The following is a 107,145-nucleotide window of genomic DNA, read 5'->3' on the forward strand; positions in this document are numbered from 1 at the left end:
CATCGCATGTGCGACTGAGAAGTGGATGCATGATGGTGATGGACAGCCAGGTGCAAGGGCAAGGGCAAGGACAAATACAAGGTGAGCAGAGCAATGATGCAGCTCACAACTTCTCGTCCTTTTCTCATCGTTCAGCAACATTTCCAGTGCTGCCCACAAGCTTGTCCATATCATACAGCAACAATTGCATCTGTGTGGACAACTGCTTGTTCGATTCATGCTCATCATCATCATTTGTTTCGGAAGTTTCTTCATCGACTTCAAATATTGGAACAGTGATGTCATTTGTATCATGCACAAACATTGTGTGCTCGAGTTGTGTTGTTGATGGGGTTGGAGCAACGAAACACAGGGGAATCCTCTTGAGCAAGGGGGAGGTCTGCTGGTGGAACGGATCGCAGATTTGTGGGGTCAACAGCACAGTTGTGGTGAAGGATTCGACAATCTGCAACTCAGAGGCTGGGGCACTGTCTGTTGCAGGGGAAGTGCAACGATCGAAAGAGGAGTTTTGGAACAATAAGGGGAGTTCTGCGAAATATGTGTCAGCTCGGCGGAATGTGGTGTGCACAGAAGGTGGGAGAGTGGATGTGGTGAGTCTGAAAGGAGGAGATGGGTGGAAGGAAGATGACTCGCTGTGGATGGTGGAAGAGGGGTGCCAGATGGGAGGGCTTGCCTCGGAAAGGAAGTCGGCATTCTTCATCCCATCTGAGCGAGGTGGAAACAGAGGAGACAGAGGATGTGGGAGGCATGGTGAAGCTGAGGTTCAAGGGACGGGTGCTGCTGCCGTGCTCCATGGGGTTTGAGGTGGTAGGGGTTGTGGGGGATGTGGAGTTTGTGGAGAAGCACATGTTTGAGGAAGGGGATTTCGAGAGCGAAAGGGAGGTGAGGCGCTGGGCAGAAATGGAGAAGGTGGGATGGGGAGGAGAGGAGGCAGAGGTGAGGGTGAGCATTCTGTTTGGGAACATGTCTGCGCCGTCGCACACAGAGGCATTCATTTTGCAGAACAGAAGCGAGCCGAAAGGAAACGGAGACGAAAGGACTGTTGAAGGAGGAAAAGATGGAAAATCATTTTGGCCAATTATTGTGATTGTTATGGGAATTGTTCTGTTTGTCATTCTTATTATTGCAGTAATTTCAATAGTCAGATGGAGGAATGTGAAGAATGAAGCAGAAGACTTGAGAGAGATTGTGAACGATAACATCAGAAAGGATCCGAAGGCGTTTGAGATGGTGACGATGGAGATGTCTCCTGAGGAGCAGTGGAGGAGAAGCCGAGAGGGAGGCTGAGAAGAAGAACGATGAAAGGATCAAGAAGAGGGTATGAGAAAAGCTTGGGGCATTCTGAGTCATCAGAACATTTATTGAGCGAGAGTGGATCAACAGAATACATTTTGGGAAGAGACTCAGACAAGATCCCTCAATGGATGCTGGAGAAGGTTGATGAGGAAGAAGATGATATATCGAGAAAGCGAACACCATCACCATCCATTTCATCCACTTCTACCACAGACACATCAGACACAGAATCCACATTTGTTCGATCGGAAAGTCTGTACCCAACCACATCGTCGATGTCGAATCTGGTGGATGCAATGGCCTGCTCGTCTCCCCATGAGAAGCTGATTGTCGACTTGAGGGATTCGCTGTTCATGCTTCTTCATGGAAAGAATGAGAAGAAAGAGATGGCAATCGGAACTCTCCAGGAGAGGGAGGTGACGGCTGCTCAGATCCTGTTCTGGGTGGCCAATCTTGCACTCCACTCGTTTGATGAAATGAACAATCCACTTCAATCTCTTACCAATCTGAGTCCCCACATTGTGTTGTTCTCAGAACATATGGTCATCTGCATTGCGATGCACTCGGACTGCTCTTCTTCAGATTCTGATTCATCCTCCATCTCTTCATCAACTGTTGTCACATCAACAAGTGATGATGATGATGACAGAGACTCTCTGCCCTCATCGGCATTTGAGGATGAGGAAGACAACAGGAAGGAGTGCATGAGGTGGAAGGCGCCAGAGCTGCTGAATGGAACAACGAAGCATGCGACGAAAAAGACGGTTGTGTTTTCTGTTGGGATGATGGTGTGGGAGTGTGTGACGCTGCAGATCCCGTTTGGGGAGTATTCGGGAGAGGCAGCAGGGAGCATGATTGTGCGAGGAGAGAAGGTGGGGATGGGTGTTGCGAAGGGGTCGCGTGTGAGAGGGGTTGTGGGTGGGTGCCTGCGTTATGAGGCAGAGGATCGGATGACGCTGGGAGATGTGAAGCGGGAGCTGATCAAGCTGTTTCCTCCGGGTGCAGCAGTGCTCACGATGACAGATGCGATCGGGTACGAAGAGGAGTCGGAGGAGGCCTGCAGCACCAGCATGGCCATCATGGCCAGCGGAGCCAGCATGACCAGCATGACAGACATTGGCAACAGATCCAGAGACATGAAGAAGCAAGAGGAAGTGAAGGATGAGGCGAATGGCAAATGATGAGGAGAGCAGAGCAGAACAGAGCAGAGCAGAATAATGAAATAAAAAAATCAGACAAGGGAAGTTGGAGCATTCATTGGAAAACTTTGAATGTGTTCAACATTTTTGAACAGCACAGAAACAGAGTTGGTTTTGAACAGAAAAATGAAAAAGAAAAAAGAAACCCTGGTGCAGACAACACAATGGCCATTGGAGGACGAGTGAAGCCAGAAGGCTTCTCTGAACCCGTGGGAGCAATGATTGGTTGTTGCCCATTGTGTTGTGGATGCTTGGCCAGGTGCATGCTGCATGGTGCATGCTGGGAAAAGCGGCAATGCCCACATGGCCGAACTCTGATCAGCACAGCATCGCTTCAGACAAAACATTTCATATTCCATTTTCAGTTGTTGTTGGAATAATTTTATTTATTTTATGTGTGTATTTTTGTATGGTTGTATCCATCTTCACAATATGAAGCATTTGCAGGATGGGACAAGTACTGCCCAGTTGCTGCTGTTTCATTTCCTCTTTTTTTCCTTTTCAAAGAAAAACAAGAAGAAAACTCGATATTCAGCATCTGTAAAAGCATCCGAAGTCATTCATGATTTTGTGGTGCTTGGTGTCTGGAGTGCCCATTGACCACGAAAGAAGCACAGGGAGGGTAAAAGACTTGGATGTATTTGCCGGAGAGCTGTCGTGCTGCTGTTTCGGTGCTGTCAGCCAAGTCTGTTTCTGAGTAGCCAGGCAAGGCTCAACACATTCCCACAAAAGTTGGGAAAGATATTTTCTGCATCTTGTCTCCTCCTGATGAATGGCCATCATCAGTCATCCAACTGCTTCAAATGCAGCTCCAATCAAGAATGCAATCGAATTAACATGAGAAAGAAAGAAATGCTCTTTTATTGGCATTTCTTCTTCTTCTTCTTCTTTTCCCAGCTGAGAGAGGATATTCTTTTTCCAGAGCAGGAAAACATCTTGTTGTTTGTGCCATTGCACACACACACATACACACAAAATTGTGAGTTGTTGAATCTGTGGTTGATTGTGTTTGTCTGCATGAGATTCTTGTCAAAGGCCACTGAGCGTTGGAATGCCAGATGAAGGTGAATGATTGCTGCGTTTGTTGATTTTGTGGGAGTTGCATCGCTAACACCATGGAACAAATACTCATGACCAAGCAAAATTAGCACACACAAAAAATATGGATTGAAATATTAAGGATTTGTGATGGTTCCCAATGATATTGATTTTTGTTCCAATTTCTTTTATCGCTTCTGAGGGAAAAAAAACATTGGCAAAATTTTGTTATTCCATTTCTTCAACTGAAGAGACAATTTGACAAAGCGTTTTCAATGTGGGATAAGAACATCTTCCTCAACAGTCAATGTGTTTGTTATAATGTCATAGCATTAATTGGCTGAAAAATGTTCTTCCAATGGCAGCATTTGTCAATGGAAACACATTCAAAAAACACCACATTTTGCTTCATATGCCCACAACAGGGAAGTGCAGTTGAACTTCGATCTCAACTGTTTGAGGGCAATCACCAATATATGTGTAGTACTTTTATTTGTCTTCTTTTTTCATTGGGGCCCTTGTTCTAATTTATTTTTTTATTCAAACCGATTCAAACAATAAAAAAAAATATTTTTTATAAATTATTTGTGATTTTTAATAAAAGCTGGACTTCGACAAAATCTTTTTATTTTCAAAAAAAGACGAAAATACCTCTTTTGAAGAAATAACTGAAAATTTTCCACTCTTTGTTTTTTGACGATGATTTTCTTGTTTATTTTTTTTTTTCTTTTCGAAGAACGTCTGAGACAAAAACATAGCACTTCAATCATTTTCTTCAAAATTAACTGCACTGTGGATAAACTTTTTGGTTAATTTACAATAAATAAAAAATACCCGTTTGATGGATTGATTTTTTATAAAAAATATATAATGAATGAGACAAATCAACAAAATTACTGCATCAATGGAGTTTTCAAACAAATGGGACAAATTTTGATTGATTCACTGCAATTTGTTGGTGTTGCCATTTTATTGAAGGAAATGACATATTTATGCATCAAGAAAAGAAGCTTGAAAATCCATTTCCTTTTTCAACATATTTGTTGTTGTGTTTTTCTTTTTCACACTGTTTTTTTGTTATTCTTCGCTTGATTCTTTTCATGTTTGGTGATTGGTTTTGAAATCATAACTGTTTTCGGAATGCGAATAATCTGTTCTATCTCTTTTATGATGAGCACATTTTTTTTTGAATTCTAAATATTCAATCCTCTGAATTCAGAGTTGCAAGAAACAAACAAACAAGTGTTCAACAAACTCCACAAAGTTTTGCATTCACTTTAGGGAAAGAAACATTTGTGAAATATCTTCAGATAATTATTGTCATTATTTTTCTGATTGAATAATAACGATTATAATAATATTTGACAATGTCATTATTTGTGTTTTGAAAATTCAAAAACAATTCTCTTCACTTTGTTTTTCTTTTTTTTGATTACAATTTCAATTTCAAAAATTCATGGATATGGCTTTCTTTTCAAAAATCATTTTTTCATAACTTTTCAAAGAAAACAATGATTGAAATTTAAGTCAATTCTATTTGAATAATAAGTTATAAACCTGAATATCACACAATTTAATTTTCAAAAAGAGAAATTGTTAAACCACACTTTGGAAGAACAAATAATCAGTATTGACCTAAATAAAAAAATAAAAATATAAAAAAAAATAATTCCAAAAATCAAAGTCATATCCATGAATTTTTGAAATTGAAATTGTAATCAAAAAAAAGAAAAACAAAGTGAAGAGAATTGTTTTTGAATTTTCAAAACACAAATAATGACATTGTCAAATATTATTATAATCGTTATTATTCAATCAGAAAAATAATGACAATAATTATCTGAAGATATTTCACAAATGTTTCTTTCCCTAAAGTGAATGCAAAACTTTGTGGAGTTTGTTGAACACTTGTTTGTTTGTTTCTTGCAACTCTGAATTCAGAGGATTGAATATTTAGAATTCAAAAAAAAATGTGCTCATCATAAAAGAGATAGAACAGATTATTCGCATTCCGAAAACAGTTATGATTTCAAAACCAATCACCAAACATGAAAAGAATCAAGCGAAGAATAACAAAAAAACAGTGTGAAAAAGAAAAACACAACAACAAATATGTTGAAAAAGGAAATGGATTTTCAAGCTTCTTTTCTTGATGCATAAATATGTCATTTCCTTCAATAAAATGGCAACACCAACAAATTGCAGTGAATCAATCAAAATTTGTCCCATTTGTTTGAAAACTCCATTGATGCAGTAATTTTGTTGATTTGTCTCATTCATTATATATTTTTTATAAAAAATCAATCCATCAAACGGGTATTTTTTATTTATTGTAAATTAACCAAAAAGTTTATCCACAGTGCAGTTAATTTTGAAGAAAATGATTGAAGTGCTATGTTTTTGTCTCAGACGTTCTTCGAAAAGAAAAAAAAATAAACAAGAAAATCATCGTCAAAAAACAAAGAGTGGAAAATTTTCAGTTATTTCTTCAAAAGAGGTATTTTCGTCTTTTTTGAAAATAAAAAGATTTTGTCGAAGTCCAGCTTTTATTAAAAATCACAAATAATTTATAAAAAATATTTTTTTATTGTTTGAATCGGTTTGAATAAAAAAATAAATTAGAACAAGGGCCCCAATGAAAAAGAAGACAAATAAAAGTACTACACATATATTGGTGATTGCCCTCAAACAGTTGAGATCGAAGTTCAACTGCACTTCCCTGTTGTGGGCATATGAAGCAAAATGTGGTGTTTTTTGAATGTGTTTCCATTGACAAATGCTGCCATTGGAAGAACATTTTTCAGCCAATTAATGCTATGACATTATAACAAACACATTGACTGTTGAGGAAGATGTTCTTATCCCACATTGAAAACGCTTTGTCAAATTGTCTCTTCAGTTGAAGAAATGGAATAACAAAATTTTGCCAATGTTTTTTTTCCCTCAGAAGCGATAAAAGAAATTGGAACAAAAATCAATATCATTGGGAACCATCACAAATCCTTAATATTTCAATCCATATTTTTTGTGTGTGCTAATTTTGCTTGGTCATGAGTATTTGTTCCATGGTGTTAGCGATGCAACTCCCACAAAATCAACAAACGCAGCAATCATTCACCTTCATCTGGCATTCCAACGCTCAGTGGCCTTTGACAAGAATCTCATGCAGACAAACACAATCAACCACAGATTCAACAACTCACAATTTTGTGTGTATGTGTGTGTGTGCAATGGCACAAACAACAAGATGTTTTCCTGCTCTGGAAAAAGAATATCCTCTCTCAGCTGGGAAAAGAAGAAGAAGAAGAAGAAATGCCAATAAAAGAGCATTTCTTTCTTTCTCATGTTAATTCGATTGCATTCTTGATTGGAGCTGCATTTGAAGCAGTTGGATGACTGATGATGGCCATTCATCAGGAGGAGACAAGATGCAGAAAATATCTTTCCCAACTTTTGTGGGAATGTGTTGAGCCTTGCCTGGCTACTCAGAAACAGACTTGGCTGACAGCACCGAAACAGCAGCACGACAGCTCTCCGGCAAATACATCCAAGTCTTTTACCCTCCCTGTGCTTCTTTCGTGGTCAATGGGCACTCCAGACACCAAGCACCACAAAATCATGAATGACTTCGGATGCTTTTACAGATGCTGAATATCGAGTTTTCTTCTTGTTTTTCTTTGAAAAGGAAAAAAAGAGGAAATGAAACAGCAGCAACTGGGCAGTACTTGTCCCATCCTGCAAATGCTTCATATTGTGAAGATGGATACAACCATACAAAAATACACACATAAAATAAATAAAATTATTCCAACAACAACTGAAAATGGAATATGAAATGTTTTGTCTGAAGCGATGCTGTGCTGATCAGAGTTCGGCCATGTGGGCATTGCCGCTTTTCCCAGCATGCACCATGCAGCATGCACCTGGCCAAGCATCCACAACACAATGGGCAACAACCAATCATTGCTCCCACGGGTTCAGAGAAGCCTTCTGGCTTCACTCGTCCTCCAATGGCCATTGTGTTGTCTGCACCAGGGTTTCTTTTTTTCTTTTTCATTTTTCTGTTCAAAACCAACTCTGTTTCTGTGCTGTTCAAAAATGTTGAACACATTCAAAGTTTTCCAATGAATGCTCCAACTTCCCTTGTCTGATTTTTTTATTTCATTATTCTGCTCTGCTCTGTTCTGCTCTGCTCTCCTCATCATTTGCCATTCGCCTCATCCTTCACTTCCTCTTGCTTCTTCATGTCTCTGGATCTGTTGCCAATGTCTGTCATGCTGGTCATGCTGGCTCCGCTGGCCATGATGGCCATGCTGGTGCTGCAGGCCTCCTCCGACTCCTCTTCGTACCCGATCGCATCTGTCATCGTGAGCACTGCTGCACCCGGAGGAAACAGCTTGATCAGCTCCCGCTTCACATCTCCCAGCGTCATCCGATCCTCTGCCTCATAACGCAGGCACCCACCCACAACCCCTCTCACACGCGACCCCTTCGCAACACCCATCCCCACCTTCTCTCCTCGCACAATCATGCTCCCTGCTGCCTCTCCCGAATACTCCCCAAACGGGATCTGCAGCGTCACACACTCCCACACCATCATCCCAACAGAAAACACAACCGTCTTTTTCGTCGCATGCTTCGTTGTTCCATTCAGCAGCTCTGGCGCCTTCCACCTCATGCACTCCTTCCTGTTGTCTTCCTCATCCTCAAATGCCGATGAGGGCAGAGAGTCTCTGTCATCATCATCATCACTTGTTGATGTGACAACAGTTGATGAAGAGATGGAGGATGAATCAGAATCTGAAGAAGAGCAGTCCGAGTGCATCGCAATGCAGATGACCATATGTTCTGAGAACAACACAATGTGGGGACTCAGATTGGTAAGAGATTGAAGTGGATTGTTCATTTCATCAAACGAGTGGAGTGCAAGATTGGCCACCCAGAACAGGATCTGAGCAGCCGTCACCTCCCTCTCCTGGAGAGTTCCGATTGCCATCTCTTTCTTCTCATTCTTTCCATGAAGAAGCATGAACAGCGAATCCCTCAAGTCGACAATCAGCTTCTCATGGGGAGACGAGCAGGCCATTGCATCCACCAGATTCGACATCGACGATGTGGTTGGGTACAGACTTTCCGATCGAACAAATGTGGATTCTGTGTCTGATGTGTCTGTGGTAGAAGTGGATGAAATGGATGGTGATGGTGTTCGCTTTCTCGATATATCATCTTCTTCCTCATCAACCTTCTCCAGCATCCATTGAGGGATCTTGTCTGAGTCTCTTCCCAAAATGTATTCTGTTGATCCACTCTCGCTCAATAAATGTTCTGATGACTCAGAATGCCCCAAGCTTTTCTCATATACCCTCTTCTTGATCCTTTCATCGTTCTTCTTCTCAGCCTCCCTCTCGGCTCTCCTCCACTGCTCCTCAGGAGACATCTCCATCGTCACCATCTCAAACGCCTTCGGATCCTTTCTGATGTTATCGTTCACAATCTCTCTCAAGTCTTCTGCTTCATTCTTCACATTCCTCCATCTGACTATTGAAATTACTGCAATAATAAGAATGACAAACAGAACAATTCCCATAACAATCACAATAATTGGCCAAAATGATTTTCCATCTTTTCCTCCTTCAACAGTCCTTTCGTCTCCGTTTCCTTTCGGCTCGCTTCTGTTCTGCAAAATGAATGCCTCTGTGTGCGACGGCGCAGACATGTTCCCAAACAGAATGCTCACCCTCACCTCTGCCTCCTCTCCTCCCCATCCCACCTTCTCCATTTCTGCCCAGCGCCTCACCTCCCTTTCGCTCTCGAAATCCCCTTCCTCAAACATGTGCTTCTCCACAAACTCCACATCCCCCACAACCCCTACCACCTCAAACCCCATGGAGCACGGCAGCAGCACCCGTCCCTTGAACCTCAGCTTCACCATGCCTCCCACATCCTCTGTCTCCTCTGTTTCCACCTCGCTCAGATGCGGGATGAAGAATGCCGACTTCCTTTCCGAGGCAAGCCCTCCCATCTGGCACCCCTCTTCCACCATCCACAGCGAGTCATCTTCCTTCCACCCATCTCCTCCTTTCAGACTCACCACATCCACTCTCCCACCTTCTGTGCACACCACATTCCGCCGAGCTGACACATATTTCGCAGAACTCCCCTTATTGTTCCAAAACTCCCCTCTTTCGATCGTTGCACTTCCCCCTGCAACAGACAGTGCCCCAGCCTCTGAGTTGCAGATTGTCGAATCCTTCACCACAACTGTGCTGTTGACCCCACAAATCTGCGATCCGTTCCACCAGCAGACCTCCTCCCCTTGCTCAAGAGGATTCCCCTGTGTTTCGTTGCTCCAACCCCCATCAACAACACAACTCGAGCACACAATGTTTGTGCATGATACAAATGACATCACTGTTCCAATATTTGAAGTCGATGAAGAAACTTCCGAAACAAATGATGATGATGAGCATGAATCGAACAAGCAGTTGTCCACACAGATGCAATTGTTGCTGTATGATATGGACAGAATGCTCGGCTTGTGGGCAGCACTGGAAATGTTGCTGAACGATGAGAAAAGGACCGAGAAGTTGTGAGCTGCATCATTGCTCTGCTCACCTTGTATTTGTCCTTGCCCTTGCCCTTGCACCTGGCTGTCCATCACCATCATGCATCCACTTCTCAGTCGCACATGCGATGCCGAATAATTGAACAGCATCATCGAAACATCGTCTGCCACGCTTATCCCATCTGCCTCGATGTCTGTGTTTTGCACAGCAAGATGCGACACATTCAGCGAGCTGTTCCGGCATGCAATCAGCTTTTGCGCCCTCGTGTTTCTTATCTTGCATTGATCAAAAGTGCATCTCGTATTTTCGCACTCCATCAAAGTCATGCATCTCCCCTCTGAGATACCACTGCTCGACTCAAAACTGCACAACACCAAAGACACAGTCCCCATCCCTATCCGCATCAGGGTTTCGTGTGCCGACGGGAATGGCACGGGATACGAAAACAGGATGAGCTTCACCCCCACTCTCCCATCGATGCTGAGCACATGCTCGCGCGTTTGCGTTGCGATGCTGTCAAATGATATCGTCGAATGCGTCTCCCACCTGGACTTCAGCTCCACATCCCTCAGGTCGCATTCCCCACCTGCTGCACTTTCTTCGTCCACAACAGCCGTCAAGAACATGCCCCCTGACAAGTGGCCCAGCCCATAGTCCAGCGAACGGCATGGCAGCTCTGCTGCGCCACACTGCCTTGTGTTTGCCCCTTTGCCGCTGCTCGACGACACAACCACAGTCGAAGAGTAGTGCACAGTAATCAGCGACACCAAATCCACCGGGCTCGTGCTCACTGTGTCGATCCCGTAGATCGCGTTGATCCGGTTGTACACCCCTTCCTGCACATCCATCTTGAACTGGCTCTCGTTGATCTGCTTGTCGATCCGATAGCACTCGATAAACACATCGTTCCCCACATGTGCTGCATTGCCCTTGAACACCACCCGCGAAAACAAAAACGGAAGATCCCCGTGGTTCTTCGTTCTGATGCACACGCCACCGCCCCTCCCGCTGTCCAGGCTGCAGCTGCACTGAAGCAGCGTGCTGTCCCTTATCGTCAGCCTCCCTTCTTCGTTCAGCCCAAACAGCACTGCCCCTCCGTTTTGCGAGCCGCTTGCTTTGCACAGCTCAAACACACTTTCATACACCTCCACACTCCACACCCCCTGCCCTCCACACCACACCACACTGCTTTTCTCTCCCTCTGCCCCCACCGACGACACTTTCGATCCGTTCACTCTCACCCCTATCTTGCTGTTCATGCTGACTCCTGCTCCTGCCCCATCAACCGCGCTGAGCACACACCCACTTTGCATCCCAATCGAGTTCACAACTACATTCTCCAGAACACAATCACACCCACCGCCAACCTGCACAACACACCCTTCGAACTTCACTTCGCACACCTCGAGCCCTGCCACATTCAGTGTCCCCTCTCGCATCGCCACATAGTTGAACCGGCTCTTGTGCTGGCCTTCTCCCGCGCTCGCCGAAGTCATCTTGCATCTGCGAATCCAAAGGCTGCCTTGCTCGTTCACAACCACATTTGCTTCCCTTTCCTCGCCCATCTTCTGCACACTCATGCATATTCCATCAAACACCAGCTCTCCCTTGTTGCACATGACACCATCCCGCTCGCTGTCTCCCTCCATGTCGAATACCATGTTGCATGCTGCATCTTCCCCTGCCGCGCTGCCCTCGCATTCGACACTGCAGTTCGTCAGATCAAATCCATCTGCAATCCTCAGCTCTCCCTGCACCCTCACCGATCTCATTTTCGTCTCCTTCTCCAACTTCTGCATCCCCATCCAGAATGTGCTGCACGGCTCTGCTGCACTCCCACACCGCATCACATCGTATCCCCCAACTGACGAGATGTGCATCACTGTGCTCATGTACTCCCTCACAAACCGATACAGATCCGTCTCCCCAAACACCCCATCCCTCCCCACAAAGTCATTCCCTTCTTCTTCCCCTCTGCTGCTCTTAAACCCGAACGTTGCTCTCGTTATCGAGCTGTTCAGGTCTCTTGCAACAACAAACGCATTCACACCCATGTGTGCAGCATTCAGGGACACTTCAACATCTGTGAACAAAAACGGCTCATCCTCCTCCGATTCGCTTCCATCCACAAACAGCCCACCCCCTTTTCCTTCCTCCGCTGAGCAGCTGCAACTGCTCATCTTGCACTCGCTCATCACAAGTCTCCAGTCTCCTTTCAGAACCGCATGCACAGCCCCTCCTTCCTTGCTCTCGCTGCACTTGATCTCCTTTATTGTGCACTTCAACATTGCCGTGTCGCCACACGAAACAATCGGCGGTGCTGCTCCGGTCACGCGCTCCATTGTGCAGTTGCTCATCGTCATGTGCCCGCCGTTCACTGTGATCAACGAAAACGATATGCACTTTGCATGCTCTGCAGAAAACGAGCAATGACTGATGTTCAATGCGCCAGATGGTGCCGCGCAGCATATCAGTGTTCTGTGGGGCTCACTTAGCGATTGTGGCACACACAAGTGCAACAGGCTCAGAACAGTTTTGCTGCTTGTCCCCAGGACCCATTCCACCTGGCCGTCTGCCCACTGCTCCGAAAACGATAAGGCAGCCTCCACTTCTGCGCTGGCTGATTCCACTGTCATCGCCGAAACATCAAACTCGCCTGCAATCTCGCACCCGTTCTCAACAACCATCTTCCGCTCTTCATAATCTGCTCCCAAGTTCCGATACCCTTGCCAGAACGAAAAACACGGATGCTGCTCCCCTCCGCACCCAATCATGTCGTATCCTGCATTCGACACAGCAACCACACAGCCATCGTATCTGACCAGAAACAGCTCCAGCGTGATCAGCTCAAATGTGCTGTCTGCCCCAACATATCCGTTCCCATCATCTTCCGCTGAGCCCCACCTCAACACCATTCGGTCTGCTGTGACACTCTCGTTCAGGCTCAAGCACTCCACAAACACATTTCTCCCAAAGCATGCATCGTTTCCCTCAAAACTGACATCCCGCACCAGATACTTCTGCACCCGCCCGCTCCTCATGTCCATCAACATCCCACCCCCTTTTCCTTCTCCTTCCTTTGTGCATCGGCATCCGCTCATTTCCGTCTCTTCAACACAAAACTCCATGTCCCCTCCTATCTTTCCGCTCACACATGCACCATCCGACATCGACGAGCAATCTGTGAATGTGCAGTTTGATATCGTTGCATTCCCAATCCCGCTCCAAATTGTCGCAACATGCCCGCTCTCAAAATCGCATTCGGCAATGCTCACATTCAACATCTCCACAATCCTTCCTTCCTTCCCAGCAATCATCCCATTCCCTCTCCCACACACCCCACTCGCACAGCTGTCCTCCATCTTCAGCGACCCTCCACACACCAAAAACAATTCCCCTTCTCCAATCACATCCATCTTCCCGATGTTCACCCTGCTCATATCCAGCTCTCCCCCATGTATCGACGCGATCCTCCACCCGCCTCCCTGCCCTGCTGCGCTCTCATCCACAATCGCGCTGTCAATCACCACAGCCATCCCACACCTCAGCTCCACCAATTCTGCCTCTGCCAGCCCTTCCCCAAGGGCAACAACAACATTCGACAGCATCAGTGTTGTTCGTGCCACACCCTCTGTCACCTCCAGGTGCGCCCCGCTCCCAACGCTCATCTTCCCCTTCTCGCTGTTCCCTCGGATCGTCAGCGGCTCGCTCCCTCTGTTCACTGTCCCGTTCAGCGGCGCCTCCTTCTTGATGTGGATGATCGACTGCGCTGCTTCCATCTGTCCAAGCCCCGTTTCTACACTGCTGCACGGCGTGTCCTCGAACCCGCATTCGCTTTCGCTCCACCCGTCCTTGTTCACAAACACAATTTCTGCAACACTCGCAAACAAGTACTCAAACAGGCTTGTGCTCACATATTCGTGAGGCTCCTTGTCCACCACCCACAGCCGCTTCTGCTCCTCGCTGCTCTCCTCGCTCGACGCCGTCCCGCTCCAGTATATCGCATTCATCATCAGCCGCGGCTTTTCGCACACCACATACACATCCCGCCCTTGGTACGCACTGTTCTCGCTGAACTCCAAATCCTTCATCGAGTACACCGCCTCCAGCCCTCCAAACCACAAATACACCCCTCCCCCAACTCCGCTCGCTCCCGGCGTCTTGCACCACCCCACCTTGTTCTTCTCAAAAATCATCGTGCTCCTTCCGCTTGTCTTCACCCACACCCCGCCTCCCTTCGACCCGCTTTCCTCGCAGCTGCTGTTCCAGAACGTGCAGTTCCGCATTCTCCTTGTCTCCCCTTCCCCAACCATGCACACCACAACCCCGCCATTCCCCCTCGTCCTCTGCAGCTCCTCAACCGTCACATTCCACACCTCAACCAGCGTCCCTCCACTTATCTTCAGCCCACTGCTGTCCTCCTGCATACACCCGCTCATTCTCCAGTGCTTCAGCTCCACCTTCTTTGTGTGCTTTATCTCCACCAGGCTGCCTCCTCCTCCTTCTTCTTCGTTTTTCGATCCATATATCTCCAGCCCCTCCATCACCCCTGCACACTCATCTCCGTCAATCACCACAAGCGGCTCTCTTGTGGTCACCGAACTCATGCTCAGCCCGCTGATGCTCAGTGTGCCCCCAACACATCTGATCAGCTGTGCATCCAGCACTGCATCTGCTGTTTTCATCCGAACCGAGCAGCTGCATATTGTCAGCGAAGACCCCGCACACACAAACACACATTTGTGGCCACCTGTGTTGGGCGTCCCTTCGTGTTCCGCTCTTTCTGCTGCAACATCGGTGTGCTGATTCAGCCCCGCACTCGAGCAACGGGCACCTGAAGAACTCACCGAGAAGTGTATTCGCGAGAATGATATGGTGCTGCTCGTCTCGACCAACCACCCCTCTGCCCCAATCCCAGATGTGTCTATCTGGATGGCCTCTTCCGCCACAGCTGCTTCAAACTCGATGCTCCGCTCAGCCAGCGTGAGCTTGCTGTTGAAGACAAACGTGGGCATCAGCCTCACCGATGCCTGTGCTGCCCCAAACCTCAGCGCGCACCCATACCCGATTGTCGAGCATGGATACACCTCCAGCCCGCACATCCGATAATCCACTCCGCTCTCTCCCCCAACATGCACACTTCCTCTGAACTCCACCACAAACACAGCCAGCGGCACAAAAGCGCTCACCTCCCCTCCCTCCCCCACCTCCTCCCCTTCCAGTTCCCTGAACGTGGCCTTCGTCTCTCGGTCAAACTCAAACTGCATCGACTCGTCTGTTATCAGCCGCGACAGATTCTCTCCCCGGACAAACACATTGTCCCCGCCTTTCGATGCGTGGTTTGCCTTTTCGTTCACCCCAAACACAACATCGGCAACAACAAACGACGACAGGTTCCCCTTGCTGACCAGCGCCACCCCGCCTCCATATCCCCCAATCTCATTCCCATCCCTTGCACAGCACCCTTCGAACAATGTCTTCATCCCCACTTTCCCCACTTTCCCAACTTGCACACAGCCGTCTCCCTCCATTTCCACATGAATTCCTCCGCCATTCCCACGCTCTGTCCAGCACCCCACCACCTGCACATCAAACATCTCCAGGGCACAGCCCCCCGACACCACTCCTCGCACACAGCATCCGTTCCCCTTTGTTGTTGTCACCTCGCTCATCGTGCAATTCCTCACAACCATGTTTTTCCCCCCACGGTCACATATCCCGCACCCCTCTGAAAGAGACAGCCCCGACATCGTCGTGTTGCTCACTTCACACACACCCTGTGCATCACACAAAATCAGCCCATCAGCATGTGCCTTGCCCACCCCACTGAACAGACACTGCTCAATCGTCCCACATCCTGAATCCTCAACAACAACAACTGGCACCGATGCTGCGGCAATGGCTGTGAGCTCGAACTCCTCCAGCACCAGCCGGCCACCCGAGACGCGCAGGAACGTGTGCTTCAGCTCTCTGCTCTGCTCGCTGCTCCCGCCACTGCAGACACCCACCGAGCACAACCGGATGTTGATCTCCCCACCCGTCGTGTGGATCAGCGCATCCTTCGCCTTTTTCTGCGCTGGAGCCACAAACACCACTTTTTCGATTGTCACTTGTGCGCTGCTCTCCACAGTGCCCTCTGCCCCAGTACCCTCGCTCTGCATCATTTCCACCTCACTGCCCATTCCCATTCCTCGTATTCTGTATTCTCCTTCTTCCAGAACCATCTCTCCTTTCACACATGAAGGCGATGTCACCACGCAATTCACACCTGCTCCTCTGCCCCACAGCCCCACCCCATAGTCCACTGACTGGCACTCAAACCCTTCATACCCACATCGGCCAAAGTCCCTGCTCCTCTCGCCCCCCACCCGTATTTCCTCTGGGGCATCCCGCAAGTACAGAACAACCGGAACCACCCATGTCTCGTCCCCGTCTTCATAACCCCCAATCTCTTCTGTGTTCTCATACGATTCCACAAAACCAAACTTTGCTCTTTCAATCTCCCGCGAAAAGTCTTCCCCACACACAAACACATTCCTTCCCCCAACACTCGCCTGGCACCCGCTGAACCTCAGTCTCTCCAGCTTGAAGTCTCCATCCGACCCTTCCATTCTCATCATCAACCCTCCTCCATGCCCTCCTGCCCCGTCCTTCCTCTGTGCACTGCACCCCTCAAAACCCACACTCTCGCTCTTCCCCACCTCCACACGCCCCCCGCCTTCCATCACCACCATCATCCCTCCCCCATCCCCTTTCTCACACACCCCTTCCAACACGCTCCCATCCACTGTCAGCCTGCACCCATCCTTCACAACTGCTTCCATCACTGCCCCGCACCCTTCCCTCACACACACCCCGCTCGCATTCATCTTCTTCACCTTCATCTTCTTCGCCCCTTTGCTCACAATCACCCCCTTTCTGCTCCCCTGCCCCACCCGTCACATTCAGCCCCACAATCGTCCCTTCCGCTGTCTCCCCACTCACCTCCACAAACCCTCGCTCTGTGAACCCCAGCCCATCCAGCACCACATTCGTCACTGTCACACCCCCTCCACTCACACAGAACACCCCATACCCCACCTTCTCCACTGACCCATCTCCACACACTCTGCACTCATCCACCGACAGATCTCCACTCCCCTCCACATGGAACACACACCACTCATCCCCCTTCAGCCCCTCTTCCATCACCAGCTCCACCATCGCCACCACTCCTGTCCCACTCACTTCAACCATCCCATTGCCCCCGCTCCCGTCCCCTTTCATCACCATCCCACACTCCTCACCATCCACTCCCCCAATCATCAGCTCCTCCCCTGGCACAACCCTCACGCTCTCAACAAAGTCGTATCGCCCTTTCACCCTCACATCCCACCTGCTCTTCGCCTGCCTCTTCGAGTATCCCACACTCAGGCACTCATACTCGTAAAACCCACACGCCGGCACATCATGCCCATTGTTCCCCACACTCACCTTCCCCTCTCGCTCCTTCAGATAATACACCAGCGGGATCACCACCGACCCCCACCTCGTGTCAACCCCTTCTGCACACTCCTCACCAAACGGATTCGCCACACTGAAGAATCCAAATCGCTCTCGCATCACACACTCCCCCAGCAACGGCGACACCACAAACACATCTTTTCCATGTGCTGCTTCATTCCCCACAAACTCCACATTCTTGAACCCATATTCTGCCTTCACGCCTGCCACACACGTGTGGATCCCTCCCCCTCGCCCTGTGCCTGCATCTGTGCCAGTGTTTGCGCACTCACTCCCATCCCCTCTCTCTGCTCGGCATCTGGTCAGCCTTGTTGGTGCTTCTCCCTCCCCAACCACAAGTCTGCTCCCTTCCTCCACCTCCACACTCATCCAGCCTCCATTCCCACACATGGCGCTGCAGTCTTCCACCACAACCCCCGACACAGCCATTTTCCCATTCCCAGACAGCACCCCTTCCACCACCGCCCCGCTCCCTGACACCCTCCCCATCGACGTCATGTTCACCTCCTCCATCCTCATCTGCCTCGCACGGTTCACCCACACTGCGCATTTCCCGTCCATCTGCAGATCTCTCATCGAGCTGTTCCTCAGCACCGCCTCCCCCTCCAAGATCTCCATCACACACTCCTTCACCACTCTTCCTGCCACACCCCCACTGATCTCGCATCCACTCACTTCCAGCTGCCCACTGGCCCCGCTCACACAGCACACTCCACTGCTCGACCCCTCTGCCCCATCATCCACAATCGCCAGATCCAGCAGCCCCAGCCACCCATTCCCAACCCAGAACAGCCACCCTCCGCAGTCCCTCGTGTGCACCACTCCTTTCCTCTCTGCTGGCACACTCCCAATCCTCAGCCTCTTCCCTTCGATCCTCACCCCCTCCTCATAATACTCCCCTTCTTCAACAGACACATTCCCCACTGTCTCGCCGTCTCCTCTCACCACCCCAACCGTGAACCCTATTGTCCTGCACTTCGCATATGACCCTTCATCCCTCCCGTGCCCACATGTCACATGGTCTGTCCCTGTGCTGCTGCTCACCACAATCGGGTTGTGGCACGGCTCCAGCCACTTGCTCTTGTCTCCCAGATCTGACAGATACAGCTTCACTGCTCCCTCACTCACAGACACACAGTGTCTGAAGTCTCCCTCTTTCACAAACCCATTCCAATCTCGTGACCCATACACATCGCATCCTCTCACACTCAAATCTCCATTGTTTCCTGTATTGCTTTCAAAGAAACAAAATTCAACATCAACTGAGCAGCTCGACGATTTGTTCATATAATTTCGAAGGATCACACCACCTCCTCCAATGTTTGCCTGAGTGGTGCACCCTCGAATTATTGTTTCATGAATATTTGAATTGACATTTTCCCCAACCATCAACCCACCACCGCCAATTCTTCCAATGCAACCAGCAAATGAGCAATTATTGATTTCCAAATTCGGAATTGATTTGCATAAGCAAATACCTCCTCCGCAGGCATTTGCTTCACAGCTTTCATATTTGCATTTTGAAATAAAAAGGACCGAATTTATATTCTGAGTGAAAACAAACAACCCTCCTCCCCAGCTTGGATTTGAAGAACAATAATCGAAAGCATTGTTTTCAATAATAATATTTGAACAGTATGAGATGTACAAACCACCTCCGTGCCACCCAGAACATTGATAAAACAAACAGGATTTGATTGAAACATTATTTGCATTTTGAATAAACAGAGCTCCAGCATTTTCACCTGTTTTGATGGAGTTCCATTCGACATTTTCAAAACTCACTGTTTCGTTGTTTGTAATCCTTTCCTTTTTTCCTTCACTGTATTTCTGTTTGCATCTGAAGAATGTCGAGTTGAAAACACTTGTCGAGCCACCAGCATTGAAGTCTGCCAGAATGCCTCCATTGATCGGGTTCCACACCTCTTCAAAACTGCATCCACAAGCAGTTGTGCTTTTGCCCCCACCCTCTCTCCTTGTCCCTTGCTCATCACGCCTCCCTTCCCATGTGATGTTTCTGAAATGGCAGTTGTCAAGCCTCACCCATTCGCATCTGCACGAACCAATCAGCGGCTTGCTGCCTGCCACACAAAACGATGAAAATGAAGTGCAACCCAGAAACAGGCAACTTCCTTCACACGAGCACAGCGATCCCATCTGCCATTGTGCCAAGCCAAATGGCTGCAGCAAGCAGTTCTTCATCTCCAGCAGCCCACCCTTCACATCGAACAGAGGAACATCCAAATGCAAAACATCAATCACACAAGCACAAAATGAACACATCGAAAGCTCATCAAGCTGGGCAATGTGTGTGTTTTCAATCACTGTAACTTGCACATCCCTCAAACAGAGAGTGGAATTGATTGAATCAAAGATGACCTGGTGCATGTCAGGATGGAAAGTGCAGCTGTTGGATTGGATGCGGGAACGGTTGTCTTCAGACAGCGGGGATTGTCTGTTGCCTTTTTGGGATTGCATCACTCCAATTCCAAATGCCGTATCACTTCCATTTTCATTCTGAGAAAGAAACAAGTTGAGGTGTTTTGTTTGTTCTGAAACAACAAAGCCAATTTGGACAACAAGGCAAAATGTGATCATTGGCTGAATTGCTTCCACTTTTGAAATATGTTTTATTTGATCTTATAGAAAATGTTGAATAACTTTTATTATTATTTGTCAATATCATTTTTCAAAAACATTTGCAAAGATATCTCACAATCATGTTCAGTTCGACAGCAATCTATCATAATATTCATCGAATGGAAATTGCACTATATACGACCGTTAATGAAAATTTGTGTGGATGATAATGACGTTATAGTTGACTGTTTTATAAAGTTATTCTGACTTTCTTTTGTGCAGAAACTTTTATTTTTGAATGAATCAAATTTCAATTTCCCTCAAAAAATCAAATTGAACAAAATTTTTGACATCAATATCATTTAACAACAATCTTAATAAACAGATTGATATTGAAATTCGACTTGCGGACACTCAAACATGATATAAATATGTTCAATTTTTCTTGCCCCCAATTGAAATTGAGCTTTATTGATCAGTAGATAAAATGTGAAATAAATTGGCTATTTCAAATTAAATGTATTATTTCAAGTTTCAGCCACGAATTTTTAATTAACCCAGTTATTTTGATATAACCGAGAAAAACTTAAATCTACTGGACGTTTTTAAAAAATCATTGAATTGAAATGTTTCTGATAGAATTATGGTTGTAGCCATGCACGTAAATGTTTTTGTTTATTTAATTTTATTTCTAAATTTTAAATGTTTCATTTTAAGTTTAAAAAAAAAATCGGAAAACTTTGTTTGTTTCATCCTCAATTTTTTGAAATTGAATTTTCAAAAGAAGATATATATTATGTTTCTTTCATAACACTGTTTGTTTATATTTCATTTGAAGAAAAATCTTGAATTGTCACATCTTCATGTTTTGAAATATATTTTCCAATTATTTTATTCAAAATCGCAAAATGATGAAAAAATTTAATAAAATAATAAAAATTTCATCAAAATCAAAAGTTCGTCGCTTCATAAAACTTAATCGTTGATCACATTTTGTGGAATGTCAGAGTTTGATCGATTGAAGCTTTTTCTCACTCGTTTCCTTTCTGTATCCGCTCTCATATTTATTTCCCTAATTTTCTTTCGCTCTATCTCCTTTATTGAAGAAAAGGCAATTTCTTTATTAAAAAAAGTTTCATCTTCTTCAGTCAAGCAGTGGGAATCGATAACAACGTTTGTCAACCAACATGCAATCTTTGCATCCATTGAGAGATTTTCTCTTCCTCCTGTGTATTTATTTGAAAGTCGAAGCCATAACCTTTTCATCCTTCCAAAGAACCACTCAACAGGGATTCAATTTCTGGCCCAAATAGAATTAAACGTTTTGATATTTTCTTCCACTTTTCTGGAAGACAATGTGGAGGAGGAAGCTTCGTGAGATAAGTGATTAATGTTTTAGCAAAGAGTCATCTGTGTTTGCAGGTGATATTTCAGATAATGAGTCTGTGGATGACATTGCAGAAGCAGAAGAGGAAGAATAAGATGGCAAAGAAGAAGAAGAAGAAGAAGAAGAGGAGGAGGAGGAGGAAAGAATAGCACAAGAATTGAAATAATGAGAATTGATTTTCGGAAACTTGTTTGTTGGGTAATTCTTTCGGATTGGTGTAATTATATTCAGCTCGGGAAAATAGCCTTGATATCCTTTATCGGCAAGAATAGCCCAGCTTTCGTTTTCATTATAAATACAACTTCCGCTTTTTTCCTTGTCTGTTTTCTTGAGATACACAATGAATCTTTTCATCCCTTGTCTGAAAAGAGATACATCATGAATACCTCCTGCAACAGCGTCTGACACAAACAGTGCTTTATGTGGCGGCCATGCTGAAACGGCCACTTCGAACTTCATACAATAAACATAATGATGACCATCAAAAAGTTGCTTTGAGTCATCAGATGCTATTGGTGGGCAAGGAACATTCGCTGTCGTAGCATCTACCAACAAAGCAACAGATGGGAAATCTCGGAATGGGCTAAAGGGAGGCCTTGGAGGCTCTGAAAAGAGCTTCTCTAAAACGTGAAATAGATGTGGTTTATTTCCTCAATGCTGTTCGAAGCCATTGTGCTCGATATTTTTAAAACATCAGCTATCTTTTTCATGGTGGTTCTGCTTGAAAGCCACTCAAGATAGATTTTTATCTGATTGTGAACTGTTAATGTCTTTCGGGGTCCCCTCTTTGGAACAGAACTCGTATCCGATTTGACAAGATTTCCAAGTTCTATCAAAAACATTATTGGCAAACTGAATTGTTAATCAGTATTGACATCGATTAATGATAAAATCAATTCACCAAACGATTCTTCTTCTTCCTCTTCTTCAAGTGATTGGACTTCACTTTTTTCAATACGAGAAATCTGCATTTCCCTTCTTATTTGGAGCGTTTTGAAATCAGGATGCTTTTTTTCTTTCTTGGTTCTTTTTTCATTTAACATTTTCATTGGCAGTGGAGAAGAAGAGTTTGACGAATTTTTTGTTTGGGAAGGAAATGATTGAAATGTTTTTGGTATTCGATGTGAAAAATCGACGCAATCAGTTTCATCATCGCTGTGCGGACTATCTCTCAGCGAATTGTGCGAAAATTGATCGCAACTCCTTTTTTCTTTACGAAGAACCACTTCAGTGTGATCAGACGAAGATATTGAATTTTCATCACTCAAAATGAAACATGTTTGATTTCCTTCCAATTCTGCTGTTTCAAAATGAGAATATGATAAAGAAGTTTCTTTTTGTTTGCTTTGGCTGAAAACATTCACAAAGAAAGTATGAAAAGTTTTGAAGAATTGATAATGCAAACCTTTCATTTCTGTGATCATTTCTAGCACATCCTGATCCAAAGAATACAATTCCATAGAGAAAAGTTGGATATGTTTCCATGATAAGTTTTTCGATAATTGAAATAAAGGGAGTTTTATCCTGGAATATTGATAATAAAGAAACAGAAATGTGAGTTTTTTTGTGAAATAGTTTAATACGTTGGAAACAAGAAAAAAGAATTGACAAAAAGAATTTAGAATTATTTATTTTATTGAATATCAATAAATATTTCAAAGCAATAAAAATCTTTGTTTCAAAAACGAATAATGATTAACAAGATAGACAGAATTAATTCTTGGAAAGGTATTATTAAAATTTCAAACAGATTCTAAAAATTCAACACAAACAAGGGTTTATGTTTTATGTTGTTCAATTCCACAGTGAGTTGTTGTTCACAAAGTGACGTTTATGAATCTTTGAACTTCCAAAATAAATGGGACAAAATATTTGACTTCAGGCTTTTTCATTGAAAAATTATGAATCAAAGATGATCTTTTTGTGATCAAAAAATTTGAAAAAAATGGGTTTATTTTTTGAAATACATGTGATGTCACACAACATGATGTTATTATATCAATGGCGTTTGCTTTCAAAAATGAAAATCAAATTTATTTCGAAATCTTTTAAAATTCAAAAATGTTATAAGTTAAACAATTTTTCCATGCTTTGTGCAAAAAAAGCTTGAAAGTCCATATTTTCCCCCAAATGTTAAAAAAATTCCATCAATTTCAAGCGCTAACAAAGGCTGTATTTGAGATTCGCATTTTGGAAATATTGAAACTGCGGATGAGTTTCAGAACAAGAAATGAACATGAAGATAAGAAACACATGATATTCATTGTTTTGAATTCATTATTTTCAAATGAAAACTTTTGATTTTTTCTCTGCAAGCTTTGAGATGAAAAACGATCTTTATCAACAGTTCAAAAAATGAGCAAGTTAAATAACATAAAAAAACCAGCACTGACAACACAAATAACATAAATACAACCTTGTATCGATTGTTTCAACATAATTGAAATTTTTAACATCCATGAAGAAAGTTTGAGAATAAATATACTCCAGTTGTTCTTGTGAAAATTGCATTGCACTTATTTTTGAATATTCATGTGTTCCTAAAGATGTCTCTTTCAATCATAACTCGCACAATTCAATCATTAAAGAACGATTGTTCAAAAACGAAAAGAACAAACAGATTACGATTTCCCATAACTGAAGCAACTCTGATCAATCGTATAACAAATGTTTTTTTTATCAAAAATGATTTCCTAATTCACTAGATTGAAATGGAATCATCTTTGAAGATCAATGATTTTGTTTGCACACAATGCAATACATTTTTTATTTCACAACAAACATTTTTCGTTTGACATTCTTTTTTTTATCATGACTTTGTTTTGAAATGAATAAATAACACATTATTTCGTTTGTAAAAGTTGTAATTCTTTGGAATGTTTCAAAAAAGAAAACACTTTTTGCAACTGTTTATTTTTTTTAAAAAACATGATAGATTTTTATTTACTTGTGAATGTTCTAAATGAAAAGTTTCACATCACAAATTTGAAACATGTTGTTTTAATGAATTTTTGAAAATGTCCAATTCTTTAATAAACTGGTATTTTTTTTTATTTTTAGTTTTTGAACTGACGATTATTAATAAAAAATATCCCTCAAAAATTCAATCAATCGAAAGTTCTTCTAAAATCAAATGAAAAGAAAAATTAAAAAACTATTAACTCAATGACAAACAAATTAATATTTCGTAACTTGTATTAAAAACAAAGAAAAAATAATCAATTAGCCAACAAACCTCCATCCACATAAATGCAGTCTTCAAACACATCTTATTTCATCTTTTTCAATAACCGTCTATTCGGAACTTTTTGTTTTGCGTTGAGACTTTCATTCTCCGTCTTTTCTTTCTGTATTTCACAAAGTTTTCAGAAATACTTTATATCATCCAGAAGAAACTTTTTTGTTCATCTGATCAAATCATTTCCTCCAAAACTGCATCAACGACTTCTCAGATTTCTGACATGACTTCAGCTTCAGATCTTGATTATCAGCTGCGCTTAGAATAAAATTCATGCATTGCCAGCTGATTTCTCCATCATTCCACTTCACTTCCCTGAATTCCCTCGCAATGATGCATGAAAGCACTCCAAATTCTTCATTCTTCTCACAACATAAGTGGACATCAGGGTTCAATGCAACAATCCATCTCGATGATAATCTTATCATTTTTTCCCCCATTCGCTTTCACCTTCCTCTTCAAACCCACTCGTTTCATCAGCTCTTCCAGCTCTCTTGTTGCTTCTCCAACAAAATGCAATTCGTTCACAATGACGCTCTTTGGGCATGTGTCATTAATCCATCTGCACATCAAAAACATCCAAGCTGATTGACAGGCGAGTTTGATTAGGTTGAGATTTTCCTCACGAAATTGAATGATTTCTGTCATATCCTTCAAATGCAATTCTTGTTCAACATGCTTTCTAACAACTGGAAAGAAATCAATAAATGAACAAAAGTAATTCAATTACAAACTTTCCACATATAAAAAATGCTCAATTTCAGCTTTGATAATTCCATTTCTTTTTGAGTTTAATAATTTTTTTCTTTCTTCGAAGGCAACTTTCAAAAAACGAACTTCGCAAATCAATATATATACTAATTTGAATATGCAGCTCAGATAAATGAAACATACACAAAAATCAATCAGTCCTTTCATTCTGAAAACTTTCTGTTATTGCTGTTCCTTATTTCAAAGTTCAAACTCAAAAAGCTATTGTCTTCGAAAAAAAGAAAGAATGATTTATTAGATTCAATATTTCATGAAATAACTGTTTCACACCAGCTGAATATTATGTATTTTGAATATCTTATATTTTGGCAAAAGCGTGGCATTCAGAATGATTCAAAATCTATTTTCAAAATCAAAATGAGAGAAATCTTGAAAGAAAGAAAACGACATTAATAGAAAATATTTACAATAGATTTAGGCAGTTGTTGTCACTCAGTTTCTGAATGTATTTATGTTTTCATCCAATATATTTTGAAAAATATTGAAAACAATTTGATCATTTACATAAATAAATATTTATCAATGAAAATTTCGCACAATAAGTTTTATATGTTTATAATGAATTTAAATGTTGTTTCGAATTAAAATTGAACCAATCGTGAATGATTGTATTATCGTTTAAAGCAAAAACTTAAATTTCTGAATTCCGAAATAGTGTATTTCAACAAAAATAAGATAAACCTGAAAATAAATGGCAACAATTGTTTGTTGAACTTTTGTCTTTATGATTGGATTCATAATTTTTGGAAAACAAATCGTTTTCCAATTCCAAGAAAAATGATCATAATTTTTTGTAACACTTCTTAAAAATGCTATTAAAGCATAATACACAACATAATCTTTAATATGCATGCGTTTTTGACTTCCACACTCAAAACATTGTTTTTTGATAAATGCAAGACTGTCAGGTTTCAATTGAAAAAAACTAGTTTTTCTAAAAAACACTGCCTTTAATTTTAAATTACTGGGGGATCTTGAAATAAGCAGTTTATTTCGAAATATTTTTTTATTTCACAATTTATCTAGTGTCAAAAAATGATTTTAATTTTATAATTAGTAATTTATTCAATAGAATTCAACCCCAACAAGTTAATTAGGGATAAAACCCTAACAAAAAAACTGTGATAAAAAAGTTAACAAATAAAAGCCCTTTAAAAACTCAATCATTTCATTTAAATTAGAACCGGATTTTTAATTTTCACAAAAATTGAAAATTACATATTTCACAGTTTCCGCACGCAATCGACAGAAAATAACCAACGTGCAAGATATGGTATAATCAAAGCTGTGACATTTGACTTTTTTGTGACCAGTTGTATCTTGTGCATTAACCCATCGAATCTTTCTTTCTCTTTTATTCTGTATTTATATTAATTAAATATACACTAATTCCAACTCCTCTATATATATGACATGAAAAATTTCCAATTGCTCATAAAGAAAAAATTGAAGTGTTTAGTATTATCATGAAACTTTCTTCAGAAATTTGAGGATTTGAAATTTCAAAAATCAATCATATTCATAATTCAAATAATAAATACTATAATACATACTTCAAGGAATGAGAAATAATTATTAGTAGTATCTTTCACATCGCAAAAGGATCAACTTTAAAATGGGACTATTTCCCTAATTGGCACTTTTTTTGTTTTTGCTTGCCAACAACCGAAAAACGCTGGATGACTTTCAGCACTTTATAAATCCTTTTTAACAAGTTTAATTCTATTTATATACTGTTTTCTTATTGAATTTTTGTTTTTTACACATCGAGAAATTAAGTTTTTTTGCTTAATTAAATAGGACTTTTACCAGCCAACCAGGCAACTCACAAGAAATTGATGAGTTGTTATGTGTAGCATAAACGATAATCTATCTTTTTTTAAACACTTTTTTCAACAAACAATTTTTGTGTGATATTTTTTCATTTCATTTTTTTCATTACATGCAAGAACAAAACTGATTATTTCGTTGTTGATATAATGAAATGATACAAATAAAAATATGATATGAATACAAATACTCAAATTACGAAGCAATGAATATATAAATAAATTTGTTATTTCTTTTCGTCAAGAGCTCAACTTTGTTACTAAATTGTGATCTCAGATCATTTAAAGATGGTGCCATTTGTCCGAAAGAGACATATAGAAAAAATATGTGTTTTCTTTTCATAACATATCATTATTAAAGTGTTCGTTTGCGTATCATATTTTTATTTGTATCATTTCATTATATCAACAACGAAATAATCAGTTTTGTTCTTGCATGTAATGAAAAAAATGAAATGAAAAAATATCACACAAAAATTGTTTGTTGAAAAAAGTGTTTAAAAAAAGATAGATTATCGTTTATGCTACACATAACAACTCATCAATTTCTTGTGAGTTGCCTGGTTGGCTGGTAAAAGTCCTATTTAATTAAGCAAAAAAACTTAATTTCTCGATGTGTAAAAAACAAAAATTCAATAAGAAAACAGTATATAAATAGAATTAAACTTGTTAAAAAGGATTTATAAAGTGCTGAAAGTCATCCAGCGTTTTTCGGTTGTTGGCAAGCAAAAACAAAAAAAGTGCCAATTAGGGAAAAAGTCCCATTTAAAAGTCGACCCCACAAAAAATATTAAATTTTTTTTTTATATTTTGTCTATGGTTGATTATTTTAGAAATCATTATTTTTTTCGTGATGTTTTCTTTTCGAAACTTGTTTGTTTTTTGAAAGAAAATTTTGATTCAAAAGAGAAGAAGCATGATAATTGCTTTTCATAACAAATGTTTTCACCGAATAAAATATTAAAATGCATTCAATAAGCCTTTTCACTTCCAAAAGTTCTTTTGAAATTATTCATGAGAAATTTTCGAACCGAAATATTTTGATTGAAAAAATATGATATCAAAAATAATCACACATATCACAGAAATAAAAGCCTTGCACTTATGAAATATCAATTTATCTCTTTGATCATTTTATACCACAATAGTATTTATTTCTTTCAATTTTTGATCTTTTTTTGTGATATGGTAGATCCTTTTTGAAATCACACTTTCGTTCGAGTTTTGATCAAAATTTCTTTCTCAATGGGATTTGTGTCAATATTTGTTATCACAATAGAAGTATCATAAACAATAAGTGTTTACTGTTTCAACTCATTTTTTTCAAAATCATATTGATAACAAAATTTTGATCAACACTCGAACGAAAGAATGATTTTAAAAAGGATCAGCCAAATAAGGATTATGCATTTGGGACTTCTCAGACAGAATAACACATATTTGTTGTCTACATTTGGAAATAATCCTTTAAAACAAAAGAGATTAATTTCTATATAAATTTTCATTCTTTCAAAAATTCGGTATTTTTTCCCTCTATTTTCGTGAAATTCAATCAGTTTGTTACAAAAATCGATCAAAGAAGGAAACGTCAAAGTTGATTTAAAGTTATTTCATTTTCGGCTAATTATGGAGATAAACCACAAAAAGTTTTTTCTGAAATCTTCCGATTGACCAGTGGAAAAAAAAAATCATTTTCAGCATTTATTTTGATCAAACATTTGCGAAAATCAGTTTCAGATATCTTTTTGTGTAAATAATATTTATTTTTGAAGTTGATGGTTTATATTTTTTTATAAAAAAATTATCAAAATTAAAAAACATATGTTCCAAATCAAATTATCTTAATCTGAGACGATTAAATTAACAGAACTAACGAAAACAATTAGATTTTAAAAAAGACTTCTCCATTACGCAAAAATTAATACTTTTTTTAAGCATCAAAAACACTCATTCTTATAACATCAAAAGAAAAAACAAAGATTTCAAAATATCATAAAAATTAAAATTTTAATACAAAGAGATAAAAATTGTATATAGAAATTCATTTTTCATAAAACATCAGAGATTAATTCTGAAATATTTAATAAGAAACAATAATTCATTCAAATCTTCTTTTTGCAGTTATTAATGATGCAAATAAACAATCAAAAGAAGGACATGAAGAATACAGAAGGTAAGTAAGCTCAGTTTTGTTAGTTGGAGTTACTGTGAGAGAAGCTGTTTGTCTCAAAGAAATGATAGCTTCCTCATCAAAAGAGAAAAGAGGATGAAAATCAGTTTGATTACTATTTGTTAAATGTTCTTTTGAAGCAGAATCACAAATATTTTCAGAGAAAGCTTTTTTCGAGCAAACAGCAGATAATGGTTGACAAGAATCAGATGGTTTTGACTCTGAACAGCTCGTTATTGCTTCTGACTTTGATTGAATAATCTTTGATTGATGAGAATATATCTCCCTAATTCTATCTCTTTCCTTATAGAGTTGCACTTTCGCAGCAATCTGAGCAAATGATTCTGTTTCCATCCAAGAGTAAGAATGGAAGAAAACATCGCATAAAAGCCGATCTTCTTGGAGTGCTGCTTGCAAATATGCATTTCGACGAGAAATGCTTAAGGCCTTTTGAACTAAGAACCATGACAAAAATATTTCCTGTGAAACACGAGAAGCGAATTTTAACAATTGTTGCTTTCCACGGGAATGAGACGGTTGAAGCATGAAAGGTGTGAAAATCAATGGATGCGAATGCATAGACGCACATTTTTCAAGAAAAGAATGAGCAGTTGTTGAAAAGGATGGAAGCAACAGCAATGAACAAGATGAAAGAAGAGGTTGAGTAAAGAAATGTGTATCTGTAAGAGGTGAGGGTTCATTTGGGTGAAATGAGAACAAAAACGAAGTTGACTTGCAGAGAAGCAAAGGAAGTGATACATCAAATGCAAGATGAGACAGAATCGAATCATCGCTTGATAATAGCATTGATGGATCATCAAGAAAATCATTTAGCACAGCACTTAAATCATCACAACGCGTATCATCCACATGAGACAAATGGACAAGTATTCGAAGCATTGGATAGTGAATCAAGTTTTGAGGTAATTTTCTTGGAAGCGAAGTCGAGCAACGACTAATCTCACGAACAAGAGGAGTGTCTCTTCGTTTTCTTCTTCCACAACGTGAAGTGTTAACTTTCTTTTGAACCAAGGAACTTAAGATACCTTTGGAAAAACGAGTTGAAGTAGATTGAGAAGAGACTGATGATGAAGAAGAACCATCAGCAAGTGTTTTCATGAATAAAGAGTGATGAAGATTTCTGTTTGGTAAAAGTGCTGAAAGAAGCGCAGGAGAAGATTTGCAGTTAATAATTTCTTCGTCCCTCTGAGTAATCCGTGATGCAGGATCAATTGACGCTTCACAAATTGGGCAATCACAACCATATAGATGGCCCATTAGTAGATGGTGGGATGTCTGAGCCGAAGAAGGATGCGAAATCTGATCGTAAGTTGGATGATAGTCCACTGCATTGATAAGTTTGGATTCCTTCGATACGCACGTTGGTTTTGGCTGCAAACAAGATGAATTGTCATTATTTTTCGCTTCTTCCTTCGACACATTTTTCTCAGAATTACAATTTGAAATGGAAGATGCATATCCTTTTCTAAGCATTGTTGGTTCAATCGACTGCGATCTTTCTCTTGTTTCTCCTGTTTGAGACAGCATTAATGATGAATTTCCCAAATTTCGCTTAAATGGATCTATTTGCTCCGAACTGCTTTGATTACCTTCAAATAGCATTTTCTTTCTGCTATTGATGTTTTGGGTGAGAGATCGAGAATTGATTGTAACAAGAGAATCCAGTTGATATTCGTGAAGCAGAATAGAAAGGGAATGAGTTGATGAACGATACATAACAGCGCGCGACAAGGGAATTGCAAACAACAATTTCAGGTTAAACATCGATCCCTTCAGCGCAAGATGTTCTTTAAGGACTGGCTTTCGCTTTTTTCTCTCCTTCACATCAACAGAAGAGATAAGGGCGCCAGCAGAATAGCACGCAGTCCTTGAGCGATAGGCAGCATTCCTTGCACCAGAATCACTGATATCAATGCTATTCGTAACAGGAGGAGGTGGCATTGGTCTCCAGCTTCTTTTAGGAGCATCACGTTCTGCAGGAACATATGCACAAAGAAAGAATGCTTCAAATCTGAAAAAGCAAGCAAGTCGTTGCGAATTGAAGTTAATTTCACAAGGAAAGAAATTTGAAGGCTCATCAGCAAAAGGAGAAGCGCTCAAGTTGCCTGACGGAGGAAGCAGAAAATTCTGCACTGGTTTTGTTGAGAGATGCGAAAAGAGTGTTGTAAGAGGAACAGAAATCAGCGTGCCTGGCTTTGGTACCTGTGGAGCAAATGGAACAGACGGTGGGATGGGTGTAGCTGTTGTAGGAAAAGATATCACCTGCTTTTTATCATTTGGATCAAAACGGAGAAAATGCTCCGAAAAAGAGACAGATTTTGTTTCTTTTGTGAGAAGTTGATCAACAAAGAAGTGCTGTGCAATAGTCGGATCTTTTGCCGATATCTTTTCTCTATTTTCTGAATTTGGATCAATTTCTTCTGCTCCATCATCAAGAATGCAGCATCTGTTCAGTGTCCCTCCCATGATTATAACCTCCTGAACAGCCAAACGGAAGCATTCTATTTCTGTTGTACCAAAACGGAACTGAAGCGGAGAAAGCGTGGAAGAAGGATAAGGAATTGCAGCTGGGCGTTCAAGGTTAACAGGCTCGGATGAAAAAATAGATTCTGCTGAAACAACCGCAGCAGCTGAAGGAGTTGAAGGTACTTGTGCTGAAAAGGGCGCGAAAGGTGAAGGAGAAGGAGACAATGGAGTGCCAGGGGGTGTTTGCTGTGAATCAGCAGAAACCATTTCGACGGCATGGCTCAAAGGCGATGGTCTAGCTGGAGCTAAAGGAGAAGGAATCGACTGGCTAGGAACGATACCTCCCACCTGAGTGAATGAATGGCGGAGGGGAGATCTAGGAGTTGGAGAAGGCGAGTGGTGCGATGTTTTTGGAAGAGAATTGATGGATTGAGGAGAAGAGGAAGCAGAAGCAGAAGGAGAAGAGGATGGGACGCAAGAACGAGGAGATGAATCACCTCGAGAAGATGCATCTTGCTCTGTTTGTTTTTGAGGTGATTCAGACAATTCTTTAAGAGATTTAGTCGAAAATAGTCCATCATCATCGTCATCATCAAACAATGAAAAACGCTTTGAAGGCGGTTTTGTAGCAGAACTTTCTGGTTTTGTAGTATCAGCTTTTTCTTCGGTTTCTTTCTCATCATCATCATCATCATCATCATCAAACAATCCCTTTGCCTTCTTCTTCTTCACATCAGCCGACTTAATCACCTTCGGCAAAAGCGAAATCTGCTCTTTCATCAGTTTGTTAATTTGTATTTGAATCGATTTCAGAATCTCCAGTTCATCTTTTTCTTCGAGTGCCACTGCCTCTTTGTGCGCCTTCCACTGGCGCTTCTTTTCAGCTGCTGCCTCAATACGCGCCTGATCCAGTTGCGATTCTTTGTATTTTTCTCCTCTTTCTTCAGCCTCTCGCATCATCGCTTGATGCTCCTTGAACCAATGCTTGAATGCCTTTTCTTCTGCGTGCCTTTCGTGCTCTTTCTGCTTCTCTGCCTTTCGCCGCTTGTACATACTGATCTTAATCTCATGTCGTGTCTCTGCAAACAGCTTCTTTAGCCTATCGATTTCTTGTGAAATCTCTTGTCTTCGCTTGTCTTCTGGTGTTTTTGGAATCACAATCTGTTCAGCAGGCGAAGGAGCATCAGAATCTTTCGCAACGACAAATGATGGAATGAGAATTGGCTTGCTTGATTCTTCGGATGATGGAGGCGAATGTGAAGGAACAAGATGTGAAACAGAAGGGGAAGATAACGGAGATGGAGATGGTGATGATGAAGGTGACTGTGAAGAATTCTTTCTCTTTATAGCAAAAGCAGATAAAAACGATAACCCTTTTGGATCTTTGTCAAGTGAAGAATTCTGAGGGCGGCCTGAAATTGTTGCAGAACGAGTGATTCTTGTTGTTCCAAACAAAAACTTGTTCTGTTGTTGCTGCTGTTGTTGCTGCTGTGATTTTTCCTCTTTTTCCTTTTCGTCTTCAGCAGACTTCATTTCAAATGCTGGTGAGCCCGATCCATCATCGACTGCTTTCAGTTCTTCTCTCTTTGGCGGCTTCCACAGTGGCAGTTGGTACTTCATCGGAGGCAGTGGCTCAACTTTCTTTGGCCTGCGCTCATTTGTGAACAACCACGAATAGTCGTCTTCTTTGTCTTCTTTATCGGATAATCGAGAAGATGAAGAAGAAGATGAAGAAGATGAAGAAGAAGAAGAAGATGCAGACGCAGAATCTGAAGATGTGTGTGAAATAGACAGTGGAGAAGAAGACTTGCCTCTGTGCTTCTTTTCCGTTGCAGCTGAAAAGATAGAAGTTGGCTCGAGATTTATATCTCCATCAAATAATGAAGAAGAAGAAGAAGATGATGATGAAACAGAAGCAGAAGTGGAAGAAGAAGAACTTTGCCATGAAGAGTTGTCAGCACGAACAGATATTGGATTTCTGATGAATTGTCCAGATGAATTTACTTTCTGCTGAGAGAAAGGATCATCAGCATAATGAAGAAACTTGATGTCCATTTTCTGTGTGGGAAGGAGCATTGCAGGCTTGTTCAGGATAACTTCTAGCTCAAGCGGAGCATTCACTGGGCATCCAATCACAGAGGTTGACGAATCAATTGAAGAAGAAGAGAAATGCGATGAAGGAGGCGAAACATCAGAAAACACAGATATGTCTGTTTGTTGAGCAGACGATGCAGCAGCAGCTGATCCCAATGCAGAAGGCGGAGGCAAAGCGAACGGAGATGACTCAAGCTCCTGAACAACAACATCAGCAAGATGAGGCGCAAAAGGAGATGGAACAGGAATGGAGACGTTGTTTGCTTCTTCATCTGGAATAACAGCACTTTCTTCAGCTTTTTGATCGCTTGAAGATTTATTTGAAAACAAGGTGACGGTAGGAGATGGGACGCGAGAAGGAGAAGGAAGGCTTTTAAGCTTTTGGAAAATCGAAGGTGCAAAAATACGCAGAAATGCAATGGAAGGCGTTGAGGAGATGGCAGCAGAGTTCGAATATGATGCAAAATCATTCAGTGCTGCTGCAGTTAGCAGAGATGATACATATTGCACATGTGCAGGTGAGGAATAAGCAAGCAGCGTGCTTACGAGAGATGAATAAACCTGCTTCAGCTTCATCGAATGCCACCACGAAAGCTGAGCAGCTTCGACTGGAAGCAAAACACTCGTTTTGTCAACACTGTTGGCTTTCCCTTTCTTTTTCGCTTTTTCTTCTTCTCTCTCCTTTTTCCGCTTTGCGAAGGCAACATTTTTCTCAGTCACTTTATTGAGGATTTCGAGGATGACTCGGCAAGCAAGCTCCAAAGCAATTGGTCTAAGCACAGCCTGTGAGAGGAGAGTTTGAGGAACAGAAAGAGGATTGGCATTTGAATTTGCGTTTGAATGGGAGAAAAATGAAGAAGGAGGAGAAGGAGAAGAAGAAGAGATCGAAGAAGAGCGCAATGAAGAAGAAGCTGATGAAATATCGTGCGATGATTTTAAAAATTCTTTGTCAATTTTTGTTGATGTTGTTGAGCACAGGAATGAAACAAGGCAATCCATCATTCTGCAGTCATATTCATACGGAAAACCAACTGAAATCTCTTTTCTATGAGAAGATGTGTCATTAGCACCGACTTTCAATGATTTCATTTTACCTTTGCTTTCTTTGTTATTCTGTTCAATGGAATCATTTGAGACTGAATTCAATGAATTATGCTGTTTTGCTTTTGCTGTTTTCTTCATTGACTTCCGCAATCTCACTCTTCTAATGATAGGCCTGCTGAATGAAAGGTATTTGTGACATCTTCCGCTTATTATTGGTTTTTGTTGAGTGGAATTCTGTTTCTGATTGTTTTTCTCTTCTTGTTTTGTGCTTTGTTTATTCAAATATTCGCATTCTGATGAAGAGTCGGTCACTTCCATGTCTGAAAACGCCAAGTCGAGCTGCTCTGGTTCATTTGCACATTCTGAATCATTGTTATCTTTATCCTTCTCTATCATTTTCTGATAGTTTGAAAGCGAAGTTCCAAAACCTTCTTTTTCGTCTATCTTTTTGGATTTTTTCTCTTCAGAGCGTTTTTTCTGGCTCTTTGAAAGGAATAAGTCATCGTCTTTGTCATTTTCTTCATCAAACAAAGAAGATTCGTGTTTGATTTCCTTTTCTTCCTTCTTTTCTTTCGATTTTTCTTTTTTCTCCTTCTTCTCTTTCTTTTCTTTCTTCTCTTTTTTCTCTTTCTTTTCCTTTTCCTTCACTTTCACCCCAGAAAACTCTGCTAAAATATCTTCAACAACAGACAAATTCTTGCTCTTTTCTTTGGAAGACTCCCCTCTTTTCTTCGAAGACGACGACGAAGAGTAATGAGCTTCCTTTTTGACAACAAAATTTTCTTTATTTGAAAGATATTCAATAACACTCACAGGTACAATTCTGCCTTCGGAAACATCTGAATTTGAAGGAGGGGGGAGCGGATGCATTTCAAGATCTTCCTTTGAAACAGGTTCTGGTGACGCTTCGATGATAGATTTTACTTCTTTGCTCTCAACGCCACCTTCACCAGGTACAATGAAATACGACAAAAAGCATTTTCCCTGATTCAATGGCAAGATTTTGCTCAAAAGCTCGCCCAATGCAATTGTGTTGTCTTCCACTCCATATGAGCAGAACTCAGCTGTCGCATATGGCTTATACTCCAACGGAACACCACGGCAATCACATCCACCAGCTGCTGAAAGCGAATACGGCATTGATGTATCTGGTGAAGGAGATCTGGAAGGAGTATTAGCATCTTCTCGTTTTTTCCATCTTTTTGAGTAAAGAGGATGTGCAAAGTCAATGTGAGGTACTGAAAAATGTGATTTTACTGAAGTTATCTGACCACTTCCTCCTCCTTCTCCTCCGCCTCCGCTGCTGCTTCCTTCTTTCTGTTTGGAGAATCCTTTGTTGAATGTTGATCTTCCATCGCTTTTTGAGTCAACATTCATAATATTTTGAAGGTTCTTTGTGAGAGTGGCATCTTTGCCCTCATCAATTGTCGGGCACAAGTTGACTGCCACACGCAAAGTCAGCGTTTCTGGCAAGTTCCATTTCGACAAGCATTTTGTTATCACTCGCGAAATCGGAGCAGAAAAGGGGAAGAACATGTGAATACGTGTATCCAACACACGAGCGCGCTGGATAGTTCTCGAAAATGGATTGAGGGGAGACAAATGTACATACAAATAAGGTTGGAGCTGCGGTGTCTCGCGAATGGGGCACGCTCCAAGTGCAAGCTGGTTGGAGTCTGAAAACGCGATGATTGAAGAAGAGCCCTCTTTTCTGTCTGCTTCATCGGAAGAATCGCCTTCTTTGCTTTGTCCACTGCTGTATTGTGAAAGCTTTCCATCAGTAGGTAAAGGCTTTCCGAAGGATGTGCTTATTCTGAGAAGCTCTTCTGTTGTGATTGGCTTTGCTTGGAATCCTCCCATTCGCATCGTCTTCGAGAGAGGCATCACTTTTGGCATGGGAGCATCTGTCCAGTTGTCTTCCTCAGTTTTTGATGTGTTTGAACTGCCAATGGAAGAATTATCAGGTCTCTGGGCATTTCTAAAGAGTGAATTGGCTCCTTTTCTTTTCATCATTTTCTGCTCGAAAAAATCATCTGTAAAATCAATTGGGCTGTTGTTGCTTCCATTCTTCACAACTTTGGATGTTGGAGGTGGAGGAAGGAAAAACTCGTCGTCAATATCTTTTTGCCTTATTTTCTTTGTTATATTTGGTCTCTTTTTCTTTTTTTTCAACAGCATCGCCTTTCGGAATATTCCATTTTGCCCAGCTTTTTGTGCTTTTTCACTGTTTTCATCAGACTTCTTGCTGTTCACACCGCATATCATCTGCGCAGTTTTTGCAAAGTCTCTTCGGAAAATAGGAGCCAACCCAATTTCTTTGAGGAAGAACTCGGGTGTGTGCGGGCATTGGAGAAGGGTGTGGAGGAAGAGAAGCATCGAAAGCGGGAGACAGTCATCAACTAGGCAGGAAGATGTGTGCGACTCAGGAAGAGGCAGATAGCAAGGCTCAGACGAAGAAGAAGAAGCAGCAGCACTTGATGCAGCAGACAACACAGTCGATGCTTCAAAGCCAGTAGACGGGAAAGGAGAACTCATTGAGGGAGACACAACATTAGAATGAACATCGGCTGAATCACTTGATACATTAAATGAATCTTCGCCTTGTCTTGCTCCTCCCAATAGGCGTTTTGGTGTTGCAAATGAAGTTTCATTCTGTGAGAACCGCAGATGATTCGTGCTGACTGTTATTCTTGAAACAGGTGTCAGCAGCATTCTTGTGAATAGCGAGCAGACAAGGTCAGTTCTTGAATGGAGCTGAGTGAGGTCTTTATACCACGAAAGCGCAAACACATTGCAAATTCGAGGCGAAGCAAAGGAAGATGTGTCGACACCAATAAACGTCGAAGTCGAAAGCAGTCCATCTGCATCGCCTTCAGAATCGGTTGTGTTGTTTGAGCTGTTCTCGTCAAAAAGAAGCGATGAAGCTGCAGAAGATGAAGAAGATGAGGAGGAAGAAGAAGAAGATGATGATGAACCTTTAACAAGCCATTCTTTCTTTATCTTTTCCATCGCAATTTTCTCCTTTGCCTTCTGTACTTTCTTCTCCATCCTTGCTTTTTGTTCCTTTTGCTCCTTTTCGATCGTCCCAAGAACAAAATTTTCCTTCAAATTCAGCCATCTCTGGACAATCCCTTCTGTTAGCGCCAGATCCTTCAGTGATTCGCACAGAGAAGCACGTGGTGCGTCGCCACTATCCATCAGAAAAGAGAAAAGAGAGACGAGCTGCTGGGGAGAAAGAGAAGGCATCACACGAGGCGACGGGATGGTCATCAGGGGATTTGAGAGTGTGGAGAGTGAAGTGGTATATTTATGGTGAGATGAGGGAGATTCTGAAGTGGAAGCGGAAGAATTGGAGTGAAGTGAAGACGAACGAGAGGGAGGTGCAGCCGAAGATGGGGCTGTTGAAGCAGAAGAGGATGAGATGGAGGTGGTGGAGGAAGTGATTGTTGAAGATGATGAGTGTTGTGCAGGTTCCACAGAAGGTGAAGCAGAGGCAATGGAGACAGCTGCAAGTTTCAGTGAAGTGAGAGAAGCCAATGAAGTGGAGCGAGATGAAGCAGCAGTTGGGGTGTGAATGCCTTCTGATCGGATGCTCTCTTCTTTGCTCAGCTGGCTCTGTTGATTCTGCTGCTGCTGCTGTTGTTGTTGTGTCGATTGGGCAGAGTTCCTTTTGCGTCTGTCATCTGTCCGCACTGCATTCAGAAGCGGGTCAGCAGCAATGACAGAACACAGCGTCTGCAGAGCAGAGATCTTCCCGTTCATAAACAGCTGCATGTCTGACACTTTCTTTTCAAATAGAGAAGGCGCCGGCGGCTCCAACTCAACGCGGCGAGGCGGAATGTACCGCACCATCGACATCAGCTGCCTCCGCTCTGCCTTCAGATCTTCCTCATTTTCGAGCCACGGCTCAGCGGCAAGGTCGTCTCCATTGTGCCGTGCACTGGATTTGAGCAGACGGTTCTTCGCTTTGCGTGATTTTCTGGTGTTGTTTCCTTCTGCTCCTTCGTTTGCGTCTCCATCTTCTTCCTCTTCTTCCTCTTCCTCTTCGTATTCCACTTCCTCCTCTTCTGCTTCTTCGTATTCCTCAATTACTTCTTCGCTTTTTTCCTCTTTTCCTTTTTCCTTTTTTTGAATTTTCTGTCCATTTGTGTTACAAAGAACATCACTTTTGCAATCCTCTCCTGTTTTCGAATCTTCAGTTCCATTTGAGCTTTGAAAATTCTTCCATTTCTGTTTGTCCTCCAAAATTGCGTCTTCGATCGACTCCAGCACCTCCAATGCCTCATCTTCGAGAGTGTGATCATCTTCTTCCTCTTCGTTCCAAGGGATGTCATCCTTCCGCATCTTCCTCTCTGCAATGATCTGCTTTGCATCAATGCCCAAATGAATGAACAAGGACGACGCAATTTCAGGAAGATACAAAAGGGCTGATGATGTTGATGCATCGATAGCTGACTCGTCTATCTTCGTCTTGGCGAGCTCTTCTGCCTGCGAAAGTGTGAGCGAAAGCGGAAGAGGAAAAGACGAAGAGGCGAACGGGTTGTGGTATTCCTCCTGTGACAGAGTGGAAGAGCCGAGGAAAGACAGCTGCATCCGCATTGCTCTCTCTTTCTCTTCGCGTTCTTCGCGCTTCTTTTTGATCTCTGCGCGCTGCTGCGGAGTGAGGAACGTGGTTGGCTTCGAGTCTACGTCAAAGAGAGAGTCCATGGCAGGGGAGTAGTGTGTGGGAAGGATGAACTCGTCGGCGTTTGACAGCGAACACAGCAAAGTGAATGGAGGAAGGCTGATCGTCTGCAAACGCTCAGGATGAGCCAGTTTGGCGTCTGGCGCAGCGTCGCGGGGAGGGACAGCAGTGGCAGATGGAGAATAAACCACGATACCCTTTGGAGAATAGGAAAGGCACTGGCAAAGCGCCTGTGTGATTATTGGCGGGAGAGAAGAAGAGACAATCACTGAAAAGATAAACACGCAAATTGAAGTGGGAATGTTTGGCAAAGGAGGAAGCTGCGGAATGAATTGAGGTGCAGAATTGATAGAGGCAGATGACGATTGGGGTGACAGACGAGGAGAAAAAGACGAGGCAGAAGATGAAATGGAAAGAGGCGATGGCGAGTGCAACGTGGACGGAGACGACAAAGAAAAAGAAGGCGAAACTTCTCGAAGTGGAGTAGATCCAGTCGCAGCAGTAGCAGAAGAAGAAGAAGGGTCATAAAGAGGGAGTGTAGGTGTTGATAATGAAGAGGCAGATGAAGGTGCAGTTTGAAAGATAACAGGAGAATCCATCCATTTCTGGTCCATTCGCAGCAAAGAGCCGCTTTGCGACGAAAACGACTCTGAAGTTGAAGATGAGTGTGGAGTTTTTGTGGCAGTCGGGGAACGTGTGCGTTTGTTGACATGAACACGCCAGAACTGCTGGGTGAGGGGAATGATGGTGTGCGTGATGAGAGAGCGAGACAAGGAATGAGAGAGCAGCGGAGATCCGATTCGGAAGATGTCGCAGATAAACATGATGCTCTCGGAGAGATCATTGAGCAGGTCGTCGATGGTCACAAGCGAATGGGCAAGCTCAGACTGGCAGTGCGAACAAGGCGCATGAAACGCTTTGTGCAACGGGAACACATTCTTTGTGGAAGGAATAGGTATCACAGCAGGAAGCGATGCAGGCAGCTCGGTTTCTCCAAACAAAGCACAGAACACTTCGTGGGTTTCTGGGGAATGGTAATAGTCTGGCGACGAGAGGAGCTCAGAGACATGAAGTGAGTATGGCTTCCTCTTTTGAGCACGGCTTGTTCTCTTTTGCTTAACTCCTGCATCTTTTGATTCGGTTCCTTTATTGTTTCTATTCAACTCGTTTGAGTTCAATGTTGCCATAGCAATATCGAAACATAGTGCAGTAATATATATGGACACATTTTTAAAAAAAGGTGTCGTGTCTTTGCACAAATATTTGTGAACAATGTCTGTTTTCACCCTCATCATTGTTAAAAGTGTCGTTCTCATTGCTGTTTTTGACAAATTATCTGGATGGGCAAAGTATTGAGCAGCCAAAGATGCTATTGCAAAATTTCCAACGTCATCCTGGAATACATAGATAAAAAATAATGATTAAAAAAGCAAAACGTATATTTCAAACCTCAAAAAACACGACATTTTCAGGAGTCATTTTAAATGCAAGTGATCTCAAAATTGAAGTGTAATATGATAAAAGCTCAGTATCATCTAAGTCGAATTTGACACATAGAAGATCAGTTACATTTTTTGACAAAAAAGTGTGATAATTCAATTCAGTTTTAATATTTTGTATCATCATGTTCAAAGATTGATAAATCTCAATTTTGAGTTCAGTAGGCATAGGTCCATCAGACGAAATGACATCTTTATACATTTGAAACAATTCTTTAACCAGCAGAGAGAATCTTTTATTTTAAAATTATTGTAAAATTTAAACCAAAAACAAAATATCGCTTATAAACAATATTTTATAAACAGATGCACACTCCATAACGTTAGCTTCATCTTGTTTATCAAGAGCTAAGAAAGAATGAACAAGTTTTTTTGAATCTCCAATAACCGCATCGTCAAATGGTTTTATTCCTTCTGTTACTGCCTTTATAGATTGTATATATTCATAGACTTCTCTTCCTTTTTTCGAAAAAAGTGATAACTCTTCTGGCAAAAGGGAAAAACGATTCATTGAAGATCAATAATAATTATGGGTGTAAAACAAATTTTAATAAAAAAATTTTCTCAATGATTTTGAAATGAACCTTAATGAAGTTATTAATAGTTTCAAAAGAAATGAACAGAATTATATATGTATATTTTATTCAAAGAATTTTGTTTCCTTTTTTTTTATTCACAATTTGGTTTCTCATTTTTCTGTAAACAGTGATGGAAAACTAATGTTTGTTCAAAAATCAAAATACAAAATTTATTAAAATATAACAATTTATTTGATAAATTTATTTTTTGCGATCGTCTTATTTTTTCTTTGAAGTGAAGTGACTAAAAAAAGATTTCAGCCTTTTTTGAAAACACATTTTTTAATCTTTCTTTTATCTATTTTTTAACTCATCTTTCATCAATAAATATCTGTTTTTTACTTTAATATTGATACCCATAACAAAACATTCATTCTTGCATTTTAAATTTACTGTTTTTTCTGTGTTTATGGCTTTAATGAATTTGCATGCAGTTTATGATTAAATTTACTTTATATTTTTGAGCATGCAGCAGCAAAAAAGAATGTGTTTTATTTGACCTTCGTTGGTAATTCACGAAGGAGAAAAATGTGCAATTATGAAAGCCGGTTCGGCAAATGACAGTTATTTGATGGACGTTCAACACGCCAGAAAGTGTTTGGAAGACTACAGAAATCCAAAAATATTGCGATTCATTTCGTTTTGAAGGAGTGATTTTTTACCAATTTCATTATTTGAAGCCATACAAAGCAGTGTTGGATGCAAAACGAACTTGTTTTCTGACTTGAATTCTTTTTCCAAAGATTCTTTTATAACAACAATATGTTCATCGAGAAAAGAATGTATTGCCAGAAAATGGAAAAGAATATTAACTTAGTTTTTGATACAAAAACTGAATGGAAAGCAAGTCCTACAGCAGTGAAAGCAGCAATGCAAAAAATGTTAGATGGTCTGGAATTTTTCATTTTTTCAAAAATGATATTTTGTAAATTTCCTTCAGTGAGACATCAATAAACCGTCAATGATACAAAGCTTGATTTCATTTAAATGTGAAGCAAAAAAAGGCCGGAATTCAGGAAAAGAACCGAATCACTTGAGCATTTATTTAAGAGAAATGTCTTCGTTTCAATTGACTTTAACATGCAATTGCCATTTTGCAACACAATCATGGAAGCTTGAAATCAATCCTTTTCGAGGATTCCACAAAATTTCAACAAAAGAGAAGCACAAAGAAGGATTGACCGAGGAATCTCTGAAGCAAAAACAATTTTCAATCTGATAGGACGGAAGATAATCAAGAATAAAGATTCAGCTTGTTGGGAATGTTGAATGACTCAAAGATGAGGTGTGATCGACAAAAAAAGGAGGAAAAGGGAATAACAAGGGCTATCCTGTTGACAAACAGACAAGAAGGAATAAAAACCATGTTCATAGAGAGTGGAATGCGAAATAAATAAATAAATAAATATTTCAATGGTTGCTCGAAAAGATGGAATCAAAGAAAAGCTTGATCTGATTTATAATATTTTGAAGGAGAAAAAGCAAGAAATATCACAAAATAGAAACACTTCTCGCAATGTTTTCGAAGATCAACTTGCATCAGATGTTTGTATTTATTTTTGTGCATTTATTATTTATTTATTCTTGATATACTATTTTCCATTTCCATTTATTCAAACAGAAGAAATCAGTTCATTTTTATTCTGATAATTTATACCCAACGCCAATATTTCCTCGAAGATATCCAAATTGAATATAAAACTTTTAGGATTATATTCATCGTTTTTGGGGGGTGTTTGTGAAGACAAAGCGATTCAAGGATTGAAAAAAAGAGGAAAACATTTAAATATTGTTTTTTTAAGAGTGATTATGAGACTGGTTCTGAATATGACTTTTTTTCAAAGTTATTGATTCAGAAAATGGAAGTTGAATGAGAAGAGTTGTTGTTGAAAAGGGAAAAATAATATTTTGCGAATGCTTCTGCTATAATGGTTTTCTACAACCCATTATTATCTTATTGAAATGATTCCTTTTGTTTTGGTTTTGTGCTTGAGTTTATCATTCTGTGGCAATGATGAAAATGAACTGCTGCGCAACGGAAAAGTCACCTTTTGCATTCCTGTTGCGAAGAAGAGTGTTGTTTTTACCAAGGGAAGTATTGTTCATGTACTCGGTAAGATTTACAATTCAACTGTTAAATTGAAGGGAATATTGGTCGAAAAGCGCGATGGCTGCTTAGCATTCGATATCTTCACAAGATCAATCCTTGTTGTTGAAAACTGCCATCTTTTGGAAAAGAGTGATTCTTATCATCATTATGTCAAAAATGAAGGAACATGCGAAATGATCAATACCTCCTTGTATTTTGAATACAAAGAAAAAAATGAGCTGATGAAAAGCGTTGTGCAGATGAATGATGAAGATTCATTGTTGCTTGTGAGAAAATGTGTTTGGAAGAATATTGCATTTTGTGGGAGTGGAAGCCTTTTGAGAGAAGGTTCAGGATGTTTTGAAGGAATTAAAAACTGTGAATTTGTGAATATCACAAAGAAACATAGCGAAAGAGAGACGAAGCAAATTGAAAAAGAGTTGATGATGAAAATGAGCGTAATGGAAGATTGTCAAGTTGAAAGTTCAATGAATGTGCTTGAAGGAGGGATTGTGAGCGGAACGGAAGGATCTATTTTCTTTTCCTGCAACAATTGCACATTCAAGCACAACGAAAGAACTGATCGGAAAGTTAAAAATACAGAAAGAAATTCAACTACTGAGACACAGAACTTCATGAACGCTGAATGGAATGGATGTTCTGCTCCATGTGGTGGAGCACTGTATGTGCATGATAATTCGAATGCAACGCTGACTGTTGAGAATTCATCTTTTGTGAAATGCAAAGCAACTTCAACGAGAGGAGGAGGAATATTTGCTCTGAATATTGCCGAATGCACAGTGAAACATTCCAAATTTGTTGAATGCAGTTGTATAATCACAGATAATTATGGGGGAGGTGGAGCAGAAATTGAAGGATTGACAGTTCAAGTTTTTTTTGAGAATTGCTTTTTCAAAGATGATATTTCAGGGGACGATGGAGGTGGATTGGGAATTTGGAGTTCAAAAACAACAAAATCAAAAGATTGTATTTTGGACTGTTCATATATTAATTGCACAGGGCTTAATAACACTGATTCTTATGGAGGTGGTATTATAAGTTGGGGCCCAGTTGATAAAATAGTTACTAAAAATTGTTTATTCCAAAGCTGTGATGCTATTTATTGTGGAGGCGGTGTTGCAATGAGGGTTCAGACTTTTGGAGGAGAATTAATTTGGTTTTGCTTTTTTCACAACAACGCTGCACAAAATGGTACTGACGTATTTGTGCATGATAACTCTTCGAATTCTCAACTCGTATGGTGCTGTTCAACACGAACAGAAGGAGTGAGATATTATGCTGGAGGCGATAAAAGTGAATGGCTTCCAAATGGAGGAAGAAGCAGATTCGTTTCTTCGAAGGAAAGTCAAGCCAATGCAAAAGACACATTCAGCTGCGGATTGAATGAATCCTGTGCATGTTTGACCATTAGCCATTGTCTATCCCAAATGATTGTGGGGTTTGTGGAAGAAATAAAAGTGCTAGCTGGAATGGTTGTTGAAGGAAAAGGAATTGATGTTGGAGAGAAAACGATCTCTGTAAATGGAGTTTCGCCATCTGGGTCTGCCATTGCAACAAAATTTGAGGCAAATGGGTTGAGTCTGTTTTGCGTTGGAACAGGAGGATTGACTGTGAACGATCTATCAGTGATTCACAACACCTCATATGAAAACAACAGGCAATGCAGGCTGTTTGAGGTTGAGGGAAGTGGGTTGATGGATGTGAAGAGAATGAACATTTCGATGGATGCAGCTCATTCAGAGGAGAGGTGTATTCAGAACTCACTCGTGAAACTGGAAGTGGGGCAGTTGAAGATGAAAGATGTAATGTGGGAACAAACATTCAGCTCCACAAGTTTGATATCACTTTCTCAGGAGGCAGCTGTGACATTGTATCTGGACAACTGCACATTCAACAATATTGTGAGAACAACAGCCGGTTCATCGTTGATGAGTGTGGGTGAAAGGTCATATTCAATAACTCTTGAGGGATGCACGCTTGATGGTTGTGGAAGTGAGGAATCTGAATTTGGAGGGGGAATGATGATTGAAATGGGAAGTTGGAGTTCATTGACGATAAGTGGAGGCATCGTGAAAAATTGTTTTGCTTCGATCACTCAAGGAAAAGGAGGTTGGATTGGGTTGAAAGTGGGAGATATAAATGCAGAGTTTCTTATTTCACCAGCATTTGAAGGGAACAGGGCCAAATGGGGAAGCAGTATTTTTGTTGACTCGATTGATTTGGAATCAACAGCAACAAGTGGGAAGATCACTTCATTGACAGCTTCAAATCCGTTGTTGGATGAAATTCGAGGATTCGATAAAGGCGATGATTCAATTCCGATTCCTTTGTGCGCTTATCTGATTTCAATTCCAGATGAGATTTATGTGAGCAATGTTGATGCATTTAATCACTTTCTTTGTGGATTTGCTGAATTTCCCTGCATGATTCTGAAGCACTCACTGAAAAGGCAAGAAGAAGAAAAGAAGATTGTTGTCGATGGGATGATTGAAATGCAAGATGAGCTGGTATTCGACTCATTCAAGCACACAATCAGAGGGAAAGATGGAAATAGTGGATGGAAGGTGAGCAATGATCCGAATAGAAGTGACGGAAGCATGATAACAGTCAGTGCAAATGCAAATATCAGTTCACTAATTCTCTCTGTTCCTTCTGTTCTTCCAAATTACGAAGCATTCTTCAGTTCCGCCTCACAATCATTTTCACTTGAAGATTGCTCGCTGACTTTTCAAGACTCCAAATCAGCGTTGTCTTATGTGTTTTTGTCAGTAACAGCAGGAGAGGTTTCTGTTTCATCGTTGAATGTCTTGTCTTTGGTTATTGGAGATCATCCATTGATTTCTCTTGATGGAAGCAATGCTGCTGGTTCATTCACTTCTTTGAGTGCCGATGATATGAGCTCGACAGGAAATAGTGTTTTGTTTGGGGTGGCGAATGGAGCATCTTTTTCGATTAAAGATTCAACACTTTCAGTGAAAGCATCTTCACAAACAGATTTGCCATCAGGTTCAATTCGAGTTATTTCCACAAATTCAGCCAAGATTTTGAAGCTCACAAACAACACGATGAATAGATTCAGAGGGATTGGGGAAAATGGAGGAGCTATAGAATGCACACTTGGGAGAGATTGCTCTCTGGAAGTAGTTGGAGGGCTGATATCTGGGTGTGAGAGCAAAGGAGGAAATGGAGGAGGGCTGTGGGTTGAGATGAAAGAAGAATCATCCTTCACTGTGGGAAACATGACAGATACTGACCAAGTGAATGCAATAACATCAAATGATGTCAGCGATTTATTTCAACTTGTGGATTGCAAGGCAAAGCGAAACACATATGGAGAGCATGGATATGGAGGAGGGATTTATCTTCATTTGGATGATGGAGCTCAGTCATTCATTTTGGAGAAAATGTCATTTACTGGATGTGATGCTCAAGAAGGGAAAGAAATCTTCATCAATGCAAATGATCTTTCGAGTGCGATTAGCAGAAGCTCGATTGAATTTGAAGTTGATTTGAATAACTTCACAAAATTGAATGGGTTTGAGAGATCAACATCAAGCGAGACATTTGCCATTCCACTGGTATTGTATCTGTGGAACAACTTTTCTGTGCAAGCATTTGTTGGAGGATCATTGAGTCATGATTTTTCGAAGTGTGGATTTGAAGAGTTTCCATGCTCCACAATCACGAAGGCGGTGTCAATCTATTTTGAAGGGAAGAAAAAAGATATCTCAATTATTGAGCCATTTGCCTTTAAGGAGGAATTGAGCTTGAGTACAGATGAATGGGGGATCAGAGCAAAGGACAATGAGATGAAATGTGGTGTTGTTGATCAGGCAGAAGGAGCACAAAGTGGATTGATAGAAAGCTCAGTCAGTGTGTCTGTGACCGGCATTGTATTTTCTTTGATTCAATCGCTGACCTTTCATGAAAGTGTGTTTGAGTGCTATTCAGGGAAGCTTACACTAAATGAATGTGGGATGGAAGGAGGCTCTGAGGCTATAACAACAGTGTTTGTGAAAGCTATTGGAGGGGTTGTGGAAGTGATTGAGTTTGGATCAAAGAATATGAAAAAAGGGGATACGTCGTTTTTCATTGTTGAGGGAAGCGCTGAAAGTGTGCCTTTACTAAATATGACGAAAAGCAATTTTGCTGAATTCACATTTGGCGATGGATGTGTTGTTGAGAGCTGCAATGGAAACATTGAAGAGATGTCAGGATGCACATTTTCATCGATTACTCGTTCGAAGGGAAGTGGAGGGTGCATCAGCATCACGAACAAGAATGATAACAATGGAAGAAATTTCAAAGTGGAAATAAATGACTGCACATTTGATGGATGTGCTGTTGAAGAAGAGGAAAATGAGATTGGAGGAGGTGCTCTCTTTTGTGAGGCATCTTCGAAAACGAGTCTGCTTATTAACGGGTGTAAGTTTTATGGTTGCACAGCACCATATGAAGGGGGAATTTCTGGATATGGAGGAGGGATGATGCTGAACATGTTAAATGAGGAAGAAGAGGAAACGTTTGTGATATCCTCACCAACTTTTTCTTCTGACAAACCAAACAATGCAAAATATGGGCAGGATTTGTTTATTTCGTCTCCATCGCTCGTCAAGAGCATCAAGAACGAAACGCTTCCATTTGTGAAAGATAGACTGGAGAAACTGACAGAAGACTCGATGAGAGGGTTTGATGGAGAAAACAGGGAGCGTGCAATCCCACTGATCTATTTCTGGAAATCTGTTGGATCTAGTGTGTATATTGCAGAGGAAGGAAACAATGTTGTTGTGTGTGGGTTGTTGGAGTATCCATGTAGGTCTATTGATTATGGGATGAATCGGATAAACAGTTCAACAGTTGAGCAGATGACGATTCATGGAGTTTGTGATGTGATGAGTGTGATAGAGATGAGTGGGATGAAGCTGGAAGGAACAGATGGAAAGTCAGACAAAATCCGATTTGTTCAATCAATTAAAGAAAATGGGAATGCTGTTGTTGAATGCAAAGGAGTTGTTCAATTCAATGAATTGGGGATTCTGATTCCCAGTGCCTTTGATAATGGAGCAAACATCCTCATCCGGACAGGTTCAGATGCAGTCAAAACAAGTATTGTGAGTTGCACAGTTCATAAAATTGAAAATGTGAAAGATGAGGTGTCATTTGTTCTGATCAGTGCTTTAAAAGGAATTTTTTCTATTGAAAAGACAAACATTGTTGGATTCTCAACGATGCATGAGATAATGAGCACATCAGCTGATTGTGTGACAACCATGAACAATGTGATATTTAAAGATATTTCATTGGGCGGGAAAAGTGCAATTATGATGAGTGAAAGTGTGATTTCTGGATGTGGAAATGATTATTCAGAAGAAATGTGGAATATTCTATTTGAGCAATGCACTTTTGTGAATGTGAAGAACAATGAAGCAAGTTACCCTTCGTTGTTTTACTGTGATATTTCAAATAAAATGAGATTGAAAATGGATAATTCAACAATTGATGGGTGTGGGTCGACAAGTTCAAATGAAGGAGGAGGAATGTTCTTCCTCCTCAATGAGAGGGAGAGATTGGAAATGAATCACACAAATGTGACAGAATGCTTCTGTTCGAACACTGGAAGAGGAGGAGGATTGTTTTTTAAATCACAGAGTGTCTCACAGGAAGCATTGCCATTTGTGCTGTCGAACATCACCTTCCGAGGGAATGTTGCTTCAAAGGGGAGAGACGTGTTTGTGAAGTGCACTGATCTTGACTCACAGATAAGTGAATCTCAATTTTTAATTGATTTCAGAGAGCCATTTGTGAAGGATCAAGCGATTTGGGGATGCACAGCAGACAATTATGGGGATGAAGAGGATCTTCTGAAGAGGGTGTTTGTGTTCAGGAGCGAATTCATATTTGTTTCATCGATTGTGGGGAACAACAGCGACAGTAAGAACTGTGGGGAAATGAAAGGCGCATGCTCATCGCTGAATGTTGGGATGAGCCACATCATTCCCTCAAGCTATTCACAGCTGTATATTTGGAATGAAACGACTTTAACTGGTTCGTGCTCTGCTCAAAAGGTGACCATAAAATCGATGGAAGCGAACAGAAATGCAGAGATAAAAGTGATTGAGATCAACTTGGCTGGTGAAGGAGCTGTGACAACTTCTGAGTTTGTTCGATTTGAGAATATTTCATTTGGTTTTGGTGGAATACAGAATGTTGCCTGCTCGTGTTTATTACATCAGCTGAATGGATCTCTTATTCTCGAATCTGTTTCATTTCAATCTGAGTCGAGAACAACAGAGAATTCACAGACCATTTTTGATTTTTCTCTGATTATTGTTGAAGAAGGGATATTTGAGGTCGATAAGTGCAATATTGGTCATATTGGTTTCTCGAAGCCTGTGTTTCAGATATTGCATTCAGAAATGGCAACATTTGAGGATGTGGGAGTGGATGATGTGGATTGCAAAAGTTCGATGATTGAATGTGATGAAAGCGAGAATTTGGGCATCATAAAGTTGAAAGCATCTAATATCACCCTGCAAGATAAAAGCCTGTTTGCATTTGAAAATATCCATTCGTCTCTGTTTGTTTCATCATTGGTACAGTCGTCGTTCACAAACATCAGCCGATCAACTTCTGGATCAAGCATTATTTGCACAACACATCCAATGAGTGGATTTGAGATTCGTAACTGCTCTTTCCATGAATGTGTGTCAAAATCGCTTAAAGGGAGTCAAGTGGCAATAGCAATGAGTGAGAATATTTTGATGAAGTTGTGCAAGTTTGAAGGAAATGCAAATGCTGATGCAGAATTGAATGAAATAACTAATGAGATCTGTCGGTGGAATGGATCTGTTGTTGATTTTTCGAACTGCTTCGTGATGATGAAAGATACAATAGTTTGTAATTCCTCAAAAGGAGGAATGAGTGTAAGTGAAGGATCAACAATAGTTATTCAAGAAGGAAGATTTGAGAACAACAGCCCATCCATTGAGAATTATCCATCGGTGCGGAGAAACATGTTGTGTTCTGATTCAGCTGAGGTGAATATTATGAGTCTGAAGGGAGGAGATGGAGTGTTGCCAGATTCATCGATGTGGATTCTGAATGATGGATGCACGCTGAAGGGGATTGTTGAGGAGCGAGCATCACCATTGTTCATCCCAGTGCTGGAGGATGTTTCTGTGAATGAAAATGGAAGAAATGCCATGATAAAATTCAAGGGCTCTCTTTTTGTGCCATGTGACTTATCTTTCAGAGTTGTGCATAAAACAGGGGATGTGGAGGTGATTGAGACATATCCTTTTGAGGAAGACAGTTTTGTATCAGAAACGGAAGTTGGTGGGATGATTCCATCAGAAAATATTTCAACGATTGCAGACGAAACGGAGGTGTCTGTGATGATATTGTATGGAAAGCAATTGGCTGCAACTTCTTCTCAGATACTGAAGAACAGAACAGAACCAAAGACAGGAATTGATAAAGTGGTTGAAGGAGGAAAGGAAGGAAAATTCTCATGGATATTGATTGTTTGCATTGTAGCTGTTGTAGTGCTATTAATTGTGTCGATAATATTCATTGTTCGATGGAAGAAGGTGAAGAATGAAGCAGAAGACTTGAGAGAGATTGTGAATGATAACATCAGAAAAGATCCGAAGGCATTTGAGATGGTGACGATGGAGATGTCACCAGAAGAGCAGTGGAGGAGAGCAGAGAGGGAGGCTGAGAAGAAGAATGATGAGAGGATAAAGAAAAGGGTGTATGAGAAAAGTTTGGGACATTCCGAGTCATCAGAGCATCTTCTCTCTGAGAGTGGATCAACAGAATACATTTTGGGAAGAGACTCAGACAAGATCCCTCAATGGATGCTGGAGAAGGTTGATGAGGAAGAAGATGATATATCGAGAAAGCGAACACCATCACCATCCATTTCATCCACTTCTACCACAGACACGTCAGACACAGAATCCACATTTGTTCGATCGGAAAGTCTGTGCCCAACCACATCGTCGATGTCGAATCTGGTGGATGCAATGGCCTGCTCGTCTCCCCATGAGAAGCTGATTGTGGATCTGAGGGATTCGCTGTTCATGCTTCTTCATGGAAAGAATGAGAAGAAAGAGATGGCAATCGGAACTCTCCAGGAGAGGGAGGTGACGGCTGCTCAGATCCTGTTCTGGGTGGCCAATCTTGCACTCCACTCGTTTGATGAAATGAACAATCCACTTCAATCTCTTACCAATCTGAGTCCCCACATTGTGCTGTTCTCTGAGCACATGGTAATTACAATTGCCCTCCACTCTGACTGCTCTTCTTCAGATTCTGATTCATCCTCCATCTCTTCATCAACTGTTGTCACATCAACAAGTGATGATGATGATGATGATGACAGAAACTCTCTGCCCTCGTCTGCCTTTGAGGATGAGGAAGACAACAGGAAGGAGTGCATGAGGTGGAAGGCGCCAGAGCTGCTGAATGGAACAAGGAAGCATGCGACGAAGAAGACGGTTGTGTTTTCTGTTGGGATGATGGTGTGGGAGTGTGTGACGCTGCAGATTCCGTTTGGGGAGTATTCGGGAGAGGCAGCAGGGAGCATGATTGTGCGAGGAGAGAAGGTGGGGATGGGTGTTGCGAAGGGGTCGCGTGTGAGGGGGGGTTGTGGGTGGGTGCCTGCGTTATGAGGCAGAGGATCGGATGACGCTGGGAGATGTGAAGCGGGAGCTGATCAAACTGTTCCCTCCGGGTGCAGCAGTGCTCACGATGACAGATGCGATCGGGTACGAAGAGGAGTCGGAGGAGGCCTGCAGCACCAGCTTGGCCATCATGGCCAGTGGAGCCAGCATGAACAGCACGACATGCATGACCAGCATGACAGACATTGGCAACAGATCCAGAGACATGAAGAAGCCAGAGGAAGTGAAGGATGAGGCGAATGGCAAATGATGAGGAGATCAGAACAGAACAGAGGAGAGCAGGATAATGAAATAAAAAAATCAGACAAGAGGAGTTGAGCATTCATTGGAAAACTTTGAATGTGTTCAACATTTTTGAACAGCACAGAAATAGAGTTGGTTTTGAACAGAAAAAAGAAAAAGATAATGAAAAATGAAAAAGAAAAAGAAACCCTGGTGCAGATAACACAATGGCCATTGGAGGACGAGTGAAGCCAGAAGGCTTCTCTGAACCCGTGGGAGCAATGATTGGTTGTTGCCCATTGTGTTGTGGATGCTTGTCCAGGTGCATGGTGCATGGTGCATGCTGGGAAAAGCGGCAATGCCCACATGGCCGAACTCTGATCAGCACAGCATCGCTTCAGACAAAACATTTCATATTCCATTTTCAGTTGTTGTTGGAATAATTTTATTTATTTTATGTGTGTATTTTTGTATGGTTGTATCCATCTTCACAATATGAAGCATTTGCAGGATGGGGCAAGAACTGCCCAGTTGCTGCTGTTTCATTTCCTCTCTTTATTTTTTTTTTTTTTTTTTTTCATTTCAAAGAAAAACAAGAAGAAAACTCGATATTCAGCATCTGTAAAAGCAGTCGAAGTCATTCATGATTTTGTGGTGCTTTGTGGCTGGAGTGCCCATTGACCACGAAAGAAGCACGGGGAGGGCAAAAGACTTGGACGTATTTGCTGGAGAGCTGTTGTTCTGCTGTTCGGGTGCTGTCAGCCAAGTCTGTTTCTGAGTAGCCGGGCAAGGCTCAACACATCCCCACAAAAGTTGGGAAAGATATTTTCTGCATCTTGTCTCCTCCTGATGAATGGCAAGCATCAGTCATCCAACTGCTTCAAATGCAGTTCCAATCAAGAATGCAATCGAATTAACATGAGAAAGAAAGAAATGCTCTTTTATTGGCATTTCTTCTTCTTTTTTTTTTTCCAGCTGAGAGAGGACATTCTTTTTCCAGTGCAGGAAAACATCTTGTTGTTTGTGCCATTGCACACACACACACACATACACATTATTGTGAGTTGTTGAATCTGTGGTTGAGTGTGTTTGCCTCCATGAGCTTCCCGTCAAAGGCCACTGAGCATGAGAATAGCAGATGAAGGTGAATGATTGCTGTTGTTTGTTGATTTTGTGGGAGTTGCATCTCTAACACAATGGAACAAATACTCATGGCCAAGCAAAATTAGCACATATAGGGTGGTCCATATTTCTTTGCAAAAATAATAAAAAATGGGAAATAAAAAATAAAAATATCAAAAAATATTCGATAAAACTGAATTTTGTTCGTCAATCGGTTTGTGAGCTGATCAAATACATGATAAGCTTCAATTTGTTAAAGTTTGGAGCTTCCAGATATTCGAACAATTCGTTCCTGGAATACAAAAATTTTTCTAATAATTTCAACAGATATGATTTTTCAATGGTTTGATAGTTGGAAAAGGTGATTGCAATTTGTAACGACTCATAAATGTGATTATTATTATGAAAAATGTTTTTTAATAAAATTTTAATACCATATTTAATAATTTAAACAAAATATTTTGGACCACCCTATACTACAAATATGAATCGAATTATTCAGGATTTGTGATGGTTCCCAATGGTATTGATTTTTGTTCCAATTTCTTTTATCGCTTCTGAGGAAAAAATAAACATTGGCAAAATTTTGTTATTCCATTTCTTCAACTGAAGAGACAATTTGACAAAGCGTTTTCAATGTGGGATAAGAACATCTTCCTCAACAGTCAATGTGTTTGTTATAATGTCATAGCATTAATTGGCTGAAAAATGTTCTTCCAATGACAGCATTTGTCAGTGGAAACACATTCAAAAAACACCACATTTTGCCACATATGCCCACAACAAGGAAGTGCAGTTGAACTTCGATCTCAACTGTTTGAGGGCAATCACCAACATATGTGAGCAATACTTTTATTTGTCTTCTTTATTCATTGGGGTCCTTGTTCTTATTTATTTTGTTTATTCAAATCATTTCAAACAATAAAATAAAATATTTTTTTTTTAAATTATTTGTGATTTTTAATAAAAGCTGAACTTCGACAAAAATTTTTTATTTTCAAAAAAAAAAAAAAAAAAAACGAAAATACCTCTTTTGAAGAAATAACTCAAAATTTTCCACTCTTTGTTTTTTGATGATGATTTTCTTGTTTTTTTTTCGAAGAACGTCTGAGGCAAAAACATAGCACTTCAATCATTTTCTTCAAAATTAACTGCACCATTCATGAACTTTTTGGTTAATTTACAATAAATAAAAAATACCCGTTTGATGGATTGGTTTTTTTATAAAAAATATATAATGAATGAGACAAATCAACAAAATTACTGCATCAATGGTGTTTTCAAACAAATGAGACAAATTTTGATTGATTCACTGCAATTTGTAGGTGTTGCTATTTTATTGAAGGAAATGACACGTTTATGCATCAAGAAAAGAAGCTTGAAAATCCAATTCCTTTTTCAACATATTTGTTGTTGTGTTTTTCTTTTTCACACTGATCTTTGTTATTCTTCGCTTGATTCTTTTCATGTTTGGTGATTGTTTTTGAAATCATAACTGTTTTCGGAATGTGGATAATTTGTTCTATCTCTTTTATGATGAGCACCTTTTTTTTTTGAATTCTAAATATTCAATTCACTGAATTCAGAGTTGCAAGAAACAAACAAACAAGTGTTCAACAAACTCCACAAAGTTTTGCATTTCCTTCAGGGAAAGAAACATTTGTGAAATATCATCAGACAATTATTGATTGAAATTTTTCTGATTGAACAATAATGATTATAACTATATTTGACAATATCATCATTTGTGTTTTGAAAATTCAAAAACACTTCTTCCCACTTCATTTTTCTTTTTTTGATTCAAATTCCAATTCATTATATCTGTAAGTATCTTCATTTTTTAATATCATTTTTTCATAACTTTTCAAAGAAAACAATGATTGAAATTTCAGTCAATTCTTTTTGAAAAATAAATTATAAACCTGAATATCACACATTTCAATCTGCAAAAAGAAAAATTGTTAAACCACACTTTGGAAGAACAAATAATCAGTATCATCCAAAAAAATGAAGCAAAAAAATTAAGAAATTATTCCAAAAATCAAAGCCATATCCATGAATTTTTGAATTTGGAATTTTAATCAAAAAAAGAAAAATGAAGTGGAGAGAATTGAAAGAGAAAATGGTTATTTCACTTCCTTCTCTTATATTTTTGAGAGCGCCACGTTATGGGTCAGTCACCCAGCTGATCAAAATGGCACTTAATGAAATGGTGAACAAACGTGCAAATGGGAAAATATAAAGAATTGAAACTTGGCAAATTGAAAATTATAACAAATGCAGTGAAAACACATGTTAGAAACAAGAAAGGTATTATTTAATAAATTTGAATGTTTTGAAATATAAACTTTAAAGAGAAGGTATTATTAGTGTTTAATTTTCACATCATTGTTATTCAGCAATGATTGATTCATAAGGGGATGTGATGTCTAAGTTGTGGAGGGAGTAAGAGAAGGAAGTGAAATAACCATTTTCTCTTTCAATCAAAACACAAGCGTTTTGATTACATAGAAAACATTTATTTCACTTCCTTCTCTTATATTTTTGAGAGCGCAGATAATTGGGAAGGTTTGATAATGTTAATCAGCTTGAACTTGAATCCTTTTCTTCGTGTTGTTTCTTTTCCAATTCTTTTCTTCTTTGAGATCTTGTTCGGATAATGAATTCAATCTTAGCCTCGCTGATAACTGTCTGTACAGTATTGTTTTCTTCGGTGTCCTCTGGTTCCTCAACTTTATCTGAGTATGCAAATATTGCTTGTTGTTTTTGATCTCCGCTTTTACATATTTTCTTTGTTGGTGTTTGTTCCTCGGATTTTGAACTGGAATTTGTTTCGGAATCGGATTCCGCCTCAGAATCTGAATCGGATTCTGACTCAAGCCCACTTTCTTCAGGTGGAAGAATAGTTGAATTGCCTCTTGCTATCACGTGGGCCAGCTTGCTTGACACATCTGATCGGACGTAATGCTTTGTGATAGTGTTGCTTCTAGGAGAGAGTCTGGCAAACTTAGCAATTTGGGCTAAGGGAATTCCTGCCATCGGTAGCGCAGTGATAGACGCATGTTTCAATGAGTAAGGCCCGAAACACCTCGGAATCCCGGCATCCTGTAACATTTCAGCTGCATAGTTACGAATCCTTCTTGCAGAAAGTGTTAGATGAGTTTTCTCATCAATGAATAGTGAAGTTGCATTTGGCTGAGATTCTTTGATTCTGTTCCAAAGTTCCTTTACGGAAGCTGCTGGGCACACAAGCGGCTGTTCTTTTAGAAACGGGATGATAATATCTGTCCGTTCTGTCGATGTTTTTAATGATGAATCAAGTTTTATTTCATCGTCTCCAATTGTTGAATTATGGAGGTTAATCCTTTCCAACTCCGTAAAGCGACAGGCGGAGAACAACATACATGTGCAAATAACCTTTTTTGTCAATTCGTGAAAATCAAGGTTCCTGTTCTCACCTAATGATGTTATTTTCAGCAGTAGGAGTTGTGGGTTCCAGATGTCTGGTTTGTCTCTTTTCTTCCTGTTTTCTGATCTTCTGAATGATTTTAATAGCCTTTGCATGAGAGCAGATTCTCCAAGGCCTCTTTTGTACAGTAATTCTGAGATAAGAGAAAATGCGGCACATGTTTGTTTGAGCGTCGAAGCTTTCGTCCCTTTGTCCTTCAGGCTTATGAAGATGTGAGCACATTTTTCAACCCAGGTACTCCAAGCTTCCGGTGGGTCTCCATTTCGATTATCTTCCCATATTTCACTGAAACGTGCATAACTATATGAATATCCTTTCCATGTGTTTTCAGCAACGCTATTTTTGCATTCATCGATTACCCTTTCGGAATATCCCTTTGAAAGAAGCATTCTCCGAAACCATTCTTCTCCTTGTGATACTAAGGATTGATTAGGACTATTCTCATTCTGCCTGGTGGTAGACTTGCTTCCATCCGTTTCATCCATCTTCCTTCCTTCAAAACCTGGTTCAGTTCTTTCCATCTCCATTCGCAGTGTCTCGACATTCTTATCAGTGGTTCCCATATCTGCCCTCTCCAATCTGGCATCAGAAGAAGAACATGTGCATTTTCCTCTATTGATTTCACAATCGTTGGAACTATTGACGGAATCGGAGGATAGGCTAAAATAACGCCTCTTTGCCATGATTGCTGGAGTCCGTCTTCGTTTAGCGTGCTTCCTGGACCGCACCATCTGTCCGCTTTCGTGTTCTCGTTCGTTGCGAACGCATCCAACGTTATTATGAGATTGAGGTTTTCGGTGATCTCGTTTAGCTCTTCTTGTTTTATGGAGTAATCTCCCCCTTTCTAGCCTGGATAGAGCATCTGCTCTGACATTCTTCATCCCTGGCAAGTGTTGGGCTTTTATCTGAATGTGATTGTTCTTAACAAATGTCCACATTTTCATCAGCAACTTCCTGAGGTTTGTTCCTGCATTCCATCGATTGATATTGAAGACCGCTGTTGTTTTGTCTGATCTGATTAGCAAGCTGCAGACTTTGTTCGCTTGAAGAAGGTATCTGAAATGATTGAGTGCTCGATTGATTGCATATAATTCCCTGAAATTCGAGCTCTGGCCTTTCATCTTCCCTGGAAGCGATTGATGGAAATCGTATTTCTTGTTGTTCATCAATAGAAAAGCTCCCACGGCTCTCTCTGATGCATCTGTCGTCAAGGTTGCTTGTGGTTGGAATATTGGACAAATCTGTCTCGGTTTGTTCGCATTCAGTCTCGATATCCATTTTTGAATGCTCGGAAGGATTGATGGGTTGATTCTCATCCTTCCTTTCCACCCCACTTTTTTGACCATTCTGTTCAGCAGCATGTACATTGATGGAAGAAGGAGTGAAGCTTCCTTGAAAACGAAGCGAGTTGCACTAAGCTTTCCAATGAACGACGCGAAATCTCTCACTCTTGTTTGCTTGCATTTCAGTGCTCGGCGCCTCCATCTGTAACATTCTGTGAGCAATTCTTTCTTTCTGTCTTTCTCCAGAGTTACGGTGAAGTTGGAAGTGTCCCATGAATATCCGAGGAATGAAAAACGATTTGATGGTTCTGTGTGGCTCTTTTCCAGGTTTACAATTAGTCCAAGCTTTTGAAATAGACTTATAACTTCTTGTGCGATTCTCTTTAGTTCTTGCTTGTCTTGATGGAGCAAGACAATGTCGTCTAAATATGCGACAGCTTTCACCTTCCATCTTTCCCGAATGAACGAAATGACCTTTCTCATAACTTTTGTGAATATTCTTGGAGAGTCCTTGTAACCGAAAGGCATGCTGGTGAAGCAATAAAATTCTTTGTTGAATTCGAAGCTTAGAAAAGGAGTGAAATCCTCTGAGACCTTGATGAGGTAGTAAGCTTGGCTTAAATCCAGTGTAACTGCGAAATCCCCATTCTTTATAATTCTTTCCACAGATCGATGATCCTCTTGTTTGAAGTGAATTGTTTTTATCGTATTGTTTAACCTCCTGCAATCCACAATCTGTCTCCAGCTCCCATTTTTTTTCCTGACAACAAATATTGGATTGAGAAATTTCACTTCGTTTTTGGTGGTTTTCCTGAGAATTCCAGTTTTCACTTGAACTTTGATTAACTCCGCCAAGGCTTCCCTTGCTTCTTGTGATTGCTTCGGTCTCCTGCAATTTACCTGAGAGTTGATAAGGGTTTTACGAGCTTTGGAACTCCTCCAAACCGGAACTACTCCTCTTTTGATCATCTTTTCTCCTCCCACAATTTTCCATGCATCGGAAAATAACGCTGTTCTTCCACCAATTGTGAGGTTGTGTTCTATTGAGACTTTGCTTTGTCCCCGGAACTCCCTCTTGAGTAATTTCTTGGAGCGCTGCTTGTGATGAATGATCGTTTTGTGCTGGGCGTCCGGGGCCAATCTCGAAAAAACCGATAATTCTTTGTTCCACTTTGAAATCCCCTGGTTTGTTTCTTCCTTGTATATAAATTTGTGATACTTGCAGACCCCCATCTTTGTTTCGTGGATATCTTCTTCGATTCTTCTAAAATTTCTTTTTGTCTTTGAGTTAACAGCGATGATGAGAACTTGTCTTTCATTTTTTCTGATTCAGAAAATCCATATCTTGCTTGTATTCTAACGTGTCTAACTTCTTTCAGTGCCTGGGCTAAAAGTAAACATGAATCTGCTATCATTTCTTTCGTCGTATCTCCTGACTTGATTGTTGAACATGCCGAGATAAGTAACTTTATTGCTGGATAAAGATATGTTTCCGTCCTTTCCCCCGCACGATCGAGCGCGTCTTTCCATTATTCTTTGGATCTTGTAAATGGTGGAGGAGCATTCTGGATAAAAGGAATCAAATCTTTATCTTTAAAAAATGATTAAGTTTTGTTAATTTTATTCTCTGGTGGATGCATATCATGAAATGAAATTTCTTGTGGCTGTCCAAATATTTCCATGAAAGCTTGCTGCAATGAAGACTCTCCTTCATCTTCTTCAATTCGTGTTAAATCTGTCCTGCCATCAAGTGCAGACTGAAAGATTTATTGGGAAGCGGAATAACTCCCTGCTATTGAAGGAATTGCACTCGGAGGGCCGCCAGTCAGCGGAGCTGCGCAAGGTTCGGTCGCGAGTCCGGTTCCCACGCAGATGGTCGACATGTTTTCTTTTGATCAGCGATCGTGACTGACCCATAACGTGGCGCTCTCAAAAATTTAAGAGAAGGAAGTGAAATAAATGTTTTCTCTGTAATCAAAACGCTTGTGTTTTGATTGTTCATGAATTTTTAAGACAAATAATGACATTGTCAAATATAGTTATAATCATTATTGTTCAATCAGAAAAATTTCAATCAATAATTGTCTGATGATATTTCACAAATGTTTCTTTCCCTGAAGGAAATGCAAAACTTTGTGGAGTTTGTTGAACACTTGTTTGTTTGTTTCTTGCAACTATGAATTCAGTGAATTGAATATTTAGAATTCAAAAAAAAAAGGTGCTCATCATAAAAGAGATAGAACAAATTATCCACATTCCGAAAACAGTTATGATTTCAAAAACAATCACCAAACATGAAAAGAATCAAGCGAAGAATAACAAAGATCAGTGTGAAAAAGAAAAACACAACAACAAATATGTTGAAAAAGGAATTGGATTTTCAAGCTTCTTTTCTTGATGCATAAACGTGTCATTTCCTTCAATAAAATGGCAACACCAACAAATTGCAGTGAATCAATCAAATTTTGTCCCATTTGTTTGAAAACACCATTGATGCAGTAATTTTGTTGATTTGTCTCATTCATTATATATTTTTTATAAAAAAACCAATCCATCAAACGGGTATTTTTTATTTATTGTAAATTAACCAAAAAGTTCATGAATGGTGCAGTTAATTTTGAAGAAAATGATTGAAGTGCTATGTTTTTGCCTCAGACGTTCTTCGAAAAAAAAACAAGAAAATCATCATCAAAAAACAAAGAGTGGAAAATTTTGAGTTATTTCTTCAAAAGAGGTATTTTCGTTTTTTTTTTTTTTTTTTTTGAAAATAAAAAATTTTTGTCGAAGTTCAGCTTTTATTAAAAATCACAAATAATTTAAAAAAAAAATATTTTATTTTATTGTTTGAAATGATTTGAATAAACAAAATAAATAAGAACAAGGACCCCAATGAATAAAGAAGACAAATAAAAGTATTGCTCACATATGTTGGTGATTGCCCTCAAACAGTTGAGATCGAAGTTCAACTGCACTTCCTTGTTGTGGGCATATGTGGCAAAATGTGGTGTTTTTTGAATGTGTTTCCACTGACAAATGCTGTCATTGGAAGAACATTTTTCAGCCAATTAATGCTATGACATTATAACAAACACATTGACTGTTGAGGAAGATGTTCTTATCCCACATTGAAAACGCTTTGTCAAATTGTCTCTTCAGTTGAAGAAATAGAATAACAAAATTTTGCCAATGTTTATTTTTCCTCAGAAGCGATAAAAGAAATTGGAACAAAAATCAATACCATTGGGAACCATCACAAATCCTGAATAATTCGATTCATATTTGTAGTATAGGGTGGTCCAAAATATTTTGTTTAAATTATTAAATATGGTATTAAAATTTTATTAAAAAACATTTTTCATAATAATAATCACATTTATGAGTCGTTACAAATTGCAATCACCTTTTCCAACTATCAAACCATTGAAAAATCATATCTGTTGAAATTATTAGAAAAATTTTTGTATTCCAGGAACGAATTGTTCGAATATCTGGAAGCTCCAAACTTTAACAAATTGAAGCTTATCATGTATTTGATCAGCTCACAAACCGATTGACGAACAAAATTCAGTTTTATCGAATATTTTTTGATATTTTTATTTTTTATTTCCCATTTTTTATTATTTTTGCAAAGAAATATGGACCACCCTATATGTGCTAATTTTGCTTGGCCATGAGTATTTGTTCCATTGTGTTAGAGATGCAACTCCCACAAAATCAACAAACAACAGCAATCATTCACCTTCATCTGCTATTCTCATGCTCAGTGGCCTTTGACGGGAAGCTCATGGAGGCAAACACACTCAACCACAGATTCAACAACTCACAATAATGTGTATGTGTGTGTGTGTGTGCAATGGCACAAACAACAAGATGTTTTCCTGCACTGGAAAAAGAATGTCCTCTCTCAGCTGGAAAAAAAAAAAGAAGAAGAAATGCCAATAAAAGAGCATTTCTTTCTTTCTCATGTTAATTCGATTGCATTCTTGATTGGAACTGCATTTGAAGCAGTTGGATGACTGATGCTTGCCATTCATCAGGAGGGGACAAGATGCAGAAAATGTCTTTCCTGACTTTTGTGGGGATGTGTTGAGCCTTGCCCGGCTACTCAGAAACAGACTTGGCTGATAGCACCGAAACAGCAGCACGACAGCTCTCCGGCAAATACATCCAAGTCTTTTGCCCTCCCCGTGCTTCTTTCGTGGTCAATGGGCACTCCAGCCACAAAGCACCACAAAATCATGAATGACTTCGACTGCTTTTACAGATGCTGAATATCGAGTTTTCTTCTTGTTTTTCTTTGAAATGAAAAAAAAAAAAAAAATAAAGAGAGGAAATGAAACAGCAGCAACTGGGCAGTTCTTGCCCCATCCTGCAAATGCTTCATATTGTGAAGATGGATACAACCATACAAAAATACACACATAAAATAAATAAAATTATTCCAACAACAACTGAAAATGGAATATGAAATGTTTTGTCTGAAGCGATGCTGTGCTGATCAGAGTTCGGCCATGTGGGCATTGCCGCTTTTCCCAGCATGCACCATGCACCATGCACCTGGACAAGCATCCACAACACAATGGGCAACAACCAATCATTGCTCCCACGGGTTCAGAGAAGCCTTCTGGCTTCACTCGTCCTCCAATGGCCATTGTGTTATCTGCACCAGGGTTTCTTTTTCTTTTTCATTTTTCATTATCTTTTTCTTTTTTCTGTTCAAAACCAACTCTATTTCTGTGCTGTTCAAAAATGTTGAACACATTCAAAGTTTTCCAATGAATGCTCAACTCCTCTTGTCTGATTTTTTTATTTCATTATCCTGCTCTCCTCTGTTCTGTTCTGATCTCCTCATCATTTGCCATTCGCCTCATCCTTCACTTCCTCTGGCTTCTTCATGTCTCTGGATCTGTTGCCAATGTCTGTCATGCTGGTCATGCATGTCGTGCTGTTCATGCTGGCTCCACTGGCCATGATGGCCAAGCTGGTGCTGCAGGCCTCCTCCGACTCCTCTTCGTACCCGATCGCATCTGTCATCGTGAGCACTGCTGCACCCGGAGGGAACAGTTTGATCAGCTCCCGCTTCACATCTCCCAGCGTCATCCGATCCTCTGCCTCATAACGCAGGCACCCACCCACAACCCCCCTCACACGCGACCCCTTCGCAACACCCATCCCCACCTTCTCTCCTCGCACAATCATGCTCCCTGCTGCCTCTCCCGAATACTCCCCAAACGGAATCTGCAGCGTCACACACTCCCACACCATCATCCCAACAGAAAACACAACCGTCTTCTTCGTCGCATGCTTCCTTGTTCCATTCAGCAGCTCTGGCGCCTTCCACCTCATGCACTCCTTCCTGTTGTCTTCCTCATCCTCAAAGGCAGACGAGGGCAGAGAGTTTCTGTCATCATCATCATCATCATCACTTGTTGATGTGACAACAGTTGATGAAGAGATGGAGGATGAATCAGAATCTGAAGAAGAGCAGTCAGAGTGGAGGGCAATTGTAATTACCATGTGCTCAGAGAACAGCACAATGTGGGGACTCAGATTGGTAAGAGATTGAAGTGGATTGTTCATTTCATCAAACGAGTGGAGTGCAAGATTGGCCACCCAGAACAGGATCTGAGCAGCCGTCACCTCCCTCTCCTGGAGAGTTCCGATTGCCATCTCTTTCTTCTCATTCTTTCCATGAAGAAGCATGAACAGCGAATCCCTCAGATCCACAATCAGCTTCTCATGGGGAGACGAGCAGGCCATTGCATCCACCAGATTCGACATCGACGATGTGGTTGGGCACAGACTTTCCGATCGAACAAATGTGGATTCTGTGTCTGACGTGTCTGTGGTAGAAGTGGATGAAATGGATGGTGATGGTGTTCGCTTTCTCGATATATCATCTTCTTCCTCATCAACCTTCTCCAGCATCCATTGAGGGATCTTGTCTGAGTCTCTTCCCAAAATGTATTCTGTTGATCCACTCTCAGAGAGAAGATGCTCTGATGACTCGGAATGTCCCAAACTTTTCTCATACACCCTTTTCTTTATCCTCTCATCATTCTTCTTCTCAGCCTCCCTCTCTGCTCTCCTCCACTGCTCTTCTGGTGACATCTCCATCGTCACCATCTCAAATGCCTTCGGATCTTTTCTGATGTTATCATTCACAATCTCTCTCAAGTCTTCTGCTTCATTCTTCACCTTCTTCCATCGAACAATGAATATTATCGACACAATTAATAGCACTACAACAGCTACAATGCAAACAATCAATATCCATGAGAATTTTCCTTCCTTTCCTCCTTCAACCACTTTATCAATTCCTGTCTTTGGTTCTGTTCTGTTCTTCAGTATCTGAGAAGAAGTTGCAGCCAATTGCTTTCCATACAATATCATCACAGACACCTCCGTTTCGTCTGCAATCGTTGAAATATTTTCTGATGGAATCATCCCACCAACTTCCGTTTCTGATACAAAACTGTCTTCCTCAAAAGGATATGTCTCAATCACCTCCACATCCCCTGTTTTATGCACAACTCTGAAAGATAAGTCACATGGCACAAAAAGAGAGCCCTTGAATTTTATCATGGCATTTCTTCCATTTTCATTCACAGAAACATCCTCCAGCACTGGGATGAACAATGGTGATGCTCGCTCCTCAACAATCCCCTTCAGCGTGCATCCATCATTCAGAATCCACATCGATGAATCTGGCAACACTCCATCTCCTCCCTTCAGACTCATAATATTCACCTCAGCTGAATCAGAACACAACATGTTTCTCCGCACCGATGGATAATTCTCAATGGATGGGCTGTTGTTCTCAAATCTTCCTTCTTGAATAACTATTGTTGATCCTTCACTTACACTCATTCCTCCTTTTGAGGAATTACAAACTATTGTATCTTTCATCATCACGAAGCAGTTCGAAAAATCAACAACAGATCCATTCCACCGACAGATCTCATTAGTTATTTCATTCAATTCTGCATCAGCATTTGCATTTCCTTCAAACTTGCACAACTTCATCAAAATATTCTCACTCATTGCTATTGCCACTTGACTCCCTTTAAGCGATTTTGACACACATTCATGGAAAGAGCAGTTACGAATCTCAAATCCACTCATTGGATGTGTTGTGCAAATAATGCTTGATCCAGAAGTTGATCGGCTGATGTTTGTGAACGACGACTGTACCAATGATGAAACAAACAGAGACGAATGGATATTTTCAAATGCAAACAGGCTTTTATCTTGCAGGGTGATATTAGATGCTTTCAACTTTATGATGCCCAAATTCTCGCTTTCATCACATTCAATCATCGAACTTTTGCAATCCACATCATCCACTCCCACATCCTCAAATGTTGCCATTTCTGAATGCAATATCTGAAACACAGGCTTCGAGAAACCAATATGACCAATATTGCACTTATCGACCTCAAATATCCCTTCTTCAACAATAATCAGAGAAAAATCAAAAATGGTCTGTGAATTCTCTGTTGTTCTCGACTCAGATTGAAATGAAACAGATTCGAGAATAAGAGATCCATTCAGCTGATGTAATAAACACGAGCAGGCAACATTCTGTATTCCACCAAAACCAAATGAAATATTCTCAAATCGAACAAACTCAGAAGTTGTCACAGCTCCTTCACCAGCCAAGTTGATCTCAATCACTTTTATCTCTGCATTTCTGTTCGCTTCCATCGATTTTATGGTCACCTTTTGAGCAGAGCACGAACCAGTTAAAGTCGTTTCATTCCAAATATACAGCTGTGAATAGCTTGAGGGAATGATGTGGCTCATCCCAACATTCAGCGATGAGCATGCGCCTTTCATTTCCCCACAGTTCTTACTGTCGCTGTTGTTCCCCACAATCGATGAAACAAATATGAATTCGCTCCTGAACACAAACACCCTCTTCAGAAGATCCTCTTCATCCCCATAATTGTCTGCTGTGCATCCCCAAATCGCTTGATCCTTCACAAATGGCTCTCTGAAATCAATTAAAAATTGAGATTCACTTATCTGTGAGTCAAGATCAGTGCACTTCACAAACACGTCTCTCCCCTTTGAAGCAACATTCCCTCGGAAGGTGATGTTCGACAGCACAAATGGCAATGCTTCCTGTGAGACACTCTGTGATTTAAAAACAATCCTCCTCCTCTTCCAGTGTTCGAACAGAAGCATTCTGTCACATTTGTGTGATTCATTTCCAATCTCTCCCTCTCATTGAGGAGGAAGAACATTCCTCCTCCTTCATTTGAACTTGTCGACCCACACCCATCAATTGTTGAATTATCCATTTTCAATCTCATTTTATTTGAAATATCACAGTAAAACAACGAAGGGTAACTTGCTTCATTGTTCTTCACATTCACAAAAGTGCATTGCTCAAATAGAATATTCCACATTTCTTCTGAATAATCATTTCCACATCCAGAAATCACACTTTCACTCATCATAATTGCACTTTTCCCGCCCAATGAAATATCTTTAAATATCACATTGTTCATGGTTGTCACACAATCAGCTGATGTGCTCATTATCTCATGCATCGTTGAGAATCCAACAATGTTTGTCTTTTCAATAGAAAAAATTCCTTTTAAAGCACTGATCAGAACAAATGACACCTCATCTTTCACATTTTCAATTTTATGAACTGTGCAACTCACAATACTTGTTTTGACTGCATCTGAACCTGTCCGGATGAGGATGTTTGCTCCATTATCAAAGGCACTGGGAATCAGAATCCCCAATTCATTGAATTGAACAACTCCTTTGCATTCAACAACAGCATTCCCATTTTCTTTAATTGATTGAACAAATCGGATTTTGTCTGACTTTCCATCTGTTCCTTCCAGCTTCATCCCACTCATCTCTATCACACTCATCACATCACAAACTCCATGAATCGTCATCTGCTCAACTGTTGAACTGTTTATCCGATTCATCCCATAATCAATAGACCTACATGGATACTCCAACAACCCACACACAACAACATTGTTTCCTTCCTCTGCAATATACACACTAGATCCAACAGATTTCCAGAAATAGATCAGTGGGATTGCACGCTCCCTGTTTTCTCCATCAAACCCTCTCATCGAGTCTTCTGTCAGTTTCTCCAGTCTATCTTTCACAAATGGAAGCGTTTCGTTCTTGATGCTCTTGACGAGCGATGGAGACGAAATAAACAAATCCTGCCCATATTTTGCATTGTTTGGTTTGTCAGAAGAAAAAGTTGGTGAGGATATCACAAACGTTTCCTCTTCTTCCTCATTTAACATGTTCAGCATCATCCCTCCTCCATATCCAGAAATTCCCCCTTCATATGGTGCTGTGCAACCATAAAACTTACACCCGTTAATAAGCAGACTCGTTTTCGAAGATGCCTCACAAAAGAGAGCACCTCCTCCAATCTCATTTTCCTCTTCTTCAACAGCACATCCATCAAATGTGCAGTCATTTATTTCCACTTTGAAATTTCTTCCATTGTTATCATTCTTGTTCGTGATGCTGATGCACCCTCCACTTCCCTTCGAACGAGTAATCGATGAAAATGTGCATCCTGACATCTCTTCAATGTTTCCATTGCAGCTCTCAACAACACATCCATCGCCAAATGTGAATTCAGCAAAATTGCTTTTCGTCATATTTAGTAAAGGCACACTTTCAGCGCTTCCCTCAACAATGAAAAACGACGTATCCCCTTTTTTCATATTCTTTGATCCAAACTCAATCACTTCCACAACCCCTCCAATAGCTTTCACAAACACTGTTGTTATAGCCTCAGAGCCTCCTTCCATCCCACATTCATTTAGTGTAAGCTTCCCTGAATAGCACTCAAACACACTTTCATGAAAGGTCAGCGATTGAATCAAAGAAAATACAATGCCGGTCACAGACACACTGACTGAGCTTTCTATCAATCCACTTTGTGCTCCTTCTGCCTGATCAACAACACCACATTTCATCTCATTGTCCTTTGCTCTGATCCCCCATTCATCTGTACTCAAGCTCAATTCCTCCTTAAAGGCAAATGGCTCAATAATTGAGATATCTTTTTTCTTCCCTTCAAAATAGATTGACACCGCCTTCGTGATTGTGGAGCATGGAAACTCTTCAAATCCACACTTCGAAAAATCATGACTCAATGATCCTCCTCCAACAAATGGAGGATGAAGAAATGGAGAATTCAAAAAAAGGCGTAATGGTATTGGATAATCATTGTCGTCATCTTCAAAACCCATTGCATCAACGTCACAATTATTATCCTTGGAAATTCCTTCTTTTATATTTATTGGATTAATCACTTCTGATAAATTTCGAGCTTCCAAAAACATGTTCCTTCCTTTCCAAGCATTATTATCATCTCCGAAAAACACCTTTTCAATCTTGAAGATGATATTTCCTTTTCCAAACTTGATCATAAATGCTCCTCCGAGACATCTGCTTGAGCTGTCAGATGGAACAATACATTGATAAAAACTTGAAGCATTATGATTTCCAACAAATAGTTTACTCCCCTCCTCTAGAGTTAAGAACAATGCGCCTCCATTTCCTTTATTGCAACTACACTGAACAAATGTGATATTATTCAGCACTATTTCATCGTCTTGGCAAAGATGTTGCTCAATAACGGATCCACTTCCAGATTCCCTAGAAATATAATAAAATGAACAACTCTCTATATTCAAAGAAGATGAATCCAAAAATAAGAAGCAAAAATCAGAAAGAACAATGTTCTTAACCTGGCAATATGAAAATGATAGCTGACCTGAATGAATATTGAACAGTGGATTTGTGAATATATTTGACAAAGGAAGTTTGGATTCAATAATGCAATTCACAAAATCGCATTTTCCATCCTCATTACTAATCGAAACAAATGATAAAGATGTCGAAGCAAGATAATCTAGGATAAAAGAACACTTTTCAAATTTCCCATTTCCAGTTGATATTTCAATAAACGAAGATGATTTCTTTCCCTTGCATATCTCAACAACGCATATCTCTGATACTGTTGGTGTGAATGATAAATTCAAATCGAAAAGAAAAATTGAACTCTCATGCAGAACTCCTTCAACGGAAATAGTCGTAACTACTCCATTAGTTCTTTCGCAAAATTGAATTGCTCTGGAAATAGAAGCACATTTCTTTTGAAAATAACCACAAACTCCTTTGTCATCACTGCCATTTAAAAAATCAACATAAATAGGTGAAAGCCAATTCTGAATCCACGGCGAACAATCACCAACTCCATCTATATACACAAGGTTTGCGTGATTTTCATTTTGAGAAAGACAATTAATGATTTTTTCTTTGGTAACGTTTCCAATAAATTCTGAGTGCACAAAAATATCTTTTCCATTTCCACTTGCAGAATTTCCATTGAAAAAAAAATAACTCATTAATGGATTGCCTTGAGGCTCTCCATGAAATGATTGTGGAGTGAAAATGCAACCTCCACCATTATTAAATAGGCAAAAGCAGTTTGAAAGCTCAAACTCGCTCATTGTCATTTTTGTTTCATAGCCAATAAGCATTCCACCTCCACCACCTGTAAGATCTGATCCAGTGCAAAAGCATTTGCAAACAAACAATTCTGAAAATTCATCTCCATTGCTTCCCTTATTGTGATAAAACCCTCCTCCACCTAATTCCGATGAGCAATTGATAAAAGCACATCGATGAACTGAATGTAATGTTCCTTCGTGAACAAGCAATCCACCTCCCCATCTTGTCTTTGCGGTGCAATTCTCAAAATAGGAATCCAATACTTCCTGAATTCCTCTGTTCAATAGTCTAGCCCCTCCTCCATTCGAATTGGCTGTCCCATTTATAAATGAACAATTATGGACCACGCAATCTCCTCCTAAAGTGTGATGAATTCCCGCACCATCTTCAGCATTCAATCCAATAAACGAATTTAAAACAAAAGAGCAATCAACATTTGCTTTTTCTTGATGCAAGCATGGATTCATGAAATGAGGTTTGGCTGTTAAGCATCCAAAGAATGAATTATTATCCGCACTGAAAATCATGTTGTGAGCTGAAACTCCATGAACAACACATCCATAAAAAGAATTCTCCACTTCACTAAAAATGTTTCCATTTAACACATTTTCTCCTTGAAAATAAACAATTTCACATTTTTGCTCTTCGAAATTCTTTCTTTTTTGTGAAATATTCACAAAAATGCAATTTTCAACTAAAGAAGATCTTATATTCCCATTGGAAGCAATAGGGTTATGCTCAAATGTAATGATTGAAGAAATTTTGCAATCTTTGAGCGTAAATAAGCCACTGCAAGTTTGACTCAACAATAAAAATTCAAAGCATTCTCCACCTTTTGATTTTTGATATGTAACGTTTTGAACACATAAGGACCCTCTTGACATGAATAATCCTTTGAATGAACCTTTTCTGAAAATATTGAAATTGCATTGATTAATTGTGACAATAGACAAATAATCAAGATTGAGATAATGTTCATCTTTGAAACCGACAAAATTGATTGTTGAAATAACTATAGAACTATTTTGGATACAAAAGAAACCGCAGAATGTTGAAATTGTTTCCTTTCTGCTCTTTTCATAATAGCAATAACCATTGAAGAAGCACAAGCAAAAATAGAAAATGTTCAGCATTCTTCCTGATCAACATATAACCAATACTTCCACACTTATTGAAGATTTTTTAGTGTAATGAAATGATGCCTTGGATTCTTTGTTTTATTTTTGTTATTTTTGAGTAATTCGTTATGAAAGAAAATAGTCTCCGTCAAACTGACAGCATTCATTCCTTTGGTGATTTCTTACAAATCAAATTCAAGATTTTGCATGCAAATATTGGAAAAGTCTTTTCTGTTTTATTTGTAAGAAGGAAACTTCGGACAGATAATGAAGAAAAGAGGGGAAAACATGTTTTCTGCATTTTTTCCTCCAGTTTCGAAAAATTCACCTTCGCTGAAAAGAATTGAATTTTCATTTGTTGATGAAATAATGATAATTCTTGATAATTAGAAATCAATAACTTTTATTGCCTGATGCATTTTTTAATAAACATGAAATGATAAAGATGTAAAGAAGTGCAGACTTGTCGTTTAAAAGATAAAGACTATTCATTCTTTGCTTGGACACGACCCAGACGACGACCTGTTCTACGAGCAGCAATAAGACCAATCTTCTGCCCAGCTGGTCTGTTTCTAGCGACTGTTGTTGGCACACCAATGTGTTGATGGTTACCACCACCATGAGGATGATCGACAGGGTTCATTGCAACACCACGCACTGCTGGCCATCCTCTACGCTTTGCCTTGTATTTGTGATAGCAAACACCAGCCTTCATGATTGGCTTCTCATTACGACCACCTCCAGCAACAATACCGATCATTGCACGGCATGATGAAGGAATAATCTTTTTTGAGCCTGATGGAAGACGAAGACGTGTTTTTCCTGTTTCGTGGTTGTGGCTAACAACGGCTGCAGAGTTTCCAGAGCAGCGAGCAAGAACACCACGGTCTCCTGCTTTTGATTCAACGTTGCAGATGACTGTACCTTCTGGCAGTGATGAAACTGGAAGAACATTTCCCACATCGATGGCAGCTGATAATATGAGAAAAATTATTATGAATAATATCTTTAATCAAAGATAAACTTAAAAATCAAAAAATACCTTTCTTTCCACAGTAAATGAATTGTCCTGTGTACATTCCTTCAGTAGCGATGAAAGTTGCATGTCTCTTCTTGTACTTGTATGGGTGACGGAACTCAACAATTGCAAGAGGTGCTCCACGCCCTGGATCATGGATAATCCTTCTGACTACACCCTTGATATATCCATGTTTCTCTGCATAATCAATAGCACGCAATTTTGCAGAACCTTTTCTGTTATGAACGTGAGATTTGAATAAAGCACTCCCTCCTTTTCTTTGAGAACGAATAACGCGCCCCATGCACTAAAAATTCAAAAATTAATTAAGTATGCAAAATTAACGTTTTAGTTGAATAAATTATTTTGTAAATATTTTTCTATAAACAATTTCACACAATTCTAAATATTGAATAATTCCCTTTTACGCTTTGATCAATTCTTTTCATTTTTAAAATAATGAAATATTAATTTTAAAAAATTTTGCTTCAAAAAAAATATGCATAATCAAGTCATAATCACATATTCAATATGAACGTGAGATGCCCCCTCTTATGAAGAAATGTTAATGAACATAAAAAAAAATAAAAGGATCGAATAAAGATTATAATCCTCGTAGGTAATCACCCAAATCTCTAAGCACAACGGGACGTTGCTAAATAAAATGAAGAACAAAAATATAAAATATTTTTTTTTCAAATAAATGAAAAAATAATTTTTGAAAAAGATATCAAACTTCTTTAGATTCTGCATATATCGTTTCCATTTGTTGAGGTTCTTTTGGATTTCCGGTCAAGTATGTAATGCGAATTGCTGTAGGATCAGATCTATCTGCCTCGAGCTTAATTATTGATAAAAGATATAAACTCTCTTAAAAATGTATATTCAAACCTTTTTGAGTTGCTTTCCTGCAATAGTCAATCTTGGTACATCTTTATCAAGAAGGATAAGTTTTTTCTCTGCATAATCAATCTTTAAAGTTCTTTCCCTCTTCCACAAAATCTTAATGAATACAGGATATTCAACAAAAGGAACATCTAAAAATTACGTAGTTATTTCATTTGAATCAGCGCTGCAAGTTAAAATAGTTAAGAATGTTCAACCAAAATCAAACCATCGATTTCCACTGGCTTTTCGTATCCTGTTGTTGTCTTGATTTTTTCTTTTCCAATAGACTCCGAAAATGACTGAAAATTCTCAGACTTGTAAATATTTTATCATCAACCAACAATTGACTTTTTTAAAAAAGAAAGAAAAACAAAATACCATTTAATAAAACAATCTATGTATTAGATCAAAAAAGATCAAGAGATTTTGAAATTTTTTCATATTTTCTATTTTTGTATCAAATGAAAATCATAAAAATCAACATTCATAGGAATGTCTTTTGATTTCATAGAAAGAGTCTGGAGTATTGATAATGTTGTATTTCTCAGCGAATTTTAGCTTGGCCTCTAACTGCTTTAACAACTGTTGGGAAATGTGTTCTAAACCACTCAAATTTATCTTCTGTAAGAGGATGAACGCACTGCACTTTAGCTGCTGACCAAAAGGCTCCGACCATTTGCGTTACAGATGAGGAAGAAGGAATAGAATTCGAAGCAGATTGATTCAGCTCGCCCATCTTTTGCTGCTCTGTGATAATTTGGCTCACAACCTGTTGAAGCAAACGCTCCGTTTCCTCGACGCACAGTGCAGAGAGGGCGCACACGCAGTTGCTTCCTGGGTGGATGATGGTGTCGACTTCTCTGTCGCCCACAAAGAGGATCCTCAGGATGCTCCCCTGCAGTGGCACCATCTCCGATGCTGTTGCAATAGCCAGCTGGTGGCGCTGTGCTTTGCGTGGTGTGGAAGGCGGAGGCAGCGCACGAAGCGGCACAAGCAGCAGGGCAAGCGTTTTGGTGGTGTCCAGTGCGATTGCTGCGCTGATGAAGTCTGGCGACGAAGAGGCGTCTGACAGGAGCCGCAGGGCATGGCGCTGGGCGTGCAGTGAAAGATCAGAGAAATGGATGCCATATTCAGGTGAGGAGACAAACGAATGGATCAAACGGACAGCGCGTTGCAGCAGACTGACAATTTGAGTGTTGAAGGTGTTCAAAAGAGGGAGGGTGTATGTGAGCAGAGTCAACGAGACGCGTGTGGAGAAAGTAAGAGGCGAGTGAACGAGAGAGGAAAGGTTTGGAATGTTGCTGAAAAGAGGTGTGCAGCTGACAAGCCCAGCTAAAGAGGAAGGAGCATTTGCAATCTGCAGTGCTTTGTGCTCTGACAGGATCTGTGTGACGAGGGAAGGCACAGGCGGAGATGAGTATGATGACAAAGTGAAGCATTCGGCAGGCAGAATTCCATTCTCTGAGAGGATGCTCGATGACTCCTTCCTTTGCAGCTGAAACTCCACAAGCGAAAGAATGTCTTCCACTTGGCTTGTGATCGGCTCTGCGTTCTTCTGCAGCTGTTGCAGCTGAGATGCACCAAGCGATGAATACGGTGCAGCTAAGCCTGATGCAGCAGACGAGGTTGAAGAAGCTTGCTGCTTGGCTGAATCAATCGATGCATTCAGCGAGTAGATGAGGTTAGACCATGTTTTGATGAGCTGAGTGCCAAACCGTGTGACGATCAGTCTGTCGTGTTTGGAATGGAATGTGTGGTGTGCAGTGACAAACAAGCCGAGTGTTGAGACGCACTCTGCAAGCAGATCTTTGTCCTGCGGAAGAGACTGGATCGGAGCAACAAATGGAATCCACTGCACAAGCGGCAGAAGAAAAGGAGAAGAAGAAACAGAACTTTCTGCTCCTCCAATTCTGATCAGCGCTCCGCTTGCTCCTCCAACAGGGCAAAGAGAGAGACGAGCAGTCGGAGGGACAAATTGTGGGGAGCCAGCAACTGAGCGAAGATGCTGCACAACATCATTCAGCAGTTCAGCAGACGGAACAGCAGCGCCTGTGCCACCTGAATACAATGCGGAAAGATTGGCATTGGGCTGCAGGATGTCAGAGAGGAGCTTCATAAAGACAGGATATGGGAGATCAGAAAGAGAAGGAGCAGAATCTGGCTGGAGGTTTTGTGTCTGTAGAGAGGAATAGAGTGTGGGCGGGACGGGGAGAAGAGACAGTTTCTCGATTAATGTGCAGATGTCGAAGGCAAAGCAAGATGAAGATGAAGGAGTAGAAGAAGATGGTGATGGCGATGACGATGAAGAGCAGCAGTTTTTGAAGAGCTGTGAGGTTGGAGAGTAAATCGAAGGAATCACTGGGCAGCTGCCGACAAGGCAGAGAAACGGGGCAAACAGCGGGGCAAGCATCCGAGTCAAGATTGCCTGGAGGATGGGCTGGTTGCACGCAGCAGCAGCGCCTTTCAAAACAGCCAGCGAAACGCGCAGTGCCATTCGGTGGTTCATTCCTGTGGAAGTCTGCGCGCCAACAGAAAGGCACAACATCTGCACGACTGCGAGTGTGAGGGCCATGTGGGCAGCAGCTGACTGGCTGGACGACTGCAACTGCAGCTGTTGCAGCTGCTGCTGCATCACAGCTGGGTGGAAGAGGCAGCAGGATGAGCCGCCTGAGGGTGGAGAAAAGCGGCAGCTGCAGCAGCCAGTCAGATGCTCGTCGAGCGAGGAAAGGAACTGGGACGGGTCGGAGGCGTTGCAGAGGAGAGAGTCAAGAAGAGAGGAAAGGAGAAGTGAGTTGACAGGAAATGAAGTGATCGCTGGAGGTTGAGGTTGAGTCTGGGACTGCATCAGCTGCTGAGGTGAGGCTGAGGCAGAGGCAGAGGAAGAAGCGGATGAAGAGGCAGATTGTGAATTGGATGGCTGAGAAGGAGGAAGAAAAGAGATCGGCCCAGGAGTCAAAAGGGCTGGACAGTTGAGCTGTTTTGAGGTGAGGTTGCGGTGATGAGTGAGGGAGGCGTATATCAGCTGGGTGAGGTCAGGAAGAGAAGCAAAAGTGAAGAGGGAATGAACACGCACAGCGATCGGCATAACCAGCTCAGATAGCATGTTGAACACAGCACTCAGTGAATTCAACGAAGTCTGCGAAGAAGACAGAAACTGCTGGCTGTTGGTCGAAGAAGGAAGAAATGAAGAAGAAGAAGTTTGCATCATTCCACTTTCGTCCGTCGCCTTCAGCAGCTCTTCAAGAGGCGTACCAGTTGTAGCAGAGATTGAGCCAATGCCGCCTGCCCCGCTTGTCAACTTGGCATTTGCAAGCTGTGCAGCCGCTGCCCATTCCTTTTCAGCCGAATTGGGAGTTTCTCCGAGGCCGAGGGTGGAAGGAATGAAGATGCTGATCAGCTGTGACTTGTTCTCCAGCGAGATCGAATGGAAAATGGACTCGTATCGCATCGACTGCGGAGTCATTGCAGATGCCCCAGCAGCCAGCGACTGCGAGAGATTTGTTGCTGGCAGTGAAAAGAGTGAGTCTTTTGAGTGTTCTGAGAGATCGAACTCGAGCTGCTTGTTGGACAGGCCTGCCCGCAGCGTCGCTTTTGCCCAGCCCCACCAGCCGTCGCCGCAGTGGTGCACGACTGCCCATCTCAGCAGCGGGTGAGAGCTGACGAGAGAAAGAACAGCAAGGACAGAGGAAACAAAGCGGTCGTCGGTTGAGAAAGTGCTGAGAGACAGCAGAACAGAACGAAGAAGAGATGAAAGAAGAGAGATGGATGAGGGAGAAGATGGTGAATAGCGAGAAGCAAGCACAGAAATCTGTTGAGGGAATGTTCCCTGTGAATATGGCAGTTAATTGACAATAAATATGAAAGAAATGATTGCAAAAATAGAAAGCATTCACAAGTTAGTAAAAAAAGAGAATTAATTAATTTAATATAAATTAATAAAATAAAATAAATTCTAAAAAGAAATTAAGTCAAACCGCAAGAGATGAATAAAGCGAAGTGTCTATCATCACATATGAATGCATCCATCTTCCGATGCAGCAGAACAAGGCGCCGAGTAGCTGAGGCGGCAGAAACATTCTCAAAAGATCGCTCGCTCCTTCTATTTGTGAGACGCTCTGTTCTTGTGACTGTTCAATCAACGCAACAGCATAGCCCAAGCAGGCAAGCACCCCGTCCATACACACTTGCACGATGTCTGTCATCGGCTCAGGTGAAGGAGCACCCATCCCAGTTGAGGGAAGAGGAAGAAGCCCTCCTCCACCTCCTCCGCTGCCTCCACCAGGCGTCATTTGCGGCTGAGTGGCGAATGGCGAAGACAACGACTGGTCAAAAGACGGGAGGATGCTCATAATGGCACCAGGAATCAGCGGAGTTTCACCTTCTTCATTGTCTGCGATGACCCACCCGACAGCATGGACAGCCCAACGCAGCTGCTGTGCGACTGATTGGAGTGCAGATGCCTGTGCAGATATGTTTGACTGCCCAGAGACAGCGTTTTTCCATTCAGAGAGAAGATGCTTCAGCCGCTCAGCCAGCACTGAAAGCGTGCGGAAGGGTGTTAATCTCCCCAGCGAGGCGATTAAAAGGAGCTGGTCTTCGTCGGAAGACGAGAGTGGATAGGAAAGAGAAGACGAAGAGGCATCGAAGACTGTTGAATTAGTAGGATTTGAGGAGTCTGGCGAAGAAGAGCTGTTTATAAATGGGCGAAGGGCAACATATGAATCAAATATCTGAAGTGTATACTCATCCAATTCATTGCAATACAAAGGATCAGATGCTGAAAAGTTGTTAGTTTGTATTAAAATTGTGGCAAAAAATTTTTGATAAATGAAATAAATTATTCAAAAAAAATTAATTTTTTTTTCATTTTAAATAAAAAATAAGTAAAAAAGATAAACAAACTAATTGCATTCCATGCTTCAAGATAGCAGTCAAATGTTTCCATTTCCCATGTTTCTTGGAGAGGATACGAAGGCTGACACGAAAGATGTTGTTGATGTTGTTGATAAAAATGAAAATAAAAGGTAAATTAATAAATATATAAAAATATGACAAAGAAATGAATTCAGAAAAAAATTGATATTATTTCAAACAGACCTGCAGAGAATATGCAGTAAACAGAAGCATCTTATCCCAAACCGCTGCTGATGGAGGGATAAAAAGCATGACGCGCAACTTGAAGTTCAGAACAAGTGTGCACATCACAAAAGACAACGAGCAGAAGCTTTCATTCAGCTCCTCCAGAAAAGAGATCGAGTCTTCAGAAAGATGCGACGAGGGAGTTGCAGCCTGAACGATCTGTTTGATCTGAGCGATTAGAAAGTCTAGCATTTTCGTGCATCCGTCGAAAAGCGCAACGCCAAAGTCCTTTGAGCAAACAGAAAGAGGATTCTGCATCGAAAGCGTGTGCACCAGCGGCGAGGAGGACGGAGGATAGCAAATCAGAGACGATGCCTGGGAGCTCGCAGACGCAGCGACAGAAAGCGGAAATGCGGGAGAACTGGCACTGACCTGCGACAATGCAGTTATGAGCTGAAGTGTGGGCTTTCCAAGAGTCGGGTGAGAGTGTATGAGAGAATAAAGAGAAAATATCATTTGTACTCGTTGGGCCGTAATTTCAGATCCCCATTCAGCTGGAAATGGATTAACTTTGATATTGCATAAAGAAGATGCTGTTGATTTTGATCTTTCATTTTCACTTTTTTGATTGTCTTCTTTATTTGTTTCACAACCCATTGAGGAAAAATCCCAATTCAAGATCTGATTGCAGAGTTCGATATTCTTTTGAAGTAGTAAAACTTTCTCCTTTGAAAGAGAGTTTAGGAGATGCGCAGGAGATAACGTTTTCGCTGATTGACCTGAGCTTTCGTTTGTTCCCGATGAAATAAATGAAAAAAATTGATCAATAGCCTTGAAAGAGTGTCTCAAAATTGGAAGAAGCATTTGAGACTGAAATGATTGCCTGCAATGATCATGAAAATCAATTGGAAGCCCAAGTTCTGATGAAGGAGTTGAAAATTCTGAAACAATCATTTCAAATAAAGAAATTCCAATATATTGTTTCATTGGATCAGAATTTTCACAAAAATCGAGGATTTGAGCAAAAAAGGAAGCATTTTCTTGATTTGTTGCAAGATTAGAAGCTTTTGCAACTGATGGAACCTCGTCAAACCATCCTCTTTTTGTTATCAAAACGGAAATGGAGAGATACTTTGTTCTCAAATGGAACTGATTTGATGCATCGCAAGCTAAATCAATAAATTTTTTTCTCATTAAAACTTTTTCAGGCCATGTAATGGATTTCCATTCGCGAAATAGCGATGTTTTGAAAGCATTTGCCTATTAACGCAAAAATTGAAAGAATTTTTGATAAAAAATTCAACTATTCGCAAACAGAATGAAACTTAGCGTCAGGTGTTTTAACATTTTCAGCTAAAAACAAAGTAATGGAAACAGGACATTTTGCTGCGTCGATTAAAACTTTCTCTGCGTCTGAAGAATTTGTTGACTTTAAAATGATTATCAAAAACATAAATGATTTAATGCAAAAGAATTCAAACTTGAAAGTTTATTGCAGCAATTTCAAACGCTTCTAATATTTGTTTTGGTTCCATTCTATTTTTGAAAAAAACAAAAAAAAGTTGTATAATATTTTTTTTAAGAAAAAAAATATTTCTATCTTTTCAAATAATGCTTTAAAAGTATATTTAAAAGTGAACAAAGTTTTATAAAAAACATGATGAAAGATTATTCACTTTTTTTAATTTTTTTGCATGAAGTCGAAACTGAAATAAAAACTTATTTTTTTATTTCTATGTGGTTTGTGTTAAAACTTTTCTTCTCATATGTTTTTAGAGAGATAAGCTTGAACAAATAAGCAAATAATAAATATAGCGAAAATTCAAAAATCAGAATAATATTAGGTGTTTCATGTTTGAAAAGTGTTATGTGTTAATATGTGTCAGAATAACGAATTATTATTGAGAAATATCAAAAGGCAACAAGAAAATTTTCGTTTGAATGATTCGTTGTGAAAAATTAATCATCGACATACTATGAAGCATCCAAACCATCCCCAGCACTTAATTCATCATCCTCCTCTTTTCTTTCCTCATTAACTCCAAGAATGTCATCTGCATCTTGAACTTCTTCGTCCATTTCTTCGATTTCTTTTTGATCGGAAATAATAATGTGCTGATTTACCCACTGAAATTTTATTAATTCAGAATAAATATTTTCGAAATTAATGTGTGAATTGCGTTGAACAAGCAACAATGATAAACAATCTGCAATAAATGTTTTTTTTTTCCGCCATGCTGAGGGTAAAGCCCTCTCAAATGACTTAAGAGACATTCCACAGTATATGTGCACGCCATTGTTATTGGATCAACAAAGTTTCTCTTGTGACAAACAGTCAAGTGTGTGTATCCACATTCTCCGAGGCAAGAATAACTTTTCCGTTCATCGCTGAAGATCGCAATCCCTTGGAGAATCCATTTTTTTATTATCGGAATTATTGTTTCTTTTAAATGAATGGGTACCATCATTACAAAATTCCTCCCTGCATCTCCACCTTCTTCTCTTTCTTCTGCACCGAATATTCACAAAAGTTCCTTTTTTCTTCCTCTCACATATTTTCTCCTCCTCCACACTTCCTCGTCGATTTCCACTACTTTTCCAAGCCCTTCAAAATTTTCCATCGAGTGATTCCAAATCCTTGTGCAAACTACTCTTATGACACTTTTCCAATATCCAATTGTGTAGTAAGACACATCTGTCAACATTTTAATATGCTTTGTAGCTTATCCAATCCAGCTGAATAAAATAACAATCATTATTTTGTGAAATGGCAATTTGCTTTCGCTGAATACAGTTCCTTGCAAAACTGATTGTTTTTTCTGCAAGATGAGCAATGGAAATATCGAAATTTAATTCGTTCGTGTATATTTTCAAATCTTTCCTGCATTTTGAGCATTTTTTCGATTTATTCGAAAAAACTTTTTCAAAAAACCACTTCCAGGCTCTTGCAGTATCAAGAAATATATTGTACAAAGCAGCAACAGAAATTTTATTTTCTATAGCTTCAGTTAAATGCATCACAAGAAAGATTAAAACCTAAAAACATGTGAAAAACTATCATTTAAAAAATTAATATTATTGCATATGAAAAACAAATTGTTTCAACGAAAAACAATTTCAAAAACAACCAATGTTTTCTCAATTGAATTTTGAAGAATTAATTATCAAAAGAAAATTTCAACTATATTCACAAAATACCAACAAATACATGAGCAATATTATCATATTTAATAATCAACATCATTGTTTGATTGCATGTTGTTTTCATCATTCAAAAAGCTTTAAATGCATATAATTGTTCATTATTAAAAAGAGAAAAAAGAAAAATGAACTAAATTTTTTTTTCACCAAGATATAGTTCACAATTTAAATTTCATTGAATGCGAAGTTTTATTTTTCATCTGTTAATTTGGAAAAAAAGTGATTTTTATTTGAAATAACACATCAACATAAATTTTTTATTCTTCATTAATTATTATTTATTTTTTTTTTCAGAAGTGGGTGATTTTTTTTGAAATCATAAAAAAAGATCAAAAATAGAAAAAATAAAATCTATTGTGGTATTTTTTGATCAAAGAGTTAAATTTATTTTTCATGAATATTTAGCTATTATTTCTGTCATATATATTTGTTTTATTTGTTCATATGAAAAAAAGCATACCTTTTTAATGTTTTTAATGATAAAGAATTATTTGATCCAGCTTTCAAAAAAAATGTGAAAAATAAAAAATAAAACTGCAAAAGGAAAATGCCAAGTTTCTCAACTTGCAAAACTATCCTAATAAATAAAAAATACTTTGAAAGGCTTTATTGAAACGGTTTGTTAAAAAGATTGTTTCAATAAATAGATTTAACAACTTTAAACCTATTAAAGCAATTGGTTTTCTTCACTTCATCTTTTTCTTCAACTGAAATATCATCACAAAACATCAGTCCTTTCTTTTCGATTCGGTTTCTTCATCAAACGTTGAATGAAATACAATGAAATCGATAATCAATGAATAAAACTAATTCGAACTCGTCTTTTCTCTCTTTATTCTTCTCATCACTTGTCCTTCCAGCTTCCTTTTTCATCCTCTCCTCATCTTCGTTCCATTTCTACTCCGCTTCTTAAACATTCTCCTCTTGAAAATGTCTCAGAAGTGGCTTGATTCCTCTCCAGCACTTTCTGTGTCATTCTTCTCGTTGTATTCCTCGATAACTCCAATTGCTTGTTAATCTCCTCTTGAAACAAATTTGCCTTCACACTCAGTTCATTGACCGCTGTGTGAGCGATCAGGTGAGAAAAGGAGGAGGAGGAGGAGGAAGTGGAAGAGGAGGAAGAGGAAGAGAACGATGAAGGAGAAGCAGTAGTTGTTGAAGTAGAAGTAGAAGAAGAACGAAAATCCTTCGAAACCAATTTATTCAAATCCTCCATGGCCATTTTCGACTCCAATTCCAAAGGCAGTGCATATGACTTCTCATCTGAAGACATCAGCTTCCTCTTCGCATTCGCACTTGTCTTTCTGGCACTGGCTATTCTGTTTGAAGCAGCCACAATCGACATCTGGCCGAGCGGTTCAAGTGGATCGAGCGGGCAAAGAAGATGAAGCGCCTACGACAGGAATGATTGGTCGGAAACGGATGCAGCGACGGATGTGGCAGCAGCGGAGTGGGTTTCAAGCAGTGTGGAGCTGGTGGAGAAGGAAGGGGAAGCTGCATGGGAACTATCTGGAATCAATTTTCGGGGGCTTAGGGCAGGCGAAAAGGAGAGGAAAGGCGGAAGCTGAGGTTCTCACAAGGAATGGTTGCTCTGATTTTCTGGAGGCATGCTCGATGCGTCTGAAGGGAATAGAGGAAGTGCCCCATCGAAGTCGGATTTGAGGCGAGCGGAGTCAGAAAGCTGTCCGGCAGTGAGGTAAGATGGCATAAACAGTGTGGGGGAGTCCAATCTTGACAAGTAGCTGAGCACATCAGAAACCGCATCGTCGTCACGCAGCCTCGCCGATTGTTCGCGGACGACTGAGTCGTAAAAGGCATCATATGCAAATCTTGTGTTGACTGCTTCACTCCCACTTTTGGTTTGTCCGAGCGGGAGACCAGCCAGGCAGCCTCAAATTCTGCAGTGGTGATGGCGGCTGAACGGCTGCGCTCGAGATAGCTGTGGCTGATGACGTCGGCGGGGGTGGGGCGGTGTGCGGAGGGCATGCGGGTGGCGAGGGGTGTTGAAGAAGAAGAGGAGGAGGAAGAGGAAGAAGAGGAAGAAGAGGAAGAAGAAGAAGAAGAAGAAGATGATGATGATGAGGATGAAGCAATCTGAGTTGTGTCTTATGTTGCAAAGATGTTATCATTCAATGCAGATGCAGCATCAAACGAAGACAACGTCTTTTCTGGTGACATTAGTGCAAGTTGGGGCAGTCCAAACACTTCCACAGCTCCCAGAAGATCCAGAACGCTCTCTCCATTTGCGTGTCTGTGATGACACAATAAAAATGTGGAGCCAGCAATTGCCGCAGTCATCAGAGAAGGTGTGAGTGCTTCGTTAATCGGAGGGGAGGGAGCAGAAATCAACGCAACGGCTGCAGCGTGGGGTATTTCGAGCTCTGATTCAGAGGCAGATGCAGACGCAGATCCCTGAGAAGAAGAGAGAGAAGGAGATGAAGAAGGGGAAGAGAAAGAAGAAGAAGAAGAAGAAGAAGAAGAAGAAGAAGAAGAAGAAGAAGAAGAAGAAGAAGAAGAAGAAGAAGAAGAAGAAGAAGAAGAAGAACTTTTGGAGATGGAGGAAGGAGAAGAAGAAGAGGAAGAGGAAGAAGAGGAAGAGGAAGAAGAGGAAGAGGAAGAAGTAAGAGGAGGATGAGGAAGAAGAAGAAAGAAGAAAAAGAAGAAGAAAATGATGATGATAAAGGAATAATAGAAAAATAAGTTCACTTGCGCTGAATGGATTGCTTTGTTTGCATCAGATAGGATGTCGAGAGGAGGAGGGATTGACATCACTTGTGGAGGTGGATGTGGATGCTGAGGGATTTCTAGCGTGCCAGTTAATGAATCAGGTGAAGAAGAAAAGATAAAGAAAAAATGATGAATAAACAAGAATAAAAGCAAGATTAAGAACAAGATTTAGAAGTTGAAATAAAAGAGGAAGATGATGAAGTGGAAGACGAAGAAGTTGAGAAAAAAGATGATGCGTTTGCAGATGAAAATGCTGAGAAAGAATATAGCGTTTTAATGATTTGCTACTGAATCCTTCTTTGATTACTGAATTCAGGCAGAAAGTCAAGCAAATTGTGATCAGTATCTTCACAGGCTTATTATTCTCTTTTGTTGATTTCATCTTCTCTTTTGAAAGTTATTAATTAAAGTGTTTTCCTCTCTCTCCTCTTTCTCATCCTTCTTCTCCCCCTTCCCTTCCTTCTCACCATCAGCCCGAATCCCCTAGCTAGCCACATACGCTGCATAGTTCAGAAGGATGCTCTGTGGCTCAAACATATCCCTCGTTGCTGATATGGTGCTGCTTGTAAACACGCCTGCATCGCCCAATCTGCTTTTCCCGAGAATAGCACATGTGATAGGCAGTGAGAAGGAAGAAATGGAAAAAGAAGGAGAGGAAGAAGGAAATGACATGTTCGATGTGCAGAAGGACTTCTGTATTAGCGAAGAGGAGTCCGCGGTGGGAGATGATGGAGTGAATGACTTTGGTGGATTTCCCACAACAACAGAAATGACAAACAATTCAGTGTGTGGCAATGGAGAAAAAGATGGAGTCACAAACGTTGAGGAGGCTGTGGTATTTTGAGAATACAGCCGAGCAGATGAGAGTGTACTGCAGAACGCGAAAAAATGTCTGCTGTTATTCATCTTCATCATCACCTCCTTCTACCCTTCTCCTGTCCCTCGAACTCCTTTCTGTTGTTGCCTGCGCAAGTCTTGAGTCGAAAGTGTAAGCTTTCAATGTGAATATCTCGTTTTTCTCATTCATCTTCGTCTTCGCCTTTGGCTTTTCCCACTGATTCCCTTTCCTCTGCTCTGCACTCAATATGCTTCTGAAATCAACCTTCGTTGCATCTTCCATTTAAATGCTCTCTCTCTCTCTCTCTCTCTCTCTCTCTCTCTCTCTCTCTGCTCCTTGGCAGTATCGCAAAGCGAGAGCATGAGTGCGATATTGCTGTCAGCTCCTTCCCTCCAACCACCATTTCTCTTTCTATGCCCATTCAGCTTATTCTGCACAGCCGGCGCATGTATTTCGTTCGAAACGCTGAAGCAGAGCTGGATAAACTGCAACGGAAAAGGAAAGCTGTTCAAATGCCCATCCAGCGAAGTTACAAAATGCATTGACAGTGAGGATGATACTGTTGGGAGTAGGAAAATTGGATGAAATAATTTTTGGAAGGTGAAATCAAGCCGCTGATTGAACAGCTCACATGCATCTGAAGGTCGACGGTCTGTTCTGACACGAAGTGAAAAGAAATATCACAGAAGAAGAAGGCGAAGAATAAGAAGAAGGCGAGAGGATTGAGAAATGTGAAATCAGTCGAATGATATTTCCAAAGAAAAATATGAGAAGTTCCTGTGACGTTGCTGACTGAATGAAATATTATATTTAACAAGTTGATTATACAAAATGATAATAATCCAAATTGCAATATTTATGACAGATTCATTCAAGCAAAATAATAGAATCACATTCCCTCAAAGTCAATTGACTACCTTTTTGTTAGATCCCTGCATTTCCCTTCGCAAACTGAAAATGATGCTGTTCTGTCGGCTCCAAAAATACAAATGAATCAAATGCCTAATGATGATATCAGGAAAGAAGACGAAGACGAAGACAAAGAGGAAGAAGAATGTGAAGAAGAAAATGTTGAGGAAAATGAGGAATAAGGCAAAGATAATGAGATGATGATGAAAATGAATATTTATGGTGATTGACAATTCCACAAAAATTCAATAAAAATTTCTGAAGAAGAAGTGGGAAGATTCCATGTGAATTTGTTTTCTGAATGAAACATCACATTAAACAAGTTAATTTCGCAACGAGTCAAAAACTCAAATTGCAAATATTTTGGCTGATGTTCTGAAATTTATCAATAAAGCTTGATTTATTCAAATCAGTTGCTTTTCTTTTTGCGATTTCCTCTCCTTTTGCTTCGAAAATAGAAACTGTTAATATTTCTCAAATTCTTTTCCTTTCCATTTTTCCTCTTCCGTTCAGCTCACAAAATCATAAGAAAATATCAATCCCCTCCTTTTCTTTTCTTTCCCATTCTCTTTAATAAAACATTCTTCTTCTCTCATAAAAGTTACCCCCTATTCCATTTGAACATTTCACAATTGTCCTCTTCTTTCCCGCTTTTGCCCTCTTTTCCTTCTCTTCAAAATCCATTTCTCCAATCAACAATAATCACCTTCTTTATCATCTCCAACCACTTCTCTACATATTTTCTACATTTTCCTCTCCAAATCTCCACCCACTCTTCTCCACCCCTTTGTCTCAGAATTTCTTCCATTCAAAAACCCCTCTTGAAATATTAACATTCAAAAAAATACTCAACTCCCACCCCCTGCCACAAATAATCCTCTTCCATCTCTTCTCTGCCCCATATCCCTCATGTGTCTGGTGTTGATGAGATAAACCTCAAATATAGATTTGGATGGTTGAGAATATTATTAAAGGTGATGATCAAGGCTGAAACAGAAAAAGCACCTCTGCACTTCCATCACAATGTGTACGGATTGAGAAGACCTTCCAATGAGATACACAAAGAATTTCGTGGAGATGCATTTCTTGCTGTATTCAACCATTCTGGTGCTGAAATGAAGAGATTGATTTATTTTGGAATGATGATTGCTGTGGAAATGAGTGTGCTTGGCGAAAAACAGTCGAAGAGCAGTTTGGTATTATTTTGTTTTTCTTTATATGAATATTTGCCTTTTGATTGTTTTTGCATTGTTTTCAGGGCAGGAGGTGGAAATGATTGAAAATGAATGAAAGCGGGATAGCTCATTGTTTGGGTTGTCCATCGAGTTGAGAGATAGAATTCATATGGAAAGTGTGTAAGATGAAGAGATTGAGATGGAAATTGGCTGCTAATTTTTCAAGAAGCTAATTGGATTTGAATTGAGAAAGATGGAATTGAAAAAAAGCAAAAATATTTCATATTTCAGAATAGAAAGCAATTAGTGAACTCAAAAGAAGGTAATGATTATTGGAAAGGCTGTTTTGCGAATTGCTTTGCTAAAGCTGTCGAAAATTATTGTTTTCAACAAATGCTTTTATATCTTTAGCATCAATTTCTAAATTTCTTTGCAACAACATCATAAAACAAATTTTTATACAAAATTTGATTGATTATGTATTGTGATTATTGTTTTAATGTTTAAAAAACCAGTAAACTTTTGTTTTGCTCAGTTAATTTAAGTTTCGATATTTTGCGAATAATTTTTTAATGTTTTTTTGAAAATAAGTAATAAAAACAATTGTAAACAAATTAAAACCAGCAAACAAATAAAAATAATAATATATTGAACGATATTTTCGCATAATTTAACAAAAATATTTTCGATTCAACCCCACCCTTAATGAAAATTTTTTCTGATCAAACGTCGGAATTTTTTATGATATCAAAAAAAATCACCCAAGTTACAATTTTCAGATGTGGATATTTTTAATCGGTGGCGACAGTCTGTTTTTCAGTTCTTTCTGAACACAACTTTTTAAACATGTTTTTGCAAGTTGAGTAAATGTTAATAATAGTGGACACTTTCAATAACTGTGGACAGTTGCATTATCTCACAACAGTTGATTGTTTCATAAAGACAATTTGTCAAATAATTCCTTCAATGAATGCAAACTTATAAGTCATTCAGAAATGATAAAAATTGCTCCCATGAATAAAGAAAGAGACATTTTTTTATTCATAGGAGCAATTTTTTCATTTATGAATGACTTATAAGTTTGCATTCATTGAAGGAATAAATGTGTAAATTGATGAAATGCAACTATCAACTGTTGTTGAGACAATGCAACTTTCCACAGTTTTTGAAAGTGTCTTCCATTATTAACACTTGCTATAATTCTTGAAACTGTTTCATGATGAATTTTATTTATATAAAAACAACATTTTCATTTTCTGGTGCATGCCATTGAAAAGTTTAAAGAATTGATTGATAAATATGTTCAAAAAAATAGGTGTTTAGTTGAAGCTGCAAATAAAACAATTGTGCAGTTTCAAAAAGAATTTCCTGAGTTTTTTTCAATTCTTGTTGTTTTTACTACTGCAATTTGCTTATAAAGTCTTGATGAGAAACAATAATTTTTGAAAAATCTTTTTCAGCGAGACTTCTCGGAAAATGATCTTTATTGACCATTCACAAAAAGATCCAAAAAAATTTCACACATATGGGTGATAATTTTTGAAATCAAAACTTTTCTCGAAGTGTTGATTCAGAATAGATATTATTTCTTTGAATAATATATTTTTTTCAAATTTATTATGTGCAATAAATGTAAAATAAATTATGCAAAAGAGAAAATTCATAAAAAAAACTATCTATTAATAAAATTGTATCATCCAAGCTTTCATTTGGGTGATTATTTTTGATATCAAATTTTTTCTTAAAAAAATGTCCGTTCGAAAATTTCACTTGAATATTAACAAAAGAACACTGAAAAGTGAAAATGATTATAAAATACATCTTCGTCTTTTTTCAACAAAAACATTTGTTTTTAAAGTAGTTGAGATAATTATTCAATATGAATTCAAAATTACTTCCCAAAGGAAAACAATTTTTGAAAAAACTACTCACCGAAAAAAGTTATGATTTCAAAAATTATCACCCATAGGGTTACACTTTAACCTCTGACCCTTTTTTAACCACCACCTTTTTTTTTGTGGAGCTGGCTACGGCTTAATACAAGCTTGTAGCCAACAAAAACTAACTAGAAATGTTTATTTTAATAAATTTAACTTTTACAGAAAAAATTTTTTAACGAAAATTTTTTAACTTTGAGATCTCGGTATTTTTTAATTTTATTTTTTGATCATTGAATTGATGGTCTTTCCATGAATATAACATTCTGGAAGTTTTAAGCTACACCGTCATTACACATCTTATCCTTTTTATTGGTTTTATAACTTTTCACATTTCACACGTTTTTTTTTCATCTGTTTTCTCATTTCATCGACTTACCGAACAAATGAAAATATAAATTGTATTAAAACAATTTCTCAAATTTTATTAGCTGTATCTCATTTTAAAATCATTATATTGTTGCACACTCACATAATAATTTGCTGAAAAAATGTTACTGGTTGGGAAAATCAAAACTACCGAAATTGATGTTTTTCATTTTTCTATTCAAAATCAAATTAGCAAAGCTTTTTTGTATATCTTCATAATTATCATTTTAACATATATTAAGGACAACATAAAAAAATTTGCAAAAATTCATCATTCTTTAAAAAATATCATTTTTTCGAAAAGTCGATGAAATGAGAAAACAGATGAAAAAAAAACGTGTGAAATGTGAAAAGTTATAAAACCAATAAAAAGGATAAGATGTGTAATGACGGTGTAGCTTAAAACTTCCAGAATGTTATATTCATGGAAAGACCATCAATTCAATGATCAAAAAATAAAATTAAAAAATACCGAGATCTCAAAGTTAAAAAATTTTCGTTAAAAAATTTTTTCTGTAAAAGTTAAATTTATTAAAATAAACATTTCTAGTTAGTTTTTGTTGGCTACAAGCTTGTATTAAGCCGTAGCCAGCTCCACAAAAAAAAAGGTGGTGGTTAAAAAAGGGTCAGAGGTTAAAGTGTAACCCTATATGAAATAGAAAAAGAATGATGTAAAAAGGAATAACACACATTTGGACTTTTTCATACATAACATGCAGTTATTAAAGATAAAGAAAGCTATTTAATGGAGAAATTTAATTTGCTGATTGTCGATTTTGATAAAAAATAATTAAATCATATTCAAGAATTAAGATTATCATATGCATTAAAACTGTAATCTAGTGAATGAAAGACAAAACCTTATTTTCATGAATGCATGTATTTGCAGAGCATTCAATGCACAAAAATGATTTTTTTAATAAATCAAGGATAAAACAAAATTGCATAAAAAATTCTCTTTATAATAAAAAGTGTTTGTTACTGATAAAAACGAATGAAATATTTTGTAATTCAAATTCATGTTCATTAAATCAAAGAAAAAGAAAAAAAAAAGATTGATTCAATGATTGTTTTGATACGTTGTTGTCAAACTGAACATGATTGTGAGATATCTTTGCATATGTTTTTGAAAAATGATATTGACAAATAATAATAAAAGTTATTCAACATTTTCTATTAGATCAAATAAAACATATTTCAAAAGTGTAAGCAATACGCCAATGATCACATTTTGCCTTGTTGTCCAAATTGGCTTTGTCTTTTCGGAACAAACAAAACACCTCAACTTGTTTCTTTCTCAGAATGAAAATGGAAGTGATAGGGCATTTGGAATTGGAGTGATGCAATCCCAAAAAGGCAACAGACAATTTCCACTGTCTGAAAGCAACCGTTCCCGCATCCAATCCAACAGCTGCACTTTCCATCCTGACATGCACCAGGTCATCTTTGATTCAATCAATTCCACTCTCTGTTTGAGGGATGTGCAAGTTACGGTGATTGAAAACACACACATTGCCCAGCTTGATGAGCTTTCGATGTGTTCATTTTGTGCTTGTGTGATTGATGTTTTGCATTTGGATGTTCCTCTGTTCGATGTGAAGGGTGGGCTGCTGGAGATGAAGAACTGCTCGCTGCAGCCATTTGGCTTGGCACAATGGCAGATGGGGTCGCTGTGCTCATGTGAAGAAGGAAGTTGCCTGTTTCTGGGTTGCACTTCATTTTCATCGTTTTGTGTGGCAGGCAGCAAGCCGCTGATTGGGTCGTGCAGATGCGAATGGGTGAGGCTTGACAACTGCCATTTCAGAAACATCACATGGAAAGCGAGGCGTGATGAGCAAGGGACAAGGAGAGAGTGTGGGGGCAAAAGCACAACTGCTTGTGGATGCAGTTTTGAAGAGGTGTGGAACCCGATCAATGGAGGCATTCTGGCAGACTTCAATGCTGGTGGCTCGACAAGTGTTTTCAACTCGACATTCTTCAGATGCAAACAGAAATACAGTGAAGGAAAAAAGGAAAGGATTACAAACAACGAAACAGTGAGTTTTGAAAATGTCGAATGGAACTCCATCAAAACAGGTGAAAATGCTGGAGCTCTGTTTATTCAAAATGCAAATAATGTTTCAATCAAATCCTGTTTGTTTTATCAATGTTCTGGGTGGCACGGAGGTGGTTTGTACATCTCATACTGTTCAAATATTATTATTGAAAACAATGCTTTCGATTATTGTTCTTCAAATCCAAGCTGGGGAGGAGGGTTGTTTGTTTTCACTCAGAATATAAATTCGTTCCTTTTTATTTCAAAATGCAAATATGAAAGCTGTGAAGCAAATGCCTGCGGAGGAGGAATTTGCTTATGCAAATCAATTCCGAATTTAGAAATCAATAATTGCTCATTTGCAAGTTGCATTGGAAAAATTGGCGGTGGTGTGTTGATGGTTGGGGAAAATGTCAATTCAAATATTCATGAAACAATATTTCGAGGGTGTTCCACTCAGACAAACATTGGAGGAGGTGGTGTGATCCTTCGAAATTATATGAACAAATCAGCGAGCTGCTCAGTTGATGTTGAATTTTGTTTTTTTGAGAGCAATTCAGGAAACAATGGGGATTTGAGTGTGAGAGGATGCGATGTGTATGGGTCATCAGATTGGAATGGGTTTGTGAAAGAGGGAGACTTCAGACACTGTGTGTCTGTGAGTGAGGGAGCAGTGAAGCTGTATCTGTCAGATCTGGGAGACAAGAGCAAGTGGCTGGAGCCGTGCCACAACCCGATTGTGGTGAGCAGCAGCACAGGGACAGACCATGTGACATGTGGGCACGGGAGGGATGAAGGGTCATATGCGAAGTGCAGGACAATAGGGTTCACGGTTGGGGTGGTGAGAGGAGACGGCGAGACAGTGGGGAATGTGTCTGTTGAAGAAGGGGAGTATTATGAGGAGGGGATGAGGATCGAAGGGAAGAGGCTGAGGATTGGGAGTGCATCAGCAGAGAGGAAAGGAGTGGTGCACACGAGGGACTGCAGGGGGTGGCTGTTCTGGGTTGGGAATGGGTGGCTGGGGCTGCTGGACCTGGCGATTGTGGATGATGCGGCAGAGGGGTCGAGCAGTGGAGTGTGCTGTGTGAGCGGGGCCAGTGGGCAGCTGGAAGTGAGTGGATGCGAGATCAGCGGTGGTGTGGCAGGAAGAGTGGCGAAGGAGTGTGTGATGGAGATCTTGGAGGGGGAGGCGGCGCTGAGGAACAGCTCGATGAGCGATCTGCAGATGGACGGGAAATGTGCGGTGTGGGTGAACCATGCGAGGCAGATGAGGATGGAGGAGGTGAACATGACGTCGATGGGGAGGGTGTCAGGGAGCGGGGCGGTGGTGGAAGGGGTGCTGTCTGGGGGTGGGGAGATGGGTGTGTCGGGGGTTGTGGTGGAAGACTGCAGCGCCATGTGTGGGAATGGAGGCTGGATGAGTGTGGAGGTGGAGGAAGGGAGCAGACTTGTGGTTGGGGAGGGAGAAACACAAACAAGGCTGACCAGATGCCGAGCAGAGAGAGGGGATGGGAGTGAGTGCGCAAACACTGGCACAGATGCAGGCACAGGGCGAGGGGGAGGGATCCACATGTGTGTGGCAGGCGTGAAGGCAGAATATGGGTTCAAGAATGTGGAGTTTGTGGGGAATGAAGCAGCACATGGAAAGGATGTGTTTGTGGTGTCGCCGTTGCTGGGGGAGTGTGTGACGCGAGAGCGATTTGGATTCTTCAGTGTGGCGAATCCGTTTGGAGAGGAGTGTGCAGAAGGGGTTGACACGAGGTGGGGGTCGGTGGTGATCCCGCTGGTGTATTATCTGAAGGAGCGGGAAGGGAAGGTGAGTGTGGGGAACAATGGGCATGATGTGCCGGCGTGTGGGTTTTACGAGTATGAGTGCCTGAGTGTGGGATACTCGAAGAGGCAGGCGAAGAGCAGGTGGGATGTGAGGGTGAAAGGGCGATACGACTTTGTTGAGAGCGTGAGGGTTGCGCCAGGGGAAGAGCTGATGATTGGGGGAGTGGAGGGTGAGGAGTGTGGGATGGTGATGAAAGGGGACGGGAGCGGGGGCAATGGGATGGTTGAAGTGAGTGGGACAGGAGTGGTGGCGATGGTGGAGCTGGTGATGGAAGAGAGGCTGAAGGGGGATGAGTGGTGTGTGTTCCATGTGGAGGGGAGTGGAGATCTGTCGGTGGATGAGTGCAGAGTGTGTGGAGATGTGTCAGTGGAGAAGGTGGGGTATGGGGTGTTCTGTGTGAGTGGAGGGGGTGTGACAGTGACGAATGTGGCGCTGGATGGGCTGGGGTTCACAGAGCGAGGGTTTGTGGAGGTGAGTGGGGAGACAGCGGAAGGGACGATTGTGGGGCTGAATGTGACGGGTGGGGCAGGGAGCAGAAAGGGGGTGATTGTGAGCAAAGGGGCGAAGAAGATGGAGGTGAAGAAGATGAATGCGAGCGGGGTGTGTGTGAGGGAAGGGAGCGGGGCAGTGATGGAAGCAGTTGTGAAGGATGGGTGCAGGCTGACAGTGGATGGGGGTGTGTTGGAAGGGTGTGTGAGAAAGGGGATGGGGGAGGGATGATGGTGGTGATGGAAGGCGGGGGGCGTGTGGAGGTGGGGAAGAGCGAGAGTGTGGGTTTTGAGGGGTGCAGTGCACAGAGGAAGGACGGGGCAGGAGGACATGGAGGAGGGATGATGATGAGAATAGAAGGGTCGGATGGAGACTTCAAGCTGGAGAGACTGAGGTTCAGCGGGTGCCAGGCGAGTGTTGGGGGAAGGAATGTGTTTGTGTGTGGGGAAGACTTTTCGCGGGAGATCAAGAGAGCAAAGTTTGGGTTTGTGGAATCGTATGAGAACACAGAGGAGATTGGGGGTTATGAAGACGGGGACGAGACATGGGTGGTTCCGGTTGTTCTGTACTTGCGGGATGCCCCAGAGGAAATCCGGGTGGGGGGCGAGAGGAGCAGGGACTTTGGCCGATGTGGGTATGAAGGGTTTGAGTGCCAGTCAGTGGACTATGGGGTGGGGCTGTGGGGCAGAGGAGCAGGTGTGAATTGCGTGGTGACATCGCCTTCATGTGTGAAAGGAGAGATGGTTCTGGAAGAAGGAGAATACAGAATACGAGGAATGGGAGTGGGCAGTGAGGTGGAAATGATGCAGAGCGAGGGTGCTGGGGCAGAGGGCACTGTGGAGAGCAGCGCACAAGTGACAATCGAAAAAGTGGTGTTTGTGGCTCCGGCGCAGAAAAAGGCGAAGGATGCGCTGATCCACACGACTGGTGGGGAGATCAACATCCGGTTGTGCTCGGTGGGTGTCTGCAGCGGCGGGAGCAGCGAGCAGAGCAGAGAGCTGAAGCACACGTTCCTGCGCGTCTCGGGTGGCCGGCTGGTGCTGGAGGAGTTCGAGCTCACAGCCATTGCCGCAGCATCGGTGCCAGTTGTTGTTGTTGAGGATTCAGGATGTGGGACGATTGAGCAGTGTCTGTTCAGTGGGGTGGGCAAGGCACATGCTGATGGGCTGATATTGCATGGTGCACAGGGGATGTGCGAAGTGAGCAACACGACGATGTCGGGGCTGTCCCTTTCAGAGGGGTGCGGGATATGTGACCGTGGGGGGAAAAACATGGTTGTGAGGAATTGCACGATGAGCGAGGTGACAACAACAAAGGGGAACGGATGCTGTGTGCGAGGAGTGGTGTCGGGGGGCTGTGCCCTGGAGATGTTTGATGTGCAGGTGGTGGGGTGCTGGACAGAGCGTGGGAATGGCGGAGGAATTCATGTGGAAATGGAGGGAGACGGCTGTGTGCAAGTTGGGAAAGTGGGGAAAGTGGGGATGAAGACATTGTTCGAAGGGTGCTGTGCAAGGGATGGGAATGAGATTGGGGGATATGGAGGCGGGGTGGCGCTGGTCAGCAAGGGGAACCTGTCGTCGTTTGTTGTTGCCGATGTTGTGTTTGGGGTGAACGAAAAGGCAAACCACGCATCGAAAGGCGGGGACAACGTGTTTGTCCGGGGAGAGAATCTGTCGCGGCTGATAACAGACGAGTCGATGCAGTTTGAGTTTGACCGAGAGACGAAGGCCACGTTCAGGGAACTGGAAGGGGAGGAGGTGGGGGAGGGAGGGGAGGTGAGCGCTTTTGTGCCGCTGGCTGTGTTTGTGGTGGAGTTCAGAGGAAGTGTGCATGTTGGGGAGAGAGCGGAGTGGATTATCGGATGTGCGGGCTGGAGGTGTATCCATGCTCGACAATCGGGTATGGGTGCGCGCTGAGGTTTGGGGCAGCACAGGCATCGGTGAGGCTGATGCCCACGTTTGTCTTCAACAGCAAGCTCACGCTGGCTGAGCGGAGCATCGAGTTTGAAGCAGCTGTGGCGGAAGAGGCCATCCAGATAGACACATCTGGGATTGGGGCAGAGGGGTGGTTGGTCGAGACGAGCAGCACCATATCATTCTCGCGAATACACTTCTCGGTGAGTTCTTCAGGTGCCCGTTGCTCGAGTGCGGGGCTGAATCAGCACACCGATGTTGCAGCAGAAAGAGCGGAACACGAAGGGACGCCCAACACAGGTGGCCACAAATGTGTGTTTGTGTGTGCGGGGTCTTCGCTGACAATATGCAGCTGCTCGGTTCGGATGAAAACAGCAGATGCAGTGCTGGATGCACAGCTGATCAGATGTGTTGGGGGCACACTGAGCATCAGCGGGCTGAGCATGAGTTCGGTGACCACAAGAGAGCCGCTTGTGGTGATTGACGGAGATGAGTGTGCAGGGGTGATGGAGGGGCTGGAGATATATGGATCGAAAAACGAAGAAGAAGGAGGAGGAGGCAGCCTGGTGGAGATAAAGCACACAAAGAAGGTGGAGCTGAAGCACTGGAGAATGAGCGGGTGTATGCAGGAGGACAGCAGTGGGCTGAAGATAAGTGGAGGGACGCTGGTTGAGGTGTGGAATGTGACGGTTGAGGAGCTGCAGAGGACGAGGGGGAATGGCGGGGTTGTGGTGTGCATGGTTGGGGAAGGGGAGACAAGGAGAATGCGGAACTGCACGTTCTGGAACAGCAGCTGCGAGGAAAGCGGGTCGAAGGGAGGCGGGGTGTGGGTGAAGACAAGCGGAAGGAGCACGATGATTTTTGAGAAGAACAAGGTGGGGTGGTGCAAGACGCCGGGAGCGAGCGGAGTTGGGGGAGGGGTGTATTTGTGGTTTGGAGGGCTGGAGGCGGTGTACTCGATGAAGGATTTGGAGTTCAGCGAGAACAGTGCGTACCAAGGGCGGGATGTGTATGTGGTGTGCGAAAAGCCGCGGCTGATGATGAATGCGATATACTGGAGCGGGACGGCGTCGAGCGAGGAGAGCAGCGAGGAGCAGAAGCGGCTGTGGGTGGTGGACAAGGAGCCTCACGAATATGTGAGCACAAGCCTGTTTGAGTACTTGTTTGCGAGTGTTGCAGAAATTGTGTTTGTGAACAAGGACGGGTGGAGCGAAAGCGAATGCGGGTTCGAGGACACGCCGTGCAGCAGTGTAGAAACGGGGCTTGGACAGATGGAAGCAGCGCAGTCGATCATCCACATCAAGAAGGAGGCGCCGCTGAACGGGACAGTGAACAGAGGGAGCGAGCCGCTGACGATCCGAGGGAACAGCGAGAAGGGGAAGATGAGCGTTGGGAGCGGAGCGCACCTGGAGGTGACAGAGGGTGTGGCACGAACAACACTGATGCTGTCGAATGTTGTTGTTGCCCTTGGGGAAGGGCTGGCAGAGGCAGAATTGGTGGAGCTGAGGTGCGGGATGGCTGTGGTGATTGACAGCGAGATTGTGGATGAGAGCGCAGCAGGGCAGGGAGGCGGGTGGAGGATCGCGTCGATACATGGGGGAGAGCTGGATATGAGCAGGGTGAACATCGGGAAGATGGATGTGATTGGAGAAGGGGAATTGTTTTTGGTGTGTGGAGGGTCGCTGAAGATGGAGGACAGCTGTGCGAGTGGGGTGTGTGGGAGAGGGAATGGGATGATTGCTGGGAAGGAAGGAAGGATTGTGGAGATGTTGAATGTGAGCATTGCCGAATGCGATTTTGAGAGCGGGCATGTTGCGACAATTTGGAGCGGGATTGGGAATGCAACGATATCAAACTGCACATTCACAGATTGCTCGTCGATGTCGGATGGTGCATGTGTGAGCGGAAAGATAGGAGGGGACATGGAGTTTTGTGTTGAAGAGACGGAAATGAGCGGATGCCGATGCACAAAGGAAGGAGAAGGAAAAGGGGGTGGGATGTTGATGGACATGAGGAGCGGGCGGGTGCAGAAGTATCTGGTGCGGGATGTCAGTTTTGAGGGAAACGATGCATGCTTTGGGAGAAATGTGTTTGTGGAGTGCTTGAGCCTGAACGAGAGTGTCACAGCAGACCGAATGGTGTTGAGGTGGGGCTCAGCGGAAGATGATGGGAACGGATATGTTGGGGCAGACAGCACATTTGAGCTGATCACGCTGGAGCTGTTTCTGGTCAGATACGACGGCTGTGTGGTTGCTGTGTCGAATGCAGGATACGATATGATTGGGTGCGGAGGGGAGCAGTATCCGTGTTTTTCGTTCTGGCAAGGGTATCGGAACTTGGGAGCAGATTATGAAGAGCGGAAGATGGCTGTTGAGAACGGGTGCGAGATTGCAGGCGAGTTTGATGTTTCGGCGATGACAGTGGAATCATCCAGTGCAGAAGCAGAGGCTGCCTTATCGTTTTCGGAGCAGTGGGCAGACGGCCAGGTGGAATGGGTTCTGGGAACAAGCAGCAAAACTGTTCTGAGCCTGTTGCACTTGTGTGTGCCACAATCGCTAAGTGAGCCCCACAGAACACTGATATGCTGCACCGCACCATCTGGCGCATTGAACATCAGCCATTGCTCGTTTTCTGCAGAGCATGCAAAGTGCATATCGTTTTCGTTGATCACAGTGAACGGCGGGCACATGACGATGAGCGACTGCGCAATGGAGCACGTGACCGGAGCAGCACCGCCGATTGTTTCGTGTGGCGACACGGCAATGTCGAAGTGCACAATAAAGGAGATCAAGTGCAGCGAGAGCAAGGAAGGAGGGGCTGTGCATGCAGTTTTGAAAGGAGACTGGAGACTTGTGATGAGCGAGTGCAAGATGAGCAGTTGCAGCTGCTCGGTGGAGGAAGGAAAAGGGGGTGGACTGTTTGTGGATGGAAGCGAATCGGAGGATGATGAGCCATTTTTGTTCACAGATGTTGAAGTGTCCCTGAATGCTGCACACATGGGTGTGAATGCGTTTGTTGTTGCGAGAGACCTGAACAGCTCGATAACGAGAGCAACGTTTGGGTTTAAGAGCAGCAGAGGGGAAGAAGAAGGGAACGACTTTGTGGGAAGGGATGGGGTGTTTGGGGAGACGGATCTGTATCGGTTTGTGAGGGAGTACATGAGCACAGTGATGCACATCTCGTCAGTTGGGGGATACGATGTGATGCGGTGTGGGAGTGCAGCAGAGCCGTGCAGCACATTCTGGATGGGGATGCAGAAGTTGGAGAAGGAGACGAAAATGAGATCGGTGAGGGTGCAGGGAGAGCTGAGGATTGCAGATGGATTTGATCTGACGAACTGCAGTGTCGAATGCGAGGGCAGCGCGGCAGGGGAAGATGCAGCATGCAACATGGTATTCGACTTGGAGGGAGACAGTGAGCGGGATGGTGTCATGTGCAACAAGGGAGAGCTGGTGTTTGATGGAATATGCATGAGTGTGCAGAAGATGGGCGAGGAAAGGGAAGCAAATGTGGTTGTGAACGAGCAAGGCAGCCTTTGGATTCGCAGATGCAAGATGACTTCGGCGAGCGCGGGAGAAGGCCAGCACAAGAGCCGGTTCAACTATGTGGCGATGCGAGAGGGGACACTGAATGTGGCAGGGCTCGAGGTGTGTGAAGTGAAGTTCGAAGGGTGTGTTGTGCAGGTTGGCGGTGGGTGTGATTGTGTTCTGGAGAATGTAGTTGTGAACTCGATTGGAATGCAAAGTGGGTGTGTGCTCAGCGCGGTTGATGGGTCAGGAGCAGGAGTCAGCATGAACAGCAAGATAGGGGTGAGAGTGAACGGATCGAAAGTGTCGTCGGTGGGGGCAGAGGGAGAGAAAAGCAGTGTGGTGTGGTGTGGAGGGCAGGGGGTGTGGAGCGTGGAGGTATATGAAAGTGTGTTTGAGCTGTGCAAAGCAAGCGGCTCGCAAAACGGAGGGGCAGTGCTGTTTGGGCTGAACGAAGAAGGGAGGCTGACGATAAGGGACAGCACGCTGCTTCAGTGCAGCTGCAGCCTGGACAGCGGGAGAGGCGGTGGCGTGTGCATCAGAACGAAGAACCACGGGGATCTTCCGTTTTTGTTTTCGCGGGTGGTGTTCAAGGGCAATGCAGCGCATGTGGGGAACGATGTGTTTATCGAGTGCTATCGGATCGATAAGCAGATCAACGAGAGCCAGTTCAAGATGGATGTGCAGGAAGGGGTGTACAACCGGATCAACGCGATCTACGGGATCGACACAGTGAGCACGAGCCCGGTGGATTTGGTGTCGCTGATTACTGTGCACTACTCTTCGACTGTGGTTGTGTCGTCGAGCAACGGCAAAGGGGCAAACACAAGGCAGTGTGGCGCGGCAGAGCTGCCATGCCGTTCGCTGGACTATGGGCTGGGCCACTTGTCAGGGGGCATGTTCTTGACGGCTGTTGTGGACGAAGAAAGTGCAGCAGGTGGGGAATGCGACCTGAGGGATGTGGAGCTGAAGTCCAGGTGGGAGACTCATTCGACGATATCATTTGACAGCATCGCAACACAAACGCGCGAGCATGTGTTCAGCATCGATGGGAGAGTGGGGGTGAAGCTCATCCTGTTTTCGTATCCCGTGCCATTCCCGTCTGCACACGAAACTCTGATGCGGATAGGGATGGGGACTGTGTCTTTGGTGTTGTGCAGTTTTGAGTCGAGCAGTGGTATCTCAGAGGGGAGATGCATGACTTTGATGGAGTGCGAAAATACGAGATGCTCTTTTGATCAATGCAAGATAAGAAACACGAGGGCGCAAAAGCTGATTGCATGCCGGAACAGCTCGCTGAATGTGTCGCATCTTGCTGTGCAAAACACAGACATCGAGGCAGATGGGATAAGCGTGGCAGACGATGTTTCGATGATGCTGTTCAATTATTCGGCATCGCATGTGCGACTGAGAAGTGGATGCATGATGGTGATGGGCAGCCAGGTGCAAGGGCAAGGGCAAATACAAGGTGAGCAGAGCAATGGTGCAGATCACAACTTCTCGATCCTTTTCTCGTCATTCAGCAACATTTCCAGTGCTGCCCACAAGCAGAGCATTCTGTCCATGGCGAACAGCAACAATTGCATCTGTGTGGACAACTGCTTGTTCGATTCATGTTCATCATCATCATTTCGTATTCGGAAGTTTCTTCATCGGCTTCAAATATTGGAACAGTGATGTCATTTGTATCATGCACAAACATTGTGTGCTCGAGTTGTGTTGTTGATGGGGGATGGAGCAACGAAGCACAAGGGAGCCCTCTTGAGCAAGGGGAGGAGGTCTGCTGGTGGAACGGATCGCAGATTTGTGGGGTCAACAGCACAGTTGTGGTGAAGGACTCGACAATCTGCAACTCAGAGGCTGGGGCGCTATCTGTTGCAGGGGGAAGTGCAACGATCGAAAGAGGGGAGTTTTGGAACAACAAGGGGAGTTCTGCGAAATATGTGTCAGCTCGGCGGAATGTGGTGTGCACAGAAGGTGGGAGAGTGGATGTGGTGAGTCTGAAAGGAGGAGATGGGTGGAAGGAAGATGACTCGCTGTGGGTGGTGGGAGAGGGGTGCCAGATGGGAGGGCTCGCCTCGGAAAGGAAGTCGGCATTCTTCATCCCACATCTGAGGGAGGTGGAAACAGAGGAGACAGGAGAGGTGGGAGGCATGGTGGAGCTGAGGTTCAAGGGGTGGGTGCTGCTGCCGTGCTCTCTGGGGTTTGAGGTGGTGGGAGTGGTGGGGATGTGGAGTATGTGGAGAAGCACATGTTTGAGGAAGAGGATTTCGAGAGCGAAAGGGAGGTGAGGCACTGGGCAGAAATGGAGAAGGTGGGATGGGGAGGAGAGGAGGCAGAGGTGAGGGTGAGCATTCTGTTTGGGAACATGTCTGCGCCGTCGCACACAGAGGCATTCATTTTGCAGAACAAGAGTGAGCCGAAAGGAAATGGAGACGAAAGGACTGTTGAAGGAGGAAATGGAAAGTTTTCTTCTTCAACCGTGATAATAATTATTTTGGTTGTAATTTTATTTATTGTTCTCATCGTCGCAATATCCTTTATTGTTCGTTGGAAAAAGCAAAAGAGAAGAACAAAAGAGCTTGAAGTGATTGTGGAAGACACAGTGAGGAAAGATCCGAAGGCGTTTGAAATGGTGACGATGGAGATGTCTCCTGAGGAGCAGTGGAGGAGAGCAGAGAGGGAGGCAGAGAAGAAGAACGATGAAAGGATCAAGAAGAGGGTGTATGAGAAAAGCTTGGGGCATTCCGAATCATCAGAACATTTGCTGAGTGAGTGTGGCTCCACAGAATACATTTTGGGAAGAGATTCAGACAAGATCCCTCAATGGATGCTGGAGAAGGTTGATGAGGAAGAAGATGATATATCGAGGAAGAGAACACCATCGCCATCCATTTCATCCACTTCTACCACAGACACATTAGACACAGAATCCACATTTGTTCGATCGGAAAGTCTGTGCCCAACCACATCGTCGATGTCGAATCTGGTGGATGCAATGGCCTGCTCGTCTCCCCATGAGAAGCTGATTGTGGATCTGAGGGATTCATTGTTCATGCTTCTTCATGGGAAAAATGAGAAGAAAGAGATGGCAATCGGAACTCTCCAGGAGAGGGAGGTGACGGCTGCTCAGATCCTGTTCTGGGTGGCCAATCTTGCACTCCACTCGTTTGATGAAATGAACAATCCACTTCAATCTCTTACCAATCTGAGTCCCCACATTGTGTTGTTCTCAGAACATATGGTCATCTGCATTGCCCTCCACTCCGACTGCTCTTCTTCAGATTCTGGTTCATCCTCCATCTCTTCGTCAACTGTTGTCACATCAACAAGTGATGATGATGACAGAGACTCTCTGCCCTCATCGGCATTTGAGGATGAGGAAGACAGCAGAAAGGAGTGGATGAGGTGGAAGGCGCCAGAGCTGCTGAATGGAACAAGGAAGCATGCGACGAAGAAGACGGTTGTGTTTTCTGTTGGGATGATGGTGTGGGAGTGTGTGACGCTGCAGATCCCGTTTGGGGAGTGTTCGGGAGAGGCAGCAGGGAGCATGATTGTGCGAGGAGAGAAGGTGGGGATGGGTGTTGCGAAGGGGTCGCGTGTGAGAGGGGTTGTGGGTGGGTGCCTGCGTTATGAGGCAGAGGATCGGATGACGCTGGGAGATGTGAAGCGGGAGCTGATCAAACTGTTCCCTCCGGGTGCAGCAGTGCTCACGATGACAGATGCGATCGGGTACGAAGAGGAGTCGGAGGAGGCCTGCAGCACCAGCTTGGCCATCATGGCCAGTGGAGCCAGCATGAACAGCACGACATGCATGACCAGCATGACAGACATTGGCAACAGATCCAGAGACATGAAGAAGCAAGAGGAAGTGAAGGATGAGGCGAATGGCAAATGATGAGGAGAGCAGAGCAGAGCAGAGCAGAATAATGAAATAAAAAAATAAGACAAGAGGAGTTGGAGCATTCATTGGAAAACTTTGAACGTGTTCAACATTTTTGAACAGCACAGAAATAGAGTTGATTCAGAAAAAGAAAAAAGAAAAAGAAAAAGAAACCCTGGTGCAGACAACACAATGGCCATTGGAGGACGAGTGAAGCCAGAAGGCTTCTCTGAACCCGTGGGAGCAATGATTGGTTGTTGCCCGTTGTGTTGTGGATGCTTGGCCAGGTGCATGCTGCATGCTGCATGCTGGGAAAAGCGGCAATGCCCACATGGCCGAACACTGATCAGCACAGCATTGCTTCGGACAAAACATTTCATATTCCATTTTCAGTTGTTGTTGGAATAATTTTGTTTATTTTATATGTGTATTTTTGTATGGTTGTATCCATATTCACAATATGAAGCATTTGCAGGATGGGACAAGAACTGCCCAGTTGCTGCTGTTTCATTTCCTCTCTTTTTTTTTTTTTTTTCCATTTCAAAGAAAAACAAGAAGAAAACTCGATATTCAGCATCTGTAAAAGCAGTCGAAGTCATTCATAATTTTGTGGTGCTTGGTGTCTGGAATGCCCATTGACCACGAAAGAAGCACGGGGAGGGCAAAAGACTTGGACGTATTTGCTGGAGAGCTGTTGTTCTGCTGTTCGGGTGCTGTCAGCCAAGTCTGTTTCTGAGTAGCCGGGCAAGGCTCAACACATCCCCACAAAAGTTGGGAAAGATATTTTCTGCATCTTGTCTCCTCCTGATGAATGGCCATCATCAGTCGTCCAACTGCTTCAAATACCGTTCCAATCAAGAATGCAATCGAATTAACATGAGAAAGAAAGAAATATTCTTTTATTGGCATTTCTTCTTCTTCTTCTTTTTTTTTCCCAGCTGAGAGAAGATATTCTTTTTCCAAAGCAGGGAAACATCTTGTTGTTTGTGCCATTGCACACACACACATACACACAAAATTGTGAGTTGTTGAATCTGTGGTTGATTGTGTTTGCCTCAATGAGCTTCCTGTCAAAGGCCACTGAGCGTTGGAATGCCAGATGAATGTGAATGATTGCTGCGTTTGTTGATTTTGTGGGAGTTGTATCGCTAACACAATGGAACAAATGCTCATTGCCAAGCAAAATTAGCACACACAATAAATATGGATTGAAATATTAAGGATTTGTGATGGTCCCCAATGGTATTGATTAGTGTGTCAATGGCTTTTATCGCTTCTGAGGGGAAAAAAACATTGGCAAAATCTTGTTATTCCATTTCTTCAACTGAAAAGACAATTTGACAAAGAATTTTCAATGTGGGATAAGAACATCTTCCTCAACAGTCAATGTGTTTGTTATTATATCACAACTAATAATAGGCTGAAAAATGTTCTTCCAATGACAGCATTTGTCAGTGGAAACACATTCAAAAAACACCACATTTTGCCACATATGCCCACAACAAGGAAGTGCAGTTGAACTTCGATCTCAACTGTTTGAGGGCAATCACCAACATATGTGAGCAATACTTTTATTTGTCTCCTTTTTTCATTGGGGCACTTGTTCTTATTTATTTTTTTATTCAAATCATTTCAAACAATAAAAAAAAATTTTTTTTGAAATTATTTGTGATTTTTAATAAAAGCTGGACTTTGACAAAATCTTTTTATATCAAAAAAGATGAAAATATCTCTTTTGAAGAAATAACTGAAAATTTTCCAGTCTTGTCTTTTTGATCGATAATTTTCTTGTTTATTTTTTTTTTCTTATCGAAAAACGTCTGAGGCAAAAATATAGCACTTCAATCATTTTCTTCAAAATTAACTGCACTGTGGATAAACTTTTTGGGTAATTTGAAATAAATAAAAAAAACCCGTTTGATGGATTGGTTTTTTTATAAAAAATATATAATGAATGTGACAAATCAACAAAATTACTGCATCAATGGTGTTTTCAAACAAATGGGACAAAATTTGATTGATTCACTGCAGTTTGTTGGTGTTGCCATTTTATTGAAGGAAATGACACGTTTATGCATCAAGAAAAGAAGATTGAAAATCCATTTCCTCTTCCAACATATTTATTGTTGTGTCTTCCTATTTCACACTGATTTTTTGTTATTCTTTGCTTGATTCTTTTCATGTTTGGTGATTGTTTTTGAAATCATAACTGTTTTCGGAATGTGGATAATTTGTTCTATCTCTTTTATGATGAGCACCTTTTTTTTTTTGAATTCTAAATATTCAATTCACTGAATTCATAGTTGCAACAAACAAACAAACAAGTGTTCAACAAAATCCACAATGTTTTGCATTCACTTCAGGGAAAGAAACATTTGTGAAATATCATCAGACAATTATTGTTATAGTTTTTCTGTTTGAATAATAATGAATATAACAATATTTGACAATCTCATCATTTGTCTCAAAAATTCAAGAACACTTCTTCCCACTTCGTTTTTCTTTTTTTGATTTTAATTACAATTCATAATACCTGTATATGACTTCGTTATTTTGATTAATTCTGATTATTTGTTTTTCCACAGTGTGATTGTTATAATTTCAATTTTTGCAAATTTATCTTCAGTATATATCAATTTATTATTTTCATCAAAAAAAGAATTGACAAAAATTTCAATAATCATTTTATTCGAAAAATTAATCAAAAAATGATTCCAAAAAACGAAGTCACATTCATGTATTATTAATTGTAATTAAAATCAAAAAAAGAAAAACGAAGTGGGAAGAAGTGTTCTTGAATTTTTGAGACAAATGATGAGTTTGTCAAATATTGTTATATTCATTATTATTCAAACAGAAAAACTATAACAATAATTGTCTGATGATATTTCACAAATGTTTCTCTCCCTGAAGTGAATGCCAAACATTGTGGATTTTGTTGAACACTTGTTTGTTTGTTGCAACTATGAATTCAGTGAATTGAATATTTAGAATTCAAAAAAAAAGGTGCTCATCATAAAAGAGATAGAACAAATTATCCACATTCCGAAAACAGTTATGATTTCAAAAACAATCACCAAACATGAAAAGAATCAAGCAAAGAATAACAAAAAATCAGTGTGAAATAGGAAGACACAACAATAAATATGTTGGAAGAGGAAATGGATTTTCAAACTTCTTTTCTTGATGCATAAACGTGTCATTTCCTTCAATAAAATGGCAACACCAACAAATTGCAGTGAATCAATCAAATTTTGTCCCATTTGTTTGAAAACACCATTGATGCAGTAATTTTGTTGATTTGTCACATTCATTATATATTTTTTATAAAAAAACCAATCCATCAAACGGGTTTTTTTTATTTATTTCAAATTACCCAAAAAGTTTATCCACAGTGCAGTTAATTTTGAAGAAAATGATTGAAGTGCTATATTTTTGCCTCAGACGTTTTTCGATAAGAAAAAAAAAATAAACAAGAAAATTATCGATCAAAAAGACAAGACTGGAAAATTTTCAGTTATTTCTTCAAAAGAGATATTTTCATCTTTTTTGATATAAAAAGATTTTGTCAAAGTCCAGCTTTTATTAAAAATCACAAATAATTTCAAAAAATTTTTTTATTGTTTGAAATGATTTGAATAAAAAAATAAATAAGAACAAGTGCCCCAATGAAAAAAAGGAGACAAATAAAAGTATTGCTCACATATGTTGGTGATTGCCCTCAAACAGTTGAGATCGAAGTTCAACTGCACTTCCTTGTTGTGGGCATATGTGGCAAAATGTGGTGTTTTTGAATGTGTTTCCACTGACAAATGCTGTCATTGGAAGA

At 41.0% G+C, this 107,145-nt stretch overlaps 16 protein-coding genes across 16 annotated transcripts; 5 read left to right on the plus strand and 11 right to left on the minus strand.

Annotated features, from left to right (window-relative positions):
* Nucleotides 1-29: 29 nt before the first annotated feature.
* On the plus strand, nt 30-2,477 carry MONOS_18394 (uncharacterized protein; the record flags this gene model as incomplete). Its single annotated transcript, XM_067871410.1, has 3 exons — nt 30-797; nt 844-1,259; nt 1,400-2,477. The coding sequence occupies 3 exons, from the start codon at nt 30-32 to the stop codon at nt 2,475-2,477; spliced, it is 2,262 nt and encodes a 753-aa protein (XP_067718702.1).
* Nucleotides 2,478-7,233: 4,756 nt separating this feature from the next.
* On the minus strand, nt 7,234-10,947 carry MONOS_15334 (uncharacterized protein; the record flags this gene model as incomplete). The annotated part of the gene is made up of 1 exon (XM_067868204.1): nt 7,234-10,947. The coding sequence occupies one exon, from the start codon at nt 10,945-10,947 to the stop codon at nt 7,735-7,737; it is 3,213 nt and encodes a 1,070-aa protein (XP_067718703.1). The 3' UTR covers nt 7,234-7,734.
* Nucleotides 10,948-21,569: 10,622 nt separating this feature from the next.
* MONOS_16193 (uncharacterized protein) lies at nt 21,570-22,028 on the minus strand (the record flags this gene model as incomplete). Its single annotated transcript, XM_067869108.1, has 1 exon — nt 21,570-22,028. One exon carries the CDS (start codon nt 22,026-22,028, stop codon nt 21,570-21,572), a length of 459 nt encoding a protein of 152 aa, XP_067718704.1.
* A 7,203-nt stretch (nt 22,029-29,231) lies between these two features.
* MONOS_14673 (uncharacterized protein) lies at nt 29,232-41,365 on the minus strand (the record flags this gene model as incomplete). The annotated part of the gene is made up of 2 exons (XM_067867495.1): nt 29,232-41,280; nt 41,336-41,365. 2 exons carry the CDS (start codon nt 41,363-41,365, stop codon nt 29,506-29,508), a joined length of 11,805 nt encoding a protein of 3,934 aa, XP_067718705.1. The 3' UTR covers nt 29,232-29,505.
* A 2,560-nt stretch (nt 41,366-43,925) lies between these two features.
* Nucleotides 43,926-52,748, plus strand: MONOS_14672fu16099 (uncharacterized protein; the record flags this gene model as incomplete). The annotated part of the gene is made up of 1 exon (XM_067867494.1): nt 43,926-52,748. One exon carries the CDS (start codon nt 43,926-43,928, stop codon nt 52,746-52,748), a length of 8,823 nt encoding a protein of 2,940 aa, XP_067718706.1.
* A 3,939-nt stretch (nt 52,749-56,687) lies between these two features.
* On the minus strand, nt 56,688-59,339 carry MONOS_16311 (uncharacterized protein; the record flags this gene model as incomplete). Its single annotated transcript, XM_067869225.1, has 1 exon — nt 56,688-59,339. One exon carries the CDS (start codon nt 59,337-59,339, stop codon nt 56,688-56,690), a length of 2,652 nt encoding a protein of 883 aa, XP_067718707.1.
* A 3,785-nt stretch (nt 59,340-63,124) lies between these two features.
* Nucleotides 63,125-70,056, minus strand: MONOS_18395 (uncharacterized protein; the record flags this gene model as incomplete). The annotated part of the gene is made up of 3 exons (XM_067871411.1): nt 63,125-67,047; nt 67,140-69,518; nt 70,037-70,056. 3 exons carry the CDS (start codon nt 70,054-70,056, stop codon nt 63,708-63,710), a joined length of 5,739 nt encoding a protein of 1,912 aa, XP_067718708.1. The 3' UTR covers nt 63,125-63,707.
* A 1,823-nt stretch (nt 70,057-71,879) lies between these two features.
* On the minus strand, nt 71,880-72,927 carry MONOS_14554 (putative 60S ribosomal protein L2). Its single transcript, XM_067867365.1, has 3 exons — nt 72,911-72,927; nt 72,537-72,819; nt 71,880-72,466 (listed from the first exon to the last, which is right to left on the minus strand). Exons 2-3 carry the CDS (start codon nt 72,814-72,816, stop codon nt 71,979-71,981), a joined length of 768 nt encoding a protein of 255 aa, XP_067718709.1. The 5' UTR covers nt 72,817-72,819; nt 72,911-72,927; the 3' UTR covers nt 71,880-71,978.
* Nucleotides 72,928-73,019: 92 nt separating this feature from the next.
* MONOS_14555 (uncharacterized protein) lies at nt 73,020-73,798 on the minus strand. The gene is made up of 5 exons (XM_067867366.1): nt 73,779-73,798; nt 73,627-73,714; nt 73,404-73,549; nt 73,249-73,353; nt 73,020-73,167 (listed from the first exon to the last, which is right to left on the minus strand). The coding sequence occupies exons 1-5, from the start codon at nt 73,779-73,781 to the stop codon at nt 73,117-73,119; spliced, it is 393 nt and encodes a 130-aa protein (XP_067718710.1). The 5' UTR covers nt 73,782-73,798; the 3' UTR covers nt 73,020-73,116.
* Nucleotides 73,799-73,944: 146 nt separating this feature from the next.
* On the minus strand, nt 73,945-80,776 carry MONOS_14556 (uncharacterized protein; the record flags this gene model as incomplete). The annotated part of the gene is made up of 10 exons (XM_067867367.1): nt 73,945-77,226; nt 77,375-78,177; nt 78,303-78,375; nt 78,498-79,739; nt 79,795-79,908; nt 79,961-80,015; nt 80,234-80,240; nt 80,471-80,606; nt 80,684-80,741; nt 80,772-80,776. The coding sequence occupies 10 exons, from the start codon at nt 80,774-80,776 to the stop codon at nt 73,945-73,947; spliced, it is 5,775 nt and encodes a 1,924-aa protein (XP_067718711.1).
* A 1,784-nt stretch (nt 80,777-82,560) lies between these two features.
* Nucleotides 82,561-83,025, minus strand: MONOS_14557 (uncharacterized protein; the record flags this gene model as incomplete). Its single annotated transcript, XM_067867368.1, has 1 exon — nt 82,561-83,025. One exon carries the CDS (start codon nt 83,023-83,025, stop codon nt 82,561-82,563), a length of 465 nt encoding a protein of 154 aa, XP_067718712.1.
* Nucleotides 83,026-83,210: 185 nt separating this feature from the next.
* On the minus strand, nt 83,211-83,923 carry MONOS_14558 (uncharacterized protein; the record flags this gene model as incomplete). Its single annotated transcript, XM_067867369.1, has 2 exons — nt 83,211-83,785; nt 83,884-83,923. The coding sequence occupies 2 exons, from the start codon at nt 83,921-83,923 to the stop codon at nt 83,211-83,213; spliced, it is 615 nt and encodes a 204-aa protein (XP_067718713.1).
* A 153-nt stretch (nt 83,924-84,076) lies between these two features.
* On the plus strand, nt 84,077-84,304 carry MONOS_14559 (uncharacterized protein; the record flags this gene model as incomplete). Its single annotated transcript, XM_067867370.1, has 1 exon — nt 84,077-84,304. One exon carries the CDS (start codon nt 84,077-84,079, stop codon nt 84,302-84,304), a length of 228 nt encoding a protein of 75 aa, XP_067718714.1.
* Nucleotides 84,305-84,960: 656 nt separating this feature from the next.
* MONOS_14560 (uncharacterized protein) lies at nt 84,961-85,251 on the plus strand (the record flags this gene model as incomplete). Its single annotated transcript, XM_067867372.1, has 1 exon — nt 84,961-85,251. One exon carries the CDS (start codon nt 84,961-84,963, stop codon nt 85,249-85,251), a length of 291 nt encoding a protein of 96 aa, XP_067718715.1.
* Nucleotides 85,252-87,063: 1,812 nt separating this feature from the next.
* On the plus strand, nt 87,064-87,943 carry MONOS_14561 (uncharacterized protein; the record flags this gene model as incomplete). Its single annotated transcript, XM_067867373.1, has 3 exons — nt 87,064-87,072; nt 87,129-87,345; nt 87,413-87,943. 3 exons carry the CDS (start codon nt 87,064-87,066, stop codon nt 87,442-87,444), a joined length of 258 nt encoding a protein of 85 aa, XP_067718716.1. The 3' UTR covers nt 87,445-87,943.
* Nucleotides 87,944-90,932: 2,989 nt separating this feature from the next.
* MONOS_16724 (uncharacterized protein) lies at nt 90,933-91,703 on the minus strand (the record flags this gene model as incomplete). The annotated part of the gene is made up of 1 exon (XM_067869604.1): nt 90,933-91,703. The coding sequence occupies one exon, from the start codon at nt 91,701-91,703 to the stop codon at nt 90,933-90,935; it is 771 nt and encodes a 256-aa protein (XP_067718717.1).
* Between the last annotated feature and the right edge of the window lie 15,442 nt (nt 91,704-107,145).

The sequence above is a fragment of the Monocercomonoides exilis genome (assembly GCF_001643675.1).
Source record: "Monocercomonoides exilis strain PA203 chromosome Unknown scaffold75-107145, whole genome shotgun sequence".
In the NCBI taxonomy this organism is placed as follows: Eukaryota; Preaxostyla; order Oxymonadida; family Polymastigidae; genus Monocercomonoides; species Monocercomonoides exilis.

What these genes read in the sequence shown, in the direction of transcription:
- MONOS_14554 (XM_067867365.1), bottom strand. Translation starts at nt 72,816, where the DNA reads ATGGGGCGCGTTATTCGTTCTCAAAGAAAAGGAGGGAGTGCTTTATTC. An exon ending in CATTTACTGTGGAAAGAAAG is followed by an intron (nt 72,467 to 72,536) that starts GTATTTTTTGAT and finishes TCATATTATCAG; the next exon opens with CTGCCATCGATGTGGGAAAT.
- MONOS_14555 (XM_067867366.1), bottom strand. An exon ending in AAAGCCAGTGGAAATCGATG is followed by an intron (nt 73,550 to 73,626) that starts GTTTGATTTTGG and finishes CGTAATTTTTAG; the next exon opens with ATGTTCCTTTTGTTGAATAT. An exon ending in CAGGAAAGCAACTCAAAAAG is followed by an intron (nt 73,354 to 73,403) that starts GTTTGAATATAC and finishes TCAATAATTAAG; the next exon opens with CTCGAGGCAGATAGATCTGA.